At 49.9% G+C, this 141,051-nt stretch overlaps 4 protein-coding genes, 3 long non-coding RNA genes and 1 pseudogene across 13 annotated transcripts; 3 read left to right on the forward strand and 5 right to left on the reverse strand.

Annotated features, from left to right (window-relative positions):
* Positions 1-12,321: 12,321 nt before the first annotated feature.
* Positions 12,322-22,091, forward strand: LOC116439110 (centrosome-associated protein CEP250-like). Of its 3 annotated transcripts, XM_032098220.1 has the most exons (10): positions 12,322-12,657; positions 12,915-12,995; positions 14,207-14,313; positions 14,773-14,938; positions 16,732-16,852; positions 17,447-17,598; positions 18,081-18,666; positions 19,176-19,316; positions 19,670-19,786; positions 20,012-22,091. In XM_032098220.1, exons 1-7 carry the CDS (start codon positions 12,643-12,645, stop codon positions 18,579-18,581), a joined length of 1,143 nt encoding a protein of 380 aa, XP_031954111.1. In that variant the 5' UTR covers positions 12,322-12,642; the 3' UTR covers positions 18,582-18,666; positions 19,176-19,316; positions 19,670-19,786; positions 20,012-22,091. The 3 variants fall into 3 exon arrangements, with proteins under 3 accessions (XP_031954111.1, XP_031954110.1, XP_031954112.1); XM_032098219.1 differs by having other exon boundaries at positions 19,670-22,091; XM_032098221.1 differs by having other exon boundaries at positions 19,179-19,316; positions 19,670-22,091.
* A 963-nt stretch (positions 22,092-23,054) lies between these two features.
* LOC116439113 lies at positions 23,055-26,257 on the reverse strand. Its single transcript, XR_004238053.1, has 2 exons — positions 26,170-26,257; positions 23,055-24,628 (listed from the first exon to the last, which is right to left on the reverse strand). It is a non-coding gene; the product is annotated as an uncharacterized LOC116439113 (long non-coding RNA).
* Positions 26,208-90,090, forward strand: LOC116439108 (cytochrome P450 4F22-like). 4 transcript variants are annotated; one of them, XM_032098216.1, is made up of 15 exons: positions 26,208-26,295; positions 29,368-29,479; positions 69,900-70,011; positions 78,921-79,032; positions 86,177-86,321; positions 86,719-86,772; positions 87,019-87,146; positions 87,573-87,703; positions 87,973-88,240; positions 88,534-88,600; positions 88,675-88,804; positions 88,875-89,008; positions 89,090-89,154; positions 89,233-89,315; positions 89,406-90,090. In XM_032098216.1, exons 4-15 carry the CDS (start codon positions 78,946-78,948, stop codon positions 89,584-89,586), a joined length of 1,473 nt encoding a protein of 490 aa, XP_031954107.1. In that variant the 5' UTR covers positions 26,208-26,295; positions 29,368-29,479; positions 69,900-70,011; positions 78,921-78,945; the 3' UTR covers positions 89,587-90,090. The 4 variants fall into 4 exon arrangements, with proteins under 4 accessions (XP_031954107.1, XP_031954109.1, XP_031954108.1 ...); XM_032098218.1 differs by lacking the exon at positions 26,208-26,295 and adding an exon at positions 28,646-28,667; XM_032098217.1 differs by lacking the exon at positions 26,208-26,295 and adding an exon at positions 29,113-29,175.
* LOC116439112 lies at positions 65,360-68,009 on the reverse strand. Its single transcript, XR_004238052.1, has 3 exons — positions 67,911-68,009; positions 67,333-67,440; positions 65,360-66,975 (listed from the first exon to the last, which is right to left on the reverse strand). It is a non-coding gene; the product is annotated as an uncharacterized LOC116439112 (long non-coding RNA).
* Positions 82,457-85,546, reverse strand: LOC116439122 (annotated as a pseudogene).
* On the reverse strand, positions 89,994-92,715 carry LOC116439111 (zinc finger protein 239-like). 2 transcript variants are annotated; one of them, XM_032098223.1, is made up of 3 exons: positions 92,590-92,715; positions 91,731-91,809; positions 89,994-91,544 (listed from the first exon to the last, which is right to left on the reverse strand). In XM_032098223.1, exons 2-3 carry the CDS (start codon positions 91,780-91,782, stop codon positions 90,694-90,696), a joined length of 903 nt encoding a protein of 300 aa, XP_031954114.1. In that variant the 5' UTR covers positions 91,783-91,809; positions 92,590-92,715; the 3' UTR covers positions 89,994-90,693. The 2 variants fall into 2 exon arrangements, with proteins under 2 accessions (XP_031954114.1, XP_031954115.1); XM_032098224.1 differs by having other exon boundaries at positions 92,462-92,715.
* Positions 92,716-100,080: 7,365 nt separating this feature from the next.
* Positions 100,081-101,851, reverse strand: LOC116439106 (inositol 1,4,5-trisphosphate receptor-interacting protein-like 1). The gene has a single exon (XM_032098212.1). The coding sequence runs from the start codon at positions 101,782-101,784 to the stop codon at positions 100,081-100,083; it is 1,704 nt and encodes a 567-aa protein (XP_031954103.1). The 5' UTR covers positions 101,785-101,851.
* Positions 101,852-118,429: 16,578 nt separating this feature from the next.
* On the forward strand, positions 118,430-123,123 carry LOC116439121. The gene is made up of 3 exons (XR_004238056.1): positions 118,430-118,949; positions 119,913-120,133; positions 122,004-123,123. It is a non-coding gene; the product is annotated as an uncharacterized LOC116439121 (long non-coding RNA).
* The last annotated feature ends 17,928 nt before the right edge of the window (positions 123,124-141,051 follow it).

The following is a 141,051-nucleotide window of genomic DNA, read 5'->3' on the forward strand; positions in this document are numbered from 1 at the left end:
GAGATTTGCTCAAGCCTGACAGAAATCAGCGGGTTTGGCACCTCAGCTCTTCTCTGCCTTGCACCATCAGAGGAGCTCGTGGAGAAAAGAGGACAGAGAAAATGGAACTTCTTCCGCTGAGTTTGCCCTTTCCAGATTTGGCAGCTCCCAGCAATGGAGATTCCCCTCTCCGTGGTGTTTGCTTGCTCTGCTCTGGGACCATGATGGTGAACACCCTCTTACAACCACAGCCCCTTCCTTCCCCTCTCTGAACATCGCCTCCAGCACTGCTCCACTTGAGACCGTTCCTGAGGCCTTCAGGGCACCCCAAGTGCCTCTGCAGAAAGACCCCTGGACTGGGGGTTGCCCCTCTGGGCTCTGCAGTCCCAGTGGTGCTGGTCCCAGTAGCATGAGGAGCCCTTGCTTGTGGTCTGATGGTGCTGAACAGAAAGTCTGCGCTGAGCTTGAAAAATCGCAGGAAGTTTGGTGTAATTTTAAAGTGGGCTAACCATGGAGTTTCTTCATGTTTCCTGGGTTTCTGGGCAGCTCCTGAGTGGCTGTGGGGGGAGTTCCTGGGGCAGTTCCCAGGTGGTTCCAGGGAAAGTCCGCAGGTGGCTTCCAAGATGGGTCCCAGGCAGTTCCCAGGTGGGTTCCTGGCACCTGCGGAGCTGCGGGACAGCAGGAGCTCAGAGACATGAACAGAGTGTTCCAAAGGGGCTCTGTCCTGGCACTTCACCGCTCCTTAACCAAATGCTGCACCCAGAGCTTTGCTGCTCCTCACTAATTCTCTAAATATTACATCCGTGAAACATGCAAAAAACATTCAGCATTTCAACAAGTTTAGTTCCTACAATTGTTTCAAGAAGAGATTAATATTGCCTTCAGCTTAAAAATCTTTGAGAACAATGTCTGGGTGTAGAAAGAATTAAGCAAAGTTTAAATGATTTAATGAAGTTCGAGCAGACGGTGCTTAGCTGTTCTTCATGTGCTATAAACACAAGAGGTATTTTGTAACTAACCATGCTGAATCTGTCACCGAAACTGCAGGAAAAACAGAAACTCTCCAACAACATTTTTAGTGTTAGAGAATTAAGGCACTACTTTATTCTGGCCAGGATGTGCAACAGAAATCATTTCATCCACACATTGCCCAGGTTGAGCAGAGAAAATAATTCAATCATACATCATTCTTTACTAGATTTTCTACATATTTATACAGACAAAACCAAGACAAATTCATTGGTTCAATGTTCATTGGTCCCAAGTTGCACAGTTCTTAGTATTTGGTTTCCTATTGCTTATTGATCAGTTTGCCTTCAATGCTAATTAGGTCCACATTCTTCATTCTCTTGTCGATCTTTTCCCACTCCAGGTGTCTCTGACACACCAGGAAGGATGTTTGGGCACTGATGTTCATTAATGGTCACTTACCTCTTGTGCATCCTCCAGCAGCTCCCAGTCTATTGAGATGTTAAGCTTACCAGGCCTTGCCCAGGAAACAGAGTTTCTCAGAAAAAAACTTCCATTGCCTTCCCCCTGGGTGAAGACGAACGAAACCCCTGACTGAAGTTAGTTAAAAATTTTAGAAGTTGTATAATTTCCAGCAAATCTGCAATATCTGCTGTAACCGTAGGTTCTGGAGCTGCCCTGCACAGCTCACATGTTGGAGCATGGGATTTCTTCTGGACAAACTCTGAAATAGTATTTGGTCTCCATTTTTGCTGCTGTCCACTCTAACGTTCTGTGCAGAATTGTTCCTTCACATTTTCTCCATGATTTAGGTATCACCTTGATCTTGATTGCCCCTCACGTGGGCCCAAAGGAGCAGATTACAGTCAAACACCTTTTAAATCACCCTTGGTTTATGTGAGGTTATTCTGTTCCTGTTTGGTGGCAAAGTAAATCCTCAGTAAGTCCTCTGGACAGATGAATACTAAAGTGTGAAGTGTGATCTTCCTGACTTACTACTGTCATCACAGGGCAGTGGTGTGAAGGCATTTTTCCAGACATGAACTTTGAGATGGCTGTGGCTCCTTTTGGCTTCTTTTAGCTGTCAAAATGTTATTACTTGCTCTTGATTTCTCTGGAGGAAATCCTCCTCTGGAGGAGGAATTTCAAATGTGTTTTCATCATATTTTGCAGCTGGATTTGCAAAAGAACTGACTTCTCATCCAAATGTGAAGTGTGAGAGATGAATATGGTATGGAGAGGACAAAAGCCAAAGTAATGTGGCTGTGAGCAGTAGGTGCTGAGAAGAAGTTTGGCAGCCAGTGCTCCTCACCTGAGCACTTGCTCTGTTTGCAGCCTCTTCTACAGGAATTACTCTTACTGAGGTCTTCATGTGTGCTAAACAGCTATTATAGCATTGGCTTTAGTGGGTAGTGAAATGTAAGGAATATTGTGTATTAGAATATGTTAGGAAATATTATGTGCATGTTAAGAATAACTTTACTATGCAGATATTTACTAATTAACATTATAACTAGGGTTAAAGTTACAAGATGATTACATAGCTTGAGTTATAAGTTACCTATATAATTTGAATCATACCTTTCTATACAATGTAATAGCTAGTATATGGTTAACTAATCATTTAATGCTTAAATAAACAGAAAGCCAGGTGGATAATCTCAAAAATAGACAAGTATAGCTAGATAGGAGAAGCAGCAGGATGTGCTAATGAGAAGGAATTCAAACCGATTGGACCCAGAAAGACCTCGGAACAGCATAACTGCGCATGCTCCAAAGACACAGTTGGAAAGTTCAGAACGAGGACGAACTCAAGCCTTCATCAGAGAAGACCCCCGAAGACCCTCACATCATAATACGCATGCTCTAAAAGGTGGGTCGGGGAGGGATTATGTTAATCCCTTCTAAAAAAATTGTAAATTAGTTCTCGGAAAAAAACTATGCATATGCATTGTAGTTTATTAATATGCATGATGTTAAAGCATATAACCAGGAAGTTTGTGTACGTGTGCTTGCTTCTGGCTAGGAACTAAGCACCCAGCGCTGTCTGTTTGCTTTAAATGACCTTTGTCCCCTATTGTCCCTTATTAAATTTATAAACCCCCCCTCCCAAAATAAAAAGGAGTGGGCTTTGTTTCTCACATCGTGGCAGGAGGGGATCATGTGAGCACACTTGTGAATACACAGGTTGCAGGGGAGGGGAGGTTATTCCTCAGGAGTGGCTGGTTTGTTTTTCACCAGTCAGTCCTGCCAGGACTTAGGATTCAGTGGTGAAAAAGGAACGCGACAACTCCCTATTGGGTTTTCCCATGACTACTGCGCACTGGCACTGAACACCTGGTTTTTGCACCCATGAGAAGTGGCTCCATGTCAGATGACAGATCCCTGCATGGTCTGTGCCTGGCACAGGCACCACCAGATGGGTCTGTTTTCGGACAGTTTCCTGAGATGTGGTGAGTCAGGCTTTAAGTGAGAGTTGTATGTTAAAATCTGGTCCTTCACCTTTCCCGGTATTGGTAGGAACAAGTTAGAAATGGGAAGCCTGAGGAGGATTGTAAATCACTGACCCTGCAGCTGGGAATAGCCCTTGCTAACCTGTGAACAGCAGCCAGAGATCCTCTGGCAGGGGCCGTGTTTAAGGTGCCTGTGTCTCCCTTGGGTGCCTCTGCCCAGAGGTTGCTTTGAGGGTCCCCTGGTTAGCAAGGGAAGAGAAATCCATTTACTCTTTATCTTCCAGCTGTGAGTTTGAGGTTGTTCCAGGCTCCTGCCTGTGCCACCTCACACACCCTGCTGGTGACGGCAATGACCTTGTGCTGGCGTTCAGTGGCCCCTTATGATCTTCCTCAAGTCCCTGGTCCAGCAGAAGGGGGGACCAGTGGGGCACTTGTTGGTGCCCCAGCACACTGGCCTGGCAGTCAGAAAGGCTAGTGTGGGGCTGGGGCCAGTTCCCAGGGAGGGATTGGGACTGGCAGAGGGATTGAACCTTTGGGAGCTGTTGGGTGCATATATATGTGAATGTTTTCATTATGGAAAATGTGTGGACAAACCACACTGTGAAAAGCCAGTGTCCACAAAGGAGACAGAGGAGTCCTGCAACTTTACTCGAATAAAGGGAGAGAGTCCACTGGGGCACACGCCCGTGGGGTCTCTCTTGAGGTTTTGGAGGACGAAGCCTCCTTTTATCCTAAACTCCCGGCCGCATGTTGCTCTCTTCCTTTCCCCATCGGCTGAGGTACCAGGAAGGCACAGCCTTCCCGAACCACTGACCCCATATCCCCCCTTGAACATGTGCCGCCGTTTTCCCCAATGTTTGGAAGTCCAGGCTGCCTGGGCTCTGCACAAGATTTTGTGCAGACCCGTTTGTCCTATTACCCTAAAGGTCAGGAGCTCAAACTGTCTGGCTCAAACTGTTTGGGTTCTGTAGCCAAGTAGTTCGGCGTGGGGTTAATGGAGACATTAAGGCCCGTTTCAAAGACACTGACACCCATTTCTCCTAGAGACCCTCTCTATCGAGGTGTTTGTGAAGACATTAGCACCCGTCTTTCCTATCAATTGGCTCAATACCTTTGAGGTGCTGGATTTTTCGTTCAGTTTTAGGGCTGGGGCTGGATTCTTCCTTTCTTTCTGTCTTCTTGTTTGAAAATCCCCCTTGAATCAGAAAAGTCCGCGAACTGAGTACTGATTTTCCTTTTCTTGACAAGTGAGCGCAGTGGCCAAAGGGCAGCGCAGCCTCAGCAGGCGCCGCACCCCAGAGCTGGGGCTGCCAGCCCAGCATCACCGGCTCAGGTGGTCTCTGGGGAAAAGCAGGGCTGTTCTTTGCTCCCTGCTGACAGCTCTGGGGGCTCTGGGAACCCGTGTGCCTGTGCAGCCCCAGCGGTGTCAGAGCCCCCAGGACAGGCACTGCCACGGGAGGGTGAGACGTATTACCGCAGGCCTGGGCCCTAGGGTATATCACCGTGTCCCGCAGCCATAGGGAGGAGGAGGAGAGAAGATCCAGCAGGCAGGAATTGTGCAGCAACATTGATTTATTTAATTATTTTACAAACTCTTTCATAGACTTTTTTCTTCATAGTCTAATTGGACAAAGGATCAGCCACCCCTTGGGGTGATTGGCTAAAATCCTAAAACATCCATTATCAAAATATTTTTCTACTATACCATAAACAAGACTTTTCAAGGGTGCAGGTGGCTTGGTTGTTTACATACTCTGCTGCCTCTTCTGTGAGAGAGAAAAGTCTCTCACGGACTTAGAAAATAGCAAGAAAATCCTTGCTAGCAGCATTTTTGTATCTACAGAGACATGGGGCTGAGCCCTGACCCAGAGAGGGGCCCTGGAGAAGGCAGGTGCAGCTCTTCTCTTCTCCAGAGGGTTTGTGTGCTGCTCAGAAAATGATTGCCATCGAATGGGGGGCAAAAATCCTCCCTAGGGCTCACAGGAGCACTCTCAAAGATGGGAGTGAAAAATACCTGACAAAGCTTTTTCAAATATTTGTTCTTGAAGGTCTGTTCCTAGTGAGGAATCTTTAATGTAGTCAGCAAGACTTTTCTTCTGCCTAGAAGACCTACTGATATATTGCCAAAGAGAGCAGAGAAAAAAAATCCACTCTTGGATGTCTCAGGATTCTTAATCTATTTTATGAGCCTTAAACATCTCTTTGCATCATGGAAATTTCAGAAGATCCTGAAACAGCATTTTTCCTCCTCATGTGGCTGTTCTAAACCCAAAGTTTTCCTTTCCATGAATATTTTTAACGAGTAAGAACCTTTTTAGGCTTTTTCTTACATCTCCTGTTTGTCAGGGAAGACAGAAGAATTCCTGTGACTCAGGAACTGAGTGAATCCATAAAGAGCATGTGGGTCAAACCCTCCTGTCTTGGGAATGCTGATCCTGTCAGGAAAACTAATCCACAAACACCAGAGGTTTATGTCCAAAAAGGAGACAGAGGAGTCCTGTTACTTTATTTGAATAAAGAGAGAGGTCATGGGCATTTCCCATGGGTCTCTCAGATTGATAGAGGACGCAGCCTCCTTTTTATCCTAATTTCCCAGCCGCATTCCCTCTCTCTTTCCCCATTGGCTGAGGTACTTGAGAGGTACAGACTTCCCAAATCGGCTAATGCAGACCCTATTCTAATGTATACCCCCCTTTTCTTTTCCTATGGAATTATGGTTCTTCCCACTGCTTCTTTCGTCTCTCAGTCTCTACCTATCAGCAGACTCCCAGTTTGTCTGTAAAGACAAATCTATTATTCCTTTCAAACCCTCCTCTTTTATTTTCTAAATAATTGTCTTTACAAACTTTAGCTATCATTGACTTAATTTTCTGTTCCTGGGTGTTTTTTGGTTTTGCAATTATTTGCAGTGACATAATTTTCTGTCCTTTTGTAGCCACCTCTGGATCTGTAGGCATGGCTACTACCTGCATACCCTTAATCACATGTTGAATAAGTTGCACTAAGCAAGGGCAAAAAGATTAGAGTTGCTACAGCACATAAGAGAAAAGAAGCATTTGTTTAACCCATAGTCCACCAGGTAACCACAAGAACATGTCCCATTCCCATCCTTTCCATGTTTGGACCGGTACATGTGTTAACTTTCTTATTCCTTTTGTTATTTGTTTCACCACTTTTCTATTGTCATCTATTTGCAAACAGCACTTCGAGTCATTTATTTTTCCACACACTTGCCCTGCTTCTGCTAATAGGTAAACTCAAAGAAAAAGTCCGGTTACAAACACTTTTCCCCGTGTATACGCCTCCTGTTCTATTTAGACAATAAATGCCTCTTTGAGAAGAATGAAGTTGCCATGGACTTCCTTCTTCACCCCAAATCCTGTTCCATTATGGATCTCACTCAGGGAGCTGACCCACCATTTAGGTTCAACTGGGCTGGCTGCCCATGGCCTGTCTTCAGATCCTCCTGGCCCTCCACAGAGCCAGCAATTGCTAAGGTTAAATGTTTTTGCTACTTCTTTTCCTAGGATTAAAAAAACGATTCTCCCACCTCAGGCCCGAACCTAACTGATAATATAAAGGTAAGATTATTAAGGAAAATCTTTTAATGGTGCAATCTAATCTCCTAATCTAATTCTCACGTTGTCTCCCGCACCACCTGTGGCACCTGAAGGCACAGAAACCGCTTAACATAAAGAAAACAATGGCAGCAAGTGTTAGCCCCCCAGTGAGTGGAGATTCTTGAGGAGGGATGCCCATAGAGACTATTTCAGCAGATGGTCTGTGGGTAGGCACGCAGGGCTTCCTCTGATGTCGAAGCACTGGCTACTGCTCCGGCCCACTCCTGCAGAGTGTCAGTCACGGCCTCCCGGCCTTCTCCTCCAGCTGAGATGTGCAAATCTCTGAGGCTTCAGAGACCTTGACCCGAGAGTGACGGGTCCACCTGTGTTCAGCTGTCTTGATGGCTGTTTCTGTCGTCAGTGACACTTGGAATGGGCCACGCCATTTCACCGCCACTGGCGCTTCTTTCTACTCCTTAACTAGGACTCAATCTCCTGGTTGGATGTTACAAGCAGCAAAGTCCAAAGGTGGGGCTTGTGCCAGCTGAGCTTCCTGTTGAAGGGGTTTCACAAGAGACAGGATTCTGGCCACATATTATTTTAAATACACATCACTTATTGACACCCCCCTTTCGTTTCGGGTGGGAGGCTGTGTAAACCTTGCTTCTGTGGGCTATGGTCTCCCCCACGCCAAACTCAGCCAGGGAAGATTCTCTGCTATGTTTGGCTTTCTTGTGGATACATTTCTCTATTTCAGCCTTGTTTGTTTTTTTCCAAGGCCTGAAATGATTAAAGAATGGGTTTTCCCTTTATCTAATCTTAGTGGTTTAACTTACAGTCCAAAGTGTCAGTCAGGTATCTTCAGGTTGTAGCTTCTTTAAACAGTTTTTATGATATAAAATTAACACACAGAACATTTTCATGCAAAATGTTCTCATGCAAGCATATCCTTACATCAGGGCTATGCTCTGTTTTCTAGGAGACAGATTATAGCACTGTTGTAATGTAATCTTGACACAAACCAGAAACTGTGGCTTTGTTATTGGTGGGATTAAAAATGAGATTAATTCCCTTTCAAAATTAGTTTTATTATCCCAAGTAGCTTTTTCTTTTGAAATTTAGTGAATAAGTTGCCTTCATCACATTCTGCACCCACAATTGAGAATCATGTGTATTCCAGAATGTGTTGTAGTCACTACACTGATTGGCATCAACAGGAGTGAGGCAAAGATAAAATACCCTCTTAAGACATATGGCATGAGATTGAACAGCACTTTAGTTTGAGAGCTGGTAGAAGGCTTTTCTGTATTTTATTCATGTCCTCTTTGCAGTCTATGGCTCCCCCTCTTGGTTTAGGAAGGGGGATTCAATCATTTCTTATGTAGCATTTGCTTGTGTTTTTTTAAGGTTCTTTAATTCACTAATTAGTAAGTCAAAAAAATTTAGCCAAATTCCAGTAATTTTGAAGTCTTCTGAGGCAGAACAGGAAGAGTTAGTCCATATTTGTGTGATTTCAAGTATGTATCAATTCTTATACCAACTCTCAGGATAGAATTGGTTGAGATGAATTTATACATCCATAAGACCTTAAGCACACCATTTTTCAGTAAAAAGACAAAACAAGTTAGACAAAAATCAAACTCAAGAATACGTAGAATGCTTTAACTACTATTTGATCTTTCACCAAGTCACTTGCAATGAAAACACAAACAAATTACAAACATTAACAAACTGACAATGCAAGCAATTATGGTGACACTTTACATTTCACTGGTTTTCATGCAGCTCCATCTCATGTGTTGGTAGGTTCTTAGAAAGTGAAAATTTGGCCCACTAGACCGATTATTAAAAAGAAGTAAAACTTCTTGGGGCTAACACAAAGTGACAGCGTCCACGTGAATAAATGGTTATCACATTTAGGTGTGAATTTGCTGCTTGCAGTTTCTCTGCCCTCAAACTGCTTTCTTTATCTTTGATGCAAGGATGTTTGATGTTCTTAGAAAAGAGAAAAGAAACAAACTTCCCCAGAAAAAATACATCTGAGCGAAACAAGTTGTTAATTGCATTAATTTATTCAGGTGGAGTTTTAGTTTTTATTCTATGAAGTGCTTGTTGCACCACTTTTGTTATTTCCCACAGGTTTTCAGTGGGATTTCCTCCAGTTGATTGTTCAGTGGAGGGAGTGAGACTGCTTTAAAAACAGTTTTGCAAGAGTTGCAGTCTGTGAATTGGGCATTTCAGTTGCTTTTTTTCCCCAGGGTTTTAGCAGGCTTCTGCTTTTTGCCTTGGAGCAGTTCACCTTACCAGTTTCCTCCTTTTGTTCCAGTGATTTTCCTTTGGACATGATCAAATTCAGTGGCAAACCACTGGCTAAAGCCCTTTTTAATAACCAATCACCTTTTTAGTAACCAATTGCTCCCTATCGCAATTTTTTGCATCAAGTCCACCGCAGGGATAGGGAGGCAACTAATAAATTTACCAAGGAAGGATAACAAAATATTTTCCCCTAAAGTTTTCCTACAGCCCCCCACAGAGGGAGCTGCATGACAAATACCCAGGTCTGCATAGGGACCACACCATCCCCACAAGGCAGCAGCTGCAGAATTGGCCTCAGGATTAGAACCTGCCAATACTAATTCTCCACAGACTGGTGGGGAGGTTCCCCAGAAGACAGGAGTTGCAGAATCGGCTTCAGGACTGAAACCTGCCAATTCTGGCTTTTTTACAACAAAACATACAGAAAGCACAGGGGCGTGGGTCCCCTCCAAACAGGAGCTTTGGGCTCCACACAAAACCCCCCACAGACAAAGAAATTAAATCCCTAAATCCATTTACCACAATTTCCACAATTCCCTCAGAGAAAGATGTATTCAAACTTTTAAGCCTACAGAAGAAACCACAATTTCCACAACCCCTTGAATAATCAAAGATCTTTTTGACAATTTTCCCTCTTTAGGGATGAAATTCAAAGTGTATTGAGAGGCCCCTGTGTCTACCACGAAACACACCTCCTCTCAATCCGGACCCACCTTAAAAGTTAGCAAGGGCTCCCGTGTGGTGGGTCGCTGGTCTAATGGGATCCCCTGACACCCCTAGAAATTTGTCTCCATTATCTTCTGGACTTCCTCCTCCTGAGGATCCAGCTGTTTCTGCGGACACTGTCCCTTCTGTTCTGCAAATAGTCCTGCTTCCAATGTCCCTCTGCCCTACAGATAGCACACTGATTCCTTCCCAGCCGCTGTTTGAGTCCGCTCTACCCTGCTGAGGAGGGAAAGCCTCTGCCACTTCCTTGTGGCCAGCCCCGTCCCTTCTATCCCCAGGGACCCCTTGGGCCCTGCAATTTATCCCTCTGGGGCTGTAAAACTCTGTCATCACCCTTACCTTTGCCTTTTCCTCATCCCTTCTCACACATACTTGCTGTACCTTTCTAACAGTTCATCCAGAGGCTTATTCTGCCCTTCCTCTAGTCCCCCCCACTACTGTCTGTGGGTACACATTTTCCCACAGCTCAAAATAATTTGTTTCTCCAGTGAACCAAACAAAATCCCTTAAAAGAAAATCCTAATCCTTCCACGTACAATCAGCATTTCCCGGATATTCCTTCTTCATCCTCCTTGTGCTCACTCTCTTTATCACACACTGTATACCAGAGTCAGTCCCTGTCCTTCTCCAGTGTCCAAACAGCTCTCCCCAGCCAGTGCTTCCGGTGGGCACGGCCGGCAGCACCACAGGTGGCCGGGGCGTCCCACAGCCTCATGGGGGCCAGCGGCCACTGCCACCCCTGCCCAGGGATGGTGGGGTCAGGCACTGCCCGGCGCTGAGCACTGGCTGCCCCACAGGCCCCCAGCCCGTGCTCCCGGTCCCGCAGCTCCACGCCCAGTCCTGTTGCTCCTTGCCCCAACCATATTTCTCTACACTCCCCTTAAACTAATTTTTTTTCTCAACATATTAACACTATTTGTCCATCTCCTATTGTCAAGACCCCTTCTTGACTCCCTTATTGCCCTCCCTGGGCATGGATTGTCTAGACCCTTTCTTGACTTTCCCTTATTACCCCTTTGGGCATCCATGTCTTTAATTACTTCTGGGAGAATGTGTAAACTAACTCCACGTTCTTCCAAGGGATTCTTCGGAGATATTTTGGGATCGTCATCCCTTTTGCTGGGGCCCCTTCCCAGCTTTACCTGTGCTACCCTCCATGGGTGCCCTCTCAGGTTTATCTGTGCTACCCTCCATGGGTGCCTTCCCAGGCTTGCTCCCTGAAGATCCCATTGTACTCACTGGTGAGATTTTCAGTGGTCCTTCCCTGTGGACTCTTCACGGACCCCCTTGGTCAGCCACTCGTCTGTCTCCTGGACAGTCTCGGGAACCCAGTCGATCGCCCGGTGCCGGCCGCCACCAAGGGGAGCTGATCACCCAAGCTGGGTGAGGCGCCTTCAGCTCCGCTCGCTGCCCACTGGCCCTGGATGGTGGAAATATCCCGGACAAGAACCCTCATTTTGTCAGAAAAATTAATCTACAAACACCAGAGGTTTATGTCCAAAAAGGAGACAGAGGAGTCCTGTTACTTTATTTGAATAAAGGGAGAGGTCATGGGCATTTCCCATGGGTCTCTCAGATTGTTAGAGGACGCAGCCTCCTTTTTATCCTGATTTCCCATTTTCCTGCATTTCCCTCTCTCTTTCCCCATTGGCTGAGCTACTTGAGAGGTACAGACTCCCCAGATTGCCTAATACAGACCCCCTTCTAATGTATACCCCCCTTTTTCTTTTCCTGTTGAATTTATGATCCTTCCCATTGCTTCTTTCGCCTCTCAGTCTCTACCTATCAGCAGACCCCCAGTTTGTCTGTAAAGACAAATCTATTATTACTGTATCCTGCAGCTCTAGGGAGGAGAGAAGATCCAGCAGGCAGGAATTGTGCAGCAAGATTGATTCATTTAATTATTTTACAAACTCTTTTATAGACTTTTTTCTTCATAGTCTAATTGGACAAAGGATCAGCCACCCCTTGGGGGTGATTGGCTAAAATCCTAAAACATCCATTGTCAAAATATTTTTCTACTATACCATAAACATAGTTCTACAAGGTCGCAGGCGTTCATCATTTGTAGAATTTCTGCTAATCTCTTTGTGAGAGAGAAAAGTATCCCACGGGCTTAGAAAGAAGCAAGAAAATTCTTGCCAGCAGCAATATTGTATCCACAATCTATCTCATTCCTTTCAATCCTTAAAGCTGATGCTGTCTGGACCCACAGCTTTGAGCTCATGTTACAAGCCAGGCCCCTGCCCAGCTGCCCAGCAGGGCTGTGGGGACATGGGGGTGGCAGAGCAAGTGCCAGGGCCAGCAGGGAGCTGGGATGGGGGCAGAGCCAGGGGAAGGGCTCTCCCACAGCCCCTGGAATGTTGGGGCTTGCACCCTGGCAACTGTCAACAGCCCCTGGAATGTTTGAGACGTGGACTCTGCAGCTGCCAACAGCTCTTGGGCCTTGGGGTTTGGACCTCTCAAAGGCCAATGGCACTTTGATATTGTGCTATTGACCCTGCAAAGGCCAAAGACCCTTGGACATTGGGGTTTGGACCCTGCAAAGGCCAATGGCCTTTGGATATTGACATTTAACCTTGCTACTGGCAACATCCCCTGGCTATTGGCATTTGCACACTGCTCATGCCAAGGGGCAGATGGAGACCCAGCAGGTGAGGAAGCTGCTGCTCTCCCTGTGCCAAGCCCAGTGCGGGGCTGGCTGGGCCTGGGCTGTCCCACAGGGAAAGGTTCCCTTTGGGAATAACAAGGGATTAACAGTTGGCTGCTCCAGAGCTGGCGGCAGCTTTGGTGCTGGCTCTGGGGACAAGCCTGGGAGGGAGCAGGGGGCTCCTGGCTTGGAAGCATTTAAGGGTGACTCCCTCAGGGCCAGCCATGCAGTCTGAGTGTGCTCTTACCTGTGCTCCTGCAGGAAGCTCGAGGGCTCGGAATGAGCCAGCAGTTCACTTCCCAAATACTTTCTCACCAGCGACTCTCCCCAGGAGCCCCTGAGGTGAGTATAACTGTGCTGAGCTGGCTCGGGACCATTTTGCAATGGGATTTAGGGAAGGCAAGTGCAGGAAGCCTGGAAGGGAGAAGCTGCTCTGCCATGGGTCTCCTGTCTGCTGTGAAGGGGGCTCGTGTCTCTGTGCCTCGTTTCTGTAGCCCTGTTTTCCCCCAAAGGAGACTTCTCTCCTCCGTTGGCTCCACAAGGTCTGTGACAGGGGCTCTGTAGAACGGTAGCAGGAACCTGACCTCAGAGGGCCCTATTTAATTTCACTGTAATCCCAGGAATAAATGCACTAAGCACAAACCGTGCTCAATATAGAAGCGGATTTTGTACACTTAGCTGGATTTTGGAACTGGTTCTCCATGAATGGACACCCTTTCTTGTTGGGATCAGAAGAGACACCTCAGGGGTCCATTCACTCAGCCAGCTGAGGCCCTTTCTTTCTCGCCTTGGCACTTGTGGTCCTGCACTGCCTTGCTGGTCTCCCCAGCTCTGTCTTCTACTGCTTTTGTCTCCTTGATGCCCACCCCGTCAGCGAAGCTTTAGCCTTCAGGGGAGCTGTCTCTCTGCTTGCTGCTTCTCCCAGCTCCCTGGAGCCATCTTCCCTGCTCCTTATTGGTCATTTGTGCTCTTTCCCTGCCTGCTCCTGCAGGCCCTGAGAGAAGAGTTTTCTGCCAGGCAGGGCTCAAACAATTTCCTGCTAGTGGGCATCAAAGAGGAAATGAATCTCCTCCTTGAGCAGAGGGAGGCTCTACCAAAGCAGGTGAGTGAAACAGCAGTGGCACCGCAGTCATCCAGCGGGTGCTCTGTGCCCTTCTTGCCTTTTCATGACAGAGCAGCAGCTGAGGGGGTGGTCCCTGGGGCTGCCTCGTGCTCTGGGCTGCATGGCAGCTGCTCTGCAGGACCCTCAGTGCTCTGCTGAATCTCAGCTGCTGCCCTGGGCAGCTAGGCTAGCCCTCTGGGCTCTTGACCAGCAACCATCAGCATGGATTCCTGCTGGCCTCTTCCTGCTAGCCTTGGTGTGGGAAGTGCTTTGCCAGATGCCCTTGGTGACCCAGTGAGAGTTCGAAACAAGTTGTCCATATCCATTGTGAATCTGGCCCTTTCAGGACAGGCAGAAATGGAAAGCTGTCCTTTGCCTTTCCTCACAGTGTCTGCTGTGGCTGCCAGGGACAGGCTGTAGCCTCTGACCACTTTTTTCTGTTGGACTTGAGGTGGGAGAGTTGACATCTCGGCTGGCAGCCCCCAGAGAGTCCCAGGAACTGACTGTCCACAAAGCTCAGCAAGACAGGAGTGAGGCCCTGGAGAGGGAAAAAGCCAGGTAAATGAAAGCCTGTGGGACTCTGCATTGTGATGAATGGATTCCCTCTTTCTAATCTTTGCATCTGCCAGCATTTCCGAAGTGGCAGAGCTCTGAACCGTCCATGCAGATGTGTTTCATTCTCTGGACGTTGTGCTTCATTTCTTTTGAGCCTTCAGTTGCAGTTTTCCTAAAGACAAAGGCTTTTGGAGTAGCTCTTTCCCTCTCAGGGGGTGTTCTGTTTTTCGGTCGGTGTCTTAACCCTGCCCAAGCTGCAGTGCAAGGAGCTGGGTACATCCGTCAGCTCCACCTTGGCTCTGGGAATCTGAACCCTTTGGGAGCTGGATCAGCCTGGTATCCTGATTCCTTTGCTTGGCAGAAAAATGTTAAACCCACGATTTCTGATCTAAGCCAGATTCCCCTCTGAGGAACCCAGGGACACAAATGTCTCTCATGGCCATCTGTTGCCTTGTTCTGCAGGCCAACTCTAACTCTGGAAGAGAAGGAACTGAGCTTCAGAAGCCTGGAAGAAAACAACCTGGGAAAACACCAGATCAAACAGGTATCTCAGCTTTATTCTGCTCTTCACCGGGGTGAGCAGCTCCTCTCAGACCGCATAGGAGAACTGCAGGAGCTCAGCACCCAGGTAACCTGTGCACTGATATCCCCTTCTCCAGGGACACGCACCACCACCTTCAGCTTGGAGGCCCCAGCTGCTTCCCTCTCCCAGCAGCTTCCACTGCTGCCGTGTTCTGCCCGGGGCTGCTGCTGCACCCCGAGGCCAAGGCTGGCTCTGGTGTCTCCTGCCGAGGTTTTCCCCTGATCTCTTCTGGGTCCCAGCAGGAAATCTCGGACCAGAAGCAGGAGCTTTGGAGACTCCTTTGGAGCTTCTCCATCCCTCTGTTAGCAGTGTTGCCCCAGGCAGAGTTTGCGCCTGGGCCGGGCACTGAGCAATGTGGGGGCACAGGCGTGGGTATGGCCGGCTGGGGAGGGCACTTCCAGCACAGCCAGTTCATCCGGAGTTTAGAGCTGCCCCATCAAGGAGGCCCATTGCTTCCCTTTCTTTGTTTTGACTTTGTCTCCATTGGAATCCTTGGCTTTGCCCCTTCTGTGTCCGGTGTGTTTTTTGCTTGAAGTCCTTTCTCCTTCATTCCTCGCCCTCCTGCCTGCTCTGCTGCCTCAGGAGCAGCCCTGTGCCTGAGGCTGTGTGCATCCGTGTTCCAGATCCACTCCCTGCAGGAAGCAGTGCTGGAGAAGGATGCTGCCCAGGCAGCTTGAGAGGAGCAGCTGCTGCGGGAGCTGGAGGAGTCCCGAGCAGGCGAACGGCGCTTGAGGGACTCTGTGCAGGTGTTGGAGGCTGAGGTCTCTAAGCTGCGTTTGAGGCTCTGTAGTGCAGAGAACAGAGCAGAGGCCTTGGCCACACAGTGTCAACAGGCCAGCGGTGCCCACTGGGAAGCTCAATCCCAGCTGGACAAACTGCTCTTGGTTCTCCACCGCATGATCAGGGACAGCAGTGGCTTGGTCACTTGGAGCTCAGGCAAGTGTGGCAGGCTGGGTTAGCCCGTGTGCAGAGCCTGTGTTGGGGAGCAGGTGGAATGAGGAGTGGCTCATGGTCATCCTGCTATGACAGACTCAGCCTTTCAGTTTAGGCTGGCTCGCGACCATTTTGCAATGGGATTTAGGGAAGGCAAGAGCAGGAAGCCTGGAAGGGAGAAGCTGCTCTCCCATGGGTCTCCTGTCTTGGCAAGTCTTGGCAGCTTGACATCTCTGCAGAGTCACAAGTCCGTGTTTGTACGGGGAGGAATGATCCGTGTCAGAAGGGAAGAGGACCCAAGTCCTGTCAAGCCACAGGGCCCGTGCAGTCGTCCTTGGGGCAGTGCTGACATCAGTGGTCATCACAATAATGTCAGCCTGTGACACACGTCCTACTGCAAGGCGAGCTCTCGGACGATGACCAAGGCACTGCCACCTTGCAGCTAGAAAGAGGCCTTGTTTGTTGGGGACTGTGGGACTAAATCTTGAAGCAGAAGGTCTTCTCTTTTCAGAAAAGGGTCATGTCGTGAGCCTAACTGCTTCTCAGGCCAGGGATGTCCCCACAGAGCTCACGGTGGACAGAGTGGCAGCAGCCCTGCGAGACCTGTGGCAGCACCTGGAGCATTCCCAGGAAGATCTGGTAATGTGTGCCCAGTGCACCCAGAAATCCTGTCCCGCTGCCGGACTGCTGGACAAGCAGAGTGCCAAGGCCAGGATGGGTGGCAGTCCTTGTAGGGGGGTTGGCTCACTGCCATGGGGAGGAAGGAGGATCACGATCACATCTACCAGTTCTGTCCAGCTGCCCTCTCCCACCTGGGCTATTTCTGCCTTAGTGTTTGTAGCCCTTTGTCTCCTGCCAGCAGTGGCCCTGTGAGGTGATTCTGCTCCTCTTACCTCTTCTTCCAGAGTGATGCGAGGAAGAAGATTCAGGCCTTGAAGCTGCAGCTGAGCACGACGCAGGCTCAGAGGGACCATTTCAGTGCCTGCAACCAGGAGCTGCAGAAACAGCTGGCTGAAAGCCAGGAAGGTACAGCTTCTCCTCTCTCACCCACTGCCCCATCCTGTCTCGCCAGCGGGGATCTCTGATGCCACGTAGAGGAAAACTGCAGTGCCCAGAGATGGGAGAGGAGAAAAGCAACCAGCAGGAGACTTGTCCATAGCAGTGCCAGTGAAGCTTTTTTATGGAGACAGAACCCATGGCTGGCAGAGCATCTGGCTGTGCTATGAGTGCTCACGTGCAGAGGTGGTGCCTTTCAGGTGCCGTGTCTCTGCCAAGGAACTGTAGCTGGATGCCTCGGCTTGATTCCTCCAAACTCCAGGCCATCCCAGAGCCTCCAGGCTCTTGGCCTCTCTGTAGCAGGGCTGGGCAGGCCTCCCTGCTCCTTTTTCTCTCTTTGACTGCCCGCTCAGCATAAGCCCAAAAGCAAACACACTTCCCTATTCCTCTGAACCTTGCCCTTTTCATTCTTCTTTTTTTTCTCTGCCCAGAAGTTTCCCTCATTTCTGTCAGCTTTGGAAGCCCTTGTGGGCTTAGAGCCTGGCAAACACAGCCAGGCAAAGATTCAGGATGCACATCAGTTTGCCTTTGCTTTGCTTTTCCCCTTCTGCTTCCCTGGCGCAGCGATGTGGAGGGCAGAACGCAAGATCTCTCTAGAAACTGCCCTGAAGGAAGAGGCCACTGCGAGAAAGGCAGAGGTTGTGACTCTTCATCAGGAGGTGGCATCTCTGCAGAGGAAATTGGACAACACGGAGAAGGAAAGAAAGGATGTGCTGGTGAGAATGGCAGATGCCACGAAGGGCCCTTTCCCTGCTTTTTTGGGGCCTTCTCTTGCTGTATCTAAGGAGCACCTCTTTCCAGTTTAACTTTCCTAATTGCATCCTTCTGAATGAGGAGGAAAAGGTGTCGTAGTCATGTCAAACCCAGTTAGGCCTGAGGCTGCTGATTTTCCTCCATGCTGGAGCTTTCTGCCCTTGAAGCTGGAGTTCTCAGTGTCCACACTTGGAGCTCTATTCCTCCCCAAAGGAACACTTGAGCAGAGCTCCAAAAGGTCAGGGAAGGGCAGAAAGGAACCTGGGACAGGCTGAGGGAGCTGGGAAAGACGCAGCAACAAGGGGAGGCCAGGAAAGGTCTGCAGCATCCCGAGAGGCAGGGAGAGAGGGGCAGCCCGTGCCTGCCACTGCGGCAGGAGTTCAGATCTGGTTATGAAAAGCAAACAGAGATGGAGTCACTGACTCTTACTCTCCCTGTTTTGCAGCATGAACGGGACAGTCTGAAGGCAAATAAGGAAAAACTGGAGCATCAGATCGAACTTCTGGAAGAATCAGTCACAGCCTCTGAAACCCGAGCAAATGCAGTGATAGACAGGAATCGTTCCCTTCAAGAAGAACTCCAGACTATAATGTCCATCTTTCAAGTTAAAAAAGAAAAACTGGAAACACAGGAAAAGGAACTGGAGATGCTCCAGAAAGAGGCAGCAGAGGCCAAAGCTTTGCAGGAGCATGTCACTCGCATGGCTGCTGACCTGTCAGAGAGGGAGAGAGAAATCAAGTTGTACCAGGAGCAGATGAAAATGCTGGAAAAGGAAGAATTTAATGCACACAGCTTCCTTGCAAAGGAAGGAACAAAACCAAATGAGGAGGGAAGCCCTGAGGGAAGAGCTGGAGTATGTGGCAGCTGCTTTGAAGCAGAGAGAAAATGGAGAACGCGAATGGAGAGAGAAGGCTCAAGCCCTGCCTGCTGCCCTTGCCAAGAGTGAAGTGTCCAAAGGGACCCTAAGGAAAAAATTAACCATCCTGCAGAGAACGGCTCCCAGCAGGGACACAGACCGGTCTTGTCTACAGGTAGGCACTGGGACTGATCTCCAGTCCACTCAAACGTCCCTGAAAGATTCCAGTGATGTTTCCCATAAAGAGGTGGGAATATATATCCCTGTCAGTCCATGGCCTGCTTGGGCAAAGCAGCCAGGGCTGCAGCCAGCAGCCTTGTCTGGCTGACTGACTCCAGCCAGAGACTTCTGGCCTGTGGGAATGTTTCCTGGCACACCTGGCACGACTGACACAACTCTGGAGCTTGCTCTTCAAACCAGCTCCAGTCCAAAAGCTGGGCTTGGGGAGCTGCTTCTCCCCTGCCTAGGCAAGGGTGGGCAACACGTGGTGGTTTGGATTTGGCGTGGAAAGGAACGGAGCAGCCAACCTGACCGATGGACTAAACTGAGCGGAGTTTTGTACCGAGGGCTGAACAGCAGCTGCACTGCTGGTGCTTGGAGGATGCTTCCAGAGATGGAGCGTTCTGAGGGACAGCTTTTCCGATGCTTTCAAAGAATGGAATCATCTCCTCTCTGAATACCCAGCAGGCTGCTGGAGCAGAAGGGAAGCGGCTGTCACGGCACTCAAGGAAAGGCCTGGAATGTGTGCTGGGTCTGGCTGCATCATCAGAAGAGCAGACAGAGAGGAGGGAACTCAACGCTGAGCCCACGAGGAATCCTGAGCAGGTAAAATGGGCTTTCACTGCCTCTGCAAAGCCTCAGGCTCCTCTGGAACATGACACATTTGCCCAGGCAGCCCTTTGGAGTCCTCTGCTTGCTTCCTTCCCTCTCCCCACTGTGGGCACACACTTGTGTTTTCTCTCTCCGTGGCCTTCACAAATGCACCTTCACTCCGGTGTCCCCCTCCTTGCCCCAGTGTCCCCAGACACACACTTGACTCTCTTCCACAGCCCACAGCGAGTGCTTTATGCCCCCAATATCCTCTGGTGCAATTAAGGGTCTCCGAAGAGACATCTCCTTGCCTTGACATCCAGAGGTCCTTTTGCTCGATGTGACCCTTTCTCCCATCCAATGTGCAGGTGGAACATCAACGGAGGAGCCGGAAGGGACGTTGTAGGCGTCAGGAGAGGGAGAGTTTGCTCCCTGGGTGTGGGGCTTCCAAGGAGCTCAAGTAGAAGAGTTCTTCAGTGCCTTGGGTAAGCAGCAGCCCTCCTGCTGGGGCACAGCCTGTGGGAAAGGGGTCAGTGCCCTGAGCTCTGTTCAGGGGCAGTCTGGGAGCCTCTTCCTTCCCCTTCCACAAGGACAAAGTGTTTGCCAGGGCTGGAGCTGGGGGTTGTGTCTGCCCCGACAGCCGGTACCGTGGGGCTGTGGATGCTCCTGGAATGTGGGCTTGTCTGAGCTGGGCCTGGTGCCTCTCCCAGGTGTGCCTGGCCCAAGACCAACAGCACCGGCAGGATGACATGGAGAGCTGTGCAGGGACCAGCCAGGAGCTGTCCTGTTCCTCAGCAACTGCCAGCCATTATTTTGTAATAAAGAGCTTTTTCAGGAAAAGATCAGATTCAAGTTTTCACTGGCACAATGAGGCTCTTGAGAGCTGTTGTGTGATTTCCCTGCTTGAGGCCAGAGCTGTCCCTGAGACAAGAAATGAGAATTTGAGGTGTTACTGAAGTGCTTCTGGTCCGAGATTTCCCGCTGGGACCCAGGAGAGAACAGGGGAAAACCTCGGCAGGAGACACCAGAGCCAGCCTTGGCCTCGGGGTGCAGCAGCAGCCCTGGGCAGAACACGGCAGCAGTGGAAGCTGCTGGGAGAGGGAAGCAGCTGGGGCCTCCAAGCTGAAGGTGGTGGTGCGTGTCCCTGGAGAAGGGGATATCAGCGCACAGGTTACCTGGGTGCTGAGCTCCTGCAGTTCTGTGCTCTGAGTGGAGCTGCTCAGCTTGCTGAGGAGCAGAATACAGCTGAGAGGCCTGTTTGATCTGGCACAGTGTCCCTCCAGCTGCTGAGGGTGCAGGAGCTCCAAGCCACCCACTCGTGGAACCAAGGGGCCACTGTGACACTACGGGGTCTTGTGGAAGAAAAGGGCCATAGTGACACAGCGGGGCCTCATGGAAACCATGGTCCATTGTGACATAGTGGAGCTTTTTGAAACCAAGGAGACCGCTGTGACATGATGGAACATGATTGAACCAAGGGGCAAGGCCGCATGGAGCCAAGGGTCCATCGTGATGCTAAGAAACCAGGGATTCCATTGTGACATTATGGAACCTCATGGAACCAAGAGGCCATTGTGACAGTCACGTGAAAAGGGGAGGCTTCTTTGCCCCATAGTGTGGAGAGATTTGCTCTGCCCTTAGTGTTGAATTAGTCTGTCAGTGTCCCAGGAAAGCCAAGGCCCTTGTGCCCAACCAGTCTGTCAGCGTCCCCTTAGGGGGATCCTTCACTGAGCAGTCCTGCTGCTTTGGGGGGTGTTTGACTGACTCGGTCAGGGAAACACCAACAGCACAAAGGAGACCCCTCAGCAGCTCTTCCCCTTTATCAGCGTGTGTTCCCTGCTGCCAGTGACTGCCAGCGCCCGGGAAGGACTCACACTGACAGTTTATGGAATAACACCCTTTATTAATATAAAATCATGACAGGTTAAGGTTCAAGGATTGTCAGTGATAGTATCTGACTGTAAAAACATACTCAAAGGACTACAGAGACAAGCGCTAATCCCCAATAAAACAAGCAGTGTGCATAAAGTATGGTTCTTACCCAACAGGCATCCCTATAGGGAAGAAGACAGGTTCAGCCCCTCAACTGATCCCAGCAGTTACCGAGGAGTCTTCCCTACCTTTTCTCCCATTCTCAACTTGCTTTGATACTATTTCTTTGTGTTTAGGTGGAGCTTGAGTGACTCAAGTCAGACATCCCTTTGTTACTGATGGGTGTAACATTCTCTCACTTCGTTTTTAAAGATGCAGTCAAAAAGAATGTAGAGCTTGTGCCCAGTAAGGGGTGGTTGTACCTTGCGGGTGGGGAACTTTGGGATAGGGTGTGCGTTAATATTACTGTTCTAGGCTTTCATGAACCAAGTTCATCTGAGGAGAGAGATTTCAGCAGAGTTGCTGGCTCAGCATCAGGACATCTTCCCCTCTGTCCCTTGGCTGACAGGTGCTCTGTGGTTTATCAGCTGCAGAGAACCATCGAGTTCCCTTCCCTGCAAAGATCCCCACAGAGCCCGGCCTCGGTGTCTCCACCCCGCTGCACCGCCCATTCCATCTCCCTTAGCAGGTGTGTGTGTGGGGGGAATCATTGTGGGATAGGTTTCAAGTCGTGCCAAGTGCATTCCATGCAGGGAGCAGCAACTGTGATTTACTGTCTAATTCCCATGCTGTTATAACTCCTATCAGGATGCCAAGAGAAGTCCTCAGTTCTCTCTAACTGTACCCCCAGTTACCTGTCCCCAGTGTCCCCAGTCCTTTTCCCACAGCACGTTTCATGGATGTGATACTTAGAGAGCGAGTGAGGAGCAGCAAAGCTCTGGGTGCAGCATTTGGTTAAGGAGCAGTGAAGTGCCAGGACAGAGCCCCTTTGGAATACTCTGTTTGTGTCTCTGAGCTCCTGCTGTCCCGCAGCTCCGCAGGTGCCAGGAGCCTCCTGAGTGCCGGCACCAGGGCAGCGCTGCCGACGTGGAGCCGCTCCCAGCTCCGGACCCGGTGTGGACGTGCTGGGAGGGCAAGAGGGAGCGGGGCAGAGGCACCACTGCGGCCGGAGAGGCTGCGCTGTCCAACCGAGACTGGAAACAGCACCTGGGAACCGCCCAGGAACAGCCTGGGAACTGCCTGGGAACAGCCTGGGAACCGCCTGGGAACCCGCGCAGGAACCCACCCTGGCAAACCAGCCCAGGAACATCCCTAGCACCGCTTGGGAACCACCCAGGAACCTGCCTGGGAACCCACCCCAGGAGCTGCCCTAAAACTGCCTGGGAAACCACCCGGGAACCACCTGGGAACAGCCTGGGAACCCAACCCAGGAACAGCCCAGGAAACACATGGGAACGCATCCAGGGAACCACCTCGGGAACCCACCCCATGAACCTCCCTAAAACCTCCTGGGAACCCTCTCTGGAATCTGCCCAGGAACCACTCAAAACCCCACCCCAGGAACCTCCCAAAAAACTGCCCAGGAACCACCCAGGGACCTCACCTGGGAAATCCCCAGCAGGAACCACCTGGGAACCTACCCAGGAACCCATCCCAGGAGCTGCCCTAAAACTGCCCAGGAACCACCACAGGGGCCCCTCTGGGACCCACCTCAGAAACTGCCCAGGAACCCCCCTGGGAATAACCTGGGCACTGTTCGGGAACCATCTGGAAAGCCCTCTGGGAAGCCCCCCAGGAAATTCCCAGGAGCTGCCTGGGAACCACTCTAGGAATGGTGTGGGAACCACCCAGAAACCTGGGGAACATGAAGAAACTCCATGCTTAGCAAATTTACTAGTTACTATTTACTGTGCAAATGGAGTCCCTGGAACAGAAAGAGGCATCACAGCACATCTCTGTCACGCTGGAGTCACAGTGGCTGTGAGGTGGTTGAGAAAAGTGTGGGATCTACTCGAAGTAGCTCATGCAATGGGTGCTCATCTAAGATGTGCCTCTCTAAGCCTACCTATTTGTTTCACAACACTATGAAGGCTACAGAGGATTGGGGAAAAACTCCAGCAAGAAGTCCAGTCCAGTTCAGTTATTCTTGAGGAGCTTTTCCAGGGTCAGCACAGACTTTCTGTTCAGCACCATCATCCCGAGCACAGCAGTGCTGGAGGCGATGTTCAGAGAGGGGAAGGAAGGGGCTGTGGTTGTAAGAGGGTGTTCACCATCATGGTCCCAGAGCAGAGCAAGCAAACACCACGGAGAGGGGAATCTCCATTGCTGGGAGCTGCCAAATCTGGAAAGGGCAAACTCAGCGGAAGAAGTTCCATTTTCTCTGTCCTCTTTTCTCCACGAGCTCCTCTGATGGTGCAAGGCAGAGAAGAGCTGAGGTGCCAAACCCGCTGATTTCTGTCAGGCTTGAGCAAATCTCACCCATGTCATGTTGTCAGGGACAGAGGTCGGGCTCTGCAGGGCACTGACAGGAACATCCTGGAGGCACGTGGGGGTGTCTGAACACAGGGCTCTGGGGCGTGCTGGAGGGCACCAGGGATGTCCCAAGGGGACAGGAGGGCAAAGGGGGCCTGGAGGTCCTTTGGGAGCACCAGTGTGCCCAGGACGGAGCTGTCCCCATGCCCCACAGGGACACCCAGAGCCTTCCTACCCAGCGGTGGTCACTGGGCCCTGTTCCTGAGGGCAGGTTCCATGTAAACATCGCTGGGAGCTGTTGCTGGGGGCAGGTGCTGTGTCCCAGGGGAGCCCTTTGTGACACCCCACTGCAGCCCCTGTGGTCAGTGTCCAGCAGGACAGGGACAGGACAGGACGGGAGCATGGAGCTGGCGAGGAGCCTCCGCACACAAGCCCGTGACCTTCCCTGCTTCCTCAGCAGCCCCGTGGTGCTATTTCCCCAAAGATTCCCACTTCCCCCTTCCCCACTTCCAGCCTTTTTATTTCTCCTGCAGGATGGAGAAGAGATCCCCGAGCCAGCCCAGGGTGGCCTGCGAGGAGGACGGGGCTCCCCAGGAAAGCAGCTCCCCAGTCAGTCAGCGGAGGGAGCCAAGGGCGCCCGGCCCTGCGCTCTCGCGGCGGGCGGGGGAACTCGCGCCGGGGCCGGTGGCTTGGGGCCGGGCTCGGCCGCCCCGACGCGATCCCCGCCGGCCGGGCTGTGTGTGGGGGCCGTGTGGGCTCTGGGGCAGCGGGGCCGTGGCGGCGCAGGCGGAGCGAAGGTGCTGATAGTGAGGCAAAACATTTGCAGAGAAGCTGCTAAAGTGCCCTGAAGGCCTCTGCCAGCCAGTCAATCCCTTTAGACTGTAAAAGTGCAGTCCTCTTTGCTAGGGTAGGTTCTTCTAAAATCTTCCTCCTTGGAGTATGTGGAGGTTCCTTCCTGGCAGTGACGCCCACCAAGGCTACTCCTGGAGGTGAAGAGAAAGAGAGCTGCCACGAGTGTTGGTGTGGGGAGTTACATCGAGCTCTACTTCATAACTGTTTCTCTTTGCTTGCTGAAATATGACTGCTTCCCTGCTGCTTTAATAGAGTGCACTCTATTGTGCTCTACTGTACACTGCCAGGAGCAGGTTTGGATTTTCTCCTGTGTAGTCAATAATTGTGACCAAGTCCTTTGTGTCAAATCATTTCTCCTACTGAATAATTTGTTCTCTATAAATTGATCTGTTTTGCCATGTTCAAGTCCTGCTGGACAGAGTTACTGAAACCAGTGACAGTGGGAGGCTGGGCTTGGATGCAGCCGCCCCAGGCTCCTGTCTGTGAGAAGGAGCTGAGAAAGCCAGGGGTCCCTCTGTGCCCCTTGTGACTCAGTGGCCGTGCTGCTCTAGGAGCCTTTGTCTGAAGCTGCCACTGCAGCAGCAACGGAGATCCCCAAGGAGCTTGTGTCACTGCTGGTGACATCAGAGCTCTTGAGCAGCCTGAGAGCCCTGGGATATCTCCATGGAGCCCCTGGGATTGCTGGTGACCTCAATGTTCCTCTGAGCAGAGACCAGTGGGATGTCACAATGGCACCTCTGTGACTGTCTGTGACAAGAGACCTCTTTTTCAGCCTGCAGACCCCTGGAATGTCCCCATGGAGCCTGCGGGATTGCCCATGACCTCGGTGTTCTTTAGGAGCATGGAGACCACTGGGAGATCTTTCTGGAACCCTTTGTTTCAGTGAGTGCCTGAGCCAAATGGGCTCCATGGCACGTAGAGACCCCTCTTGTAGGAACCCAGAGTGCCGAGAATATTTCTCTGCCTGTTTTTAAGGGTTCTTACCCCCCTGAACAACACTGTTTTAGCCTCCAACCTTGGAATAAATTACCAACAATCAGACAAGAACTAGAAGATACAGTGGTGTGAATTAGGTGATAGACTACTATGTAAGATTGTCACAGGGTGAAAAATGTAGAGGTTTTGGGCTTCTCTTTGTAGTAAATTGACAAGAGTAAAAAAAATCAAAATGGAGGATTGTTGTTGTTCTTGAAACCTTCTTCTCCTTCTTCTACTACTCCATGTTCTGCAGTAAAAGTAGTTTGGAATGATTGGATAGAGAATTCCGCAGTTCCTGCCCGTGTTACTGAATAATTGGTAGGAAAGTGAAAATAATGTACGTTTTTAGTAACCATTGGTTAAAATATCTTTAAAAGGCCGTGTAAATCTTGATAAGGAGACTCCACTCCTGCTTTTCTGTGCTCTATGCTGTACCTGGGTCATGCTAGTGGCTCAGTTTGTCTGATAAGACTTAATAAACAACTATCTGGAAGCATTGAAACTCAAAGAAAAGTCTCGGTTTATCTTTGAAACTCCTTGCAAGGACTTTTAGAAAATTCTCTCCCATCAGGAGGGATTTGATTTACGACACAGTTTAGTGTCAGTTGGTGCCCTGTGTTCGGCCTCATCTGAGCAAAGCAACCCAGAATGTTTTGGACAGCAGCGCACGACCAGAAACAGAAGAAAAGAAAACCTCGGAGTCGGCCTTGAAACTCCAGGATCTCTAAACCTCGGTGCACAGGGGGGAGGAGGAGCCAAGGACTGCTGGATGGAACCTGGACTGGGATTTCACGAGCTGGTAACATCTACCAAAAACACGGTAAGCTGTCCAAAACTAGAACAAGAAACAAATTATGGGTGCAGTTCTGTCCCAAGCAGAGGCAAATATAATACATAGTTTTGAAAACCTAGTTCATAACCATCCCTTACCAGCTTCTAAAAAAGAAGTACGTTGTTTGCTGTCCTGGGTAAAAAGAGAATTTCCTGATGCAGTAATTGGAGATTTGTATTTACCATCTTTTTGGGAGAATATTAGTTCTATTCTATACCATCACGCCAGTCTAAGAGATGAAACGGCTCAGAAATTAATACCACCAGCTAAAGTAATTAATGAAACGCTTACAGAGTTGGCACCTCCTGCTTCTGACGAGGAGGAGATGTTTAAAACTCCCGCGGACACTGCGCTGACACCCGTGAGAGGAGCGGGAGATTCTAAAACCCCGCTCGAACCCTCCCCACGCTCAGAGACGGGCGGAGAACGCGCTGTTGGTGCGAAGGTCCCCGGGGCTCCGGGCACAAGCGGCTCTGAGTCCCTGCAGGCACCGCGGGCGGCGGGGGGGGGAGCGCGGCCATTCCGGAGGCGGAACGAGAATTTTTGCCGGACCCGAAATTAAAACTTTTGATCGGTCCGACGGAGGAGCACGATACGGCAATTTTAGAGTTCCCTTCAGGCGCGCAGGCCCGGGGGGCAGAGGGGGGTCCCCGGCCGCCTCCCTGAGGGCGGACTCTGCCTCGGAGGGCGCGGTTTCCATCGCGCCCGAACCGCCCATTACGGCGCAAGTCAGGGGCCGGTCCGTACCTCCCGAGCCCGGGCTCCTCCCATCAGATGAAGCACGCCCGCGGCCAGGGCCGGTCCCGGAGCTCCCATCTGTCCCTCCCGCTCCCCCAGGCCCGGATCCGCTGCCGCTCCCGCGTTTGGACAGCCCGCGGCGGCGGCGGCGCCTGCTGCTGACGTCACCACTGCCGCCGCTGCCGGCCCAGCTGGACTTCCGCGTTTGTGGTGCCTCGCTTCCGCGCCTGCGCGGTGCGGCAGAACCGCCCCGCCCCAGGCACCGCGGTTACCCCGGCAACGCCCCGCCCCCGGTCGGGCCAAGCCCCCGCCCCCGGTCCCGCCAAGCCCCGCCCCCGGCTCCGGCCAAGCCCCGCCCCCGGCTCCTGCCAAGCCCCGCCCCCGGCTCCGGCCAAGCCCCGCCCCCGGCTCCTGCCAAGCCCCGCCCCCGGCTCCGGCCAAGCCCCGCCCCCAGCTCCTGCCAAGCCCCGCCCCCGGCTCCTGCCAAGCCCCGCCCCCGGTCGGGCCAAGCCCCGCCCCCGGTCGGGCCAAGCCCCGCCCCCAGCTCCTGCCAAGCCCCGTCCCCGGCTCCTGCCAAGCCCCGCCCCCGGTCGGGCCAAGCCCCGCCCCCAGCTCCTGCCAAGCCCCGCCCCCAGCTCCTGCCAAGCCCCGCCCCCGGCCGGGCCAAGCCCCGCCCCCGGCTCCGGCCAAGCCCCGCCCCCGGCTCCTGCCAAGCCCCGCCCCCGGTCGGGCCAAGCCCCGCCCCCGGCTCCTGCCAAGCCCTGGCCCCGCCCCGGGTCCCAGCCCCGGCGTTGCTCGGACCAGTCCCGGCCACCCCCGGGCCCGGCCGCTCGCCCCACACCGCTGCCAGGCACGGACGCCTCGGCTGCTGCGCCGGCACAGCCAGTGGGCACAGCACCTCCAGCCAGCGCTGCGATTCCATCGGCTACTTCAGCTCCATCGGACAAGCCTTCAGCAGCTACAGCTCCCACCGGCTCTGTGTCAGCACAGCCCCGTCTGCACCGCAGCCACGGCCGAGGGCACACAGCCGAGGCATTTCAGCAACTACCGGGTCACCATCGCATGTACCCCCTGCCACCCCTCTGACAACACCACTCAGAGAATTATCACGACAATCACACGATGTTAAACCACATTTCCCTCACGGTTTCGGCGAGACGAAATCGATTTTATCTCCAGAAGAGAAAGAGGACTTTCTCAACTATATGCTGACACCTCTTCCATCACAACAGGACCAAGCACATGTTATCTCTGTTAAAAGTGAGGTCTCAGGGCAAGGCATTCCACTTCATGCACATTCTTCTCGAACTTCTCAGGGACGTTCAGCTGATTTTATGGGACTTTTTCATCCTCAAGTGCCTATTCAGGATCTCAGTGGGGAGGATATGGTGACCATCACAGCTTCAGAAGGCATTCCTATATGTTCTCAAGCTTCATCTTATTTTTTTACAATGAGCAGTACAACTCCAACTTCTCATAGGCCTTCTTCAAAGCTTCGAATTCCACAACAACAGGCATCTGATCCCTCATTTTTCCACCATCACTTTCAGCTTTCGGATGACTTTGTCCGTCATCTTTACTTCCGACTCAGAGAATGTGCAGGAGATTATCTACCTCAAGAGGTTGGTGCACTGGGTCCCCAGCCCTCACCCATCCCGCATGGTGGCTGTACCCTGTCCAGATCCACTGCACCCTCTCCTTCAGTGTCCAGATCAAAGATACCTGTGATGGCAGGTTCAGCCACTCCTCGTTTATTACCTTAGAGTGCACAACCATGAATACCCTCCCCTATTCCTCATCCAGGAGGGGGAGAAGAAGATGGAATGCATGGATTCTTTGGTGAAGAAGAACCTGCATCCCTGCAGTCCAATCAAGCTGCAATTTCACGAAATGCTGGTATGGCCATGGTTTCACCTGATAAATATGTTTCAAATATGTATCTGCTACAACAGATTGGTCAAGTATTAGGAAAAAAGGACTCAAAGGCAGAGAAATACTCTCGGCACTCTGGGTTCCTACACCTCTGTTGTCCCCACGGAGCCCCTGTCAATGCCCGTGACCTCAGAAGTCTTTGGAGGATGAAGAGCCCTGTGATGACATGGGATGTCAGCACGGAGGGTCTGTGATCAGGTGTGATCTCATGGCTTGTGGTGGTGCATTCCCCTTCCCTCCCATTTTTCAGCCTCCCCATGATCTGAGAAATGCTGGTTAGGCCTCGGCCTTGGCAAACTGCAGCTTGGCTGAGCTACTCTCGAGCTTATCAAAAACAACGTGCGCTCCCAGCTGTCTTAACGTGTTCCTGCTTTTTTTTTATTTTAACAGCCTTGGAAACTTTGTTTGTGCCTGAATGGTAAACACTGCGTGCAGGTGTGCATGTCCTCTCTGGAACGTGGGAGAGGGGCTGCTCTCCTGGATCTTTAAGTGCTTTAGAACTGTAAGTAAGTTATGCTTGTAAGTAAAGTTACTATAGAGGTATGGTGAATCCTGTATGGGTCCTGTTCTGAGGTGTCGGGTTTGAGTTCAGTTCTCAGTTAAGTGTTGTTTAAGTTGAAGTATGGTTGAGCTTTTCAGTGTTATTCCACTGCTAAATGGTTAACTCGTAAGTTTAAATGTTGCTACCTTTTAGTTAAGTGCTGTTGTTTTTAGGCCATGTTCTTTTTATCCTTACTCTTTATATCATCTTTACAAAGACATGCACACACACACACATGCACAGATGATTTTCATGGTATTTCATTTTGGATTGACTGACTCTGGATTTTGTTTGTTGCTTTTCCTTGCTGTGCCTTAACCGTCGTGTCAGGAGTAGAGTGAAGCTTGGCAAGGAACCTTGTCCTGATGTGGCTTTGATATGAAATCTTTTTTGTTGCTGCCTGTTCTGAGCTTCCCCTCCCCCCTCCCAAAGACATGTGCTCATAGCTCCTTTGTTCCAAGCGCGGGCAAAGCCAAATGTAACTCAGACTCTTCAGCAGTGTCTCATTGGCCGGTCACCCCGGGTCCGCCCCCAGTCCTCCCCTTTCCCCCTTCTCCGAATAAAAGATGGTCGAGGGGAGGCAAAGGCTCTCTCTCAGCTCAGCTACTTTCCTGTAAACATCTCTGGTCGTCTGTCTCATTTGAAGGCTTCTAACTGCAGGGAATTGAGCGAGCAGGGAGCTATATTTCTCCCTCTTTGCTTCTGCTGATGGTATTTGCTCTGCAGCTGATTCAGGTACCGATTTTAGAGCTACTAAAGTGCTAGATTGCCCGTGCTACCTCTCAAGGCTGCTCGAGGCTTTCTAAGGCATTGAAATACAAGCGCTAGCCGGTATAAAGCTGAAAAGATACCTTCCGCACTTTTTTTCCTGATACCTTTCCCATGATTCTTTAAGTGATGTAAAAGTTCCTGTGCCATCCCATCTCTTTAGCAACATGGAGACCCCAGGATGTCCCCATGGAGCCCCCATGGCAGCGCGAGTCCTCATGGTTCTTTTGCAGCCTTTGAGACCCCTGGGATGTCCCCATGGAGCCCCTGTGAGTGCCTGTGACATCCCAGCTGTTTGGCAACATGGAACCTCCTGGAATGTCTCCAGGGGCCAAGTGTGAGTGCCTGTGACATCACTGCTCTCCAGCAGCAGGGAGCCCTCTGGAATGTCAGTGTAGATGGCCTGTGAGTTCCTGTGACATCGTGGCTCCTTAGCAGTGTGGAGATTGCTGGGATGTTACCCTGGAGGCCCTGGGATTGCCCTTCCCCTGCCTGTTCCTTAGGAACATAGAGAGCCCTGGGATGTCCCCATGGAACCCCGGGGAGTGCCAGTGCCAAAAGGGCTCCTTAGCACCTAGAGACACCTCTGGTTTTGCCACAGAGTCACTGTGAGTGGCCCTGCCCTCAGATGTCTTTGGAAGATGAAAGAGTCCCAGGATGAACATGGGATGTCAGCATGGAGGGCCTGTGAGCAGAGAAAGCTGCTGATCGCAGGTGGGGCCAGGATGAAACCTTGTTGTGACTAAAGGCCACCCCAGGGTGCCAAAGGAGCCCCCTGGAGCTGTGCTGGGCTGCAGCAGCGGTGAGCAGCAAAGTCCCTGTGAGTGGGGCCCCTGTGAGCCAGGAACTCTCCCGTTGGCTGCACTCGGGGGATCCCTGAAGGACGATGGCTCCTGGGCTGCCGACGCCCCCACTCTTGGAGGCCTCAGCCTTTTCCCTTTGGTGAGAAGACGCCAAGGCATCTGCAGGGAGTATTTCAGTGCCTTGGAGGGGAATTTTTCACAGGTACCTTGTGCAGGCTCTTTGTGTGCTTGTGTGTGTGCAGGTGTGCATGTGCTCTCTGGAAGGTGGGAGAGGAGCTGCTCCCCTGGACTCTCAAGTGCTTTAAGTTTGGCCCTAGGTCAGGCCTGTAAGTTGCTCTTGTGCTGTGGTAAAGCCTGTGGGGGTCCTTTGCTGAGGTGCTGGGTTTCAGTGAAGTTCTAAGTTAAATGTTGTGTAGTTGAAGTACAATTTAAATGCTATTAGGTGTTGCTCCTCTGCTAAATTGTGGAGTTTAATTTAGGGGATCAGTTAAGTTAAATGTTGCTGAGTTTAAGTGCGTTTAAGTCCTCTTGAGCCTTTTGGCCATCTTCTTTTAATCCTTACCCTTTCTATCCTTTTGAGAGACACACCACACACACGCATACACAGAGACACACCCTCCTCTGACAGATAATTTTCAGTATACTTCAGTTTGGATTGATTGACTCAGGATTTTTGTTTTTTGCTCTGGGCCAGGTGGGGACATGGTGGGACAGCAAACAGGATTGGGGCAGCAGCACAGCCACAGCAGGAGAGGCTGCGCTGCCTGACTGAGACTGGAAACGGATTCCAGGAATCACCCATGAACTGCCATGGGAATGGCCTGGGAACATGAGTGGGAACTACCTGGGGTCCTGCCTAGGAACTACATGGGAACCTGTCCAGGGAGCCACCCAGGATCCACCCAGCAACCTCTCCAAGGAACTGCCCAGGATCCATGTGGGAACCCACCCAGAATCCTGCTCATGTAACCTCTCTGGAAACCCACCCCAAGAACCTTTCAAAACCCATCAAAGAACCTGCTGAAAATTCCCAAGGATCTGCCTGAGAACCACCTTGGAAGCCACCCAGGCACCCGCCCAGAAACTGCCTGGGACCTGCCTCAGGAACTCCCCCAGCAACTGCCTGGGAACGGTCCAGACACCCAAGAAACTTGAAGAAACTCCATGGTTAGCACACATTAAACCTAAACATCATGAGATTTTTCAGGTTCAGCACAGACTTTCTGTTCAGCACCATCAGACTCACAGGCAAGACTCCTTGGGCTACGGGGACCAGCACCACTGGGACTGCAGAGCCTAGGGGGAAGCCCCCAGAGCAAGGGCATTTCTGCAGAGGGGCCTGGGGTGCCCTGAAAGTCCTGAGTGAAGCACTGCTGGAGGTGATGTTCACAGTGTGGAAGGAAGAGGCTGTGGTTTAAGAAGGTGTTTGCCATCAGGGTCTGTCCTGGGTTGCAGTGTATTCTATTACCATCCTCATGAGGTGTTGACATCAGGTGGGGCAGTGTTTCCTTGCCTCCTCCCCCCAGACTATCTTGCTGTTAATGGCCCATCATTGTCCTGCCGCATGACTCCTAGATAACTCCCTCTGGACTATCTTCTGTTAATGAGCCTAATCAACACTTGGCCTCATGACTCATTACCCCATTGTGAGATGCTCCACCCAGAGGGAGGAACCAAGCATCCCATCGTGGATATAAGCTGAGACTGAACACCAGAGACAATGCCTTTCCACTGGATTTCCAGAGGACAGGAGCTACACAGCCACCACTGGACCTTCTGAGGAAGAACAGACCCTTTCTTTCTACAGGATCACTGCTTCAGAGGACTGCAGCCACCATTCTACCAGACTGCTACCACCACCCTGCCTAACAGGGACTCAGGTTGTATCTTGACTCTGTTAGTTTGAACCAGTGTTTTCTTTTAGGTTTTTTTTCTTTCCTTTTCTTTAACTTCCCCATTAAATTGTTATTCTGACTTGGTGCCTCCCACTGGTTTGATTTCGAACTAGTACAGGGTCCCAGACCAGAGCGAGTGAAAACCAGGGAAAAAGGAATCTCCATTGCTGGGAGCTGCCAAATTTGGAAAGGGCAAACATAGTGGGAGAAGTTTCAGTCTCTTTGTCCTCTTTTCTGCATGAACTCTTCTGATGGTGGGAGGCCGAGAAGAGCTTTGATGCCAGAACTGTGGATTTCTGTTAGGCTTGAGCAAATCTCACCCATGCAATATTGTTGGGGGCACACAAGGACTGTCCAGCATGGACTGTTAATGCCACACCCCTCAATATGATTGTCCCTGGTAGTTCTTAAATATCCGGGCCTGCAGATTGACCCTTGGGCTGGTGTATCTAAACTGGAGCTATCTGTAAAATCAGGAGATTGGTTACAATGGATCGATAAGGCACCACTGAAACCATTACAGAAAATGGACATCTTGAAACCTTATACCATCCCCAGACTGACCTACTTGGCAGACCAAACAGATGTCAAAGCAGGGTTCCTTGAGTCCTTTGGTGTAGTGGTTTGGTTCAAAATACTCATTACTGTTTGCCTTCTGTGAGATAAGAATTAGGAGAAACGCAAAGCAGACACTATAATTGAAAGAATATAAAGAAATTTATTAACAGACCTAAAAGAGGGAAAAAGGGAAAAAATAAAATCATACCACACCTTCAGAACTCTTCCTCTCCCCCCACCTTCCTCCCTTCTCCCACTGACAATGTAAAGAGACAACCCTTGAGATGTTTAGTCTGTTTACCACTTCCATAATAACCTTGTTCAGTTCATTTAGGAAGAGGAGTCTCTCTTGCTCATGCTATGGAGAAACTATCACAACGAGACAGCCGCCTGGGTTGGTTCTCTGCTTGCATCATGTGAGAGTCCCTTCCCACGACTTGCAGCTTTTCCCACAACTGCTTTCAAGGGTCCAATCTTGAGCTACTGGGGTGCAATTTTAAGGTTGAGCCATTCAGAAACAAAAGTTCTCTTTACCCATCTCTGGGAGCATTTCATCTCTAAGAACAGAGGTCCTCCTCCTTCCCCGGGAGCAAAGGATCCTCCTCATCTTCATCTCTAGGACTATCTCTGGGAGCATCTCTAGGAACTGAGGTCTTCTCCTTTTCCATTTGGAGCAAAGGTCCTCATTGCTTCCATCTCTCCCTGTTCAAACTTCTCATGAAATTACAGCTGCTTCAGCATCTGCTTATCTCAGTGCAGGTGCTTTTGCTCACAAGTTGAACGCCTCACCCCCCATGCCTTCATGAAATTACAATGGGTACTATGATACTTCATAGCTTTACAACAGAATTTCAGCTTTAAGCATCTCCTCTTTCTCTTCCCTCAGGTTTTCAGCTCTTCACAGCACTAAAAGGGCTTGGCTTACAAGTATGATCGGCTGTCAAGGAATGGTAGCATCTACCACCAAGCACATGTGACACCATCCTGTATTCAAGCACAAAGGAGGTTTGAGTACCACCAGGCTGATAGGACTGATTCCAACTGTACAAGATCAAAGACTGAATAGACTTGCTCAATCCTCAGATGAAACAATCAAAACATTTCTGAAGAAAGAACAAATACAACAAGCCTATGAAAAGCATGGATACAAGCCGCAGGAGACAAAGACAAGACACCATCAATATGGCAACCCAAACCAGTGACAGAAACACCCAAATTTGGTGATGAGGAAATAACATCAGAATGGGAGGCAGCCACTCCAAAGACCAGCTCTCTGAAGCCTCACAACTGGAGAAAAGTAGAATTTGCAAAATGAACCAAACTGGTATCCCAGGGCCTGGCTATTACCAGCTTTGAATGGGAAAGGACCATCAACTTCTGGATCAAGAGCTACAGAGGCACATACCCCACAGGGAGCTTGGAACAGCACTGCAGGTGAGAGCCAACATTTACCCCACCAGAAAGTTCCTGGCAAAGGGTAGGTAAGAAAGGCACATCAAATCCTGCAGCCAGTGCCAGGCTGAGAATGGAACATGCTCTCAGGTCATCGGGAACTGCCCAATCATGGATGGAGGATGCAAGAATTAAAAGGCACAATTACATCCGTGAAATGTTACCAAAGGGAGCTGAACAGGAGGAGCGGGTAATGTTTCAGGAACCACATCTAAGAGATGACAGCAATGAGTTATAGAAACAGGAGCTAATATTTGTGAAGGCAAAGCAAGTATTCACGGTGGATGTGACCCCAGGCAGGTGTTGACGCTGTGTGATTTCTGCCCAGTGCTCTGAATGTCCAGGTGAAGAAATTCAATGAAGCGCGGGTAAACGGCGGGAGTAACTATGACTCTCTTAAGGGGTCATTGTTACTAACTGGGCATAGCTGCAGAGGTCGCACCTCCTCGTGGTCCCGCCGGATACCCGTAAGGGTAACTAAGTCGACCTCTGCCCCAGAGTGAGTGAGGGAGCAATATCTCCCTCCCTATTGCTGGACTCGCCACCCAGTGGTAGATTCACTAATTGCAGAAACAAATTTATTGGCACAGCCTTTAGCTGTTGCCCAAAGCCTTGTTCACGGGCATTAGTTGAACGCAGTCTGCAGACTGGTTGATGGTTCTATCTGCAGACTTTGACAACCCTCTTCTCAACTTGACCAAACGCCATCATGGTCTTGACAATAGTACAATCTGTAGCTTTGAGGTATGTGTCAACGGCCTTCTAGATCTGTGGGTTGAGGAGGCTAGAATATCATCTTCACCTGTAGTGTTAGAGGAGGAGAAGTTCGATCTAGCATCTTTGGAGTTTATTAACTCTAAACTTGATTTTGAGGTTGGGAGCCATCTGGGCAACACTGCAGAGTGTCTGGCGGTACTTCCTGAACCTTATGAAACTCTGCCCTCTGGGCCGGTTCAGGAGGAAATAAATGGGTGTGAAATAAGAGAAATAGAGGAGGCAGTAACACCGGATGCTCCTCCCGGGACCAGCAGGGACGGAACAATTACAGGAATTCCTGTGATATCTGTCCCAGACAAAAATCCATCATGTCCATGCTGTATGACCCGGTTTACTAGGATGCAGGGGCTAATAGACCATCTAAAGAAAGCCCATGGATGTAGAAAGATCTGGTTCAGGTGCTCTAAATATGGTAAACAAAATCTGAAATACCACAGTATCGCCTGTCACGCCCCTCAGTGTAAAGGGGAAGGTCATATGGCTCCCACGGGCAGTTGGATCTGTGAGGTTTGTTCCCGTGGCTTTGCTACCAAAATTGGACTGGGCCAACACAAGAGGTTACAACATCCTCTTGTGCGTAATGCGGAATGAATAGTTGCCTCCCACCCTAAAGAAACATCTTTAAGGAGGGCCCATAAAAGGGCATGGACTGAAGAGGAGGAGGCTCTCCTGAATCAATTGGTGGTTAAGTTTGCCGGTAGCAGGAACATCAATCAGCTGATAGCGGAGCACTTACCATCTAAGATGCCAAAGCAGATTAGTGATAAAAGACGCCTTCTGGGAAAAGGTCCCTCGAGAAAAGTTCGATCTAGAGAAGGAGGGGATGCAGGGAGAGAAGAACCTCCCCAATCTGCTAAAAGGCAAAGTGAGGGACGCTTGAGGCTCCACTATCGTGATGCCATCAAGCTGAAGCTATCGGCTGGCGAGTTCATCATGTATCAGGAGGCCTTTGAGGAAATCATAGATGGGCAAGATCCGCAGCTAGTGGTGAACGAAGTATATGAAAAGTTTCGGGATAGTGTGGTTGAGCTTAACCAAAAAGGGTCTAAGCCGAGAAGGCCACGGAGGCCTAAAGGCCAAAAGGCATCCGGTAAAACAACTAAGTGGATGCAGAAAAGGGCCGTTAAGAAGGGAAAATATCTGAGATATCAGAAATTGTTCCAGATTCATAGAGGGAGGTTGGCACGTACTATACTGGATAACGTGGAAGCCCTGCAGTGCCAAATATCATCTGGTGTTATCCACAAGGCATTCAAAGAGAGATGGGAAACATCTGTTTGTTTTAGTGGTCTTAAAACCTTCCCTGTATACAGGGAAGCAGATAACACCATGTTTCGAGACATGATTTCTGAGAAGGAGATTGGTAAAAACTTGAGGGAGATATCTAAAACCTCCGCTCCTGGGCCAGATGGGATTGCTTTGGGTCATCTTATCAAAGCAGACCCTAGGTTCTCCCAGTTGAAAGAGATCTTCAACCTCTGGCTTGCCACCGGAACGGTACCAGATGTGCTGCGGGACTGCCGGACAGTTTTGATACCCAAGTCATCCAACGAGGAGAAACTTGGCGATATCAATAACTGGAGGCCTATCACCATTGCTTCGGTGGTGTTTAGGTTATTCTCCAGGATCGTGAATGTGAGACTGGCTCGAGCATGTCCCATTAACCCCAGACAAAGGGGTTTTATCAGTGCATCAGGCTGTTCTGAGAACCTTAAGCTGTTACAGCTTCTGGTTAAAAAGGCAAAACAGGAGCATCGAAGTTTAGGTGTAGTGTTTGTGGATATAGCCAAGGCGTTTGATACCGTTTGCCATCAGCGTATCATTGCTGGTTTGGTTAAGAGAGGGGTCAATTCCCATATAATCCATCTAATAGGTGAGATGTACAAGAATATCAAAACGTACATCGTCACCAAGAACGGGAAAACAGACCCTATTAACATCCGATCCGGTGTTAAACAGGGTGACCCAATGTCACCTCTGTTATTCAATCTGGCGCTGGACCCTCTACTATGTAAACTGGAAACAGAAGGTCATGGATTCCATCATGGAGGATTTAAGATTACGGCCATGGCTTTTGCAGACAATCTGGTGCTTCTGAGCGACTCATGGGAAGGCATGTGTTATAACATCAAAATTCTGGAGACCTTTTGTAAACTTTCTGGCCTCCGAACCCAAGGGGAGAAGTGCCACGGCTTTTACATCAAGCCGACTAAGGACGCGTATACCATCAATGATTGTCCTGTCTGGCAAGTTGGAGGAACTCCCCTGAACATGATCGACCCGGGAGGCTCAGAGAAATATCTAGGCGCACAGATCGATCCTTGGACCGGTTTTGCTGATCCAAAACTTCCAGAAAAACTAGAAGAATGGCTTCATCGGATTGAGAGTGCACCACTGAAACCTCTTCAGAAAGTCGATATACTCAGGACATATACCATCCCTAGACTGATATATCTGGCCGACCATACCGATGCAAAATCTGGGCTCCTCGAATCCCTTGACCTTATGATTAAGAAAGCGGTCAAGGAGTGGCTTCATCTTCCAACTAGTACATGTGATGCCATCTTGTATTCGAGATTTAAGGATGGAGGGCTGGGACTTATCAAGCTGGCGGCACTTATACCAAGTATCCAAGCGTGAAGATTGCATAAATTAGCACAATCTTCGGATGGGACTTTAGTTTCCTTTTTAAAGGGTGAACATCTGGAATTATTATACGAGAAACTATGGATTAAAGCTGGTGGCGTTCGAGAGTCCATCCCCCAGATTTGGGATCCCATCCCAGTGATGGAAATTGTTAGTGAGGGCAGTGAAGCCTTGTCAGAGTGGGAGGCACCACGTTCTAAGCTTCACCTCCCTAGATCGTGTGACTGGCGGAAGGTGGAATTTAAGAAATGGAAACATCTGGTCGCCCAGGGCCATGGGATTGAAAATTTTGAGAATGATAAGATCAGTAATGATTGGTTGGTGCATTACCGCGGCATCCCCCACAGGAAACTTATAACTGCGTTGCAATTAAGAGCTAATGTCTACCCCACTCGGGAATTTCTGGCAAGGGGTAGACACGATGTCTGTGTTCGATCTTGTAGACACTATGGCGCCGTGTATGAATCAGCTGCTCACGTCATCGGAAACTGTCCAATTACTCAGGAAGCCAGAATTAAAAGGCACAATCTCATCTGTGAAACCCTTAGCCAGGAAGCTAAGAGGGAGAATTGGACGGTTTTCCAAGAGCCACACCTGAGAGATGAGGAAAATGAATTATTCAAACCAGATTTAATCTTCGTTAAGGAGGCAAAGGCACTGGTAGTGGATGTTACAGTGCCATACGAGCACAGCAACTCCTCGTTGAAAGAGGCCGCTGAGGAGAAGGTGAAGAAATATCAACGCCTTCTCCCACAGATTTGTGACCTCACAAATGTAACATCAGTAGAGTTTGCGGGTTTTCCCCTGGGAGCGCGGGGGAAGTGGTATGAGAAGAACTCTGAGTTGCTAGAGGCCATGGGACTCTCTAAAACGAGGCTAGGGAGACTAGCCTGGACCCTGGCATCCAGAGCGCTCTTCTCCTCTGTTGACATAGTTCAGAGGTCGCACCGCCTCGTGGTCCCACGGGATACCCGAAAGGGTAACAAAGTCGACCTCTGCCCCAGTGTGAGTGAGGGGGTAATATCTCCCCTCCCTATTGCTGGAATCGCCACCCAGTGGTAGTTTCACAAATTGCAGAAACAAAAATTTGCTGGTGCAGCCATTCGCTGTTGCCCAAAGCCTTGTCCACGGGCATTTAGTTGGACACAGTCTGCAGGTTGGTCGAGGGTCCCATCTGTGGACTTTGACAACCCTCTCCTGGATTTGACCAAACGCCAACTTGGGTCTGACAATGGTACAATCTGTGGCATTGCGGTACGTGTCAACGGCCACCCAAACTGACCCTTTAGATCTATGGATCAGAGATGCCAGAATTCCATCACCTCCTGTGGTGTTAGAGGAGGAAAGATTCGATCTTGTATCTTTGGGGTTTATAAACTCCAAATTTGTTTTTAAAGCTGGTATCCATCGGGTTAACACTGCAGAGTGTCTGGCTGTATTTCCTGAGCCCTATGAGTTCTTGCCCTCTGGGCCGGTTCAGGAAGAAGAAATTGGGTGTCAAGCAAGACAACCAGAGGAACCATTGACACCTGAGGTTCCTCCCGGGACCAGCGAGGGCGGAACTGTTACAGGAACTCCTGTTATGTCCGTCCCCGACAAAAAATCCATCGTGTCCATGCTGTATGACCCGGTTCACTAGGATGCTGGGGTTAATAGACCATCTGAAGAAGTCCCATGGATGTAAAAAGATCTGGTTTAAGTGCTCAAAGTGTGGTAAGCAAAATCTGAAATACCACGGTATCGCCTGTCACGTCCCTCGGTGCAAAGGTGAAGGTCTTGTGGCTCCCATGGGCAGCTGGGTCTGTGAGGTTTGTTCCCGTGGTTTTGCCACCAAGATTGGACTGGGCCAACACAAGAGGTTACAACACCCTCTTGTGCGTAATGTGGAACGGATAGTTGCCTCCCATCCTAAAGAAACATCTTTGCGGGGGGCCCATAAAAAGGTATGGACTGAAGAGGAAGAGGCTCTCCTGAATCAATTGGTGGTTAAGTTTGCCGGTAGCAGGAACATCAATCAGCTGATAGCGGAGCACTTACCATCTAAGACGCCAAAGCAGATTAGTGACAAAAGACGCCTTCTGGGAAAAGGTCCCTCGAAGAAAGTTTGATCTAGAGAAGGAGGGGATGCAGGGAGAGAGGAATCTCCCCAATCTGCTAAAGGGCAAAGTGAGGGAAGTTTGAGGCTCCACTATCATGATGCCATCAGGCTGAAGCTATCGGCTGGCGAATTCACCATGTGTCAGGAGGCCTTTGAGAAAGTAGTGCATGGGCAAGATCCGCAGTTAGTGGTGAATGAAGTGTATGAAAGGTTTCGGGATAGCCTGGATAGGCTTAACCATAAAGTGTCTAAGCCGCGAAGGCCTCGGGGGCCTCGAGGCCAAAAAGCATCCGGGACAACAACTAAGTGGATGCAGAAAAGGGCCGTCAAGCGGGCAAAATATCTGAGATATCAGAGGTTGTTTCAGATTCATAGAGGGAGCTTGGCACGGGCTATTTTGGATAATGTGGAAGCCCTGCAGTGCCAAATATCATCTGGTGTTATCCACAATGCATTTAAGGAAAGATGGGAAGCATCCGTTTGTTTTAATGGTCTTGAAAACTTCCCTGTATATATATAGGGAAGCGGATAACACCATGTTTCAAGACTTGATTTCCGAGAAAGAGATTGGTAAGAACTTGAGTGAGATGTGTAAAACCTCCGCTCCTGGGCCAGATGGGATTGCTTTGGGTCATCTTATTAAAGTAGACCCTAAGTTCTCCCAGTTGAGAGAGATCTTCAACCTCTGGCTTGCCACCAGAACGGTACCAGATGCGCTGCGGGACTGCCGGACAGTTTTGATACCCAAGTCATCCAATGAGGAGAGACTTGGCGATATCAATAACTGGAGGCCTACCACCATTGCTTCGGTGGTGTTTAGGTTGTTTTCCAGGATCGCGAATGCGAGACTGGCCTGAGCATGTCCCATTAACCCCAGACAAAGGGGTTTTATCAGCGCATCAGGCTGTTCTGAGAACCTGAAGCTGTTACAGCTTTTGGTTAAAAAGGCAAAACAGGAGCACCGAAGTTTGGGGGTGGTATTTGTGGATATTGCCAAGGCATTTGATACCGTTTGCCATCAGCATATTATTGCTGGTTTGGTTAAGAGGGGGGTTGATTCCCATATAGTCCATCTAATCGGTGAGATGTATAGGAATATTAAAACCTACATCGTCACCAAGAACGGGAAAACAGACCCTATTAACATCTGCTCCGGTGTTAAACAGGGCGACCCAATGTCACCCTTGTTATTCAACCTGGTGCTGGACCCTCTCCTATGTAAACTGGAAACAGAGGGATATGGATTCCATCATGGTGGATTCAAGATCACGGCCATGACCTTCGCAGACAATCTGGTGCTTCTGAGCGACTCATGGGAAGGCATGTGTTATAACATCAAAATTTTGGAGACCTTTTGTGAACTTACTGGTCTCCGAACTCAAGGGGAGAAATGCCATGGCTTTTACATCAAGCCGACTAAGGACGCGTATACCATCAATGACTGTCCTGCTTGGCAAGTTGGAGGGACTCCCCTGAACATGATCAACCCGGGAAGCTCAGAGAAATATCTAGGCACACAGATTGATCCTTGGACCGGTTTCGCTGATCCAGGCCTCCCTACAAAACTTGAAAAGTGGCTCCATCGGATTGGGAGTGCACCACTGAAACCTCTTCAGAAAGCTGATACACTCAGGACGTATATCATCCCTCGACTGATATATCTGGCTGACCATACCGATGTAAAAACTGGGTTCCTTGAATCCCTTGACCTGATGATAAAGAAAACGGTCAAGGAGTGGCTTCACTTCCCAACCTGTACACATGATGCCATCTTTTATTCGAGATTTAAAGATGAGGGATTAGGAAGTACACCCCCCGCCTCACTGGGTAAGTGAAAAAACGATCAGAGTAGTGGTATTTCACCAACGGCCGGGACGCCGGCGGGCGGGTCGCCCCGCACCGCTGAGTGCGCGCCCGACCTCCCACTTACTCTACACCTCTCATGTCTCTTCACAGCGCCAGACTAGAGTCAAGCTCAACAGGGTCTTCTTTCCCCGCTGATTCCGCCAAGCCCGTTCCCTTGGCTGTGGTTTCGCTGGATAGTAGGTAGGGACAGTGGGAATCTCGTTCATCCATTCATGCGCGTCACTAATTAGATGACGAGGCATTTGGCTATTTAATAAACATATAAAATTATATGTTTCTTTTCCTGGCTAAGTAAAGGTGGCCCGTCCACCTGGTCGAATCTGAATTTGTGGCCCAAATATGAGCGAGACACGTTATGACAGGTGAACCCCTCCCACCCAAAACCAATTCCACTGTCCAGCTGGAACCACTCAGGGAAGGGGCCTTTATTGTAAGGGTACAAACAATCTGGCTTTGCTTGCAAATATATGTACGATATCAACGGAAGAGAAGAGCGCTCTGGATGCCAGGGTCCGGGCTAGTCTCCCTAGCCTCGTTTTAGAGAGTCCCATGGCCTCTAGCAACTCAGAGTTCTTCTCGTACCATTTCCCCCATGCTCCTAAGGGGAAACCAGCGAACTCTACCGATGTTACATTTGTGAGGTCACAAATCTGTGGAAGAAGGCGTTGATACTTTTTTGCCTTCTCCGCAGCGGCCTCTTTCAGTGAAGAGTTGCTGTGCTCGTATCTCACTGTTACGTCCACTACAAGCGCCTTAGCATCCTTTACGAAGATTAAATCAGGCTTAAATAATTCATTATCTTCATCTCTCAAATGCGGCTCCTGGAAGACCATCCAATTCTCCCTCTTAGCTTCTCAGCTAAGGGTTTCACAGATGAAATTATGCCTTTTGATCCTGGCATCCTGAGTAATTGGACACTTTCCGATGACATGGGACGCTGATTCATATTCGGCGCCGCAGTGTCTGCAGGATCGAATGCAGACATCGTGTCTACCGCTTGCTAGAAATTCCTGGGTGGGGCAGACATTCGCTCTTAATTGCAACGCAGTTATGAGTTTCCTGTGGGGGATGCCGCGGTAATGCACCAACCAGTCATTACTGATCTTATCGTTCTCAAAATTTTCAATCCCATGGCCCTGGGCAACCAGATGTTTCCATTTATTAAATTCAACCTTCCGCCAATCACACGGTCTAGGAAGGTGAAGCTTGGAACGTGGTGCCTCCCACTCAGACAAGGCTTCACTACCCTCACTAACAACTTCCATTGACGGGATGGGATCCCAAATTTGGGGGATGGACTCTCGTACACCACCAGCTTTAACCCATAATTTCTCATATATCAATTCCAGATGTTCACCCTTCAAAAAGGAAACCAAAGTCCCATCTGAAGATTGAGCTAATTTATGCAATCTTCACGCTTGAATACTAGGTATAAGTGCCGCCAATTTGATGAGTCCCAGCCCTCCGTCCTTAAATCTCGAATACAAGATGGCATCACATGTACTAGTTGGAAGATGAAGCCACTCCTTGACTGTTTTCTTTATCATCAGGTCAAGGGATTCAAGGAACCCAGCTTTTACATCGGTATGGTCAGCCAGATATATCAGTCTAGGGATGGTATATGTCCTGAGTATATCAGCTTTCTGAAGAGGTTTCAGTGGTGCACTCCCAATCCGATGGAGCCACTCTTCAAGTAGACCCACTGTCTAAAACTAACCAGGTAGACCTGCTGGCTCAAAATTTACCATCTGGCTCTCCTAATTCAGCAAAAAATGAACTAGCTCTGGTGAACTTAGAATTTTACAGATCGGATTTGTGTGCTGTTAACGTATGTGGTCATTTTTCTGAGACAATTAAGTTGCAAACAGGGCTTAGCTCCAGAAGGTGTACCTCCTTGTTGGTCCCGCCAGATGCCCCACCCAGGGTAACCGAATCGGCCTCTGCCCCATTAAACGGGAGAACATGGACCCTCCCGCCCTATCGAGTGGCTTCACCCTCCATTCAGTAGTACCTATCCGGTGACAAAAGCTTGTGGTGGCAATTCTCATGCAACCCCAGACCGCTTGCCAGTGGGCCTGGATATATGAGCCGTCGAGCCCCTTACCCACGGGGTGGTATAGCTGGGTAAAGTCTGGTGGCACTTGGAAGGTAGTGCTGCCATGACTCTTGGGACCTTCTATCTAACTTGGACTTTTGCACGAGGTACTCCTTGGCTAGCCAGGGCCTGCTTGGCTGTCCTCTATGTTTTTGAGGGGAAAACATATGTCAGTCAAGTAACTGTGAGACAGGGCAGGCATCCCTCGGTGGTATGTGTCTTCCATCATGGGGGCAAGCCTGGGCCTGTTGTTGCATCCTGCCACCAGAGGGCTCTGTGCTGCTCACAACCCAGTGGCGTTGAGCGGTGGAGACGTGGCAGGGTACCAGACCCCATCGGGCACAAGGCTTGGATTGCAATAGGGATTGGACTTTCATGGGAACGCAGCATTCATGTCGTACAGGGCCACGTCACTGGTAGCCTTGGTTGTGCCCGAGTCTGTTGACAAGCCAGATGATTAAAATCCTGCTTGTCAAACACCGCAAGGTGTGTATTCATAGCCGCGTCAATATACCATTTAATTGACTAAATATCGATTGCTACTTAGGTGGACGGGGCACCTTTACTTAACCCGGAAAAGGTGCATATACGCGTGTGTACGCTCATAAAATAACTAGGACTGGCGGGAGTTAACTATGACTCTCTTAAGAGGGCATAGTTGCTAACTGGGCATAGCTGCAGAGGTCGCAACTCCTCGTGGTCCCGCTGGATGCCCGCTGGAAAGGGCAACTAAGTCGACCTCTACCCCAGTGTGAGTGAGGGGGTAGTAGCTCCCCTCACTATTGCTGGACTCGCCACTCAGTGGTAATTTCACGAATTGCAGAAATAGTTGGCACAGCCATTTGCTGTAGCCCAAAGCCTTGTCCACGGGCTTTAGTTGGACACAGTCAGCAGTTTGGTCGAGGGTTCCAACTGCCGACTTTGACAACCCTCATTTGACTTTGACCAAACGCCAACTTTCGGTCTGACAATGGTACAATCTGTGGTATTGCAGTACATGTCAACGGCCACTCAAACTGATCCTTTAGATCCGTGGGTCAGAGATGCCAGAGTTCCATCACCTCCTGTAGTGTTATGTGAGGAAAGTTTCAATCTTGTGTCTTTGGAGTTTGTAAACTCCAGATTAGTTTATAAAGTTGGTATCCACTGGGGTAACACTGCAGAGTGTTTGGCTGTACTTCCTGTACCATATGAGTTCTTGCCCTTTGGGCCGGATCAGGAAGAAGAAATTGAGTGTGAAGCAAGAGAACCTGAGGAGCTATTAACACCTGAGGCTCCTCCCAGGACCAGCGAGGTCGTGACACTAACAGGAACTCCTGCTATGTCCATTCTGGACAAAAATCCATCAAGTCCATGCTATTTTGACCCGGTTTACTAGGATGCTAGGGCTGGTCAACCATCTGAAAAAGGCCCATGGGCAGAAAAAGATCTGGTTTAGATGCACTAAATGTGGTAAGCAAAATCTTAAATACCACAATATTGCCTGTCACGTCCCTTGGTGCAAGGGTGATGCGTGTGTGGTTCCCACAGGCAGTTGGGTCTGTGAGGTTTGTTCCCGTGGTTTTGCTACCAAGATAGGACTGGGCCAGCACAAGAGACTGCAACATCCTCTTGTGCAAAATGTGGAATGGATTGTAGCCTCCCATTCTAAAGAGTCATCTTTACAGGTTGCGCATAAGAGAGTATGGACCGAAGAGGAGGAGGCTCTTCTGAGTCAGTTGGTGGTGAAGATGCTTGTAGCAGGAACATCAATCAGCTCATAGCGGAGCATATACCATCAAAGACGCCCAAGCAGATAGTGATAAGAGACGCCTGCTGGAAAAAGGTCCCTCAAAGAAAGTTTGACCTATAGAAGGCAGACAAATAGGGAGAGAAGTACCTCCCCAGTCTGCTGAAGGGCAAAGTGAGGGACGCTTGATGCTCCACTATCATGATGCCATCAAGCTGAGGCTATCAGCCGGCAAATTCACCATGTGCCAGGAGGCCTTTGAGAAAGTATTGTGTGGGCAAGATCCACAGGTGGTGGTGAATGAGGTGTATGAGAAGTCTTGGGATAGCCTGAATAGGCTTAGCCATAAAGCGTCCAAGTCGCGAAGACCTCGTGGCCAGAAAGCATCCAAAACAACAACTAAGTGGATGCAGGAAAGAGCTTTGAAGGGTGGGAAATATCTAAGATATCAGAAACTGTTCCAGGTTCATAAAGGGAGGCTGGCACGGGTTATTCTGGGTAACACGGAAGCCCTGCAATGCCAAATACCATTGGGCATTGTCCACAGCGCATTCAAAGAGATGGGGAACATTGGTTTGTTTTAATGGTCTTGAAACCTTCCCTGGATATAGGGAAATAGATAACACCATGTTTCAGGACTTGATTACTGAGAAAGAGATTGGTAAGAACTTGAGTGAGATGTGTAAAACCTCCGCTCCTGGGCCAGATGGGATTGCTTTGGGTCATCTTATTAAAGTAGACCCTAAGTTCTCCCAGTTGAGAGAGATCTTCAACCTCTGTCTCGTTACCAGAACTATACCGGATGCACTATGGGACTGCCAGACAGTTTTGATACCCAAGTCTTCCGAGGAGGAGAGACTCGTTGATATCCATAACTGGAGACCTATCTCCATTTTGCTTCTGTGGTGTTTAGCTTATTTTCCAGGATCGCTATGGCGAGACTGGCCGGAGCATGCCCCATTAAGCCCAGACAATGGGGTTTTATTAGTGCTTCTGGTTGTTCTGAGAACCTGAAGCTGTTACAGCTTCTGGTTAAAAGTGCTGAACAGGAGCATCAAGATCTGAGGGTTGTGTTTGTGGATATAGTCAAGGCCTTTGACACTGTTTGTCACCAGCATATCATCACTGGTTTAGTTAAGAGGGGGGCTGATTCCCATGTGGTCCACCTGGTTAGTGAGATGTACAGAAACATCACGACGTACATTGTCACTAAGAATGGGAAAACAGACCCAATTAACATCTGCTCCAGTGTCAAGCAGGGCAACCCCATGTCACCTTTGTTATTCACCCTGGCACTTGACCCTCTTCTGTGTAAACCTAAAGCAGAAGGCAAGGGGTTCCATCATGGTGGGTTTAAACTTACGGCCACGGCCTTTGCTGACGATTTGGTGCTGCTGAGTGACTCCGGGGAAGGTATGTGTCATAACATCAAGGTTCTGGAGACCTTTTGCACCTTTACTGGTCTCTGGACACAAGGGGAGAAATGCCACAGCTTTTACATCAAGCTGACAAAAGACTCATATACCACCAATGATTGTCCTGCCCGGCGGATTAGTGGGTCTCCCCTGAACATGATCGACCCTGGGAACTCAGAGAAATATCTAGGCACCCAGATTGACCCCTGGACCAATTTCGCCAATCCAGGCTTGCCTGGAAAACTAGAGGAATGGCTCCATCGGATTGGAGACACACCACTCAAAAGTCTTCAGAAAGTTGATATACTCAGGACTTATACCATTCCTACACTGATATATCTGGCTGACTATACCGAAGCAAGAGCTGGGCTCCTCGAATCCCTTGACCTGTTCATCAGGAGGATGGTCAAGGAGTGGCTTCACCTCCCATCAAGTACATGTGATGCCATCTTTTCCTCGAGGTTTAAAGATGGAGGGCTAGGACTCATTAAATTGGCAGTGCTTATATCAAGTATACAAGCATGGAAATTGCGTAGGCTGGCTCAATCTTTGGATGGTGCTCTGGTTGCATTCTTGAAGGAAGAACACCTAGAACTGGTATTTGAGAAATTATGGTTGAGAGCTGGTGGGGTAAAGGAGTCCATCCCACCAATTTGGGAGCCTATCCCTGAGACGGAATTTGTTGTAGAAGGAGGTGAAGTCTTGTCAGAGTGGGAGGCTCCCCGTTCCAGAACCTGCTTTCCAAGACCCTGTGATTGGCAGAAAGTTGAATTTAATAAATGGAAACATCTGGCTGCCAAGGGCCATGGTATGGAGAACTTTGAGAATGAGAACACCAGTAACGGCCGTCTGGTGCATTACCACAGTATTCCTCATAGAAAACTTGTAACTGTGATGCAATTAAGAGCTACACATGAATTCCTGGCAAAGGGTAGGCATGATGTTTGCGTTACATCTTGCAGACACTGTGGCACTGATTATGAAACAACCGCCTATGCCATTGGGAACTGTCCAATTACTCAAGATGCCAGGATTAAAAGACACAATTCCATCTGTGAAACCCTTAGCTGTGAGGCTAAGAGGGAGGATTGGACAGTGTTTTAGGAACCACACTTGAAGGATGATCAGAATGAATTATATAAGCCAGATTTGATCTTTATTACAGAAGCAAAGGCATTTGTAGTGGATGTGACAGTGAGATATGAGCATAGTAATTAGTCTTTGAAAGAGGCTGCTGCTGAGAAGGCCAAAAAATATCAGCACCTTCTTGTTGGGGAGGATGAAAGTTTGGTAAGAAAGTTTCACAGGTATGTAGGCTTGGCAGAAAGATCTGTGAATGTAGAAACTGGGGATGAGATAGAAATGGAAGCAAGTTTTGGTATAGAGTAAAAGATGTTTTGCTGAAACAGTGATCGATGAGTAACTGAGAAGGCAAAGGCTGGAGATGAGTTGGAAGGAGATTTTTAGGAGTAGGACAAAGGGATGTGACTGCAAACAAAGACATGTTTTTCACCAAGTAAGTAAGTCTCGAGAAGAGCATAAGTAAATAGAAAATACGTCTTTACCAAAAAGAGAGATATGGCAGGCAAACAAGAAATGTCGATGCAGGAAGAAGAGAGGTCTGAGAATTTTCCACTATAAGCTTAAATTATAACTTACTTACTCGTGTGATTGGATACTAATGACTATAATATGGTGATGGTAGTAGTTATGATAGGCTATAGGCAAATGTAAAGGTATTGTGTATGGTGCTTATTGGTTGTTGTGTTAAGATACTCTGCAAAGAAAAGCATATAATGCTTTGTAACTTGAACAGAAAGCGGCTCCAGGTATGCCTACAGCTGGAGCTGGCAGCTGTAGGGCTGGCTCTGGATACCCGCTCCCTGAAATGCTGTAACTTCGCCTATGCAATAAACAGCTTTCAAGAGAGCCGCCTGAAGTCTAGACATCCTTCGTGAAACTTTCTCCTATAAATTGGCGCCCAGCGTTATAGAGGGGCAAAAAGGGATTTTTCCGCATATAGGAGACTTCTCGGTGAACGTGTAGTCAGTCGCTGAAACTCTGATCTGAGTAGCTGCAAACGAGACGCTTGAAACGAAAGCGTGTGCCGCTGCTAACGAGAGGAGACGCCTGAAACAAAGGCGTGTGGAGGCCGGACAGACACTGCGACGGGTCAGCGCCTGGACCGGACCTCAACGAGAGACACCTGCCGCGACGGGTCAGCAAAGGTGAGCACCGAGTAATCGAGTCATGGGTCAGCATGCGTCTACCCAACAGAAGGATGTCTATCAGCACCTAAAACCTCTAATTAAGTCTAGGCCAACTAAATTGGCAAAAAAAGAACTGAAAGATCTCATAGCATGGACTGTGACCCATGTCCCAATCGCTGACTCTAAAGCAGTCTACACCAGAGACTTTTGGGACTCAGTGGGAATCAAATTATTTAATGCCATATCACGCCGGGACAAGAGAACCGCAAAACTCATCCCGGCTTGTGCAGCGTTAGTGGAAATACTCGCTGCGCCCCCCCCCCACCGCCACGCAGCTCTGCCCCGCCCCCTCCCCGCCGCCCACTCGCCCGCCGCCGCCTCGATCGGCCGCGCCGGAGTCACGGAGCCAGTCCCCTGCGGCCCCGCCGCCTCCTTGCCCGCCACCGCCTCGATCGGCCGTGCCGGAGTCACGGAGCCAGTCCCCCGCGGCCCCGCTGCCTCCTTGCCCGCCACCGCCTCGATCGGCCGCGCCGGAGTCACGGAGCCAGTCCCCCGCGGCCCCGCCGCCTCCTCGCCCGCCACCCACCGAGATCGGCTGTGCCATCGCCGCCCCCGCCGGGCCCCATCCCCGCGCCGCAGCCGCCCCCGCCGGGGTGCCCCGGCACCGTGCAGCTGTATCCCTCTGCTGCCCAGCAACATCCCTCCACGCAGCTCAGCCTCGCCTCACAAGCTGCGAACAGGGGGGGAACGGAGGGCAATGATGCAGCTCCAGTGGCAGGGGAGACGGAGAGCCGCTCTGCCGGAGCTGATGCTTTAAATCTAACACAAGGAAACCCTGAAAAGCAGCCAGATTTGTTTGCAATGAGCCCCAGAGTGTCGCCAGCGAGCCGCGGGGATCTTGCAACCCAGAAAGAGAAAACGAGTTCCGAGAGTTTGTCAGAGCTACTTTCTGAATCAATACATCCTCCAAAGTGCTCAGATTATTCTCAATTCACAGATTGGTATGAAATAAGACACCAGATATGTAAAGAAGAAAGTCTTAGTCTATTAGCTAAGCCTGTGATAGCTAGCCAACTGCCTGACAGCCCTAAAACGTGGGTTCCCATCCCCACTCTAGAAATTAAAGAACTAAAAAGGGTTGTAAGAGATAGTGGTATTTGCTCACCGTATCTTAAACAACTGCTAAAAAGTACCCTAAAGAGAACACATCAAACTTTAAAACGCATTTTAGATCAACAGAAAGGGGGAGAAGCCCAGGCTACACCTCAAAGAAGGTTGAATAAAGCCTTGTATGTTTATAATTTCTTGAGCAGCTCTGCAGAAGAGCCTGACCCCCCCCCCCACCCATTTACAGACATTTCTTGAACAACAAAAAAGCAAAACTTGAAAGAACACCCCCCAGTTTTACTTAAGAATCTAGAATCAGGAAAAATAGAAAGACCATACGATCTTACAACATGGGGAAAGGGATTTGCAGGTCTCTCCACAGGTGAAGGAATCAAGTGGATTCCAGCAAAGAACGTGAAGCCGTACCACGCATCAAAGCCCGTTGTCGGTTCCACTTCAGCCAGTGACCCCGCGAGTGGAAGCCGAGAAGCAGCACCCAAATGTGAACTAGGCAGAACCACTGAGAGAAGATCATCTGCCAGAAACGGCTCAAGAAAAGAATGGAGTTTTAGTATTATTTGTGCAGATGCATGTTGCTTTTACCTTTTGTGTTTGTTTTTGCAGTGAAGCTTTACCTGTAAATCAACCAAAGACAAATGTTCGGGTTGCTTTAGCCAAGTCCGCAGGCTCCGACACCATCTGTTTATCCAACACGAGCCCTGACAAACCTTTCTCAACTTATTGAGTTGAGTGCCTTTCCCAGGTTTTGGTAATGTTACTTTTGATAAATACTGGCCATATGATAATCATCACATTTCTCCAACTCCCAGCTCAAAACACATAACTTATATTGATAATTTTAAAGTTGATAAATCTGACCTTCAAGAATTAGAAATTTTAGGCACAGTAAAGAAGTAAGTGCCACTTCTTCTATGATCAGTGACTTGCTGACAGATGAAGAGGCCGTCAAACATGACACTTTACAAAACAGAGCTGCCCTTGACTATCTTTTACTAGTACATGGGCATGGCTGTGAAAATTTTGAAAGATTGTGTTGTATGAACATATCTGATCATTCCGCTTCTATTCATAAGCAGCTGCCAAACTTAAGAAATCTAGCTAACCAAATTACAACAGATGAACCATCTTGGCTAGACAGTTTGTTTGATGGTTGGAGCTTTGCACCTTGGCTGAAGGAACTTTGTAAAGTCGGCTTAATTATTTTGGTAGTAATAATTGTGGTTATAGTAGTAGTACCCTGTATACTTCAATGCATGCAGAAAATAATGAATAGGACAATTTCTAGTGTTTTAATAGTTCAACAGAAAGGGGGAGATGTTGGGGAGGATGAAAGTTTGGTAAGAAAGTTTCACAGGTATGTAGACTTGGCAGAAAGATCTGTGAATGTAGAAACTGGGGATGAGATAGAAATGGAAGCAAGTTTTGGTATAGAGTAAAAGATGTTTTGCTGAAACAGTGATCGATGAGTAACTGAGAAGGCAAAGGTTGGAGATGAGTTGGAAGGAGATTTTTAGGAGTAGGACAAAGGGATGTGACTACAAACAAAGACATGTTTTTCACCAAGTAAGTAAGTCTCGAGAAGAGCATAAGTAAATAGAAAACATGTCTTTACCAAAAAGAGAGATATGGCAGGCAAACAAGAAATGTCGATGCAGGAAGAAGAAAGGTCTGAGAATTTCCCACTATAAGCTTAAATTGTAACTTACTTACTTACTCTTGTGATTGGATAATAATGACTATAATATGGTGATGGTAGTAGCTATGATAGGCTATAGGCAAATGTAAAGGTATTGTGTATGGTGCTGATTGGTTGTTATGTGTTAAGATACCCTGCAAAGAAAAGCATATAATGCTTTGCAACTTGAACAGAAAGCGGCTTCAGGTATGCCTACAGCTGGAGCTGGCAGCTGTAGGGCTGGCTCTGGATACCCACTCCCTGAAATGCTGTAACTTTGCCTATGCAATAAACAGCTTTCAAGAGAGACACCTGAAGTCCAGACATCCTTCATGAAACTTTCTCCTATACCTTCTCCCACAAATCTGTGATCTTACAAATGCAACAGTCATTGAGTTCGTAGGTTTTCCCTCAGGAGCGCGGGGAAAATGGTATGAGAAGAACTCTGAATTGCTACAGGCCCTGGGACTCTCTAAAACAAGGCAGGGGAGGATTGCCCGAGCCCTAGCATCCAGAGCGCTCTTCTCTTCTGTTGACATAGTACATATATTTACTAGTAAAGCCCAACTGTGTGTACCTTTAAATAAATGAAGGCCCCTTCCCTGTGTGGTAAGAACTGGACAGTGGAATTGGTTTTGGGTGGGAGGAGTTCATCCATCATACCGTGTCTGGCCCATATTTGGGCATCAAATTCAAATTGGACCAGGTGGATGGGCCACCTTTACTTAACCTGGAATAGAAACATATAATTTAGATGTCTCTATGACTCGGACGTGTGTTGCTAAATGGGCTCAGCTGCAGAGGTTGTACCTCCTCCCGGTCCCGCCGGATGCCCTGCGTAGGGTAACTGAGCCAACCTCTGCCCCAGTGTGGGAGTATAGAACGCTCTCGCCCTACCCTGTGGCTTCACCACCCACTCGGTATACCGTTTCCAAACAGGTGAAACAAACTCATGTGACTCATGACACTCTTGCTGGTGGTACATGAGACATGAGCTGTGAGCCCTTCACCCCCAGGGCGGTAGAGTTAGGTAGGGTCGGGCAGTTGCTTGGAGGGTAGTGCTGCCATGACTTACGGGACCCTCCACCTTGGAGCCTGGTTTTGCCGTTCGCCTATCAGGGCCAGCTTGTGTGACCTCTATGTTGTGAGGGAGACGTATGTCACTCAAGCAACTGTGCGACAGGGCCAAGGTGCATTCATGCCATACAGGGCCACGTTACTGGTAGAGCAAGGCACGCCCCAATCTTGACAAGGATTGAGTCTCCAAACCAATTATGGGAATCTCGTTTGCCACACGCTGTGTGGCGTGTCTGATAACCCCGTCAAAACTTACTGATTGCAACTTAGGGGGATGGGCCACCTTCACTTAACACGGAACAGGTGTACGTACGTGCATGTATGCTCAATAAATGAGGGCACAGTTACTAACTGGGCTTAGCTGTGGAAGCCACGCCTTCTCAAGGCCCCACTGGATACCCTTTGTGGTAATGAAGTCGGCTTCCACCCCAGTGTGAGAGAGGGTATAATTGCTACCCCTCGCCATTGCTTCGACTTGCCACCCAGCGGTAGTTTCCCAAGCCTGCAGAAACAAATTGCTTGGCACACTTGTTTAACTGTCACCCAGAGCCTTGTCCATGGGCTTAAGTTGGACACAGTTAGGAGTTTGGGTGAGGGCCAGCTGCTGACTTCGACTGCCCTCACTTATACTGTCATTACTGTTTGTTTGATTTGGACAATGGTGCAATCAATGACTTTGTGGTACATATGAACGGCCACTCAAAGTGACCCTTTAGAACTTAGGGTCAGATCAGCCAATGTCATTCCATCTTTATCCCTTGCGTTGGGAGATGTTGGGCTCAATCTGGTGTGTCTGGAGTTTTTAAACTCCTCTGTTTACTCTGAGGTTGGAATCCATCTGGGTAGTGTCTCGGAGGGATTGGCTGAGTTCCCAGAGCCATATGAGGTCTTGCCACCTCGGCCTGCTTGGGATGATGCATCAATTTGGGCATGATTGAGGAGATATTGAGAAGCCCAAAACACCTGAGGCTCTCTCTGGGATCAGTGAGGTGGGACACCAGTTGGAACTCCTGTGGTGTCTGTCCCAGACAAAAATCCAGCTTGTCCACGCTGTTTTACCCAATATAATCAAATACTGGGGCTGATTGAACATCTAAAGAGGACCTATGGGCTGAAAAAGATCTTTTTTAAGTGCTCTAAATGTGGTAAACGAAATCTTAAATACCACAGTATTGCCTGTCATGTCCCACGGTGCAAGGGGAATGTGTGTGGGGTTCCGATGGGTGACTGGCTCTGGGAGGTATGCCAGAAGGGGTTCTCTACCAAGACTGGCCTGGGCCAGCACAAGAGGTTGATGCATCCTCTTGTGAGAAACTTGGAAAGGATTGCTTCCTCCCATCCTACATTGTCATCTGTGAGAGCAGCCCATAAGAAGATATGGACTGAGGAGGAAGAGGCTTCTCTGTCTCAGTTGGTGATGAAGTATGCCGGTAACAGAAACATCAGTAAGTTGATTGCGGAGCATATTCCATCTAAGACCGCAAAGCAGATAAATGACAAGAGACACCTTCTCATGAAAGGTCCCTCCAATGTGGTTCAATCTGAAATCAAAGGCGAGTCTAATGTTGAGAGAGAAGAGCTCCCCCAGGTCACTGAATTGCCGAGAGAGGGACAGTTGAAGCTCCACTATTGTGATGTCACCAGGAAAGGGTTATTGGCATGTAGATTTGCTAAGTGCCAGAGCGCCTTTGAGAAGATTTTGGATGGGCAAGATCCACAAGGGGTGGTGAATGATGCTTTTGAGAACTGTTTTGGTGGCCTGAGTAAGGCTCTGCCAGATTACAAAGGCAACCAGGGATCCACAGTTGCAAAGGTCCCATGGTCAGCAAGCATCCAGAATGACAGCTAATTGGATGCAAAAGAGAACAAGAGAGAAAGAGAGCTTAGTTACTAACTGGGCTCAGCTGCAGAAGTCACATCTCCCTGTGGTCCCGCTGGATGCCTGCAAGGGTAACTAAGTCGACTTCTGCCCCAGTGTGAGCGAGGGTGTAGCGGCTACCCCTCCCTACTGTTTGGACTCACCACCCAAATAGTAGCCTCATGATTCGGTGTCACACAACTCATATGAGTCATGACATGAGCTGCTGACCCTTTGCCCAGGGGGTGGTGAGCTGGATAAAGTCGGGCAGCTGCTCAAGGGGTAGCGCTGCCATGACTCTTGGAATCCCCCACTTTAGAGCAGGATATGCCAATTGCCTAGCCAGGGCCAGCTTGGTTGACCTCTGTGTTTTGAGGGAAACACATCAATCAAGCAACTGCACACGCAAGGCCATCACTCTAATCTGTCAGAACCTGGGTGGGTACGCCACTTGTTCCAACTACATGGGGGCAAGACTGGACCGGTTGCCGTATTCGGCCACCTGGATGCTCCGCACTGCTTGCAACCCAGTGGCACCGAGTGCTGGAGACATGGTCTTGTACCAGAGCCCATCTGTGCATACAGCTATACCCCAGACCGTTGGAAAGGGCATGCGCATCATGCCGTACAGGGCCATGTCACTGGTAGTGCATGGCTATGCCCCAATCTGTGACCGATTAAGACTTCAAACCCTGATTGGGAAACTCGTTTTGCTGCACGCTGCAAGGTGTGTACCATGACGTCATCCATTTACCACCTCAATCTTGGGCCAAAATTTACTGATTTTGACCAAGGTGGACAGGCTACCTTCATTAAACCCAGGAAAGTGTGTATTGTGATATGCTCAATAAATGGGAGCAGTTACTAACTGGGCTCAGCTGTGGAAGCCGCACCTTCTCAAGGCCCCGCTGGATACCCTTAGTGGTATCTAAGTTGGCTTCTGCCCCAGTGTGAGAGAGGGTGTACCCCTCCCTATTGCTTGGACTCACCCCCCAGTGATAGCTTCACATCTTAGCTGAAACAAAATTGTTTGGTAACAGCTCTTATTGCTGTTGCCCAGAGCCTAGTCCATGGACTTGTGTTGGACACGGCAGTGTGGGAGAGGGCCTACTGTCAACTTTGACTACCCTCACTTGGACTGACATCTATCTTTGACTGGTTTTGGAAGAATGGTACAATCAATGAGATTGCTCTACGTATCAATGGCCACTCTGACTGACCCCTTAGATCTGAGGGTCAGTACAGCTGATATTGATACCTTTAACTGATACCTTTACCCTCCACACTGGCAGCTGAGAACCTCAATTTAGTATGTTTGGAGTTTGTTAATTCCACGATTGACTATGACAGTCATTGGGGAATTTGGGAGAGGTTTGCCAAGTACCCCGAGGCATATGAAGCCTTACCAAATAGGTCCACCCGGGATGGAGAAACTGAGTGCACGCTTAAAGATCACAGAGACAAGGATGAGCCTGAAACATCTGCAGCTCTCCCTGGGACAAGCTCAGGCATGATACCGATTGATACACACGTGGTATCTGTTCCTGACAAAAATCCATCCTGTCCATGCTGTGATACCCGATTCAATTGGATGCTGGGGCTGATTGACCATCTAAAGAGAACCCACAGGAAAAAAAAGATCATCTTTAAGTGTCTCAAATGTGGTAAGGAAATCCAAAGTACCATGTTGGGGTGGGTCAGCCTGCTCTCGGGCTGAAACCATCAAATGTCAGTCACCAGAAGAGATCACTGAGGTCTAGGTTACCTCCCCCTGGGTGGCTCCCAATCCTAAATCACCTCCCCCTGTTCCAGAAAGTTGTCCCTTTTTTAGTTATTCATTGGTTCCCTGTTATGACTCCTGCCTCCCCGTTTTCCCCATTTGTTCTGAAAAATTGTATCCTCCCCTCTGCTTGTACCCCACTGGTTGCTTTCCCTTTCCCTGCCTTACTCCACCCCCCCATAAAGGGGACTAGCCCGCGTCTCCTCGGGGCTTTTGCTGGTCCCTGGTCCCTCCTGCAAATAAACCTGTTGGAACTCACACCAGAAGCCCCTCCCGCCTTCTTTGCCTCCGGGCAAACGCCAGCCTGATCATCGGCTGCCCGACGTGTTTCCTCTGAGGAGGAGCCAGCGCACGCACCCATCTCACGCTGATTCCACTGAGCCGTCCAGCGAGGACGCTGTGGAGGCTAACGCTGCGTCCCCTCTGCCCAAGGGCACGCCGGGGCTTGTGGTGACAAGCCCCCGGTTGCGTTAGTACCACAGTATCTCTTGCCACTTCCCACAGTGCAAAGGAAATGTGGAAGAAGTCCCAAAGGGTGATTGGATCTGTGAAGTATGCCAGAGGGCTTTCTCTACCAAGATTGGCTTGGGACAGCACAAGAGGCTGGCGCATCCTCTTATAAGGAACCTGGAAGGAATTGCTGCCCCCCATCCAAAGGAAACATCAGTTAGAGGAGCCCACCAAAAGGTGTGGACTGAGGAGGAAGAGGCTCTTCTGAGACAATTACTGATAAAGTATGATGGTAACATCAATAACTTAACTGCAGAGCATATTCCATCTAAAATGGCAAAGCAGGTATGAGATAAAAGATGTCTTCTACAAGTTCCCTCTAAAGCTGTTCAACCTGATAGAGATGGCTAATGGTCCTAATGTGGGGAGAGGAGAACATCCCCCATCTGCCAAATTGCTGATAGAGGGACTGCTATGGCTCCATTATTCATGGGCCTTGAATCCTTCCCTTCACAGAAGGAAGCAGATAAGACCGCTTGTAAAGCCCTGATTATTGAAAAAGAAGTGGAAAAGAATATCAAAGAGATGAGGAGGAACTCTGCTCCGGGGCCACACGGGATTACGTTGGGCTGTCTTGTCAAAATGCATCCCAGGTATTCCCTATTGATGGAGATCTTCAATTTATGGCTCGTAACCAGAACTCTTCCTGCTGCCCTGAGTGAATGCTGGTCAATCTTGACCCCTAAGTCTATCGATATGGATAGGCTTAATGACATCAATAACTGGAGGCCTACCACCATTGCTTCTATGGTGTTTAGGTTATTCTCCAAGACTTTAACAGCAAGATTGACCAAAGCATGTCCCATAAACCCCAGACAAAGGGGATTTATACATGCAGCAGGATGTTCTGAGAATCTGAAGTTGTTGCAACTTATTGTCAAACATGCGAAAAAGGAGCACAAAGAGTTTGGGATTGTTTTCGTGGACATTGTGAAAGCTTTTGACACCGAATGTCATCAGCATATTATCATGAGTCTGATGCAGAGAGGGGTTGACCCCCACATTAAACATCTTGTTGGCAAAATTTTACGGACATTGACACCAAAAAGGAAAAGACAAATCCTTTTAAGTGTCAAACAGGATGATCCAATGTCACCCTTATTATTCAACATGGTGCTTGGCCCTCTATTATGTAAATTGGAGAATCTTGGTGAAGGCAACTGTCAAGGAAGTTTCAAAGTTACTGCCATGGCCTTCGCTGATAATTTAGTGTTATTGAGTGACTCCTGGGAAGGTATGTGTACGAACATCAAGATCCTAGAGACTTTTTGCCATCTAACTGGTCTCAAGACACAGGGGGAGAAATGTCATGGCTTTTACATCAAGAAGACTCTTCTTATACCATCAATGACTGTCCAGTGTGGATGATAAATGGCACCCCCCTTAATACGATCGACCCCACTCACTCTGAGAAATATCTCGGTTTACACATTGATCCCTGGACTGGTATAGCAGATACAGGTTTATCCAAAAACCAGAAATTAGCTCTGTCGGATTGGTGACGCACCACTAAAGCATCTTCAGAAAATCAATATACTGAAAACTTAGAGTATCCAGAGATTGGTACACCCTGCCCACCACACCAAAGTAAAAGTTGGGCTCCTCAAATCCCCTGACTTGTTAATTCAATCTTTTGTCAAGGAATACCTTCATCTTGCACCAAACATCTGTGATGCTATCTTGTACTCGGATTGTAAAGATGGTGGTCTGGGTTTCTTCAAGTTGGTGGCGCTTCTTCCAAGTATACGAGCACGGAGATTGCATAGACATAAAGAGATAAAGAGAATATCCCACCAATTTGGAAGCCTATTCCATTACCAGAAGTTATCCTTGCTGAGGGTGAAGATGCATCTGAACCGGAGGTTGCCGTTCCAAAGATCCACTGCCCAAGACCTTGTAACGGACAGAAACATGAATGCAGTAAGTGGAAGCAACTGTTATTCCACGGCCACGGTATTGAGAACTTTGAAAATGGTAATATCAGTAATTGGTGCATAGCAAGGTACAGAGGAATACCGCACAGAAAATTGATAACTGCGCTACAACTGAGAGCCAATGTCTTCCCCATTTGAGGGTTCCTGGCCAGGGGTAGGCAAAATGAATGTGTGAAAACCTGTAGACATTGTGGCACTGGTAATGAAACACCAGCCCATATTATTGGGAATTGTCCAATACCTCAAGAGGTCAGGATTAAAAGACACAATTCCATCTGTGAGATGCTTAGCTGAGAGGCTAAAAAGAAGAATTGGACTGTATTCCACGAGCACCGTATCAGAGATGAGAACAACGAGTTATACAAGCCAGATCTTTTTTAAAGGAGAGGCATTCGTGCTGGACATGACGGTCAGATACCAGCACTCCAACTCATCCTTGAAAGATGCTGCCAATGAGAAGGTCAAGAAATATTAGCAACTTCATAGACAAGTTCAAGATCTTAAAAATGCAGCAGACATTGAATTCATGGGCTTTCCTGTAGGAGCGCAAGGAAAGTGGTACGAGAAAAACTCTGAGTTGCTACTGGCCCTAGGTTTCTCTAAGAAGAGGCAAGAGAAGACTGCCTGGGCCCTGGCATCCACAGCTCTCCTCTCTTCCATTGACATCGTTCATATGTTTGCGAGCAAAGCTCAATCGTTTCTGTTGATGGAAAATAAATACGGCTGAATGGCATTGCTGGACAGTGCGTAGGACACATGAGAACAATACAATTCTGCCAATCGTCCTGTGTCGCCCACTGCCCGTATTTGGGATAAATTTAACGATCTGGACCAGGTGGATGGGCCACCTATACTTAACCCAGAAAAGAAATGTATAATCATATATGTGAAAGGAACGGGAGGGATTTATCTCTACAAACAAACTGTGGGTCTGCTGGTGGATAAAGCCAGATACTGAGAGATGAAAGAAGCAGTGGGAGGAACCATAAATTCCATAGGAATTCCACTGATTGACACAAACTGTTACTCACCCAAGGCTGTGCTAAATCCCTGGATTTAGAGAAAAATAACAGAGACACAAGGAAAAGAAAAGGGGGGGTATACATTAGAATAGGGTCTGTATTAGGTGATTCGGGAAGTCTGTACCTCTCAAGTACCTTAGCCAATGGGGAAAGAGAGAGGGAAATGCGGCTGGGAAATTAGGATAAAAAGGAGGCTGCGTCTTCTATCAATCTGAGAGACCCATGGGAAATGCCCATGACCTCTCTCTTTATTCAAATAAAGTAACAGGACTCCTCTATCTCCTTTTTGGACATAAACCTCTGGTGTTTGTGGATTAATTTTCCTGACATATGTTTAGTAAGAAACCATGAAGGTGTTCCTGGAGTAAGATCAAATGGAACAAGTGTATAAGAAACTGTGGACTCAAGATGGAGGAGACAGAGAAAAGATACTGTCAATTTGGGAGACCAAAATGGTGACTGAACCAATTGGCTCGTATAGTGCAGACATAACTTTGGAGTGGGAAGCACCATCTTTAAAAAGCAAATTTCCTAAACCATGCAATTGGCAAAAAAATTGAATTCAATAAATGGACTAAGTTATTGTCCCAGGACTGCGGAATCACAAATTTTGAAGGAGACAAAATTAGTAATCATTGGCTGCAAAATAATAGACGCATACCTCACAGGAAGCTCCTTTCAGCATTACAGCTGAGAGAGAATGCCTACCCCACGAGAGAATTTTTAGCCAGGGGTAGACAGGACCAATACCTCAAGGCAAGCAGACACTGCAAGGCGGACAATGAAACTTGCACCCACATCATTGGCAACTGCCCAGTTACACAGGATGCTAGGATTAAGAGGCACAGTTACATCGGCGAGGTGTTGTCTAAAGAGGCGAAGAAGGAGGACGGGGTAGTGTTTCAGGAACCACATATAAGCAATAACAACAGAGAGTTATATAAACCTAATCTGGTACTGGCGAAGGTCGCCCAGGCATTTGTCGTGGATGTGACAGTGCAGTAGGAATCAGCCAAAACATCGCCGGAAGAAGCCACTCCTGAGCAAGTGAACAAGTACAAACACCTGGAGAAAGAGGTATGAGAACGTACCAATGCAAAGGACGTTGTGTATGAGGGCTTAGCTACAAACTGGGCATCGCTGCAGAGGTCGCACCTCCTTGTGGTCCCACTGAAAACGCTGCGAAGGGTAATGAACCTGACCTCTGCCCCAGCAAGTTATTGTTGGAATCATCAGCCAACAATAGCCCCAAAATCGGTGAAACAAATTTAAGGTAAAAGCTGTGAAGCTTTTTACCCAAAACCTAGCCCACGGGTTTGTGCTGGCCAAAGATCAGCAAGTGGTTGGGGGTCCACCACCAATCTAATACTTCCTCTCCTTAATTTGCTACAAACTAAAATTCCGGATCCGTAAAATGGGGCCATCGATACGCTTATTCCAGGTATTGACCAGCACCCAGACCAGCCCTTCTGACTGGGTAGACTGGGGCCTAGCAATTTAAAACTAGACCCCTTGTCTAACACTGAAGAAGACCTGTTGTCTGCAAATTTACCATCTGCCCCCCAAGATTTGGTGGAAAATGAAAATGAACTGGTGGTGTTGGAGTTTTATAACTAGGGAGTGTCTGAAACGAATAAATGTGCTCATTTTTCCACAAGTTGGGAGGGTTTGAACAGGCTGCCAGAGGTGTACAAACGTCTTACACCTCATCTGAGTGCTGGAGAAGACAGCTGTCTCCTTAAGACCAACAAGTTGTTTGTACTTAACAATGGGGAAAAAAGCAGCGAGGAAAAGACAGAAAGCACATCAGAAACATCACCTCCCGAACCAGAGAACAACACGCCAGCAAAATCCCCACCTGTCCCAGGGAACAGTGTGAATCGGAGACCGGAGGACATTCCAACAGTGATGATTCCCAACAAAAATCCACCATGTCCATGCTGTGGAACCCGGGTGGACCATGTGCTGGGCTTAATTAAACACCTGAAAGGGGCCCACAGGAAAAGGAGGATTCGGTTTCAATGTGCCACATGAGGGAGGGAAAACAGTAACTATCAGTAACTACTGCTAGTCGTTTTCCTAAATGCAGGGCAACAGCTGAAACAGCTCCAGCAGGGCAGTGGATCTGTGAGGTTTGCAGCCGTGACTTCAAAACAAAAATCGGCCTGGGACAACACAAAAGATTGGCACACCCGATTGTCAGAAATCAGGAAAGGATTGTTGCTTCCCACTCAAATGAGACCTCTGGCCGAGGAGCTCACAAAAGGTGTTGAACCAAGGAGGAAGAACATCTGCTGCTAAGGTTAGAGGCTCAGTTTTGGCAAAACAAAAACATCAATAAACTCTTAGCCAAACACATTCCATCCAAGACAGCAAAGCAAATCAGTGACAAAAGGAGATTGCTGCCTGAGGAACCAGCTGTGGGCATGGGAACAGAACCTGGGATGAGTCATCACACAGATAATGAGGAGGAACAGCTGGGGAACATCAACCAGAGAGGGAGGGGCAGCTGCAGGCCCATTATCAGAGAACTCTGGGTGAATGGCTTTCAGCTGGGAAACTCAACACCTTCCCACGGGCATTCCAGCAGTTACTTCATGGCCACGAGATGACATCACTGGTCAATGAGTCAGGGCAGGACTGCTTCAGGATGCCTCCATATGATAAGCCAGATAAGAACATCAACCCAAGATAAGAACAAAAGGAAGACCCAGGAAAGAAACTCAAGAAGACCTGTCAGGGAGCAATCAAGAGAGGTAATTACCTGCACTTCCAGTGCCTGTTCCATCTAGATAGGGGGAAATTAGCCAAGATTACTCTGGATGATGTTGAATGTTTGTCCTGTGACATGCCACCCCGCGAAATTTATTCAGCATTTAAAGCCAGAGGGGAAACACCTGGCAAGTTCAAGAGCCTTGGCAACTTCCAAACTAAAGGGAAAGCTGACAACAGCGCTTTCAGGGACTTAATTATGGCTAAAGAAATTGAGAAGAATGTGCAGGAAATTAGCAAAAATTCGGCTCCTGGTCCAGATGGGATTACCCTAAGGGACCTCAAGGAGATGTACCCCAAGTTCTCCCAGACCATGGAGATAGTCAACCTTTGGTTAACATCAGATAAAAATCCCAGACATGGTGAGGGGATGCAGGACTGTGTTAATACCAAAGTCAGCCAAACCGGATTGTTTAAAGGACACTCATAACTGGAGACCCATCACAATCGATTCCATCTCGTTAAGACTGTTCTCCAGAATAATGAGAGCAAGGTTGACTAAGGCATGCTCCCTCAACCCAAGGCAAAGTGGCTTTATAAGAGCAGCGGAATCCTCTGAAAACTGGAAAACTCCTACGAACAATAATTCCATCTTCCAAAAGAGACTACAGACCGCTGGGTGTCGTATTCATGGGCATTGCTAAGGCTTTTGACACCGTGAGCCACCAGCACATTCTACATGATCTGCAGCACAGGGAAGCGGACCCCCATGTCACCAGACTGGTGAGCAATATGTATGAGAACATCCATACATATCATCACATTAAAACCTGTTCAGAAAATGGACATTCCAAACAAATAGACACCATCCCTACACTAATATACTTGGCAGACCACAAGGATGCAAAGCAGGGCTCCTTGAATCCCCCGACCTACAAATTCAATCGACTGTCAAGGAATGGCTACACTTAACACCATGCACACATGATGCCGTCCTGTACTCCAGCATGAAGGATGGAGGTTTGGGTATCACCAAATTGATGGGCCTCAATCCAAGTATACAGGCCCAAAGATTACGTCGACTTGCCCAATTGTCGGATGATGCCTTAAGATTGTTCCTGAAAGAAGAATGCTCCGATCAAATCTACAGGAAATTATGGATAACAGCTGGAGGAGATAAAGAAAAGATCCTGTCCATATGGGAGCCTAAACCTAAGACAGAACTGCTGGATGGTGCAGGTGATGAAACAACATCAGAATGGGAAGTAGCTACTCCGAAAACTCAGTATCTGCGACCATGTAACCGGAGGAAACAGGAATTTACTAAAGGGAAACAGCTGGTATCCCAGGGCCCTAGTATTACAAACTTTGAGGAGGATAACATCAGCAATTTCTGGATCTTTAGATACAGAGGCATACCTCACAGAAAAGTAATAACAGCATTGCAGCTGAGAGCCAGTGTCTATGCCACAAGAGAGCTCCTTCCTGGCAAGAGGAAGACAAGATCAGTGCGCCAAAAGCTGCAGGCACTGCAAGGCTGAAAATGAAACGTGCTCCCACATCATCGGAAACTGCGCAGTAACACAAAATGGCAGGATTAAAAGACACAACTACATCTGTGACATGCTGATCAACAAAGCTACAAAGGAGGATTGGACAGTGTTACAAGAGCCACATGTGAGGGATGACAACGGCAAAATGTACAAACCAGACCTGATCTTTGTAAGAGAAAAACAGGCATTGGTGATGGAGGTGACAATCAAATGTGAACGCACTGAAGCATCTTTACAGGAAGCTGCAACTGGAAAAGTGAGAAAATATCAACATCTTCATGAACACATTCAGGAACTCACCAATGCAGGAGATATCAAGTTTGGGGGCTTTCCCGCTGGAGAGTGGCACAAGTGGTTCTATGGAACAAATGAGCTCCTAGAGGCCCTGGGTCTCTCCAAAACAAGGCGGGAGAAGACTGCCTGGGCCCTGGCCTCCAGAGCACTCCTCACCTCAGCTGGTATTGTTCATATCTTTGCAAGCAAGACTGGCTCGGTTGCATACAGTCGTTATTGCTTATGCTAATTTAAAAAAAAAAGTTAAATCCTGATGGTACATAAGGACAGTGGGAATGACACAATTCTTCCAAGGATGCAGCATTGTGTTTCACCCACTTTTGAGACTAAATTCTACTGATTTGGACCATGGTGGATGGGCCACCTATACTTAACCCAGAAAAGGAACATATATGAAAATAAATGCTCAGTAAATAGCCAAATGCCTCATCATCTAATTAGTGATGTGAATGAATGGACCAATGAGATTCCCACTGTCCCTACTTACTATCCAGAGAAACCACAGCCAAGGGAACAGGCTTGGCAGAAGCAACACGGAAAGAAGACCCTGTTGAGCTTGACTCTGCTCTGGCGCTCCGACGAGACATGAGAGGTGTGGAATAAGTGGGAGGCATGGTGCACACTTGGCAGTGTTGGGTGACCCGCCCACTGGTGTCCCAGCCATCGGTGAAATACCACTACTCTGATTGTTCTGGTGAGCACACCTGGCCTCCCGGGTAGAGGAGGGAAGGCTCCCCATGCCGGCAGCAGGCAGACCGTGTCTGAGACCCCAGTGGGGAGACCTGGCCTTCCGTGACCACACTTGGCATGCTGGGGACACGGGGTACACCTGGTCCCCTGTTCCAGTGGGGAGATGTGGCATCTCATCCCAGTGGAGGGCACACCTGCTTCCTGTGACCAGACTTGGCCAGTGGGAGACAGGAGTGTTTCCCAGGCCTGGGTACCGCTGTGGTCCCTGCCGACTCAGTGCCTGAGCAGGTCCCAGTGAGCCCTAGCACATGTTCCTCCCCCCACCCTTACCTCCCTGAACCACCAGCCCATGGTGACATCAGAGTTGTCTCCAGCCTGCTCAAAAGTAGAGAGATCACAGACAGGCATCCACGCTGACATCTCAAGTCTCTCTGGGCTGCTAAAGAGAAGTGAGGTCACATGAGGTCACAGGGCCTCCATGGTGACATGCCAGGGCTCTTAAATCTTCCACAGACTTGAGATGTCACGGACAGTCACAGTGGCTGCATGGTGAGAACACTACGGTCTCTATGTGCTCAGGAGCCCATTTGGCACAGGCACTCACTGAGGTTCTGTGGTGACATCCCAGTGGTCTCTATGCTCCTAAAGAGCACTGAGGTCACAGGCAATCCCAGGGATTCCATGGCGACATCCCAGGAGTCTCCCATCTGCCAAACTGCACTGACTTCACACGCTGTCACAGGGTCTCAATGGCAACATAACAGGTGTCTCCAGGCTGCTGAGCAGACGTGATGTCACAGGCTCTCACAGGGGTTCCACAGTGACATCCTAGGTGTCTCCACGCTGCTGAAAAGCTGTAATGTCACAGGCACTCACAGCGGCTCTACGGTGACATTCTGAGGGTGTCGAAGGCTGCAAAAGAACCATGAGGTCACACGCTGTTACAGGGACTCCATAGGGACATCCCCCCAGGTGTCTCCAGGCTGCTAAAAAGCTTCTTCCTCACAGACACCCAGAAGTGTTCCATTGTGACATCCCAGTGCTCCTAAAGAACACTGAGGTCCCAGGCAATGACAGCAGCTTTGTACTGACATCCCATGTGTCTCTAGGCTGCTAAAGAGCTCTGACGTCACCGGCAGTGACAACGGCTCCATGGGGACATGCCAGGTTTCTCTAAACTGCTGAAGAGCAGTCAGGTCAAAGGCCCTCCCAAGGCTTCCATCCTCACATTCCAAAGGGAGCCAGGTTTTTAAAGAGCCCTGAGCTCACCTGCACTCACACGGCTTCCATGGTGACATCGCAGGGCTCTCTGGGCCTTCTAAGGAGCCCTGACCGTGACAGACGCTCCACGGTCACATCCTAGAAGACTCTGGGCTGCTAAAGACAGGTCAGGAGCAGTCACAGGCACTCCATGGTGACATCCCAAGGCTCTTTAATCTCCCTCCTCTCTCTGTCACCGCCACCACCACCACCACCGCCACTGCCCCTCTCCTGCGCCTCACCACTCCGCACTGCTCCCGGGGAGAGAAGGAGGGAGTCTTTAGGAGCCGCCGGAGTTCCTGCCTCCCGCCCCGCCCCCGGACAGGCAGCAGCGTGAGCTCTCTGAGCCCGGGGCCCGGGTCTCTAAACCCGCCGTGCCCCTGCCCCGCCTCCCGCCTTCATTTCTGCATCGCTCCCTCGCCCCGCTGCGCTCCTGCTCGCCCCCGCCGCGGGATGAAGAAGAAGCGGGGGACCGTGGGAAAAACGCCGTAAAACCAAAAGACTCCAAGCGACCCAGCCAGAAATCTTTTCGCAAAGAGACGCCGCGCAGCCCCCCGCCACCACTCGCAGCCCGTGCCCAGCCTCACCCGTGCCCGGCTTCCCCTGCTCGCCCAACGCGCCCGCTGCCCCCGCGCAGCCTCCTCCTCTCCCGGCCGCCGCCGCCGCCAGCCGCGCCTGGGACCCCGGGCGGCGGCGGGAAAAGCCTTTCCCGTGCTGCTCCGCGCCACCGCCGAGCCTGAGCGGGGAGGGCGGGGCGGCCTGGGCCGCGCGCGGGCCCTGCAAGGCGGCGTGGGGAGCGAGGGGAAAAGAGAAGGAAGGAAAGAAATGCAGGAGAAAAAGCGGCCTGGGCTGGTGCAAAAGGGAAACAACCAACTACCGCACTCCCCTCTAAGACCCCTCGCCATACCCGCACCTCCGCCTCCCGCGCCGAAAAATAAACCACCCCGCAACAGAAACACAAAATTACCTCCTCTCGCCTCGCGGAACCAAAGCCGAAAGCCGGCCAAGGGCGCCCGGCCCTGCGCTCTCGCGGCGGGCGGGGGAACTCGCGCCGGGGCCGGTGGCTTGGGGCCGGGCTCGGCCGCCCCGACGCGATCCCCGCCGGCCGGGCTGTGTGTGGGGGCCGTGTGGGCTCTGGGGCAGCGGGGCCGTGGCGGCGCAGGCGGAGCGAAGGTGCTGATAGTGAGGCAAAACATTTGCAGAGAAGCTGCTAAAGTGCCCTGAAGGCCTCTGCCAGCCAGTCAATCCCTTTAGACTGTAAAAGTGCAGTCCTCTTTGCTAGGGTAGGTTCTTCTAAAATCTTCCTCCTTGGAGTATGTGGAGGTTCCTTCCTGGCAGTGACGCCCACCAAGGCTACTCCTGGAGGTGAAGAAAAAGAGAGCTGCCACGAGTGTTGGTGTGGGGAGTTACATCGAGCTCTACTTCATAACTGTTTCTCTTTGCTTGCTGAAATATGACTGCTTCCCTGCTGCTTTAATAGAGTGCACTCTATTGTGCTCTACTGTACACTGCCAGGAGCAGGTTTGGATTTTCTCCTGTGTAGTCAATAATTGCGATCGAGTCCTTTGTGTCAAATCATTTCTCCTACTGAATAATTTGTTTTCTATAAATTGATCTGTTTTGCCATGTTCAAGTCCTGCTGGACAGAGTTACTGAAACCAGTGACAGTGTGAGGCTGGGCTTGGATGCAGCCGCCCCAGGCTCCTGTCTGTGAGAAGGAGCTGAGAAAGCCAGGGGTCCCTCTGTGCCCCTTGTGACTCAGTGGCCGTGCTGCTCTAGGAGCCTTTGTCTGAAGCTGCCACTGCAGCAGCAACGGAGATCCCCAAGGAGCTTGTGTCACTGCTGGTGACATCAGAGCTCTTGAGCAGCCTGAGAGCCCTGGGATATCCCCATGGAGCCCCTGGGATTGCTGGTGACCTCAATGTTCCTCTGAGCAGAGACCAGTGGGATGTCACAATGGCACCTCTGTGACTGTCTGTGACAAGAGACCTCTTTTTCAGCCTGCAGACCCCAGGGATGTCCTGTGACATCAGGGCTCTTCAGCAGCCTAGAGACACCACTGATGTCACAACTGACATCCTGTCACAGCCTGTGAGCTCAGTGTGGTTTGGTAGATGGGAGACCCCTGGGATGTCCCCGTGGAGCCTCTGGGATTGCCCATGACCTTGGTGTTCTTTAGCAGCATGGAGACCACCGGGAGGTCTGTCTGGAACCCTTTGTTTCAGTGCGTGCCTGAGCCAAATGGGCTCTGTGGCACGTAGAGACCCCTCTGTTGTCCCCATGGAGCCCCTGTCAATGCCTGTGACCTCAGAAGTCTTTGGAGGATGAAGAGCCCTGTGATGACATGGGATGTCAGCACGGAGGGTCTGTGATCAGATGTGATCTCATGGCTTGTGGTGGTGCATTCCCCTTCCCTCCCATTTTTCAGCCTCCCCATGATCTGAGAAATGCTGGTTAGGCCTCGGCCTTGGCAAACTGCAGCTTGGCTGAGCTACTCTCGAGCTTATCAAAAACAACGTGCGCTCCCAGCAACTGGTGCTGTCTAACGTGTTCCTGCTTTTTTTTTATTTTAACAGCCTTGGAAACTTTGTTTGTGCCTGAATGGTAAACACTGCGTGCAGGTGTGCATGTCCTCTCTGGAACGTGGGAGAGGGGCTGCTCTCCTGGATCTTTAAGTGCTTTAGAACTGTAAGTAAGTTATGCTTGTAAGTAAAGTTACTATAGAGGTATGGTGAATCCTGTGTGGGTCCTGTTCTGAGGTGTCGGGTTTGAGTTCAGTTCTCAGTTAAGTGTTGTTTAAGTTCAGGTATGGTTGAGTCTAAAAGCTTTTCAGGATTATTCCATTGCTAAATGGTTAAGTTTAACTTACAAGTTTAAATGTTGCTATCTTAGTTAAGTGAAGTGCTGTTGTTTTTAGGCCATGTTCTTTTTATCCTTACTCTTTGTATCATCTTTACAAAGACATGCACACACACACATGCACAGATGATTTTCATGGTATTTCATTTTGGATTGACTGACTCTGGATTTTGTTTGTTGCTTTTCCTCGCTGTGCCTTAACCGTCGTGTCAGGAGTAGAGTGAAGCTTGGCAAGGAACCTTGTCCTGCTGTGGCTTTGATATGAAATCTTTTTTTCCTGATATCTTTCCCATGATTCTTTAAGTGATGTTAAAGTGCCTGTGCCATCCCATCTCTTTAGCAACATGGAGACCCCGGGATGTCCCCATGGAGCCCCCATGGCAGCACGAGTCCTCATGGTTCTTTTGCAGCCTTTGAGACCCCTGGGATGTCCCCACGGAGCCCCTGTGAGTGCCTGTGACATCCCAGCTGTTTGGCAACATGGAACCTCCTGGAATGTCTCCAGGGGCCAAGTGTGAGTGCCTGTGACATCACTGCTCTCCAGCAGCAGGGAGCCCTCTGGAATGTCAGTGTAGATGGCCTGTGAGTTCCTGTGACATCGTGGCTCCTTAGCAGTGTGGAGATTGCTGGGATGTTACCCTGGAGGCCCTGGGATTGCCCTTCCCCTGCCTGTTCCTTAGGAACATAGAGAGCCCTGGGATGTCCCCATGGAACCCCGGGGAGTGCCAGTGCCAAAAGGGCTCCTTAGCACCTAGAGACACCTCTGGTTTTGCCACGGAGTCACTGTGAGTGGCCCTGCCCTCAGATGTCTTTGGAAGATGAAAGAGTCCCAGGATGACATGAGATGTCAGCATGGAGGGCCTGTGAGCAGGGGTGATCTCACTGCTTGTGCTGGTGCATCCCCCTCTGCCCTTTTTCAGGCCACACCATGATCTGAGAAATGCTGGTTAGGCCTTGGCCTTGATGGACCCCACCTGGGCTGAACTGCTCTGGAGCTTCTCAGAAACACTGTGTGCTCCCAGGAACTCCTGTGTTCTACTGTGCTTCTGCTTTTGTTTTTTTGTCTAACAAACTTTGGCATTTGTTTTTGCCTGAGTGGCACCACATTCTCATTCTCCGACTTTCAGAGAAAGCTGCCAATCGCAAATGGGGCCAGGATGAAACCTTGTTGTGACTAAAGGCCACCCCAGGGTGCCAAAGGAGCCCCCTGGAGCTGTGCTGGGCTGCAGCAGCGGTGAGCAGCAAAGTCCCTGTGAGTGGGGCCCCTGTGAGCCAGGAACTCTCCCGTTGGCTGCACTCGGGGGATCCCTGAAGGACGATGGCTCCTGGGCTGCCGACGCCCCCACTCCTGGAGGCCTCAGCCTTTTCCCTTTGGTGAGAAGATGCCAAGGCATCTGCAGGGAGTATTTCAGTGCCTTGGAGGGGAATTTTTCACAGGTACCTTGTGCAGGCTCTTTGTGTGCTTGTGTGTGTGCAGGTGTGCATGTGCTCTCTGGAAGGTGGGAGAGGAGCTGCTCCCCTGGACTCTGAAGTGCTTTAGGTTTGGCCCTAGGTCAGGCCTGTAAGTTGCTCTTGTGCTGTGGTAAAGCCTGTGGGGGTCCTTTGCTGAGGTGCTGGGTTTCAGTGAAGTTCTAAGTTAACCGTACTTCAACTTAACAACACTGAAAGTTTGCAAGTGTTGTTCCTCTGCTAAATTGTTAAGTTTAGCTGAGGTTATAGAGGGAAATGTTGCTCAAGGTGAGGTGCTGTTAGTGAAGTGCTGTTGAGCCTTTTGGCCATGTTCTTTTTATCCTTACCCTTTCTATCCCTTTGGGACACACACACAGAGACACACATACACTGTGGAGCGGTGCCAAACACCTGGCATCCTGACCAAGATTAGAACAAGAAAATGTTAACCCTAAGGGCCCTTCTACATTGTGTGCTTGCTGAAGGATGCTGTGGAATCTCATTTCTTGGTGGAAAACCGCTGTGTGAATGTGACTGTGTGGCTTATTGTGATTGAAAGCAATCACATGCATGGAATGCTTGAGACATGTTTTGTGTGTTACAAAATCAGAAAGAGGCCCTGGGGACCAATAAGAAGACAAACGTTTATCTGTACCAGGATTAAATAAAGGGGGGTTCACCTGAGAAAAAAGGGGATGAAGACGAAGAGAAAAAGAACTCCTGCCGAGCCCCACACTATAACACTCTATCGGTGTATTTTTTATCATTGTGGAGGCATACATGTATTTTTATATTTAGGGATTTTTTGCATTTAAACCACTCGCCAACATGCAGTGACCCCTGACATGCGAACAGATCACAGCCGTGATACGACGACAGGGGATCTTTCAGCGAACCGCAATCCAATGGGGGACAAATTGCTGGCACACCCTATGAAATTGGGTCAGTGGTATTCGCTGGATGAAGAACCACAGGATTGTGAGGATAATATCATGGGACAGGGGCGTGTCCCAGGGGCATTGGTACAGCTTAAAGGTATTGCAACAGATTCTCCATGCTGCAGGACATCAAATTTCCTATAAGCAGTTAGAGCAACTTTTATTACTGGTTGAAGAGCACAGTAACTGTTCTACATGAGAGAAGCTTTGATGTTAAGGTAGGAGAGCATTTACGAACACATAAGGACTTAGGTTTATCGATTCCTGATTTGGTAATAATAACGTGGTGGTTTCTGATGAGTGCTTTAGAGCCCCTGCGAGCAGGTGAGGCGGGGAGTGCTGGATAAGGATAGTGATAATGAGCCAGATAAGGACATATCACCGTCAGCTCCTCTTAGTCCTGGAAAGGAGACAGACCTGTATTTTCCCTTAAAACAACCATCTTAGCACCATACTCCCCCTGCGGTACTTAGCGATGAGACGTTTGCACCTTATGTGCCCTCGTCAGCCCCCTCGTCCCGGGGGCTGCCTGGTGGGTCGGGGCGGCTCCGGCAGCGCCGCCGCTTCCTTGCTCCGCAGCGCTCGGTGTGCCCCGCCTTGCTTCCCCCGCGGCTGCAGCAGCTCCGTCCGGGGCCTGGCAGCGCCACAGAAGCAGCAGCAGCAGTCCCAGCACGGGCGGGCCGGAGCCGCCCCGCGCCGTGCGCGCCCGGCTCGCCGGGGGCAGGGACACATGGGCACCTGCCTTCAGTCTCCAGCGCTTCGCAGCTCAATCCGCGAATGTTTTCTCAAAGAACTTCTTTAGTTCGTGAAACTGAGTTGTGTTTTAAATTTGTTTCCGGTTTTCACCAAGAAAAAGCGTTGCAGCAGAATGAAGGAGAAATAACAACAATAATAAAAACTTGGATTATAAAAAACGTTGGGCAGGGGAACCAAATGAAATGACATCTGTGTTGAAAGCAACAGTAAAACTTGGGTGACATTCCCTTGGTAGGAATTGCTGGGGTACCTGGAATTTGGTAACATTGGAGGAGTAGAGAAACAGATGTGGGCTGAAAACTGAAGCAAGGTATTTCTGGCTTAGGTAGCTTGAAGCTCCTTTCCCCCTTTTTCTCACTATTACTGCTTAGCCTAAGACATTCTGCAGGCTTTCTACTTTTGCTGGATTTCACCAGGACAGAATATTTCTCCTGGAAAGCCCATGTTTTGTATACTTTGTCTCTTTTCTGAGGTTACAGGTTACAGTAATTTTCATTCCAAGCCTCTGAAAGGAAAACCCACAATATAACTTAAAATTGGAGGACTATCTTTTACAGGAACCACATTGTTTTCTGAGGCTGTCCCAGAATTAAAGATTTTTCTTCTGCATGCAGACTGCTAACATTATTGGAGTCACAGGCCTACAAATAAGAGGTGAACTTGGCACCATCAGTGTTGAAACCATAGGGTAAAATGTATGTTTTCAGTTGTTCAAAGAGCTGAGCATGTTGGCACCTGTCCAGGAAAGTATTTAGAGGATGGCTGGGACTCCTGATGTGCCAACAAAACAGCACAGTTGTTTAGGTAGACTAGTGGCCTTGAAAGGGGATAAGCTAATTCAGGCAAGCCGAATAGGACAAGAATAATTACAGGCAGCACATAGTTCCTTCTGCTAGTCCTTGGAATACACCTATTTTTGTGATCCCACAGAAACTGGGAAAATAGCATTTATTGCATGATTTATGGGCTATTACTGCAGTCATAAAACCCATGAGTGCCCTGTAGCAGGGTGCCTCGAATCCTCCTTTGTTGCCCAGGATTGGAATTTGTTACTGATTTGAAAGACTGCTTTTTTACTATCCCTTTACATCCTGACTGTGGAGAGTATTTTGCCTTTCCTGTCCCTTCAGTTAATAATGCTGAGCCCATGCATAGACATCACTGGATGGTGCTGCCTCAGGGGATGATAAATAGCCTATTTGTCAGCTTTTTGTGGCCAATACCCTGGCCTGTGTGCAGGCTCAGTATCCTCAGAACACCATTTATCACAATATGGTTGATATTTTAGTTTGTGCACTGGATGATTCATATTTGCAAGATACTATTTGGCATCTTAATCTTACTCAGCATGGGTTGCACGTGGCCCCCGAAAAAAATCAGAAGATCCCTCCTTGGAAATATTTAGGGTGGATATTAGCTAAATAAAATGTGAAACCACTGCAATTACCTTTAAAGCCTGATGTCAGAACATTGAATGATTTACAAGAGTTACTGGGAGCAGTTAACTGGGTAAGACCCATGCTAGGTTTAGCCACTCATCAGTTAAAGCATTTATTTGCTCACTTGAAAGAAGACCCTGACTTCCCCACAAACATTATCTGCAGAAGCTGTTCGAGAATTAGATATAATTAGCTAACGAATCTCCACTGCATTGTTTTGTCTGCACTGATTCGTTTCAGCTTTACCAGTTCACTTCTTTTTATTCCCTACTGCACCTTATCCCACAGCTTTAATAGGATAATTTAACAGGGAGATAGAACGATCTACTTGGAATGAATTTTTTTTACCAAATACACCTAAGAACACTAACACTACCCTGATAGAGCTCTGTGCATCTTTAATTAAGAAGGGCAGAACCTGCATCGTGCAATTGATGGGATATGATCCAGAGCTTATTCATTTACTACTGTCTCTTGACAGTTATGAGTATTTGTTACAGAATTCAGATATTTTTCATGCAGCATTGGTAGAATTTGTAGGACAGATTTCTTTCTCTTTACCTTCAGAGACAAATGGTTGCAGAAATGTTGTTCACTTGCCTTTAACACTACAAACCATTGTGTGCCGCAGGCCTGTTCCTGGTGCATGTAATGATTTTACTGACAGATCAGGACACACAGTGAAGGCAGCCATTACATGGCAAGAAGATCATGAATGGAAATATGCAATAAATCAAACAGGTGGTTCCACTCAACAGGTTGAACTCCGTGCAGCAGTGTTAGCTTTAACGATTTTTGCACAAAAAGCAGTCAATATGATTAGTGATTCTGAATGTGTTGTTAATGTCATAACATGAATACACGGAGCCTTTATAAAGGAAATTCGCCATCAGATAGTATTTGATGTTAGTCATATGCATGCCTTTGGTCGTTTGCAGGTTGTTCTTGTTACCATTGATTATTTACCTAAAAAGAGATGACAAAGCCAAACTGTCTACTTGAGAAGCTTTCACATAACCTTGTGTAGTTATCTGCAAGAAATGTTTCATTTTGAGAAACTTCCCCACATAATATTAATACAGGCTTGTTTTTAGGATATTTTAGGGAAAATCCTCCCAGTCAAGGCCTAGGCTCTGGCAGAGCCATGGCCCCGGCTGGTCAGGAAGTGTGCCAACAGACCCAGGTGTTCCTGTGCTAAAAATATAAATAAGTCACTTTGACTTGCTGATTTGGGCTTATAAAAGCTGGACCCCCTTTAAGGGTAAACTTGGAAACCTCACCCGGGAAAGGTTCTCCAGGTCCTTGCTGTGCAATGGGGCTCCCCAGCAATGGCAGACTCTAGGTGATGGTAAAGTATTTAGGCAGCTGAGGTGTATCTTTATAAAGCATTATCCTTTCTCTTCTGTAGTAATGATTACATGTATTACCTTGCTTATTTTTGCTTGGTGCTAAAGCTGAGCACATAGTGAGCTTATTGTTTTATTACATGTATTGTTTTACTTTTGTGTTGCCTTAAGGTTCATAGTAAGAGAAGCACATGTTATTAAAACAAGAACAAAAGAAAAAAGGGGGAATATGGCTCCTCAAGAACAATTAGATAATGCGGAAGTTACGCTAACATTTTTTGAATGCAGATCATCAGTCTTAATCCCCGGCAGAGTGACATGGCTCTGAAGGTTTGCATGCGCAGGACCAATTTCCAAAAGTTTTATGTAAAGATGCACAATTGGGTGTGCAATGATAAGGCCCAGCTGATTTACTAACCTGGGGGAAAGGGTGTGCACGTGTTCAGTTGCCAACAGGTCCGAAGTGGTTTAGCTCATCTGCTAAAACTGTACCATGAGCTGGAAAGACCAGCCCAACAACCCGATACCCCAGCTGAAGAGACTCAATACCGACGAAGAGGCTCCACGCGACACCAGCCATCAGCAGTGGACAAACCCAGGGATAATAGGGGGGATGCTGAAGCGACTGCAACAGAGAGCTGCAATCCTGATGCACGATGTAGGAGAAGCACCAGCCCCAGAGAAAACCTTCCTGGCCTACCTAGAAATAGTAGCTAGCAACACTACTGTAAGAAGTTTACTCCGTTTTCTTTTTATTGTGCCTTTGGTACTGCAGAACAGGTATATTGGGCTCACATTATTGATCCTCCCATTTTTAGACCTCTTACCTGGTGGGGTGTTGAGCTGCCCATAGCAAGTAATGATACAAAATGGACAGGAGGTGTTTGGCTTCCACCATGGGGACCTTTGGAGGAGGATAAAGAATGGATCAAAAATAATGGTTCCCAAACATTTTACACTGAGTTGCTCCCAATTTGTATTGCTAAAAAACCTATCTTGGGGTGCCTTGATTTTACAGGAATGTTTTTACTTACACTATCAAGACAATGAGAACACCCAAAACCACTCAGCAAACCTTACTTTTGTGTCTCTATCAGGCATTAACAGTAGCAAGGTGGTGAGTAACACCACGTTGGCTGCACCTGCTCATCTTCCCATTTGCAAAATGCCTTGAGGCACTACTGTCGGTGGGTAAAGCTTAATTGGCTTTCATGTAGACTACCTACTCCAGGTAAAAACACCATCAGCATAACCAGACTAGAAATAATTGACTGGGAACCAAGAGGACACCTAATAGGCAGCAATTCAAAGCCAGTAAACTTCTCAGAAGTGACAAAGGGAACACTGAAGTGGTCAGAAGGAGGGCTTTCAGGCCCTGTGTGGCAAGCTGAATTTTTAAGCAATTCAGGACCTTGATTTACCAAAATACGGCGCTTAGCAATGCCTTTTGGCTGCAACATGTAGCTCATGGTTATTACACAAAGACAAATGAGGCATACCAACTGAGCTTAACAAATTGGCAGGACGATTCTGTAATGATATGTACTACCCATCCATATGTCTTCATGGCAGAAACGGATGTTAAGGTCAAGGCAGAGAATCACACATTTAACATGACTATCACTGATCCCTATTATTTTAGTTGTATTACTAATCAGAATGTGTCCCAATTAAACTTATCTGGAATATGACTGCTTTCCTGCTGCTTTAATAGAGTGCACTCTATTGTGCTCTACTGTACACTGCCAGGAGCAGGTTTGGATTTTCTCCTGTGTAGTCAATAATTGCGATCGAGTCCTTTGTGTCAAATCATTTCTCCTACTGAATAATTTGTTTTCTATAAATTGATCTGTTTTGCCATGTTCAAGTCCTGCTGGACAGAGTTACTGAAACCAGTGACAGTGTGAGGCTGGGCTTGGATGCAGCCGCCCCAGGCTCCTGTCTGTGAGAAGGAGCTGAGAAAGCCAGGGGTCCCTCTGTGCCCCTTGTGACTCAGTGGCCGTGCTGCTCTAGGAGCCTTTGTCTGAAGCTGCCACTGCAGCAGCAACGGAGATCCCCAAGGAGCTTGTGTCACTGCTGGTGACATCAGAGCTCTTGAGCAGCCTGAGAGCCCTGGGATATCTCCATGGAGCCCCTGGGATTGCTGGTGACCTCAATGTTCCTCTGAGCAGAGACCAGTGGGATGTCACAATGGCACCTCTGTGACTGTCTGTGACAAGAGACCTCTTTTTCAGCCTGCGGACCCCAGGGATGTCCTGTGACATCAGGGCTCTTCAGCAGCCTAGAGACACCACTGATGTCACAACTGACATCCTGTCACAGCCTGTGAGCTCAGTGTGGTTTGGTAGATGGGAGACCCCTGGGATGTCCCCGTGGAGCCTCTGGGATTGCCTATGACCTTGGTGTTCTTTAGCAGCATGGAGACCACTGGGAGATCTTTCTGGAACCCTTCGTTTCAGTGCGTGCCTGAGCCAAATGGGCTCTGTGGCACGTAGAGACCCCTCTGTTGTCCCCACGGAGCCCCTGTCAATGCCTGTGACCTCAGAAGTCTTTGGAGGATGAAGAGCCCTGTGATGACATGGGATGTCAACACGGAGGGCCTGTGATCAGATGTGATCTCATGGCTTGTGGTGGTGCATTCCCCTTCCCTCCCATTTTTCAGCCTCCCCATGATCTGAGAAATGGTGGTTAGGCCTCGGCCTTGGCAAACTGCAGCTTGGCTGAGCTACTCTTGAGCTTATCAAAAACAACGTGCGCTCCCAGCAACCGGTGCTTTCTAACGTGTTCCTGCTTTTTTTTTATTTTAACAGCCTTGGAAACTTTGATTGTGCCTGAATGGTAAACACTGCGTGCAGGTGTGCATGTCCTCTCTGGAACGTGGGAGAGGGGCTGCTCTCCTGGATCTTTAAGTGCTTTAGAACTGTAAGTAAGTTATGCTTGTAAGTAAAGTTACTATAGAGGTATGGTGAATCCTGTGTGGGTCCTGTTCTGAGGTGTCGGGTTTGAGTTCAGTTCTCAGTTAAGTGTTGTTTAAGTTCAGGTATGGTTGAGTCTAAAAGCTTTTCAGGATTATTCCATTACTAAATGGTTAAGTTTAACTTATAAGTTTAAATGTTGCAACCTTTTAGTTAAGTGAAGTGCTGTTGTTTTTAGGCCATGTTCTTTTTATCCTTACTCTTTATATCATCTTTACAAAGACATGCACACACTCACACACATGCACAGATGATTTTCATGGTATTTCATTTTGGATTGACTGACTCTGGATTTTGTTTGTTGCTTTTCCTCGCTGTGCCTTAACCGTCGTGTCAGGAGTAGAGTGAAGCTTGGCAAGGAACCTTGTCCTGCTGTGGCTTTGATATGAAATCTTTTTTTCCTGATACCTTTCCCATGATTCTTTAAGTGATGTTAAAGTGCCTGTGCCATCCCATCTCTTTAGCAACATGGAGACCCCGGGATGTCCCCATGGAGCCCCCATGGCAGCACGAGTCCTCATGGTTCTTTTGCAGCCTTTGAGACCCCTGGGATGTCCCCACGGAGCCCCTGTGAGTGCCTGTGACATCCCAGCTGTTTGGCAACATGGAACCTCCTGGAATGTCTCCAGGGGCCAAGTGTGAGTGCCTGTGACATCACTGCTCTCCAGCAGCAGGGAGCCCTCTGGAATGTCAGTGTAGATGGCCTGTGAGTTCCTGTGACATCGTGGCTCCTTAGCAGTGTGGAGATTGCTGGGATGTTACCCTGGAGGCCCTGGGATTGCCCTTCCCCTGCCTGTTCCTTAGGAACATAGAGAGCCCTGGGATGTCCCCATGGAACCCCGGGGAGTGCCAGTGCCAAAAGGGCTCCTTAGCACCTAGAGACACCTCTGGTTTTGCCACGGAGTCACTGTGAGTGGCCCTGCCCTCAGATGTCTTTGGAAGATGAAAGAGTCCCAGGATGACATGAGATGTCAGCATGGAGGGCCTGTGAGCAGGGGTGATCTCACTGCTTGTGCTGGTGCATCCCCCCCTGCCCTTTTTCAGGCCACACCATGATCTGAGAAATGCTGGTTAGGCCTTGGCCTTGATGGACCCCACCTGGGCTGAACTGCTCTGGAGCTTCTCAGAAACACTGTGTGCTCCCAGGAACTCCTGTGTTCTACTGTGCTTCTGCTTTTGTTTTTTTGTCTAACAAACTTTGGCATTTGTTTTTGCCTGAGTGGCACCACATTCTCATTCTCCGACTTTCAGAGAAAGCTGCCAACCCAAAGGGGGGCCAGGATGAAACCTTGTTGTGACTAAAGGCCACCCCAGGGTGCCAAAGGAGCCCCCTGGAGCTGTGCTGGGCCGCAGCAGCGGTGAGCAGCAAAGTCCCTGTGAGTGGGGCCCCTGTGAGCCGGGAACTCTCCCGTTGGCTGCATTTGGAAGTACCCTGCAAACACAACAGTGTCACTGGAACCCCCCAAACTGCTCAGGTGGGGACCCTGCAGGGACAGGAGTGTCACCAGGAGTATCACCGGGACTGCCCCAGCACCCCCCACCCCCCCAAATGGCTCCGGTGGAGACCCTGCAGGGACAGTAGTGTCACTGGGGCCCCCAAACAGGGACTGTGTGGGGACAAGAGTGTCACTGGGACCCCTTCCACCATGCTGTCCTGCAACTCTTGCCATCAGGACCTTCACTGCTGTCTCAACTGGTTCACTCTCTACAGCTCCTGGAAAGGAGGTTGTAGTCAGGTGGGGCTGGTTCTCCCAGGCAACCACTGACAGAACGAGAGGACACAGTCTTAAGCTGTGCCAGGGGAAGTTTAAGCTGGACATTAGGAAAAAATTCTTCACTGAAAGAGTGATTGGGCACTGGAATGGGCTGCCCAGGAGGGTGGTAGAGTCACCGGTCCTGGCGGTGTATAAAAAAAGACTGGATGTGGCACTCAGTGCCATGGTTTAGTTGATAAGGTGGTGTTAGGTCATAGGTTGGACTTGATCTCAAAGGTCTTTTACAACCCAGTTAAATCTGTGATTCTGTGAGCTTTGGTGCCACTGTAACTTTTCCTCTCCTGGAGGAGCCTCTTCCACAAGAGCACCTGGAGGAGGGGCCAGGGACAACTCCATGTCAGCCCTGGGGCCAGCACCCTTGGGGGGGATGGGATCAGGGGTGGGGGGTGCCCACCTTGGCGTTGCTGGACTGGGAGGTCGGGGAGGTCTCATTTTAGGTCTTCTGGCATCCCCCCAGGGGGTCCTCTCATCTGGGTCTGGGGGGGACCAGAGTCAGCACACCCAGTACTCCCAGACCACCCCTCGTCCCGTGGGAAACATCCCCCAAACGTGCCAAATCCTGCCAGGATCAGGTGCGGCCAAGCTTTGGGTAGGCAAAGAGGGGGCTCAGGGGGACAAAGGAGAAGGGGCAGAGGGGCTTATCCTGCTCCTGGTTCAGCACCCAGTGCTGGTGCCCAGTGCCAGTGTCCAGCCCCAGCACCCAGTGCCAGTGCCCAATGCCGATGCCCAGCCGCAGTGTCCAGCCTCACTGCCCAGTATTGGTGCCCAGTCCCAGTGTCCATTCCCAGTGTCCAGTCCCAGTGCCTGGTGCTGATATCCAGTGCCAGTGCCGAGTGCCAGCATCCAGCCTCAGTGCCCGTCCCCATTGTTCAGTCCAGCTGTCCAGTCCCCAGTGTCAGTGCCCAATACTGGTGGCCAGTCCCACTGCCCACAGCCCAGCCTCAGTGTCCAGCCCCACTCCCCAGCCCCAGTCCCAGTTCCCAGGCCTGGTGCCACAATGCCAAGCACTGATCCAGGACAGTCCCCACCCCGGTCCCAGGTGGGTGCCAGCCCCACTGCCAGCCCTGATACCAGGTGTGTGCCAGCTGTGTGCCAGTGTCACCCCCCACCCTGGGGGACACCTTGGGCAGCCACCAGCAAGGCCCAGGGCTGGGCAATGCCATGCTGGCCCCAAAGGAAGCCGAAGGTTTTAACCTGGGGATTGGCCAATGCAGCAGCAGGAAGGAAGCAGTGATGGGGACAGCGACAGGGATGGTGACGGTGACAGAACGAGGCAGCCATGCACGGCTTGGGGCATGGCCTGGGGCATGGCGTGGGGCATGGTGTGCAGTGTGGCGTGGGACATGGCACAGGATACAGGGCATGCCGTCGGTTGGGACATGACCTTGAAGCATGGCACAGGACACGGGACATGACACAGGACACAGGGCATGGCTAGAGAGCACAGGGACATGGGACATGACTGTGGAGCGTGGCACGGGACACAGGGCATAGGACATGGCACAGGACACAGGACATGGCACGGGACATGACCATGGAGCATGGCACAGGGCAGTCAGTCCCAGCATCATCACTCCAAACCCCCTCCCACCAACCTCACTGGGACACCCACCCCAAGCCCTGGAAGCTGGGCCAGCTCTGGATCTCCTGGAAGAGGGCGTTGCCAGGGCAGTTGGCATGGCTGAGCTGGCGGTGGGCACATGGGGTGAAGTCTGGCCAGACGAGGCCAGAGTGGACAACACAGGGCAGGAGCTCATCCTGCACCAGGGCCAGGGCGTCGGGGTCCAGCAGGGTGGCCGAGAAGTCCCAGATGATGCCAATGCCCAAGCCTTTGGTACTGTAGTACTTGGTGTGGGCACCGACCCAGCACCACCCCCGACCCTCGTACAGGTATCCGTCTGAGCCCACCACGAAGCTGCAAGGACCTGATGGGGACAGTGGTGGGGATCATGGGGAGGACAATGGTAGGGACTACAAGGGGACCATGGGGGGTGAAAGGGACCACAGAGGGTGACAGAGACCACAGTGGGACAGTGATAGGGACAGCGGGGGGACAATGGTGGGGACTACAAGGGGACAGTGATGGGGACCACAGTGGGTGACAGGGACCACAGAGGGTGACAGAGACCACAGTGGGACAGTGATAGGGACAGCGGGGGGACAATGGTGGGGACTACAAGGGGACAGTGATGGGGACCACAGTGGGTGACAGGGACCACAGGGGGTCATAGTGACTGCAGGGGGTGATGGGGACCTTGGGAGGCGACGGGTCTCTCAGGGGGTGACAGGGCCCACAAGGGTACAATGACAGCTCCCTCGAGGGGTGACAATGACCTGCAGCCAATGTTGTCCCAGGTGCGGGTGTCCTGGTGAAAGCTCTGCCTGTCCCTCATGGCACAGGCACAGGGGCAGAAGCTCTGGCATGGCCGTGTCGGCTCCAGGGTGTGGTGGAGGAACATGGAGCCCAGCAGGAGCTGCAGCAATTACAGGGTGCCCCAGCACGGACGGGCCCCCCACATGCAGCGGGGCACAATGCTCAGGCACTCTGCAGGGGCAAGGGGCTCCATGTGTCCCATGAGCCCTTGGGGACATGGCAGAGTCCACATGGGGACAAGGGGCTCAGTGGGTCCTTTGGGACACGTGGGGACACCTGAGGGACCTTCAGCCTGGATGTGGGAGGGTCCTCCTGGGAGTTACTGATGGGGAGGGGGTGGGGGTGGGATGCTCAGGGGATCCTCTGATCCATGGGATGGGGAGGGGCTGCTCAGGGTGTCCTCTGGCCAGGACATGAGGTGGCCAATGTCCAGGGGACACAGCAGTATTGGCCATGGAGACATGGTGGTGGCCACCCAGGGACCATCACCCAGGGGAGTGGTGGCCATCCGGGGGACAGAGTGGTGGCCATACAGAGGACATGGTGGAGGTCATCAAGGGGACACAGTGGTGTTCACCCAGGCAGCATGGTGGTGGCCATCCAGGGGACATGGTGGTGACCACCCAGGGGACCCGAAGATGTCCCACCACACCAAGCCACCTGTCCCTGCCCTCATAGTGCCTGCCCACCAGAGTGACCCCACCCCACCCACCTGGGGTCCCCTCCCACACCCTCCCACCCCATTTGTGCAGTGACAGCCCCCATTTGTGTGGTGACAACCCTGTTTAGGAAGTGACATCCCCTGCCCATACCCACGTAGTGCTCGCTGAACTCCCGTGACACCCAACGAGCCACGGTCACCACCTGCTGTGTCTTCACATCCCTCAGGAGATGCCAGGTGGGTGACAGCACCCATAGCACCACCAAAACCTCCTTTTGTCTCCTCCTTCTCCAGCTCTCCTGGCCCCACCAGCGCCCTGAAATCCCGGTGCCAGTAAGTGCTGGGGAATCTCCTCATTTCCAAGCCATTGCTGGTCCTGCAGTAGCCTCAGAGCAGCTTGGCCAGCAGGAGGGGCTCCCGGGCCAGTCACACCCCCAGGACCACCCCATCCATGGTGGCCACAGCATCGGGGACAGGGGATGGGAGGCCCTGCAAGATGTAATTTTGGCAGTTCCCCATGTCATCCCAGCAGCCGCTGGGTCCCAGCATGATCCCATTGTTGTCACCAGGAGAGATGTCCCCAAAGCCTCGGCGGTGGTGACAGTGAAGAGAGGATCGGCAGGGGGTTGAGGCTGGGGAGAGGCCACCCAAATCCTCCAGATCTCAGCCCCATCTCGATGCTGGCGAGGAGGGGACTGAGGGCCACCGTGGAGCCGTTGAGTGTCCAGTGTCACGGGGTCATGGCAGAGGAGCTCGGTCAGGAGCTGCCACTGCCCGGGAGTGAGAGCTGGGGAGGTCCTGGGGGTGCTTGCCCAGCACGGCCTGGCACTCCAGGGTGCTCCAGACCCCCAGCACCTGCCCCAGTGCCGTGGTGGTGACGGGGGAGCTGCCCCGGGGCTGGAGACTCGAGGACATCCATGATGTCACCTATGGAGTCCATGTGGTGTGGGGGACATCCGTGGGGACACCTGGGGGAAAAAGGGTGGGCAGGGGGTGAGGGTGTGTGAGGAGAAGGGTGGGGAGGGGGTTGAGGGGGGAAAGACACCCAAAAATGCATCAAAGCAGGGGGAGGGCACCCAAAATTAAGGGAAAGGACCCAAAATCTGAACAATGCACCTAAAACTGGGGAAAGGACCGAAAACGGGGGGAAAAGACGTAGAAGAAGGGAAAGTACCCAAAATAGAGTTAAAGGACCCAAAAGAGGTGGAAAGGACCCAAACCAAGGAGAAAAGAACAGAGACAAAACCAGAGGTCAAAAGGTGTCACGGGGTGCCGTGGCATGTCCCTACGTGTTCCGGCACGGGCACAGATGCTCCGCGCAAGGAACAGCCACGGCAACATCCTGCGGGACATGGAGACACCCTGCGGGACACGGCGGGGGCGGGGGGCAGGGGACATACGGGGAGGGACAGGGACACACAGAAGCGGACAGGGTCACACGGGGAAGATGGGGACAGGGACACTCGGGGGGGACAGGGACACACGGCAGTGGACAGGGGACACGTGGAGAGGGACAGGGACACACGGGTGGGGGACAGGGACACACAGAGTGGGACACGGAAGGGGGACGGGGACACAAGTGGGGACAGGGACACACACAGGGAGACGGGGACACACGGAGGGGAGGGGACGCTGCCACCAGGACGCGCATTGCGACAAAAGCCACCTGGAGGCATCCGGTGACACCCAGCGCGGGGCCACGTGACCCCGCGGGCGACACCGCCCGCGCCCGACCCTTGCCCTGTCCCCAGCCTGTGCCCAGGAGCGGTTCCATGGCGGTGGCCGCGGGGCTAGCTTCCCTGGGCGCGGTGGCCCTGGGCACCTTCGTGGTGGCCCTGCTGCTGCGGTGGCTCTGGGATGCGCTGGTGGCTGTCACCCGATTCCGGGCCACTTGTCGCCAGCTGAACAAGTTCCCCATCCCACCCTGGCGCAATTGGTTGCTGGGACACACCGGCATGGTAAGGGCACGGCCGGTGGCACCTGGAGTGGTGGCACCTGCAAGGGGACAGGAGGAATGGAGTGGTAGCACTTGGGGGGACAGTGAGGACGGGCTGGTGGCACCTGCAAGGGGACAGGAGGAATGGAGTGGTGGCACTTGGAGGGACAGTGAGGACAGGGTGGTGGCACTGGCAAAGAGACAGTGAGGATGGGGTAGTGGCACCTGTGAGGGGACAGAGGAGGCTGACACACATATCCCCAGGGCTGGCAGTGTCCTGAGGACACATGTGTCCCCAAGCCTGTCTGTGCCCCTGATGACACACATGTCCGCTGCTGTCCCCAGGGGCAGAGTACGGAGCAAGGCCTACAGCAGGTGGACGCCTTGGTGGCCCAGTACCGTCACGGCTGCCTCTGGTGGGGACTTCCCTGGCTGCCCGTCCTGCGCCTCTTCCACCCCAGCACCCTCCGGCCACTCCTCAGTGCCTCAGGTAGGACATGGGACATCCAATGGGTCCCCAGGGCCACCCACGGGTGTCACCGCAGCTGGCACAGAGACCTGGCAGTGCCCGGGCAGTGGCCACCAACCCAACCCCACAGGTCCTCAGAGGTGTCACCATGGCCAGGCCAAATGCCACCCCATAGTGGCCACCAATCTGTCCTTGAGATTCTCCAAGACCACCCAAAGGTGTCACCATGTCCAGCCTCTGGTTGCCCCCCAACCCCCATCCTGTAGTGGCCATGGGTGCTGGGAGAGGGTGCCCACCCCAGGGTCCCCACCTGAGGGTTATGGGTGCAGACAGGGGGGCCCCACCCCCAGTGTCCCCATCCAGGAGACCTGATGCCACCCCAGTGAACCCCTGCTCACCCTATCTCTGTCCCCCACAGCCTTCGTGGCTCCCAAGGACGAACTTTTCTACAGCTTCCTCAAGCCCTGGCTGGGTGAGTGGGGGGGGGTTGGGGTGGGGACACCACCCCTGGGTGCCCCCCGAATGGAGGTGTCACAGGGGACAGCACCCCTGAGTGCCTCCCCAGATGGATCCGGGTGTGTAACAGGGGCAGTGGGGGACGGGACAGACCCCCTGGGTGCCCGCAGGATGGATCTGGATGTGTCACAGGGGTCAGGGGCAGCGGAGGACAGGGACAACCCCCCTGGGTGCCCCTGGCGGACCCCGGTGTCCCCCCTAGGGGAGGGGCTGCTGCTGAGCCGCGGGCAGCGCTGGGCGCGGCACCGGCGACTCCTGACGCCTGCCTTCCACGGGGATGTGCTTCGGAATTACCTGGGAATCTTCAACCAGAGCACTCGCGTGCTGCTCGTGAGAGATCCGAGATGCGCACGAGTCCTCATTCGCACCCCAAATCCTGACCTGCACCCCAAATCCTGACCTCAACCCCAAGTCCTGACCTGCACCCTGAACTCTGACGTGCATCCCAAACCCTGAGTCCTGCACCCAAAACTCTGTCCTGTACCCACTGCTGCACCCTGAGTCCTGTCCTGCACCCTGAGTCTTGTCCTGTTCCCCAAATCCTGTACTGTCCCATACCCCAAACCCAAACCTGCCCCCAAACCCCAACCCCACCCCTCGCTCATCACCCCATCCCTGTCTCACACCCCCATTCCAACTCTGCCCCCTGTCCCACCCCTGTCCCACCCCCAATGGCCCCCCCGGTCCCCATCCCTTGTCCCTGACCCTGTCCCTGTCCCCTCCCTGTTCCCTCCCTGATGCAGTCCATCCCCACAGGCCAAGTGGAGGGTGGCAACAGTGGCAGCTGGCGGGGGGCCAGTGGGGTTGGAGGTGCTGCAGCCCCTGAGCCTCCTCACCCTGGACACACTCCAGAAGTGCATCTTCAGCCACGAGAGCCACTGCCAGGAGTGAGTGTCACCTGTCCCACCTGACCATCCTGGTGGCTGTGGTGACCCCACCATTGTCCCTGTTGACCATCCTGGTGACCACGGTGGCTCCACCATAGTCCCCGTTGGCCCTCCTGGAGGCCATGGTGGCCCCTCCATTGTCCCTATTGGCCATCCTGGTCCCACCATTGTCCCCACTGGCCATTCCGGTGGCCACAATGGCCCTGCCGTCCTCCCTGTTGGCCATCCTGGTGGCCACAGTGTCCCCCCACTGTCCCCGGTTCCTGCAGGCGGCCCAGTGAGTACATCCAGGCCATCCTGGAGCTGAGCTCATTGGTGGTCCGACGCCAGCTCCAGCCACTTCTCCACCCGTGGTGGCTCTACAGCCTCTCCTCTGATGGTCAGCGCTTTGCCCGCGCCTGCGCCACTGTCCACGCCTTCACTGCTGATGTGGTGCAGCACCGGCGCCGTGCCCTTGCCCGCCTGGGCCACCAGGCCTGGCTGGATGGCCACTGGGGACGCAGCATGGACTTCATCGACCTCCTGCTGCTCACCAAGGTGGGGCTGGGGGGTCAGGGGTGGTGGCTATGGGGGCATGGAGGTGGTCAAGAGGGTGGCAGTGGCCATGGAAATGTTTGCCATAGACCAGTGAGATGCTGGTGGCCATGGGGGGGTTTGGGCATATACTGGTGGCCAAGGGGGGAAAACAGTGGTGGCCATGGGCAGCACTGACCAGAAAGGTGGAGGCCAGTGGGATGGTGGTGGCCATGGGTGAACAGTGGTGGCCATGGATGGGATTTGGTCATAGACTGGTGGTCCCAGGTGGCCCATGGGTCATCTCACTCCTGCAGGACGAGAACGGCCACACCCTGTCCGATGAGGACATCGCGGCCGAGGCTGACACCTTCATGTTCGAGGGTGAGCACCAGCTCCCAGGTGCCATTGGGGACGAGCCACTCTGGTGTCCCCTTGCTCATCCAATGTCCCCACAGGCCACGACACCACGGCCAGTGGCCTGGCGTGGCTATTCTACAACCTGGCTGGCCACCCTGAGCACCAGGAGCGGTGCCGCCAGGAGGTCCAGGAGCTCCTGGCTGGCCGGGACACTGCGGACATTGAATGGTGAGATGTCCCCAAGGCCACCTCCGGCCATGTGGCTCGGGGACATGGTGCCACCCCCACTTGTCCCTAGGGAGGACCTGTCCCAGCTGCCCTTCACCACCATGTGCATCAAGGAGAGTCTGCGGCTGCACCCTCCTGTCACTGCTGTGTCCCGGCGCTGCACCGAGGACATCCCCCTGCGTGATGGCCTCATCATCCCCAAGGGTATGCCATGGCCAGGGTGTCCCTAATGTCACCACCCACCCTCATCTGCTGTCCCTAAAGTGGCCATTCCCATCACACCAGGGGTCACCTGCCTGATGAGCATCTACGGGACCCACCACAACCCAGACCTCTGGCCCGAGCCTGAGGTAAGGCCATCCTACGAGGCGTCCCTGTCACCACAGTGGTGACAGCTGTGTCCCCTCAGCATGACGCTGTCACCCCAGGTGTTCAACCCCCTGAGGTTCAGCCCAGAGAACAGCAAGGGACGGTCCCCGTCATCCTTCATCCCCTTCTCTGCCGGCCCCAGGTACGTGGTGGGGCGGGGACAGGAGTGTCCCGAAGTGCCACCCTCGTCCCTGGTTGGGTTCACAGTGGGGTGACAGTGATGTGGTGGCAGGAACTGCATCGGGCAGAGCTTCGCCATGGCTGAGATGAAGGTGGTGGTGGCACTGACGCTGTCCCGGTTCGTGCTGCGGAGGGACACAGCGAGGCCACCCCCGCGCCGCAAGCCTGAGCTGATCCTGCGTGCCGAAAACGGGCTTTGGCTGCTGCTGGAGCCACTGCCGGGAGTGGCCTGAGGGACACAGGTCACCAGGACATGGGGACACCCCGCGAGGCGGGTGTCACATCCAGGAGAGGAGTGGGGAATAAATGGTAGCATGAAGGGGACAGTGTCATCATGGTGGTGGTGGGGATGTGTTGTCCTTGGTCATGGGACACCTCATGGCATGGATATGTCAACCCATGGACTTGTCCCCTAGGCCACTTGTCACCATCCATGGCTACGTCCCCCACGTCCTCATCCATGGCCATATACCCCCACGTCACCATCTATGTCTGTGACCCCCCACGCTCAATATCCCCATCCACAGCCATGTCCACACCCATGACCATGTCCCTGTCCCCACCATGTCCCCACCCATGTCCCACAATGTTCCCATCCATGTCTGTGTCCCCCACGTTCCCTTCCATGTACCCATCCATGTTTTAGTTCAATGTCTTTATTTTTACCCCAATGTTGGGTGAAGAGATGAAGAAGAATGAAAACAAAATCAAGGCTAAAATAAAAGGATTTACGTGTCCATGCTGGCTGAGTATCCATGTGCTTGAGTGGGTGGGAAGAACGTTTTTTAGAGAGGTTTCCACTCCATTGTCTCCAAAATCTTGCTTTTTGCCCCAGTCCATCACGGTTTGGCTGTGGAAGATGCCTGTGGGCCAGAGAGAATTAGAATTATGGAATGATTTAGGTTGAAAAAGACCTCCAAGACCATCCAGTATTCCTTGATGCCACCAGAAGAAATTATTGGATGCAAAAGGTGAGAGTTTTTGGGGTCAAAAGTAAAAAAAAAATGCTGTCCCCAATGAATTCCTGACGTCAGTCTGCATCCCAGTGGATTTTTGTCCTGCTGCGTCCAGGTGCCCACAGGGAGCCAGGCAGATGTGGAGACCACCAGCCAGGATGATCCCAACACGGATCACCAGGAGCATGGATCACCAACTCTCTGCCCAAGGGGGGGCACTGTGCATCATCTAACAGGGGTCCTCCAAAGGGGGATGGAGTTGGAGCAGTGCACAAAGATCTTCCTGCACTCAGGGGACTCACAGGGCTTCCCTTACTGGTGGCTCTGTTGGTGTTGGGTCAAGTGACAGCTCTGTGAAAAGCTCTTCCCACGTTCGTGACACTCTTAGGGCCTCTCGCTGGTGTGGATCTTCTGGTGGGAGGTCAGGCTGTATCTCTGGCTGAAGCTCTTCCCACATTCTGAACACCTGTAGGGGCATTCCCCAGTGTGGACTGTCTGGTGCATGATCAGGCCAGAGCTGTCACGGAAGCTCTTCCCACATTCCCCACACTTGTAGGGTCGTACTCCAGTGTGGATCATCTGGTGGTGGATCAGGTGGCAGCTCTTCCTGAAGCCCCTCCCACATTCCCCACACTCATAGGGCCGTTCACCAGTGTGGATCCTCTGGTGGCGTTTCAAACTGGAGCTCAGGCTGAAGCTCTTCCCACATTCTCCACACTCGTAGGGCCGTTCCCCAGTGTGGATTCTCTGGTGGGTGATCAGGTGGGAGCTGATGCTGAAGCCCCTCCCGCATTCTCCACACTCGTAGGGCCGTTCCCCGGTGTGGACTGTCCGGTGGCGGATCAGGTCGGAGGCGTCTCTGAAGCCCTTTCCACATTCTCCACACTCATAGGGCCGTTCCCCCGTGTGGATTGTCTGGTGGCGGACCAGGCGGGATCTCTTGCTGAAACTCCTTGCACATTCCAAGCATTTGTAGGGCTTCTCCCCATCATGAAGCTGCTCATGGACCCCCAGCTCCGAGCTCTGGCTGGATCTCCAGCTGCCTTCCTGGAACAGGGTGGGTCTTTCTGCCTCAGAGCTCCCTGGGCTGCGTTTGCAGCCCCTCCTCCTGCGGGATCTCCAGGGCTTTTCCTCCCCGTTGGATTCCTGCGCCGTGGAGCCACTAAAAACGGCCTCTTCCACCAGGTTCTGCCATGGAGATTTGTCCTCCCTGGGCTCCGTGCTCAGCTCGTTGTCTGGGGGAGGAAGGACAAGGAGAGGATGGGATTTGCCTCCGTGCCAGAGGGAAGGGGAAGGAGATCCCCCCAGTCCGTGCCCGGCAGGACGGCGTCGGCAGCGGGGTTGTCCTGCAGCCGGGGGCGATGCTGGGCTGGGAGATGGAGCAGGAGAGAGGGGGAAAGGGGCAGGGACTTCCTCCTCACCTGCCTGGGTGTCCTGGGGCATCTTCCTCTTCCTTGCAGCCTCTTCCTCCATCCGGCCAAGGTTTGGGAATGGGAAATCCTGGTTTGGGGGGAAAAACAAGATGTGAGAGTGTTGGCTTTGAGGGTTCCACTGTCCAAGTCCATCTCTAGAAGTCACCGTGGGTCTGGTGTCCACAAAAACCTCCAGAAATCAAGGAGTCCAAAATAACTCTCCCAGGAGTTCCCTGTTTCCAGTGTCCTTACTTTGGGGTTATGGGGGTCCCTCTTCTCAGGGCTGCTGGGGGGCCTGTGGGTCCTGAGGATAACCTCTCCCAAGTCCTGCTTAGGGATGCTGGGGGCATTTCGGGGGTCTCAGGGGTCATCCTCCCCTGATTCTGCTTCGGCTCCTAGGGGTCCTATGGTCCCCCTCCTAGGCATCCCTCCCCCTCCAAGTACTCGGGGCTTCCCCCTCTCCCCGCCAACACTTTCAGGGTCAGGGGGCCCGAACCCCACTCATCTCCAGGCTCCCCCACCCCTCCAGGCTGCCGGGGGTCCCCTAGGTCTGTTAACCGGGGGCTCCCGTGTTTCACCCCCCGGCTCTCCCGGGGATCCCCAAAACCCAAGTCCCGCCCAACGGTACCGGGCGATCGCCACGCGGGCCCCTCAAAATCCCCCCAAGGGGCATTTACGGCTCAGCTTTGGACTCCTGCAAGATCCAAAAATACTCCCTCATCATATAAATAAAAAAATACCTTCCCAGGGACACCGAAATAGATTTGCGACTCGATTCCGGAATCTGCGAGCTCCAAACACCTCCCCAGAAAAAATCCTCCCGGAGATCCCGCGATAGATTTGGGGCGAACTTCCCCTCCCCGGTCACCTGCGGAATGCGGGGGGATGAGATGCAGTCGGGCCCAGGGGCGCTGTGGACTCAGCGAGCGGCGGCGGACGCCTCCGATTCTCCTCTTCTTCTTCCTGTTCGGGCTCCTCCTCTTCCTTCCCCTCCTGTTCCTGCTCCTCCTGCTTCTCTCTCCCTCCTCGTCCTTCCGCTCCTCCCCCGCTCCCACCCCGGACTCCCCTTCCCACCCGTCGCTGCCCCACGGCCGCCGCAGCACCGGCTGCTGGGTGGGGGGAACCCCCCATGAGCCTCCAGGGATGGGCAGGAGCTTTGGGGACCCCCCAGTGCGGATCCGCCCCTCCCGAGCCGCAGGGAATCGCTCCAGGGCTCAGGTGCTGGGGGACAGGGCTGGACACCCCTGGAACGGCCCTTCTTCCATCCCCACCCCACCTTTCCCTCCCCCCTCCTTCCCTTTCCCAGCGTTCCCCCAATCCACAGACCCCTCCCAACTCAATTTGGGTGTCCCACCCCGCTCCCGTTCTGTCTGGGGTTCCCAGCCCCCTCTTTTCCCCAGCTCTTCTGCCCCTTCTTCATCGTCCCCCCCATCCCCACCCTCCCCCGTGCTTGGTTTTGGGGGTTCCAGGTCCCTCTCCCCCTTCTCACCTCGTCCCCCGCTCACCCGGCGGCCGGGGCGGCTCCCAGAACCTCCAGTAACACCATGCTTGCTAACCTATGACACACCAGTACGGCCCCAGCTCCCCCCACATGCCCCATGGCCATCCCCGGGCAGGTGCCAACACCCCAAAAGCAGCCGCGCTGTGCCCTGGGATGCCCAGTCCCAGGAGAGCCGCTCTCGCAGGAAGAAGCAGCTCCCGGGATTCCTCTGCGCAGAGCACGACAGAGATGCATGAGGACAAGGCGAACCCCGACTCCCGGCCACCCAGGGGGAGGGATACTGGGAGCACCGGGAAGGAACTGGGAGCACCGGGAGGGAACTGCCAGGGGGCGTGGTTACCCACGGTGGGCGTGACCGACCGGAGTGGGCGTGGCCACAACGCTCGGGCTATGTGGGGGCGTGGCCATGCAAATAAGAGAGCGGTCGCGCGCGGTGATTGGTGGAGCGAGAGCGGCGGGTTTTGGTTACGTGGGACCGCGGCCGAAGCCCGGGCGGGGGCGGTGTCCGGTGAGCAGGGAACGGGAGTGGGAACGGGAACGGGAGTGGGAACGGGAACGGGAGTGGGAACGGGAATGGGGGGTAGGGAACGGGAGTGGGAACGGGAACGGGAGTGGGAACGGGAACGGGAATGGGAACGGGAGTGGGAACGGGAGTGGGAACGGGAACGGGAATGGGGGGTAGGGAACGGGAGTGGGAACGGGAGTGGGAACGGGAACGGGAATGGGAACGGGAACGGGAGTGGGAACGGGAGTGGGAACGGGAACGGGAATGGGGGGTAGGGAACGGGAGTGGGAACGGGAGTGGGAACGGGAACGGGAATGGGGGGTAGGGAACGGGAGTGGGAACGGGAGTGGGAACGGGAACGGGAATGGGGGGTAGGGAACGGGAGTGGGAATGGGAGTGGGAACGGGAACGGGAATGGGGGGTAGGGAACGGGAATGGGGGGTAGGGAACGGGAGTGGGAACGGGAACGGGAATGGAAACGGGAACGGGAGTGGGAACGGGAACGGGAGTGGGAACGGGAATGGGAATGGGGGGTAGGGAACGGGAGCGGGAATGTAAGGTAGGGAACAGGGGAACGGGAATGTGGATGGGGTAGGGAATGGGGGAATGGGAGTGGTAATATGGGATAAGGAATGGGGGAACGGGAATGTGGGATAGAGAATGGGGGAATGGGAGCGCAAATGTGAGATAAGGAATGGGAACGGGACTGGGAATGGGAACAGGGATCTGGAACGGGACTGGGATCGGGAGCTGCAGATGGGAATGGGACCACGACACAGGAACAGGAGGCACCGGAGACTAGGGGGGAGGGGGGTGACACCGGGGTGAGGGGGGTCCGGGTCAGGGGGACACAGGGACAGGGGCACCAGGAATCGGAACGGGATGGGACAGAGGGGAGATGGGAACAGGGGGGTACTGGGGATCGGGCGGGGAGTAATAGGGGGGTGACACCGGGACAGGGCATGACAGCGGACCAAGGGGGACACGGGGACGCTGTGGACCGGCTAGGGGGGACACCCTGGACAGGGGGTGACACCAGACCGAGAAGGAGACAGGGGCTCTGCTGGGTCCCCCCAGAGACCGAGCAGTTTGTCTTGGGGTGACTTTATGATGTGTATCCCATATTGCTGCCCTATGCCCAGAAATTAATTTTTGTGCCTTTCTATGCCTTTAAACTGAGCCTGAGAGGGGGAAGGAAAAACTGAGAAAAACTTTTTCAAAGAAGTTCACAGCTTGTTCAAGGTCACACGGACATAGGGATTTTTTTTTTCCAGCTGCGGCAGGGGAGCAAGGAAGCACACGGCTTGCTGCTTTCCAGTCAGCTTTTGGCCAGTGGTTCAGCTTCTTTTTCTCTGGAGAGAGAGAGTTGAATTTTTTTCCTTCCCTGGAATTTTGGATTTTCTCCCTTTTCTACTGGACTGCTTCAACATCACAGCACATCCCCAGGTGCCACATCCACACATTCCTTAAGTGCCTGCAGGCATGGCAATCGCCCCAATTCCGTGGGCAGCCTGTGCCAGTGCTTGACAACCCTTTCAGAGGAGAGCCTTTGCCCTAATACCCAATCTAAAGCACTCCTGGCACAACTTGAGGCCATTTCCTCTTGTCCTGTCCCTTGTTCCCTGCGAGCAGAGCCTGACCTGCATTAGCTCCACCCTCCTGTCTGGGAATTGCAGGAAGTGAGAAGGTTCCTCTCTGATCCTGCTCTTCTCCAGTGTCAGCCCCTGCAGCTCCCTCAGCCCCTGCTCATCAGACTTCTTCTCCAGCCTCTTGGCCAGCTCCCTTCCCTTCCCTTCCCTTCCCTTCCCTTCCCTTCCCTTCCCTTCCCTTCCCTTCCCTTCCCTTCCCTTCCCTTCCCTTCCCTTCTCTGCACACACTCCAGCCTCTCAAGGTCTTGCTTGATGGGAGGGGCCCAAAACTCATCCCAAGACTCCAGGAAACTTAGAGCTGCTCCACTGAACTCTCCAAAGAGAGCAAGGGCGAGTGATGCTGACATTTCTCCCGGCTCCTCAGGGAATATCTTGCCTGCCTCTTCATGCTGCCTGCCTGCTTTATACCAGAGCCCCTCCCCGAAATCTGCCTTGTTGGCCTTCGCCCATGAATACTCAACCCCATCAGCACCAGCATGAAGCTCGAGACAGTTGGAACCCTCCCTTACACAGACACCGACCCCAGCAGCTCTCCTTCCTTGCCTGTCCCTTCTGAAGGCTTTCTAGCCATCGGCTACAGCGCTCCAGTGTGGGACTCATCCCACCATGGCTCTGGCATGGCAACCATGTCCCGCTTTTCCCAAGCTGCAACCACTCCCAGCGGCTGCACTTTGTTGTCCATGCTGCATGAAGTGGTGAAGAAGCACTTCAGTTGAGCTCTTGATCTCGCTACCTTTTTGGAGGGGGATGAAAGGAAGAAGAGAAACTTGTCTTGACACACAGACTGCGTGAATGTGCTTGTCGATAGGGCCAGGGACTCACAGCTAGGGAAGGCACAAAAGAAGTTCTCCCTTCTAGAAAATGTTACTGATTGGCACGCACTGTTGCTCAGCCAAGGCCGTGTGAAATTCCTGAACTTAGAGAAGAAGAACAAAGGCTTAAGAGAGTTAAGAATAGTGTTTGGTTCTAGATGTGTATCTAAAGAAACCAGAGGGTGCATATTAGAGGGGGCCATAGAGACGGCGATTTGGGAAGTCTGTACCTTCCGAGTACCTCAGGCAATGGGGGAAGGAAGAGGGTGATGCACCTGGAAATTAGGATCAAAAAGGAGGCTGCGCCCCACAGCAATTGGAGACACGCCATGAGAAATGTCCCGTGGCCTCTGCCTTTATTGCAATGAGACGACAGGACTCCTGTGTGTCTTTTCCAGACTAAACCTCAGGTGTTGTGAATTTTTTCTGCACAGGGACAGGCCCTAATCCTTTGGGGACCATTCTCAAGCTCTTCTCTGCTTTCTGACCCATCAAGAAGCCCCGGGTCCTTGCTGCTGCACGCACCTCCCACGGCTCTCTGCCGGCCGCCCACCCACCGGAGCTGCCAGCTCCGGCTGGCAGGGCCTCAGCGCCCTGTGCCGTGTGCCCTTTGGCCCCGCCGGCCGCGCCAGGCCCTGCCTGCTGCCCTGATGGTGGCACTCGTGGCCCCAGTGCTCTCCAAGGGCTTCTCCGGGGGCACCTTCCTGCGGCCTTTCAGTCCCTGCACGAGGCCCAGCCGAGACCTGCAGAGGGGCTGTTCCCAAGGGCCTGGAGGCACAGCCCCAGGGGCAGTGGCTTGCCACTGACAGAGGGTGGGCTTAGGCTGGAGATGTGCAAGAAATTCTGGCCTCGGAGGCTGGCGAGGCCCTGGCCCACGCTGCCCACAGAAGCTGTGGCTGCGCCATGGCTGGCAGTGTTCCAGGCCAGCTTGGACGGGGCTTGGAGCAACCTGGCCTAGTGGGAGGTGTCCCTGCCCTTGGCAGCAGGCTTGCAACAAGACGATTTTCAAGGAGCCTTCCAAGCCAAGGCCTTCTGTGATTCTGTGATCACAGATCACTTGGGGCAGCTGGCCTTCATTTCTGCTTAGAACCACTTCAGCACGGTAAATTGGGCTGAGTTCAAGGACACTGTTCACGAGCCCAGCTTGCCAGCGCCTGAGATTTACCAATGCTCTGGGTCTGGCTGAGATCAATCAAGTCTTGCACGCTCCAGATTCTGGCATATTGTCGTTTCTTGAAGCAGGGACAAAGCAGCTTCTGGCCTTCCACTCCTAAATGCACTAACTGCAGAGCATGAGTAGATGTCCCAGCAGATAGCGACACTATACAAGGCTTGACTTGTGCATAAAAATAATATCATCTAGGCAATCTATCATGGAGGTGTAATAAATAGATCTATTTTCTTCAAATCTTTCCAGACATAAATGCACTAAGAGCATGAATAAGTGTCACAACAGATAGTGACACTAAATATGTGTTCTATTGTTATTATTTAAAACTAATGACCTACTCAACCCTTTCTAATTATTTTTTCGCATATTTCATCTAGATGATCATTTTATCATTTTCATTCTATTTTATCATAGAATAATGATGTATTTGGTATCTTTTCTATTACTTAGATTAGTATATTGCTTTGTTTTATTATACTTTACTATTATATATGATCATTAATAAACTTTAGAGTATACACTATGTATAGACAATATATATACATCTATGAAATAAAAATCTAGATTCTTATATAGACACAGTTTCAGGCCAGCTCCGACACAAGTCGGACCCAAAGGTGTCCCTTCCGGGGACAAGGAGTGTGGAGCTTTTAAAGGGGTACCCTTCCTTCTCGGACCAGGCTAAAAGAGCAGAGGAGGCTGCAGTTCTGCTAAGTTCTTTATTTCATAGTCTCATAGCTTTCTTGAAGGCCGAGTTCAAAGGGGGTTACATGATAAAGCCAAGCAGCAGCAGCAACAGCAGGCAAAACCCGCTTCTTCTATATCCTCTATATGCTCCATATATGTTTTTTCTTGCAGAAGTGTGGATTATATTTGTTAATTGACCTATAAGATTAACACATGATTCTGGTTTTTCTTTTCTTAACCTATCCTGGTCTAATTCTTACAATCGTAAGTCTTACACAAGTGTTACATAGGTATTACACAGATTTGCGTATACAGTTTCTATCAGTTCTTCTTGTTTATGTGAACACTCCATCTAAAAAATGTGAACAGTATAATTCTATCTGTATTTTGTCGAAAGGAAAGAATTCTGTGAAAAGGTAACCCTGCTGCAGCAAGCACTGTGTTTAAGGTCTCTGCTACAGCTTTTTAATTCTTAAGGCACTTAGCATATATTTCTACTAAAAGTTAAAAAATCTATCTTTCTATTTCACTTTGCTGTGGCTTCTTGCATCACAGCTTGTGCAAAGGTTTTAATTCAACCCCTGTGCTTTGGCTTCCCTCTGGGCCTGAGTCCAGAGGAGCTTTCACTCCAACAAAGGAGAGACACCGTCCATTGGCTGATGGTGGGCAAGCGGCGCTGATTGTTCCTCTTGGTCTTTTGTTCCCTGTTTCTCTTTCCTTTTTCTGTCCCACATTCCTGCTTCTTTCCTCCTCTAAGTTTTGGCCCTTGCCAAAGGCCGGGAACAATTGCACGTTACAGCTGGGCTTTGGTGGCTTTGGCCGTGCACGTAAGGCAGGCGCTCTGTTTGTGCGTGTCCTCAGGAGTGGCAAAGGTCATATGCAAGTAGGGCTTAGTGCAGATCTGGGTGACTTGTTTTGGAGATGGAAATGATACGAGGAGGTAGAATCAACCCTGCTGTGGCCCTGCACCTGCTGAGGCGGCAGGAGAGGCCGTGGGACCTGGGCCAGAGTCTTTGCACGCATCCTCTTCTCCTTGAAGGACCAGATTTGTACGACAGCTTGTTCTGCGCAGTGAAGGGCAGTGAGGCCGATGGCGCTAGAGAGGTGCAGGTGCTCTTCTGGGCCTCAGGGAAACAACATGGGGCCGAGAGGCCCCTGCTTCACTGCAGACGTCATTCTGTGCTTAGGCCTTGCTGCAGTCAGGGGCAAGAGAGCTGAGAGGCCCAGCTGATGTATTTCTCAAGCAGCCCCTTCAATTCTTTGCTGACTTCAAGCAGCTGTGCAGCACATCTGGCATTCAGCGCAGTGAGCGAGCACTGCAGCACATTGCCCAGAGGTTGTGGAGTCTCCCTGAGCGCAGATAGTCAAGAAGCATCTGAAGGCAACCCTTTGCAAGGCGCAGCGGGAAGACCCTGCTGGAGCAGCCCTGGCCAAGATGATCCCACCGGTGCTCCTTCCAAACGTTAACTCTTCTGGGATTTGGAGATCCGCATCTTTGCACAAGGTGAAGCTCTCAGAGGGAAAGTGGAGTCTAAGAAAGAGTTGGGGGCAGCCACAGGCCTGGTGCTAATGGGAGTCTCTCTCACAAGGCCCCTGGCCACGGCCTCTTCAGCTCCATCAGCTTTGACTCCCCGAAAGTTCTTTTGCTCTAGAGGAAAGGTGTGGCAGCAATTCCCACTGCCTCTTGAGCAGTGCCCTCTCCACATTCTGCACGCTCAGGTCTGCGTCAGCTGCAGCCCAGGGAGCAGATTCTGCCCACAGAGCCCAGAGAACACAAAAGGGAATCGGAGTATTTCCTCTTGCGTGGACCCCGATCTGCGTAGCCAACCTGGTCATCAGCGCATGCGGTGCTGAGGAGACTGTTGAGATGACACCGCTGCTGCTGCTGCTTCTGCTGGCAGAGTGCTGCTGCACAGCGTTTTCCCTTCCCTCTCTGTGTCCCACATTGTTCCCTCTTTTCCCCTGTACAATGAGGGGCTTCTCTGCGGCCAGCTGCCGGCCCCACAAGCACAGCTCTAAGGTGGAGAAGCTCTTTCAGTGCTCATCGTTCAGGGTTCGTGTGAACCGCTTTCGCCGATCCACGTACTCACTCATCGCCTGGGAGTGGGCAACGGGATCCATCACCAGGTGGTGGAAGAGATTGCACGTCTCGGCCATTTGCACCTCTGGGGGAACCCTGATCTCCCCAGGAAGGCTCCGGTTGCCCACGATGAAGTGGTTGAGGCATCTCACTTGCACGCAGAAGCGCAGGCCCTCGCTGATATCCACCAGTCGCCTGACAAAATCTCTCCTGCGCCACCGTGACACGGGGATGATGGACAGGAGGTGCATGACAATGGTCTTGATGGTGTAGGTGGAAAAGCCTGAGCCCAGCTGCAGACAGCTGAAGAACTGCAGGCATTTGAGGTGCAAGCTGTCAGGGGGGGCCCGCCTGGCGATGCACTTGAAGAACTTCATCTCTGCCACGGCGTAGCTCTCCGGCCATGTTGTGCTTGGCGTGCAGGCCTCCCTAGGCTGGCTGCTCACAAAGATGTCTGAGTCGCCTTGCCGCACCCCAAACAGCACCTCAATGCGGAAGCTTGCTGCGCCGTTGCTCACCTGGAATCGGCAGGAGCGTCTGGAGGGCAGCAGCACTAAATGCCAATTGTGGGACTGAGGCAAAGCCGGCCAGATTGCTCTCACCAGTTGGTAGAACCAGCGGGCAGTTTTCTGCACGTCGAGGTAGGAGCCGGTGCACAGCGTGTGTAGGAGGCTGGCATCCTGGTTGCTCCTCAGCTCCTCCTGGGGCTGGTGCAGGAAGCACAGCATGTTCTCACCCTGCTGCTCCCTGCTGCAGGTGCACTCCAGCTGCACGCGGACGCGGAAGTTCCTCCCGCGCCTCTGCCCCGCAGTGTCCAGCTCCAGCTGGAAGGAGTGGCCTCGGGGAGGATTCATGGCTACCAGCACACGGTACACAACATCCTGCTCACGGGGACTCCAACCTTCGAAGGCACTGCCCACCCCGATGGCTCGTTGCAGCACCGGGTAGAAACTGTTGCACAAGACGTGGCCAAAGTAAATGGCAAAATTGTCCATCAGGTCAGTTGTCCACTCACAGCCTTCCTGCAGGTCCTGTACAGGCCACTGGATGCGCTCCATTGCAATCCTTCCTAGGTTATCTTCACCCTCGTGCTCTTCTTCTTGGACTCCATTGGCAGCATCATTGTTGTTTTCTGCATTTGCAGCCTCACGGACAACTTCATTTCCAACATCGTCTTCTTCATTTGCAGCAACATTGCCGACTTCCTGTACATTGCCATCATCATTGTTGACTTCCTCCCGGTTGGCAGCATTGGCTTCTTCTTCTTCTTCTTCATTTCCAACATCTTCTTCTTGGTTTGCAGCCGCATTTCTGACTTCCTCTTCATTGGCACCATCGTTTTCTTCTTCACGCTCCTCTCTCCTCAGGCTCCTTTCCCTCCAGATAAACTCTAGGGCCAAGAGAAGGAGCAGGAGCCCAGCAAATTCCCAGACCTGCCAGTGCTGCAAGGCAGACCACGGCAGGTCTCCCCAGGCCCCTCCACTCTGCCTCAGCATAAGCTGCTCCACCTCCCGCTCCAGAAGAGTCCTCTCCACTTCCTGGTGCATCGCATGCACCTCCATGCTCAGACGCCTGGCCTCATCCAAAGCATCTCCCGCGGGCTGCGGATACGGGATAAGGCTTTGCAAGAGCAAGAGCCAGAATAGCCAGTGACCCATGGTCTGCAGGAGGATGGAGAGAAGGCCTTGAGTGGGGCGGGGAGGGAGGCAGCTGCCACTGGGGGCAGCAGGGACGGCAATCACAGGCATCTGGGGCCGGGAAGGACAGGGCCCCAGACAGCTGGCAGGCAGCAAGGCCTGTCCCGCTGCCCCAGCAGCAGCAGCGGCACCGTGCCCTGCCCAAGGCTCTCCCATATGAGGGGCTGTCCCTGCATGCGGGGGGACAAGCCAGCCTCGGGTGCAGCGTTTCCGCCCTGGCCCTCGTCCCCAGCCCAGCCTCCCTGCCACGTGTGCACTCACCGCTTGCCCAAGCAATACAGGGCCAGCGTTACCTGCTGGGGCCTTCTAGAGCTGCCCCCATTGTGACACGTCGCCCGGGATGTCACAGGGCTCACAGCACAGCACAGCCAGGCCAGCACCACCCTTTGTCCCCAGCCCAGCTCAGGCGCTCAGAGTGGCCCTGGTGTACTGGTTAAGGCTGCTTTGGAGTGAATCTTCTGGGAAGAACTCCCCTTGCTCTTCCTTTGGTCTTTCTTATCAGCTGCTCCCCACTGGCAATCTCCTAGATATCCATGCTGGAAGGCACCCTTGACTCCACACTGCTTGAGCTACACTTGAAGCTCTGAGTGGTCGAGGTTGAAAAAGACCCTGAAGATCACACAGTCCAACCGCAAACTTAACACTGCCTACTCCACTGATCAGCCAGCTCCCCAAATGCCACATGCACATGACTTTTAAAGCTTGCTGAGGGTGCTGACGCCGCCATTTCTGCTAGGCAGCCTGTTCCCAAGCTTGAGGTGCTCTTTATTGAGGGAATAGTTCCTGGAGATCCAATCTAAAGCTCCCGTGGCACAACTTGAGCTCATTTCCTCTGGTCCAAATACGCTTTGTTCCCCGGGCTAATAGAAGGGAGGTTGCAGCTGGCTACAAGCTCCCTTCAGGGACCATCTGCACCGTGTCAGGAGCTTGCGCTGTGAAACCAGCTCCTCCCAGAAGAGAGAAAGGTGATGCTTTTGCTCTGTCGTTCCCGTCATCCAGTGGCAGCAAATGGCTTGTCGGTGGGCAGAAGAGTTTTGGGCTGCCAGGAAGCGTTTCCATGTTGACGCAGTCCTGGCCTTAATTGTGTCTGCCCTCGTGGGGGAGACTTTTTAGAGCCTTTGCCAGGAGTCAGAGACAAACAGGACCTTTGGCTTTCTCAGCCTTCAGATAGTTGTTTATTAAGTCTTATCAGGAAAGTACAAGCCACTGACGTGACCCAGACATAGCATGAAGCAGAGAATGCAGCAAAAGCCGAATTATCAAGATTTCGCCGCCCGTTGAAAGGTAAATTACCCAATGAAAACTTAAAACGCAAGGTCTTTTCACTTCTCTACCACTGTCTAATAAATCATCTAGTCATGCTGGCAGGAACTGAGGAATTCCCTATCAAATCATCCCAGACCACTTCTGCCGCAGAATATGGAGTAGATGGAGAAGAAGAAGAAGGTCTGGAGAACAATAACAATCCTCCATGTGGATGTTTTCTGCTTTTATCTACTTCCTATACTAATATACTCAAAACAGGGCCAGCGTTACCTGCTGGGGCCTTTTAGAGCTGCCCCCATTGTGACACGTCGCCCGGGATGTCACAGGGCTCACAGCACAGCACAGCCAGGCCAGCACCACCCTTTGTCCCCAGCCCAGCTCAGGCACTCTGTGTAGCCTGAAGCAATCAAAGGCTGGACACACACAAAGTGCAGACCAAACTGCAGGACAGGTACACAAAGAACTACAGGTGTGGTTTCTGTGAGAACCGTCCAGAAGGGTTATAGCTGCAGCTTGTGGAGCTCTTCTGCTGACACAATTTGCAGTGGAGTGGAAGATCTGACCCTAGTGGCTCCATGGGTGTGGTACCTCTAAAGGGCCTCTGTACCTTCACTATGGTTTAGGAGGAGTCGCCACCCATCCTTGGCTCCCTTGGGAGCAGCTGCCACATTCCTGAGCACACAGGACATGGAGAAGACACTGCTTTGTCAGCATTGGAAGTTGTGTCCGCACCTATCTTCAACATCAAATGCTCACTCTGGGAGTCAGATCCAAAGGTGAAGAGGCCGTGGCAAGGAGCCTGGAACTGGAGACTCCTGTTGCCACATGGACACTGAATGCCCTCCCTTTCTGAGAGAGTGCAATCCCTCGGGGAGCTTCACCCTGTGCAAAGATGCCAATAAATGGCATCTTGAGCAAATGCTTCATCTGTTGAGTGTCTGTGCCTCACTTTGGTGGGGAATGCAGGCAGCAGTGCTCACTGCTTGTGGCCGCTTGACCTTGGCTGGACAGAGAGAGAAAATAAGGACCAAAGACTTGTGGGTTGAGACGAGAACAGAGAGATTGCTCAAGCTCATCTTGGGGAAACATATTTAATTTGCTACCAGTCAAATCAGAGTGGGATAATGAAAAATAAAACCAAACCTTAAAATATCTTTACCACACCTCTCCCTTCTTCCTGGGCTCAACTGATCACCGTTGCCAATGCTGTGGGCCAGGACTCACACAGCACTTGGGTAGTTCTCTACAGAGTGCGGGCTTTGGTGGATCGGTGCCACGTTTGTCCCTGCTGGGTCCCTCGTGGATACGCTTAGGCGGCGCTCTCCCAGCACCTACGCGTGCACACCATCTCACCTTCGCAGGTGGTCGTGAACAGCCGCTCACACTCACAGTCTGTGCACGAACCCGAGACAGAGAGGCGAGAGCGGTTCTCTGCATGCAATTGCGAGGCCTTTAGTGGCAACACACCCAAAGGGTGGCAGAGGCAAAAAGAACACAAAACCAAAAGCCCCTGCCAGTTTGATCCCGAAAACTCTCAAAGGCAGGCGGAGCATCCAATACCAATAGTCTGAGGGCTAGGGGGCAGAGGCAAGGTTGAATGACAGAACAGGGGCCAATGGGAAAAGGGATGGGAGCAGGGAGAGAGCCAGTGACCAGCAGAATCTAGACAAAGGGAGAGCTTTCTAGCACAGTGTTGTAAGGAGAGACCACTTTGAGGGCAACTTTTAGGGGGGTGTAAAGTGCACTTAGCCCCTGCAACATCTCCCCCTTATTTACTTTAAAAGGAGGCCTCCCCCAATTACTTGCAACTAACTAAGGTGGGAACCGTTCTTCCCCTTTCTATGAGCGGGGAAAGTGGATTTTGACTTTAGCACTGAGGGTCCAGGGCTGTGGCAGTATTGAAAACAATGAATGGCTGGCAGAACAACCAGAAACACCCACAAAGCCTCAGGAGGGAGGCAACCCCTCCCCCGAGTTCCCAGTGTCCCAACAAGTCCCGAGTTCCTTTGACGGTGCTGGATGTGGTGGACCTTTCTGGGCTACCGAGGCTGCTATTTCCATGCTCTTATCAGCCACAGCATCCGCAGCCACAGCAGCGTCTCTGGGTACTTGCTCGCGTTAGGGACATCTAGGAGACGGCAGGGTGACAGGTGCCGGGTTCCATGGGGGAGTTGGGGCCGATGTCTCTGTAAGGGTCCCAACCAAAGTTGTTAAGGATCATGGCAAGATTATTGAAAGGTCGAATCACTCGAGAATACCTGAAACGGGAAATGTTCATTCTCCCTTTATCAATTTCTTTTTTCCATCCCCCCTCTTCAAAAAAGATGGTAGGTACAGGGTATAGGAAGGGTAAGGCATTATTCGGGTGGGGAAACCATGAGGGAAGGTCAGGGGGGTTCAGGGGGATTTTAAACTGAAACAGTCTGGAGGGGGCCCAAATTAGATGTTCACGTGGCTTGTCGCTTGGCGTCGACGTCGCCTCCAGGCGGCACTAGTCTTGTCTTTGTCTGCTTCAGCGTCAGGGTTATCTGCGTTTTTTCTTGTGTCTTCGGGGGCTGTTATCGGTGGTCCAAGGTAGGGCTTGATATTCTTTCCCAGCACCCATTTCAAACCTGCTGGTGTGGGAACACAAGCGTATCCCCTCCTCCAGGTGGGGAAAGGGTCCCTGAATTTGACAGCTCTCTGGATCCTTGACCAGCACTGGCGGCTGTTCCTTTAATTTGGCCTGTGTGGAATTGGTAAAGTGTCGGAATACAGGGGGAGGGGGTGGGTTCTGAGAAGGAGTTGTTTAAGAAATTGATGGTAAAGAGAGCTTTGCAGAGTCTCACAATGGGAGAATTAACCTCTGCACCTCCGCGTTGTTGGTCAAGGACCCTCTGGAGAGTTTGGTGGGTCCTTTCAACAATAGACTGTCCTGTGGGGGAGTGGGGTATGCCTGTGGTGTGCTGGGTGCCCCAGTGACTAAAGAAATCTTGCAATTTATTAGAAACATAGGCAGGACCATTGTCCACTTTCACTTCTTTGGGCACTCCCAGGGTGGAAAAGGCAAGGAGAAAGTGTTTTATCACGTCTGTTGCCTTTTCTCCCACAGGGCAGACGCAAAGATGGCTCCAGAGAAAGTGTTTACTGACATGTGGACATATTTCAGTCTCCCAAACTGGGGAACATGGGTGACATCCATCTGCCTCAATTGGCAGCTGCTGAGGCCGTGGGGGTTTACCCCTGTGCCCAAAGATGGTACCTGATACTGTTGACAGCTAGGGCACATCGCTACAATTGCCCTTCCTTCCTTCCTTCCTGCCTTCCTGCCCTTCCTTCCTTCCTTCCCTTCCTTCCTTCCTGCCTTCCTTTCCTTTCCTCTCTCCCTCCCTCCCTCCGTCCATCACATGGGACAGGGGAGTGGGAGAGATTTAGGATAAGTTTTTGGCTTTCTACTCCTGTCCCTCCTGAACACTTGCAGTGATTGTAGGCTGCAAAAGCAGCCTGTTTGTGGAAAACACATGGAAAACCTGCAGAGATTTAGTCTTAAATTGTTGATCTATCTCTCCATTCTCAATCCTTCTTCTTTGTTTTGCACTTTGTTTACTCTCTGTCTATTTGGTCCTTGTATACTGAAACTGATCAACTCAGGTGAACAGGGAGGAAAAGAAACAGAAACATGAAATGGGGAAAGAGTTGGTGAGAATCCTTTGAAAGAAATGGCACTGGTAGAAGAGGCGGGGAGATTCCCTTTCTTCCTGCTGAGAAAAGAAAAGTGGAGTGAAGGACATCCAGATTTCATAGCAAAAATCTCCACGTACACTTCTTAGGCAGAGACAGTAAATGCTGGCCCTGGGCATGTGCTCCAGGAATGACAGGAATGGGGAGGAAGACAACCTAGTCCTGTGTCTCAGCTCATGCAAAGGGCCCGTCCAGGAGCAGCGCAGGGAAGACGAGGAGCAGCAAGAGCGCGGCCCTGGGCTGGCTGAAAGGGGACTCCTGGGCCCATGGGCAGAGTGGGGGTACATGAAAACCATCAGGCTCACAAATTCCTGCCTCAGGACCCTTCCAGGACTCCTTGGGCATTAAGCATCTGGATAGGACACCAGGACTGCTGCTTCCAGGCTGAGCACCACCCCTTCTGTGCTGCACAGATCGTCTTTCAGTGCCACAAACAGTTCTCAGCCTTTTCAGAGTATTTCTGTAGCATCGTGACAGACACTAAATAAGAAAGAAGAAGAGGTCTGTATGGTTTCTCCAAGACCAAAAGAAGTGATTTATATATGCAATTCACAGCCCAAAAAAGCCATCTATTGAAATAAATAATAAGTGATCAAATGGATCCTGTAGGCTACAACTGGATTATATCCAGAGAAAATGTAGAATACAGCTTTGGAAAGTCATTTTTAAAGCTTTAAGTACAGTTACATATTTAGGGATAGCCATTCCTCAGGCCTCTGTCTTGCAACACATTCTCCTGGCATCTCTGGGAAATTCTCAACTCCACAGACAATGCCTGTCTCCGAGAGTTCCCTGCCAGCCACCAGGTTTCTTTTCCTGGGCACTGTACTGGTGAAAGTTCAGGCAGAAAGCATTCTGCTGCTTTCATCTGTGCTCCTGAGAAATGAGGCTTTTGTGAGGCCCATTTCACTTTTCTCAGGGAAGAACCCCAGGCCAGCTTGTGTCACCTGAGCTGTGCTTTCCTCTCGTGCTTTCCTGAGCCCGTGGGTGCCGCAGTGTGCACAGGGTGAAGCTCTAATCCCACCTGGCTCCATCTGGCTGGGCAGGCTGTGTCAGCCACCTGGAAAAATGAACGTCACAAGGGCTAAAGAGTGCAAGGAAACCTTCAAAACAAAAAAGCCACAGTGACACAGGCACAGCTTCAGCAGCACCAGCTGACGGTGTAAAATCCCTTAAACAGATGATGTAAAGCTGGAATGGATTGATTCCAGCATCCCAGTGCACCATCTTCTCAGTACCTGCTTAAAACGTGGTTAAAACCTGCTCCAGGCAGCGCTCCTCTGAACCTCTGGGAACACCAGAGCCCATAAAACACCTGCCAGGCCTCACCAAATCCCAGGCTTGCTCACAGAAATACCACACTTCAATTAAGTAGCACATTTAGAATTTTGCTACTTGTCCTCTTATGTTCTGCGTCCTTGAAAGTGGAAATGTGGCTGGAATTTACTTCATTTTGCAGCTGTCAGAGGGAGGAAGTTACTACCAGGTTGCTTTATTGCACAGAGACTTTTAAGGGATCAACACTGCAATGCAACCATCACATGCAAGGGTTCTGCTTTACAGCAAGTATCCAGAAACTGACAATCAAAGTAAGTTCCATGGAAATTTTGGGAACTAAATACAGAAAGGGCTCCTGGAAGGCCTGAAAACCCTGTATTCATCTTTCTGGAAAGTCCCCTTCCACTGGCTGCATGTACCAGCAGCCAACTTGTGGGAAAACAAGATGGCAATGAGGGACGAATGAGCTGCATTTCATGAAGAAAAGCTACTTCTGTTTAAAAGGAGAATGAGATCGATAGAGCAAAACCCCTTGGATCTTTCCCCAGTTCTTAGAGTCTTTTAGATACATGTGATGTTTGGGTTCTTTCTGGGACTAAGGTCTGCCCAGAGGTCCTGCCTACCTCTATTTGAGCACAGCAGGCTCACCTGAGGTCAGAACTGGCCTTGGAACAGCAGTGGCAATACACCTCTTTCCAACTGACTCGATTCCAGCAATGTCCCAGCAGCAATGGCCGTGCAAAGCTCAGAGAAACAAACCAGAAGATGCCATAGCTGTGCCAAAAGCAGCAGCCTGAAACATTCAGAAAGGATAAGTGCATAATCCGGATGGAATTAAGAGTAGCTTCCATTCCATTGAAATAGAAGCCTTTTCAATGGGCATCATGAACACAGCGTCTGAGGCTTTGGGGACACTGGCATGGCACCACCTGGCACAAGGTGCAAGGGCCTTGGAGTGTCTGAGCAGTGTGACATCCAAAGTGTGAGTAGGCAGGACATGCTGCTCAACGAAGATCACTCTCCAATCCAAAGCCCAAGAACAGCAGCACAGAGAGGAGATAAAACCCCCCTGCGCGGAAGGGGAAAGCAGCATAAACCCCTCAGCACTGATTTCCACAGACCACAGCCATCCCTGCTGACCAGGTGTGTGTGGTATTTTATAGCCACAGATGCTGTAGAACATCAGAGTTAAAGATCAACAGCTCTGCATGTGTAGGGACAGTGTTAAATCATGGACTCACAGAGTCGCAGAATCCCTAAGGTTGGAGAAGATCTCTGAGATTATCGAGTCCAAGCTGTGCCCGACCCCCACCGTGTCACCCAGCCCAGAGCCCTGAGTGCCACGTCCAGGCCTTCCTTGCACACCTCCAGGCATGGGGACTCCAAAAGCTCCCTGGGCAGCCCCTGCCAACGCCTGACCAACCTTTCCAGCAAGAAATCCATCCTGATCTCCAACCTGAGCCTCCCCTGTAACATCTTGAGGCCCTTTCCTCTCATCCTGTGCCTTGTTTGCCGGGAGCAGAGCCCGACCCCCAGCTGGCTGCCCCCTCCGGTCAGGGAGTTGTGGAGAGCCAGAAGGTGATCCCCTAAACCTCCTGGAGAAATCCAGGCTGAGCCCCTCCAGCTCCCTCAGCTGCTCCTGGGGCCCCAGACCCTTCCGCAGCTCCGTTCCCTTCCCTGGACGTGCTCCAGCCCCTCCAGGCCTCTCTGGCCACCAGAGACCCAGAACTGGGCACGGAATTCAAGGGATCTCAGCAGTGCCCAGCACACGGGGGTGATCACTTCCCTGGCCCTGCTGGCCACACTCCTTTTGATCCAGGCTAGGATGTCATTGGCCCTCTTGGTCTGGGATCTAACCATTGCTATCGGGTTCTCTGCTAATGAATGGATTTAGCACAATTTGGGTTTCAAGCTTAAAAGTGGCCTGATTTGTTCACCCTCTAAACACTGCCATGAAAGCAATCCCTGCATCTCTGATCAATCTCCATATGTTCACTAGCCAAGGGTTGGATAGCACAGATTGCTGTTCAGAACTCCTGGCCCAGCTGACATTTACCGTAGGTTCGCCCTGTAAGCTCCAGTTCTATGGCCTGGCCATTCAATACCTGTTACTCTAGGGTTTAAGAGCAGAATCATTTGGTTTCTGATGCAGCTGCAGCCCTGACAGGAGGGTGACAAACAAGGCCACCTGGCCAGGCCCACTCCTGCCAAGGACTGGCTTTTGTGTCAGAGGGGGTTTTTACAAAGACTACAGGCAGCAAAATGGGCATTTCAGCTCCAAGAGCAAGCAGATACATTCAGCTGAAGAATTTCTGAGCCTGAAGTGGAGCCACAGGAAATGTAGCCAAGCAAGTCAACCTTCTCAATGCATGCTCTTTATAAAGGGGGAAACTAGGCCTGCAAAGGTGAGGTGCCTGCTGAAAACCAGGGCAAGGCTGGATGGTTTTTGGGGAGACATATGGAATAGTCCCCAAATAAAAAGTCCTTTCCCCACAGCAGTTAAAATGTGGTATCACTCTTGGCCAGGAGCAGCTTTTGGCCACCTGGAACTGCTGCTTGGCTGCTCCTTGGCTTGGCTGCATGCCACCAGTGAAAGGCTCAGCTTCCAGGCCGCACTTGTGTCCTCCTGCACTGCAGCATAGTGTGAGCTTCCGTATTTCTGTGGCTACACAGACATCAAATTCCTCATTTCATGGCACAAATCCCCAGGGAAATACTGCCAGGCCCTGTTTATTTCTTCAGGATAAACTACTGCTCCTGGACTCTCAGAAGTCACAAGCCCACTGCAGCAAGAGCAAAATATACACCTCCTATGTACTTCTAATGCAAGGGACAGCATCATCATTTAAGTTATTTCCACAGTTTATCGTCAGTTGTAATGAGGGATCAGCCATCAAGTAGCTTGGACAGCTTTTCTTGGAGTAAAAGCACCTTGCACTCCTCTGGAGTGATTCTATATGAACACCCATCAGGGAATCTAGGGACGTATTCCTTAGTCTCCTTCCAGCAAGAATAATTGTCAGAATTGTCAGTGAAAATCTGCCATAAAATACGTGTGGAAATTCAAATGAACCCCAGCAAAGACGAAAGCACAACTGGCTCGGCTTTGGCAAAGATGCTGTAGAAACTGGAAGTGACCAAAGTCATCCTGCTCCATGAATGAGGACCAAAGCTGCTCTGGGCCGCTTGTGGTTATAAATTCAGCTGCAAATAAAATGGGATGTCAAGCACTGCGTCATTTCCTCACAGTAAATCACAACAGCTACCTATGAAGCACTGAGTAAATAAGCTTCCAGGAGACTTCCAGGCTCATTGTCATGCCTGATTTTTAAAGTTATCCGGAAACCCTTTAGATACCTTAGAGATTTCTATCTCTCTCTATCTCATCAGCTTTTCATAAGAGATCCCCTGCAGACACTTTCAGGACACACTTTAGGAGACATCCTTCTCCTATTTATGCCCATGCAGCCCATGGCAGTGCTGGTGATTTACAGGTGTTGTAAACAGGAGAAGTCCTGTTCCAAGGCACCCCTCAGCACAGGCTTCCCCACACAAGCCCCAGGGAAGGCATGGTGTTAAGAAGGGACACTTGTCTAGTGCCAGTGCCTTCACCTCTCTGCCTGGGCCTGAGTGAGCCTATGTGTAAATCACCAGCCGGTGATGAGGACTCAAGGTCCACAACAGGCGCATTTCAGAGAGTTTGATCTTGGACCAGCCTTGCTCCAGTCTTGGAGACCAAATAGCCATGAAGGGCTGGAGTATTTCAGTGTCTCTTAGGCTTCAGTTTCATTCAAATGGTTTCCTTTGCCAAGTGATTATCAGCAAAACACTGAAAAGCCTTTCAAATGTGCCTTTTCCTTGTGGTACCTTTTACCTAAGAATACCACCACGGGTTCATCACATAAAAGGTACGAACTGCTGAAATGCTGTGAATTGCTGTGAAGTCTGGGCTGAAGCTGGGTTTAGATGTGACTGTGGTCAGGATGCCCTTAGGGCCAGCTCTGAAGTTATAGGAACTGGTACTGGAAGCTTGACTTAACAGTGGCACTGGCTAAGGGAGTCAGTCTTTACATGCTTAGGAATATTTCACCTGACTGCCTGCTGCTTTTATGGGCACAGGTGTAGTTACAGGTGCTTGAGGCAAAGCACAGTGAGCAGATTCCTGTTCCCATTCCCACCTTGCTGCAGGACACTGGCAGAACGTGGTTGTTTCTGTTACAGAGTGGTTTTCACAGGCTGGACTCCCTGGGCTTGCATTAGAAGGAAAAATAAGGAGGGTCACAGCGGCACTGGCATAAATTCCCAGCCACGTCTTAACCCCAAAGGGGTGCTGCTTAGTCATTCAGGGCTAGATTAAATGGATCTATAGGTTCTAAGAGAGTGTCTTGCTACCACAGGGAGCCTGACACCCCAGGAGCTCAGGCTGTGCCCACCCACTGCCAGCCCAGCCCCACCTCACTCCCCCACATCCCAGGCAGGCAGACTCCACTGAGGAAAAGTCATTTCTTCTTGGTTAAAACAGGCGTGCAGGTTAAGAAACAAAGACAAATGAAACCACTCCTCCCACTGCCCACACTCTCCTCAGGCTGGAGAGTGAAATCAGTGGATGTGCTAGAGCTTAAAAAAAGTGTGTTTTCACATCATGCACAGCTGTTAAATTGTAGAAGGCATCACTGCAGGATAAAATTTATTTATAAACGATGACAAGTTGTAAAGAATTGTGGAAAATGTTCCAAACAAATCCAAGAGCATGATTGTCTTTGTTTCTCTTAACTCTGATAATTTCACCCTTACCAGAGAATTCCCTTCTAAAATCAGGAGAGAGGGCCCACCGAAAAATGCAGAGGCTGTTGCACATGTGACGTGTGCAGCACTAAGTTTAGGATAAGTGTGATGTGAAAATTCCGGACTCGTTGGGAAATTGGTTTCCCTTTCAGCATAGTTAAGAATTCCATCATTTGCCCCTTTATATTGCAGAGCATTATAACACAGGAGAAGTCACATAGTGCAGGAGGCAAAGGAAAAAACTCCAGAGATGAGCTGTTGGACTCCAGTTTCAAAAGGGGCTGAAAGGCTCACATAGCTCCAATTTAAACTGGGAAATTCCAAGAGGAAATGATGGTGACTATTGCAATTTAGGAGGGTTTAGATGGGCTATTAGGAAGGAATTGCTCCCTGTGAGGGTGGTGAGGCCCTGGCACAGGGTGCCCAGAGAAGCTGTGGATGCCCCTGGATCCCTGGAAGTGTCCAAGGCCAGGCTGGATGGGGCTTGGAGCAACCTGGGCTAGCGGAAGGTTTCCTTGCCCATGGAAGGGGGTGGCACTGCATGGGCTTTAAGGTCCCTCCCAAGCCAAAGCATTCCATGATTCCATAATTCTCTGCTTCTACAAACTACTGTGATACCTTTCCCATCAGTGTAGAGAAGTCAAGTCCCTGCTGCTTAGAGATCCTAAGGATAACATTTGATGGGTTTGTGTCATTTGTTAGAATTATGTCATGGCCGCGGAACAGAAGGAGATTCCTCTAAAACAAAATATTGGGATCTTAATATCTTTAATTGTAAAAGTTTTGTGTGTGGCATCTACAAACGATGACTGTGAATGAGGCTGCATGTCACACTCTCCAGTATTAATTGCTGCTGCTGGGGTCCATGTTCCCCAGCTGCTCCTCATCATCTTCTGATTGATGAGTCATCTCTGGCTCTTTTCCCCTGCCCACAGCTGGTCCCTTGTGTAACAGTCTCCTTTTGTCACTTATTTGCTTAGGTGTTTTTGAAGGAATGTGGGCTGCAATTAATTTATTGATGTGTTTGTCTCCCCCAAACTGTACCTCCAGTTGAATCAGAAGCTGTTCCTCCTCTTTTGTCCACACTCGTTTGTGGGCTCCTCGGGCAGAGATGCCCTTGGGGCGGGATGCAGCAATCCTCTTCTGGCTCCTGATAACAGGATGAGCATGTCTTTCGTGTTGTCCCAGGCCGATCTTTGTCAAAAAATCCCTTCCACATACCTCACAGATCCACTCCCCTGCTGGAGCCGTTTTTGTGGCTCCCCTGCATTTGGGATAGTGACAAGCGATACTGTGATGGTTCAGACTCTCCTTACCGCAGCCGGCACACCGAATACAGATCTTTCTTTTCATGTGGACTCTCTTCAGGTGTTCAATCAAGTCCAACACACGGTCTGCCCGGGTCCCACAGCATGGACACGATGGATTTTTGTCGGGAATCGTCACCGTCAGGATGTCCTCCGGGGCCGAATCCGTGCTGTTTGCCGGTCTGCGTGGGGACGTTCTTGCTGTGCCGTCCTTTGATTCCTCATCGTTTCTTCTGCCGCTGTTCTCTCTGATCTCCAGGAGGCAGCTGTTCCTTCCCATGTTGTGTTTAGGTGAGAGATCTTCAGATACCCCCATGTACTAGTTTGAAAGCAAACCAGTGAGAGACTCCAAGTCAGAACTGCAATTGAATAGGAAAATTAAAATAAATGCAATAGTGCAGAAACACTGACAGAGTCAGGACACAACCTGATACCCTGTCCGTCAGGGTGGTGGGAGCAGTCCGATTCAATGGTGGCTGCAGTCCTCCTGAAGTGATGGATGTGGTTCTGTTGAAGCGGTGATCCTGTAGGATCCTCTGGTCTTCCTCTGAAGGTCCAGTGGTAGTTATGTAGCTCCTGTCCTCTGGGAATCCACAAGGAAAGGCTGGCTGTGATGTTCCAAACCCCAGATTATATCCAGGTAGGAATGCTTGGCTCCTCCCCCTGGGTGGAGGATCTCCCAATGGGCTGATGTAATTTTATGAGTCATGCAGTGTGGCCTTGATGGCCCATTAACAGAACATATGCCCTGGAGGGAGTTATCAGGGACGTGTTATGGAAGAGATAAAGAGCACTGCCCCACCTGGTTTTAACAGATGGTGATACAATACATCCTTTTGCTTACATCTTACATTCCAACCTAAGACAAGGAGTTTTAAGAAAACTGAACACCAAAACAACACATGGTGCCCCCTCTCCATCCACACTGAGAGCTTTGTAAATAGGACATTGCCCAAGTTCCTGGAACACATGCCAAGGCAAAGTAGCCAGCCCAAAGCATCCTGCTACAGCTGCCAGCGGTCTCCAGACGGCTAAAGAGCACTTGGGTCAAAGGCACTCCCAGGGCTTCCACCCTCAATCGCACAGGGCTACAGGCTTCTAAAGAGCCCTGAGTTCACCTGCATTCCCAGAGCCCTCTGGGCTCCTAAAGATCCCTGCAGCCACCCACAGTCATAGGGACTGCATGGTGACATCACTTTTGGCTCCATCCTGCTCCAAAGCAGAGAGGTCAAAGAGAGGCAAATAGGCCCCATAGCGACTTCTCAAGGCTTTTTGGGCTGCTAAAGAGACAAGTTACCAAGGAGTGTTTGAGATCGCTTAAAGAATCACTGGCAAAGGTATTGGTAAAAAAAGGTTTATAATAAAAGTGACAGCATAACAAGCCTCACTCTACTACTTACACAATGCCTAAGGCACAGCAAGGAAAAGCAACAAACAAAAATCCAAAGCCAGTCAACCCAAACTGAAAGAAATTGAAAATTTGATCTGTCTCTGTGTGTGTGTGTGAAAGGAATAGAAAGGGTAAGGATAAAAAAGAATGTGGCCAAGAGGCTTGATAGCATTTCACTTGTTAGCATGTCAACTTAGCAACATTTCACTTGGTAACCTAAGTTCAAATTACAATTTAGCGGAGGAACAACACTGTACTTCCACTACACAACACTTAGAACTGACCTAAAAGCCAGCACCTCAGCAAAGGACCCACACAGGCTTTACCACAGCACAAGAGCAACTTACAGGCCTGACCTAGGGCCAAACCTAAAGCACTTGAGAGTCCAGGGGAGCAGCTCCTCTCCCACCTTCCAGAGAGCACATGCACACCTGCACACACACAAGCACACAAAGAGCCTGCACAAGGTACCTGTGAAAAATTCCCCTCCAAGGCACTGAAATACTCCCTGCAGATGCCTTGGCATCTTCTCACCAAAGGGAAAAGGCTGAGGCCTCCAGGAGTGGGGGCATCGGCAGCCCAGGAGCACAAGCAGGTTCACGCGGTCTGTGTGTCAAGACACGTTTCTCTTATTCCTTTCATCGCCCTCCAAAAAGGTAGCCAGGCCTCTGCCTGCACACCTGAAAGCCTTTTGTCCAAATCCTCTGCAGTTCTGGGCCATTTCCCATGCAGTTTTTAGTGCTTTTTGTCCTTCCTTCCTTTAAAACAAGATTTCTGTTGCTTCTCTGGTGAGACTAGTAAAGGCTAGAAGGATATTCCTCTTACATTTTCTCTCTACATCTTATTATACACCCAGGTCACAAAGTAATTTATCGTAAAGAAGCAGATGGTGTGAAAACATGACTGTTCCCAAATTCCACGGCATCCTAGCAGATGGCATTTTAACCTTGACCTGTGTTTTGCTGTAGCCTGGTTTATCTGGCTATCTGGAGAAATTTCAGGGAGTTGTGCAGAGCAAAAGGGTGCAGCTTGGTTTCTCCTTGTTTTCACTGCTCCTGCTTGTGTATGGCACAGGAAAACAAGGGGGAAATATCCTTTTGCTGGGACTCACTCCCTTGTTTCTTGTGAACCTTGAGTTCAATCAAGTTTTGATAAAATGGAAACTGAGGGCATGCAGAACACATTGAGGGAAGCATGGTGCTCAGTGCAGTGCATGCACTTCCCATTTGGCCAAAGGTTGTTTGCTTCCCGTGCCTCCTTCAAGTAATTTCACTGGCATCTATACATAAGTAACTTGCCATGGCAAACATCAACTCTGAATCCACAACTCTATCTTTGCTCAGGAATATTAATCTAAAATTGGGGTTTCTTTTCCTTATAAGCCTAATGAAACTTGGAAGTGCTTATTTTCCAGTCCAATAATGTTAATTATACTACATTCACTTCACATATATTATGTCAGCTGAAAGCCAGGCTGCTTTGTGAGTTGTTTGGAGGACTTTGGTAAATTAAATCAAGTAAGTGCCCTTCCTTCAGTTTAAGTTGCTTTTCCCAAGTCATGACTCCTCTCCTCCCTCCTAACTCTTTTGAGAGAGACTCTTCCCCTCCTTCCCAACTTCTCTGCTGATGTTAATGCTCTCAGAGGAGTCACTAGATGACCCTGTGTACTCATCCTAATTGCCAGTTTCTAACCATCATGACTTTTTATATCTAAGTGGCAAAGTCCCTTCTGTGAGCCCCATGATAGGCTCAGCAAGCCCTGGCAGGGAGGCACAGGGAAGAGCTAGGGGCAAGTCCTCCTTGAACAACAGCAGGAAGATTTCCTAAAGCCTGTCTGTCAGGGGTGTCTGGGTTTTCCATGCAGTTGTTATAAATAAAGTATGTCATTTGTGCTATTATGTATAAAACTAGAATGTAATCAGACCATGTAGAGACAGTTTCAAAATCCCTCCACCAGCCTTTCTGAGAGAAAGATTTCACACCACTAAAAGAAGTTGTCTCACAAGAAGTGAGGATTCCACCTAGGTGGGGTTGGATCTTATTGTTATAAATAAAATATGTAACATAAAACTGAAATGTAATTAGACCCTACAGAGACCGAATTTCTAAATCCCTGCACCAGCCTGGCTGAGAGAAAAATTTCACAACACTAAAAGTATTTCTTTCACCAGAAGTGAGGATTCCACCTAGGTGGGGTTGGATCTTATCACCAGGACATTTGCACCATGACGACTTGATCACCACACTCTGATATCTACATCGCATCTGATAAGGAACCGGACATTCCGGGAACTAAAAATAACTGTTCCAGGAACCAGAGATGGCCCATCCATCAGCAGAAATGGCCCACTCATCACCCAGGATGGACAATTCATCAGACCCAGGAAAGGCTTTGTGCAGCCCAACTCCGGGACAAGAAAACTTCATGAAGAGGAGAAGAATAGAATTAATTCGGACTCTGCCCAAAAACTGTGTAAGAAGGGACCAGCCGAAGCAGCACTTGTGAACTTGGGAGGTCTGGTGCGATAGAGATCAGATCTATGCGTGTTCACCCAGCTCCGACCCCGGGCTCCGTGCTGTTTCTCTCGATCGTGGCGTTTGAAACCGATATTTCGGTGGCATAATAAATGTCATTTCTTTATTAATTTTGATTCGGCAATTTTGTTTATCACATTATGGTGACCCCGACGTGATACGATTTGGGGTATCGCGGACCCCTCTTTCAGTCAGGAGGCGCCCTGCTAATTTTTCTAGCGGCCGGGCCGGACAGGGGATCCCGCGGACCAATCGTATCAACGAACCTAATTTAAAGTAGCATCTCGATCGAGAAAAGGAAATAAAACAAGCTCTCAGGGAACTCGGGGGGGACCCAGGGTGGGATCCCCGGAGCCGCGGCAGGGTAATTCACTCATAAAAATCTACGTGCACGAAGAATCCACGCAGGAAAACGGACCGTAAGTATTGCGTGGTTGAGTGAGGGCGACCGAGCGTGTGTGTGAGACGTGATATTGTCACAAAGCGAGTGTGGGCCCCACGATCGCAGTTCCTCTCTCCCGCGAGGGAAGAGGTCGGTCACGGGGGAAGCCAAAGAAAAACCTAATTCTTTTCCACACGTCAAGCCCGAATAAATCGAGAAATTCGGGGGATCGGTCGCAGGATGGCTAGGGGGAAGGGTACGTCCTTTATCGAGTTCAAGGACTGGTAAGCCCCCCAGTCTCGGACATATTTAGTCCAGGTAAAAGTCAGAACTTCGAGAGCAGTTACCGGAGGAAAACCCCCAGACCGGTCCTCTGCGAGGGCTACTATACCGGTAACAGATTAAATACAAATTCGAAACGGTACCGAATTCAGGAACTTAGAGGACTCTGCGCAAAGTCCAGGTAAGAAGTAATTTTTTTCTCTCTCTTTAAGATGAAACAGAAAAAGAGTAAAATGCCGAGAAAACCCCAAGAAGAATCAGGGGGTGGGAAGGAACAAGGGATACCTGAAATCCCGAGAAATAGTCCCTAGGCTGGAACATTGTGGGGACTGTCCCGAAGCATTGCCCCCCCCCAGCCCCGAGCCCAGGCTCCTGTTGCGCCGCCGCTCCCGGAGCCCGAGGTCCCGCCTGTCCCGGCTCTCAGGCACCGCCCGCGGCTCCGCCGCTTGTCCCAGCGGCTGCAGCTCCGCCGGTGGCCCCGGTGTTCCCGCCGCCCCCTCCAGCCCCTGCGGGTCCGGCGGCAGCCCAGCATCCCCTTACGGCCTCCTGCCCGTGCCCCTGCCCCGGCCCCGGTGGTAGCCCCAGTCTCGGCTCCGGCCCCGGTCCCGATGTCCGCGGCCGTTCCGCCGGCCCCTGCCCCCGCTGCATTGTCTGACACAGCTCCATTGAACCCGGCTGCGGCCCCACGGGCTGCGCCGGGCCAGCCAGCAGCAGAGTTCTGCCGCCGTGGCTGCTGTGGACCTGTGCAGAGGGTCCACGCCGGGCTCTGGTGTCCATCAGAGGAGCTTGTCCCCTTGCCAGTTCCAGCGGCACTTCCCGCTTATCCCCCCCTCTCCTGGAAGAGTCAGCCCCGGAGAGGATCCTCACCTCCTACCCCCCCTCCCTCCCTCGCCTGCACCGCTCCCCTGGCAACGAACGCTTCTGCCGTTTCTCTTAAAGGAGAAGCAAACACCAAAGTTTGAGCAGATCTCAAATATTTAGCACACAAGAAGAAAAAGGGGTTGATTCATGGGAGAAGGATGAAAGATGAGAAAATCTTTCAGGACGTCTAGTACTGTCAGAGGCTTCTCAATTTTAAGATCCAGGAAGCCCTTGATAAAATTAGAAGTCGGACCCTTAAAGCAAGAACTTAATTTTTTTGTAGACTCGGGAGCTGAACAAACCACCGTTCAGTGACTGCCGAGTGGATGTACAAGAAGCAAAGATACCCCGACGGTGGTCGGAGAAAAAGAGGATTCCTTTAAGGTCCCGGTTATTAAAAATGTAGAGTTCGAATCTGAAACCAGGACATGCCTAGGGAATGTTTTGTTGATTGAAGAGGCGAACTACAATTTGTTAGGAAGAGATTTGATGGTGGCTTTGGAGGTAAGCTTGATTTTTCAGGAGGCACAGGGTTAAACAATATCCTCTTCCTATAGAAGGGAGAAAGGGACTAAAGCAAGTAATAGCTGGGGTGCTGTTCCCCACGGTCCCCTAATCTGTGCACTTTGCTGGGTGGCACCCCCTCTCAGATACCTGGTATAGTGTGGTAGACTTGAGAGGTGCCTTTTGGACTTGTACTCTGGCAGAGGAGAGCTGGGATTGTTTCCCTTTTCGGTGGGGGGATCTGGGAACCTGCTGGGGGCAGCGGCTCGGGTGAGCCTCCTTGCCTCAGGGGTTTGTGGACTCACCGAGCTTGTTTGGTCGGGCTCTTGAGCAAGTGCTCAGCTGGTTTTGTTCGGAGAGCCAGGCTGCCTCAGTGCGTGAATAGCTTGCTGGTGGCTGGACCAGCAGAAAGGGATGTGAAAAAAAAAGCCACTATAAGGTTGTTAAATTTCTTAGGAGACAAGGGGTTAAAAGTCTCCAAATCAAAACCCCAGTTCACTGAACCCGAGGTAGAATACCTGGGACATTGGCTAACGGAAGAAAAAAAAAAAAAGAAAACAGGGGGAATTATTTTTACAGACCAAGTATGCATTTGGTGTGGTACACACTTTTGGGGAAATTTGGGAAGAGGGTTAATTAACACCAGAGGGAGAGGATTAATCCCTGGGGAAATAATAAAAACAGATCCTGAAAGCTGTCAGGGAGCCAGAGGCGATCTCAATAGTGCATGTTAAGGGACACCAGACTGGGATGCAGTTCCGGACCCGAGGGAATAATCTAGCTGATAAAGAAGCAAAAAACGCAGCATTATTAAAGGTAAGTACCCCAGAGGTCGAGCAAGGAGAATCCAGAGAATAGCCCCCACGACCCTCCAAAAAGGAGATTGAAGACTACCTAAAAATAGGAGCCAAACAAGAAAAAGGTAAGTGGAGGTTACCGGATGGGAGGGAGCTGCTGTCAAAGGAATACAGTAGAGAAATTCTAAAAAGACTGCACCAGCAAACTCATTGGGGGGCAAGGGCCCTAGCAGATCAATTTTTTAAATTTTTCGGATGTAAGGGTATTTATGAATTAGCAAAGCAAGAGGTACAGGGGTGCATGATATGCCAGAGAATAAAACTGGGCTAACTCCCGGCAGGCAGTACTGGGAAGTCGTCCTGCTGCTCATTGGCCTTTTGAAAGGATCCAAATAGATTTTACTGAGCTTCCTACAGTCGGAAGATATGAAAATTTGTTGGTATTAGTTGATAAACTAACCCACTGGGTGGAGGCTTTCCCTACCTCAAGGGCAACAGCCCAGACAATCTCAAAGATATTATTAGAAGAAATTATACCCCAATATGGTATAATAGACTACATAGATTCAGATCAAAGGACACATTTCACCTCTAAAATTATTAAGCAATTGGCCGAGGCACTAGGGATTCGATGGCAATATCACACCCGTTGGCACCCTCCAAGCTCAGGGCAGGTCGAGAGAATGAACCAAACTCTAAAAAATTATCAAAATTAATGTAAGAAACAAAAATGTCCTGGATAAAGTGTCTTCCCTTAGCCCTCCTAAACATCCAAATTATGCCACACTCAGAGACAGGGCTGTCACCCTTTGAGATGCTGTATGGGATGCCTTATGAACACGGAATGCCAGTAGGGCATCCTGGGATAGAGGATGGACAAATCCATCCTTATCTGACAGCAATCAATAAAAATTTACGGGAGTTAAGGAAATGTGGGCTGGCGACACAACATTCCCCCCTGGGATTTGCTATCCACAAGGTACAGCCGGGGGACAAAGTTCTTATAAAAACATGGAAGGAAACCCCTCTCACTCCTCACTGGGAGGGTCCATTTCTTGTCCTCCTCACTACAGACGCCGCAATTCGGACGGCAGAGAAAGGCTGGACACACGCTTCTCGAGTGAAGAAAATCAAAGTCCAGGAAGGAACACCTGAGTGGAGGATCACCTCTTCACCAGGAGATTTAAAAATAAAATTTCACAGACCCAACAAATGACCGGAAGGGATCAGATAAGTTGTAATGTAATTGGTTGTGAATGTTATCCCTTTGTCTCTTTCAAGTGTGAATATTGTAAGGAAATTTGGGTTGCTCACTGTCACAGAGGAGATAAGCCCAGAGGCCCGTGTACAAAGGGTTTGGAGGAGGAGCAAGACCTGACTAGCCAATACTTAACCCTTGCTACTGACGTAGGGAAATTGGAACTAGATTCCCCTGAGTGGTACGCCATATATAAATAGGGGGTCAGGGGAAAACTGGATGCACAAGCAGAAATTCTAACAGTTGAGTGCCGGAAAAACAATCAAAAGTATCTTGCAGATCAAACACAATAAAGCTCTCTAGGTGGAACGTATAGAAGAAAAGGTATGCTATTCGGTCCAGCCATAGGACTCCAGAAGAATATTCCTGCTGCCAAGAAGATGGCTTACCTCGCCACTGGCTGCACTCCAGTGGGCGAAGGCAAAGGCAGAGGGATACACCTATGGGGGTTCCTGATGGTTCTGAGCCTGACCATATGCCTAACACATAGTACACCACTAGAGGGTTTGTCCCCCAGAGAGGGCCAAAAAGCTGACAGTCTTTGCGAACTGTGTCAGCAGGTCCTCCTGGAGGAACAGGAGACACATCAGAGCCCAGAGAACTGCAAGGGAAATGGCAAACATTGTGATCTGAATGGCACTCAATTTCAAATTTGTGAATTAGAAGGAAAAATGAAATGCTTATCTCAAAATGCAAGGTTTAAGAAAAGGAAGTCAGAAGCTCCTCCTTTCAAAACTAGAAACCAATACTATAAGAGACATAAGAGAAATCTAGACCAAATGCCGGTTTCAATCTGTGACCACTGTAATCATACTGTATGGGTTGGAGGGAAGAAAAAATCTATCTCCGTAGCCTATTCCCAGATCAACAAATTATGTTATGATAATTCAAAATTAAGCATGTGCTTGATGGATGGAAAAACTTACTGGGTGGGGAAAAATTTAAGGTACGAAGACAGATCACCCCTTGGCAACGAACCAGTTATACTAGACCTCCGTGAGGAAAATGATGACAGGGCATGCTTGCAATATGATAACACCTTTTGCTTTTCTAAGAACAAGGATGGCATGGACCCAGAAAACACTATGAAACAGGTAACATTAGACCTCAAGAGACAAGAATCAGAAATAAGAAAAAAGAGAATAGAACAAGAGACACTATTGGCATTAAGCAAACAATACGACCTGCTAGAAAAGCAGTATAATGATTGGGAATGGCCAGCCCCTAACACTAACGTGTTCATAGAGTTAATGCAAGAAATCGCTACTGAGTTAGGTTTATGCAACTGTTGGATATGTGGGGAGCTGAAATCAGCAGAAAAATGGCCTTGGAAGGGTAAAGGCTTAGCTCCAGAACAACTTCTAAAAAGAGATAAAAATCAGTTCTCAATGACTACACAGAGGCCTGAAGGTTGGATTCTAGACCCACGAGTAATAGGAATAATTTGCATCAGCAGGGAAGGAAGTGAATATACTGAGGTTGTGGGATACACTCCGTGTATATCCACCCTAGCAATATATTCAAATAACAAAAGTAAAATCTGGCAACCAGAACCCCCTGCAGGATATTGGAGTCAAGAAAGAAAAGCAAACTGTGATTGGAATAGTCGAGTTAACCTTTGCTGGAACAAACAATCTGGAGCTAACCCTTACCAATCCTTAGAGGACTTAAAAGAATAGTGGAGAGAACCAGCAAATACGAGAATAAAATGGAAAGCCCCTGATGGTATATACTGGATATGTGGCAAAAAGGCATACAGCAAACTGCCCAGCAAATGGAAAGGTTCATGCACTCTAGGTATGATTTGACCTTCTTTCTTTACACTCCCCAGATCAGAAAGTGGCCTGTTAGGAGCCCCTCTATACGAAACCTTAAGCCGAAAGAAAAGGGGGATAAAGAAAACACTACCTGTAGCAGGTGGGAGTCAAAAATGGGGTGAAGAAGAATGGCCTGCAGAAAGAATAATCCAGTATTATGGCCCAGCAACTTGGGCACAGGATGGGAGCTGGGGGTATAGAACCCCTGTCTATTTACTCAGTCGGCTCATAAGGCTCCAAGCTGTAGTAGAAGTGGTTTGAAATCATACCTCGGATGCACTAGAACTGTTAGCTAAACAACATTCTCAGATGCGGGCCTTTGTATACCAGAACCGAATTGCATTAGACTATTTGTTAGCTGAGGAAGGGGGAGTCTGTGGGGAGTTCAATGAATCAGAATGCTGCATAGAAATTGATGACTATGGAGAGACCATCAGGGACCTCGCAGCTGAGATCAAAAAGGTGGCACATGTTCCAGTCCAAAAATGGAATTCCATCTTACAAGCATCTTGGTGGGAACAATTATTTGATGGTACATGGTGGAAGAAAGCAGCATTCTTCATACTTTGTTCAGTGGCCGGGGTGATATTCATACCCTGCATGATACCATGTTTTATCAGATTAATACACTCAGTAGTACAAGGTATGCAAATAGCTGTGATGCCCATGGACCTGGAACTAGCTGCTGGAGGATTAGGCAAAAACAATAAAATCTCTAAAATCATGGAATTAAAAGAAGGAGAAGCAAATAGTAAAGCTGCTGAGGTTCTGATGAAGTTTGAGAAGCAGATTAAGGAGGAAAAGCTAGAGTTACAAGAAAAACTAAATAGCTATAACTAAAAAGAATTCTTTTGTTTGAATTTTCATACCTTTATATTTGTAGTATTGGATAGTAGTATTTCTATTTTTAAGTAACAAAAGGTAGCACGAATTAATGTTTCCATCTAAAAAGGGGGGGAATTGTTATAAATAAAATATGTAATTCGTGCTATTATATATAAAACTGAAATGTAATTAGACCCTACAGGGACCGAGTTTCTAAATCCCTGCACCAGCCTGGCTGAGAGAAAAATTTCACAACACTAAAAGTATTTCTTTCACCAGAAGTGAGGATTCCACCTAGGTGGGGTTGGATCTTATCACCGGGACATTTGCACCATGACGACTTGATCACCACACTCTGATATCTACATCGCATCTGATAAGGAACCGGACATTCCGGGAACTAAAAATAACTGTTCCAGGAACCAGAGATGGCCCATCCATCAGCAGAAATGGCCCACTCATCACCCAGGATGGACAATTCATCAGACCCAGGAAAGGCTTTGTGCAGCCCAACTCCGGGACAAGAAAACTTCATGAATAGGAGAAGAATAGAATTAATTCGGACTCTACCCAAAAACTGTGTAAGAAGGGACCAGCCGAAGCAGCACTTGTGAACTTGGGAGGTCTGGTGCGATAGAGATCAGATCTATGCGTGTTCACCCAGCTCCGACCCCGGGCTCCGTGCTGTTTTTCTCGATCGTGGCGTTTGAAACCGATATTTCGGTGGCATAATAAATGTCATTTCTTTATAAATTTTAATTGGGCAATTTTGTTTATCTTACAGTGATACACAGTCTCTGTACAGATACCAGTGCACTCAGAAATGCCTCGATCAAGGCCAAATATTGCCTTGAAATGGAGGCAGCTTGCTCTGTGCTAAAAATGAACGACCCTCCTACTTACACATTTTTGTCATATTTATCTGAGTAGCTTCAACTTCCAAATATATGGAAGGCTTTGTTGTCAGATGAAAAACCTCTGTAGTCAAAGTCATCTCTCTTCCCTATCTTGGGTAGCATTTACAGCTGACTCCCCTGTATCTGAGTCACCTGATGCCACAGCAATTGCTTTCAGGACAGCCCTGAGAATGGACAGTCAACTACAGGTGGGAAATCTGGGAATTTGCAGGCAGAATCATGGGTGGAGGTGGTGTTGTCCTAGGAGGAGCTGCCCTTCCCATAGATAAATGAGAGATCCTGCCGTGCCTAGGGAGCAATGGGCCCATCCAGCACATCCTGCTGAGTGGTCAGACTTGTCCAGGACTGTCTGTGCATATTCAGTGGTCTTGGTGGTCACACAGAGATGGACTTCACAGCAAGTGTCCTTTATGACTGACACATGTGAGGTGTTTTGGACCACGTGTGTGAGTGCTGAGTGGGTTGTCCAGTGTATGCACAGTGTCACCAAAGGGATCAGGATGCACCAGACTTACTCTGCACACACAGTCATGGTGTAGGGTGCTTGAACAAGATATGTCAATCCACTACAGACTTCCCTTTCAGTCCCCAAGCTGGTGCTCCTCAATGCATTTTGGCACTGATAATCATGTGGCCATAGAGTGGGTTGAACCAGCTCAGTGGTGCAGCTGACTGTGCACACAGATGAGCACCGGTATTGACACTGGAGAGGTGATGGGAGCGTGCAGGGGAGGGCAGGGCTGCTCCTCTTGATAGCAGCTCATGCTTAGACTGACATGAACCAGCCATGGCACCACATTCTTAGTGATTCATCTCCGATTTTAACATGTTGGATAGCCCAGGTAAAAATATGGCTGAGCATCAAATATGCTTTGATGAAGCTGATGAAGTCTTGAGACCAGCAGACAAATTTCTGCTTCTGTCTCGTAAAGGGGACATAACTGGGATACTGGGACAAGTGGTAGTTCTGATGGAGCTGGCCTGGACACAGGGTGGACTAATCCCTGCCACAAGAAAAGAGCCAGGATCACCAAGCCACGTGGCTGGACATGTGTGGAGACAGAAATTGTACCTGGTTTGAGTAATGCATCTGCTGATCTCCTCCGAGTTAAACTTTCTGACCGGTCCCAAGAAAAGGATCCTACTGATCTCTCACAGCTGTAGCATACAAGTAGAGTTTTTTCTGGTAACATGTCTGGTCCTTAAGTCAGGCAGTGAAGTCCTGGGTCGTGGTGCTTCAGCCCTTCTGGTTCTCTGTCTCTTCCTTCTGTGACGACCCCAAAACCTTTACAAAATGGCACATATCAATGTCTTTGACTGGACCTTCACTTGACACTGGAGGGATTGGGGGCCTTGGAGGTATCCCTGGGCTTCTCATCTAACAACATGGTGTGCAAAATATTAATCTTGGTCTGGGCTGTACAGGGGCTCTGGAGTACTCTGTCTTCATAAATATTTCTCCTCCCTTGTTCTTTTGGAAAGTCATTTCCCTTTGCTTCCTGTTGTATTCAATAAATCCCTTTGCTTAAAAAGGTCTCTCGTTGATGCTAACCATCTAACATGCTGAAAAAAGGAGGGAACAGGAGTGAGAACTGGGAAAACTGCTTCAGGCTGTTTTCTGGCACAATGCCCAGCAGGCACTGCACCAGGCAGCTCAGACCTGGAGCCTGTTTTCCCTGCTGTGCTGCTTCATTTTCTGGCCTGGGACGACATCTGGCTGGCATATTCTTTTCCACACCCCTGGATGAGTGCTCTTTTTAGCTAGTTACTGCAGTACTTGGCATTAAAATACAGTGAAGTAGACAACAAAGTAGCATGAGATCGGCTTAAAAATAATGAGGTTTAAGTGCAGTTAGCTTTGAATACTTTTTGTTTGCCCTCAAGGTTAGAAAACTTTACAATATGTGATGTCCATATTTTCCTGCATTTCATCACGACTCTGAGTGCTCAGAAGTCACTTTAAGAATAGGAAAAAAAACCCAAACAAACTAAAACCACAAAAAAACCAACAAAATGAAACAAACATACTACATCCATACCTCTTTATTGAGAAGTTCAGGATAAATTGTTTGGGCTTTCAGAATAACACTACTTATTAGAAATGCTAAAAAAAAAAAAAAAAGGATAATTAGCAATAGAAAGGAAAAGGAAGATAATGGGAAGAGAAACATCACAGAAATGGGAAAGAAGACTCATTACCTTCAAGATATTGTTCAAGTCCAGTAAGAAACAGGGGCTGTGATGATGTAACACCACACAGTTGTCTCCAGATTTTGAGTATTTTCCCAGTGTCTGGAAAGACTTCCCCCACTAGCAGCGAAGGGTCCTAGATGAACAGAATTCACCGTCTGGAAACAGACACTGCTGACTGTAACACTGGTCTTCTACACCTCCAGGCCAGCCTGTGCCTTCCTACATCCACCAAGTTGTACAAGCACAAGGAACTTGTGCTTGGCTTCTTTCACTTTGTTCTGGGTTTCAGCAGTGCCTTTGCATAACAACGTGTTTCAGTTTTCACTGACAACCTGTTGCAAATTTTGCAATCTACCCCAGCAATGCAAAACAGTTTTCACAAAACCTGGTGTTTTTACAGAGGTACTGCATGCTGGCAGAGTTGTTTCATGTACTGTCCAGGCTGCAGGCATGGGTGTGGGAGCCCCATGTTGGCTCAACCTGATTTTTTCTGGCTGGGGTGGGGAATTTTGGGAAAAAACACAGCTACAAATGTCAGGGTTACACACCAATAATTTCTCTGTTGGTCTATACACCTTTATTACTTCTCAACACAGTAATAAAGCTTTCTGACTTTAGCTCTTACAGGTAGAATGGACAAGCTTAGGTGAAATACATCCCTTCCAACTACAGCAAGAATATAAGTCAGTACCAATGACAAGTTAGCCCTGGTAATACATTAAAATCTGACCTCTGTGCACATGTCTATGAGTTAAAAACATACTGTAAGAAGACTGGAATGGTTCCCCTTAAGAGTGTAGCCACACACATAGCAGCTGCTCTGATATCACGTGTCAGCATGTCCCCATTGATATTTACTTAATTATTGACTCATTTGTCAGATTAATTAAGCATTGGAGCAGTCTGCCCAGAAACACCACTGGTACTTTTCACCACTGATGTTTACGGGACCAGAATGGAGAGTGCCCTGACCCCATGGAGCAGGAGGTTGCACTAGATGCCTCCCAAAGCCCCTCCAACATCAATGTTCCTGCAGTCCTGTGACTCCATGCCTTTCCGTGTATCTCAGGTTCTGAGCTTCTTCCCTGCACTTGCCAGGCTATAAAAGTTTAGCTGAGCCTCTTCCTCCTCTGTAATTCTTGTAAAAAGGAAAACAAGAAATACATGCTACTGGAAACCAGTAAAATGTGATGTGTTTGTGAGTTTTTTATGGGTTCTGAATACAGCTATGTATGTATTTTGCTTTTCTTCTTTGGAGGAGCCTGTAAGGGTAGATAGAGAAGCAGCAAAAAGGGGAAGGAATATATAAGGAATCTGTAACTATATATAACATATATATAAGATACGTTTTATTTGGTGACAGCTGGAGGGATGATCTCCCTGTGAGAATAGAAGCACAGTCCAGTGATGACTGGCAAAGCTGAGTATCACCTGCTCTGGTGGTTCCTCAGAGCTCAACACCAAGCAGTGACTCCTATCATGCAAAAGCAGCAGGCAGTTATTATTTAAGTTGGCTCACATACGTGCAATGCCATGTTCTTTAACAAACTCATTTGGGAGGCCTGTTGTCTAAGGCCTCTGAGAAGACTACCAGGTGCCTCAGTATGAAATACATGAAATATATGTGTGTGGTGATAATTTCTTATTGCTTTGGGAGCTTCTCTGCCAAAAATCCTGTCTCAAATCAGTGTTGGCTTTGGACTTTTTCCAGTTTACTTCTCTGGGCTTTGCTATATCGTCAGCCTTTTCCTTCCTCAGGCAGTGCCTGTGTGGGATGGCTCTGCCTCTGGTTCCTGTTCTCCAGACTCCTTTGGGAGTGGTAGGGGCCTGGGGACATCACTCTGGGAGGCTGCACAGCCTCACCAGGCAGGAAGAGTTCATTGTTACTGGTATGCCTGCCATAGCCTGAATCTCACTGCACCCTCACAGCAGCCTTTCTCTCGTGGTCAATGTATTAATGGCTTCTAGAGTCCCTGCATGGTTCCTCTGGCATTAGGGGCTTTAGCTGCTCCCAGCCCTCATGCTGGTAATCCAGAATCAGATTTCACCATTTTAGCATTTCTCAGAGCAAATGCTATCTTGGATGGCCTAAATCTGATGTTCTGTTCCTTTAGGGACCATCCATTTTCTATGTTCTGTCGCCTTTGAAGATGCTCATTAGTCTCGTATTGCATGAGCGGAGCTCATCATTGCCATATTTAGTATCATCTCAGAGTCATTATTTCAGTAGCCTCATTAACCTCTGCTTTTTCAACAAGAGCAATTTGGAGGAATGCTGTCCAGTTATGGTTGTCTCCTGGTACAGGGGTTTGACTTTACCTACCAAACTTTTCCATTTGTTCTGATGCCTCCTACTTCTGCTGTTCTACCCCTCCATTCTATGCTCCCAAACTCCACTTGGAGCTTTGATAACTTGCAGCTTGCCCGGCTTATGCTGGAGCTGAGAGTGGGTCTGCAGACAACACCAAGCTGAGTGGTACACTTGGCACGTCTGAGGGATGGGATGTGATGGAGAGGGACATGGACAAGCTCCAGAAGTGGGCCCATGGCAGCCTCCTGAGTTTCAACAAGGCCAAGTGCAGGGTCCCAGTGACAGGCCAAGGGATAATGGTTTAAAGCTGGAAGAGAGCAGGTTAGATCAGGTATTGGGAAGAAATTCTTTACTGTGAGGGTGGTGAGGCACTGGAACAGGTTGCCCAGAGAAGCTGTGGATGCCCCTGGATCCCTGGAAGAGTTCAAGGCCAGGCTGGATGGGCTTTGAGCAGCCTGCTCTGGTGGAAGGGGTCCCTGCCCATGGAAGGGGGTTGGAACTGGGTGATCTTTAAGGTCACTTTGAACCCAAACCATTCTATGATTCTATGGTTCTTTGAGAGGGTAAATAGAAATGAGTGTCTGTCCTATCTGGGAAATGCAGAAGCCTTTCCCTAGGAAGTGTGGGGCTCCATAGGTCTGGAAAATGCATTTAAAATGTTCAGCAAAGTTCTCATCCGCATTTACAGAGATAAAGCTTATTCTCTTCAGTCTCAGGAATTCAAACAAAACCACAGAAGTTCTCAAACTTTGTCTCAAACTTTATGCAGTGCAAGTTAATGTGGTGATGGTTTCGCCTCTTGGATTTTGCCCTGTTTCTGGAGGCACAGGAGCTAACGCATGCACTGGTTTTGTTACCTTGATCTCTAGGAATGCAAATGCAAAGCTGCCTTTAAGGAGCTCCCGAGAACGACGCCCGCAGAGGCTGGTGAGCCCTTAGATGGCAGCACAGAAAAGGACGATATCCATCGTTCCTGGGGCTGCTCCAGGAAAGCCCCTCCACTGCTTTCAGCATCCCCAAGGTATCTTGTGGGTGAAGAATTTTCACATTGCTTCAAGCAAAAGGAATTAAAACCTGTAAAGGAGGATTTTTATATTATATTAGAGCACATAAAATAAAAATTACCCCCTTCCCCCAAACAGTGATGGCATGTATTAAGCCTGAAGTTCTTTCAGAATTTCTGTATTATTTTATTCCCTATCCTTCTCAAGCATACATGAATTCAGCTATTTGCACTTGACAAAATCAGGAGGCATAATCCATATTGTTATCCCAATTTAAAACCAGTTTGTGGAGGTAAATTTAGCCCCAGCTCTGAACTTTTTGGAGCATCTTCACTCCCAGGCTGTTTTCCCAGGTGACTGAGCTGATGTTCAAACTTGGAGGCTGGTCTCACACTAGTGATCTCAGGAAGTGCTCTGCAGCAACTTTTGGAGCTTTTTCAAAAGGAGAAGAGCTTTGTAGTGTCTTGAAGGCAATTAGAGACCACATCTCCTCTTGGGAGTTGATGAGCATGATGGGCCTGCTTATACTTTTTCCCTGGAGATTTGTCTCTTGCAGAGGCAATACTTCTCTCGTGACTTTGTGAAGTGGAAAAGCTGTGTAACTGCTCGCCGTGGGGTTATGAGACTATCTGAAAGAAAGGAAGGATATATCACTTTACTTTTTAAAATGCAAAAGGCATTTCAGAAGGCAGCACAAAGTAACACTAAGCAAAAATTTAAGAGAGACAGATGGGTAATAGAAAGCGTCACGGCAGTATCTGCTCACTGCAAGCCTTGGCTTTGTGTTTCCAGCACCATGACACAAACATTACTTGATCTAAAGGGAAGAGGATGGATTTTTCAACTCCGTCTTCTACCTTCTGCAGAATTCCGGGCCTTCTGTGAAAGTCTCTTCTCAAATTATTAATGTAAGCCAATGAGGATCAGAGGCCAAGGAGGAATGGCTGCAAGCATGGCTAATGTGTGCACCTACTGCCAGCTACTCCAACAACAGGCAGAGCCATTCCCTTCTGCACAGAGCTCCTTGGCAAGGAGAAATGTATAAACCTCTTGACTTTAGCACATGGGGGAAAAAAGTGTTGCTTTCTGGCACTACCTCAGAAGCTATTCAGCAGACGGCTGGCTTTTCAATGTGTGAACTAGTCAGGACAAATCTGGGGTGGGTTTTTTATTTATTTTAAACTATCTAGATCTTATTCCACTTCAAATCCTCAGAGAATCAGCTGAAACTACTACAACTTTTAAATGTTTGAATGACATCAGACTAGCAGAGTGAAAACAGACAGAAAGCTGCTGCGGCCAGCATTACATTTTCCTCCCTAGAACAGGGAAAGATGGATGGTGCGAGGGAAGCTGATCAGTTGCGCCGATCGAAATGTGTCCGAGCCTGGGAGGTTGGGCATCATTAGAGCCCAGTCACAATAATTTCTACATCATCTCCAAATGCAGATACTGCTGCATCAGCAGCATGGAGGCAAATCCAGCGTCTCTTTGACAAGGAAGTACTTACCTCCTGTTGCTGCAAACTCTGCAATGATGTGGCAGCCCCTGATGGCTCTGGTATACCTTCATGTAGTGAAATTAGCGGGTCATCAACCTCTGAGCTTTACTGTGTCATCAAAATCACTTGTTTGGGATTTCCAATCTATTTAGAATTAACTGAAATGCATTGCTTTTAAAAGGAACAGGACTTCAGCATCCTAGAAACCTGGAAGTTCTCTATTTAACCATAATTAACTTATAAATAATTTACACTCTTCTTTCTCTTACTGTAAACCAAGTTTTATACCAAATAGAGTAATCAGGAACTTTATATTTTTGCCCATTTATAGATATGTAGCCAGGTACCAGAGGGTGGAGAGATATTTACCAACAAGGTTCTTATACTAGGAATTCGACCCATGCATACAAATCCCTGCCCTCCTTAAGGGACCAGATTTTACTTGGCCTTGACATACCTGAGGGATCTCTGTAGGTACAGACGTGAAGGAGGTGTCCAGGCTTGTGTTTAGGAGGGCTGTAATCCCAAAAACAGCAGCCCTTACCACAGATGAGCTGGAGAAAAGCACTATCACACTTTCTTTTAGTATGCTACAAAAGTCATTGTTGTAGATACAAAAATGCTGCTAGCGAGGATTTTCTTGCTATTTTCTAAGTCCGTGAGAGACTTTTCTCTCTCACAGAAGAGGTAGCAGGGAATGTAAACAACCAGGCCACCTGCAACCTTGAAAAGTCTTCTTTATGGTATAGTAGAAAAATATTTTGACAATGGATGTTTTAGGATTTTAGCCAATCACCCCCAAGGGGTGGCTGGTCCTTTGTCCAATTAGACTATGAAGAAAAAAGTCTATGAAAGAGTTTGTAAAATAATTAAAGAAATCAATCTTGCTGCACAATTCCTGTCTGCTGGATCTTCTCCTCTCCTCCTCCCTATGGCTGTGGGACACGGTGATATACCCTAGGGCCCAGTCCTGCAGTAATACATTGTTGATCTTTATTAGGTACTTGTCACAATCCGCTAATGCAAGCGGGGGTCGTGATGGTTCGTTTATCGATCTCAGAGTGCAAAAGGACACAAGAGATTTCAGTTTTAATCAAAACAGTGCACCTTTATTAAGTGCCCACAACACAGTAATGCAATAGAAGAGAGTAAGAGAGAGAGAGAGAGAGAGAAAAACAAAGTAGAGAGGGGGAAAAAGACGGGCAATAGCTACCAATGGATGAGACGAAGTCCTCGTGGTCTTCCGCCAATAGATTTGTCTTCTTTCCGCGGGGAGATCTCCGACTCGGTTATTTCAGAAAGTCCCTTTCTAGTCCTTTTCAGAAGCGAGGGGCAACTGGCCAAGAGGTTGGGAAATCTACAGCCGTTGTTATGGGGTCCGTTGCTTTGGGAAGCAGGTACAGGACAGACGTACAAGACAGGTGTACCGGAGAGGTGTACAGGACAGGTCATTCAGCGCAGTCCTTCCCGCCTGGGCAGCAAGAACAGCACAGTCCATTCCAACCTGCACTGATTTTCCTCAGGAATGCGTACCAGTTCCCAGTGGGCACACCCGTAGGCAACACTTGGCAGACATTCCACCTCAGCCAGGCCAGGACTGCTGTGTTCAGTCTCCGTCTTCGGCGATGATCGTGAGGCAGATGAGGGATTTTCAGACCGTCTCTTACAGTACTTTAATACCAAGCATACTTTGAAATAAGAAAAATTATTGTTGTTATTACTTTTTACAGAAAATCAGGTATTTCAACAGTTTTCTTTACAGTTTCTTCACTTAAAAAGAAATTAGAATTGACAAGTTACAATGGAGTGGGATGGGAAAGTGGTAACATTTAAAAAGATAAAACATGCTATTCTTACAGAGCCAACATTTAATGATGTACATCCTGGTACATCTCTCCTTCTGACTGTATACAAAGGGTTCATATTCACTGAGCTGCCCTGACAGGGTTGCGATGTCTTGTGATGAAACTTTTTGTTTCTGTATTTACAAAGGGCTTTTACATTGCACCATCACCATGATGCTAAACAAAATAAGACAGAGAAACCCTGTTTTGGTGATTTCTGTTGCAGCAAAAGTGCCATGACTGCAATCACGTGGGATAGAGGTAAACTCAAGGAGCATATGAAGATGGTGATACGAGAGCACATCCGGGTAACAAACCCTTCCACAGGCTTTGAGGTGCGAGTGTGGTTGTGAGCCAACAAAAGCAGAGAATGAGCATGGGCTTCACTGAGACACCACTTAACAGGGACTCCTGACTGCATCTGGCCCCTGAGGATGTGCATTTTCCAGCTGACACTGGTTGGACTAACCACAGATTTAAAAACCTGCCTGATGTGGGCCCTTAAATGAGTTTATGCTGCTTCATGTGTGAACTACTTGATTTTTACCTTCCATCCCTTTTGGGTCAATAGCAGGTACTGGGAAGATGTTTATGGTGGTTGACTGATTTGGGTGGGGTTTTTGACCACCTAGTGCTGGTCTGTTAGAAGTCAGGAGAATTTCCTACATACAAGAGCAGTTTTGGATTAAAAAAAAGGAGTTGTTTATTTTTTTTAAATGCTGCCCAGGTTCACAAATCAATTTACGTGGCTGCCATCCACATCAGTATTCAGTCTCTAAGACAAGCAGTGCCACACTGGTACCTTGGTAGTTAGAAAAGTTATCTAATTCCCTGTATTTGTTTATTGGCAGTTTGCTTAAAGATCATTTCTTTTGGTGGTTTTACTCTGCTCCCCACCTGTACAGTCATGAAACTATAGAATCATTGACAGCTCTAAGTAGGAAGGGACTTCTGAAGGTCATGTATTCCAACTCCCTTCTCAAAGAAGGTCCAAACAGAGCAGCTTACTCAGGGTCATTTCCAGTCAAGTTCTGAGGATCTCCAAGGATGGAGATGACACTCCCTTGCTGGGCAACCTGGTCAATATTTGACCAACCTCATGAAAAAAAAAACCCACCAGCATGCTTAAAATATGAGTGAAAATCCTGTGAGAAAAGAAACCCAGGAAGGGAATAACTGAATTCTGCTTCTCCATAGCAGGCAGCACCACAAGACCCATGTGGGTAAGTACGTTTCAAGCTGCTGTGATTGGTCTCACCTTCATAAGCTTTACTTACACTAAGATTAAAAGAGCTATATAGACACAGGAAAACATCCTATTTGCCCATAGTAGTCTTTTTCTAACAGAGACTGTGAAAACAACATTCATAATTCCGATGTGTCATCTGTCACACGAAGCAAAAGTTTGACAACAGAGGAGTCACAAAGCATTGGCGGTAGCAGAGCCGTCCTCATCAGCCAGCGGCACCAGGAGCAGGCTTGGCTTCCAGAGAAGGCAAAGGGGGAGTGGCTGCTTTCCCCCAGCAAGCACAGAAGGGTCGATTCTGCTCCTGACCCATTTGAACTGCACACTTCAACACTTGTACCGTGGATTTCTAAACACTCACATCCAGTGGGATCCTGATCCTAGCAGGTACTTCGGGAGGTCACTTAGGAACGACAGGCACAGCCTGCAGATTTGCCACTGGCAGCTGCCACAAAAAGGCAGAATATTTAGACTACACAAACCCAAAGCTAAGCTGGAATATAAATATCAGATGAAATGCTTACATGTTGCTGAACATGCTGCCTAACATCAGAAACACGAGACAACAGCAGAAAGCCACGCAATGCATTTTGGCAGAAGCACACAAACATTGCACAGCTTGTCCCCTGGATGCCATGCTCATACTTCCATTAGTCTGTGTCACACTGCCTCAACTTGTTTTAAGCATTTCCATCATCTGTGAGGTAGGGAGGGAAAAACAGAACAGCTGAGGTATAATCAAGTGAGGTCTTGCACAATTTGTAAACAGTCTCATTATGGGCTGTAGTGTGCAGAGTGTGAATGGTTCAGGCTTCTGTCTCAACTTATCCAGGCAGGGAACTTTCTGAAAGCCAGACAAGTGATTCAATGGATTACTAAGGAGGTAGATGAAGAAAACTGGGATTAACAAGGAAGGAAATAGTGACAGAACATAAATAAACACATAAACAGGTGAAGAAGTTTGGTGTCGGTAAGAGGCATGTTTTTGCACGTCAGAATCAAAACACCCAGTAATACCTTTTGATCAGTGAGCAATTTTAAACACTGTGTTAATCAGGCTGCTTCAAAAATATTTGAATAAAAATGCAAAATTAAAACCCAAACACCTACAAATCATTCCAATGAATTAGACCAAAGATAAAGCTGTATCAGTTATCATCTCAATATGGACAGATCTGCAGAAGTGTTTCTTCTAGGTGAGAAATCACAGGAATGAAATAAAAACCATACATTAAGATCTTGTTGATACATTGCTCCTCATTTTTGAGTATACTTCCAAAATCATAGGCACCGTTTGAAAGACCCAGCCTACCAAATCCTTTCATGCACAAACTTTCCTATTGGCTTAGAATTTGAGGTTAGACACGCACTGTGCTTTTAATTATGCACTCGCAGAAGCCTTTTCTGGTGCGATCTTGTGCCCATGCTACCTTGAGAAAGACCAGGGGAACCTAGCAGTACTTTGGATCTCGACCTATCTATGGTCATCTGTAATTACTCCTGTAATTTATTGTGAATTTACAGTACTTTGCCCAGTGCATCAACCTTTCATGTCTGATAAGACAGATACTAAGTCATCTGGAAGCTAGAGGATTTGTATCCAGAAAAAAAATACTTGCACATCTACACGTGACACTACTGAACAGCTAAAAATCCGTAACAAGATGGAGGAAACAATTATCTCCTGAGAGAGTGGCAGAGTAATCAATTGCCCTGAACTTCTGCTGTTCAAGGGGAGCCTAAAAGGAGATCCTAAAATAGATAGAATTTGAGACACTACTTCAAAACAGTAATTTCTTAACTAAGAACACTGACCAATGGTTCCACTCTCACTTGAAAACTGTTTTAGAAAAGAGTGTAAGGACTTTACTGTGGGTTTAACATATAAATCACAAAGAGCCAAACTACCACCAGAGTTGTATTTTCTAGCTGGGCCTAATGTACAAGAACTGCAAAATACAGCAGAGAAATTACATACAGTAGCTGGAAATATCTAAATACATTTATTATGTGATTGGCATGTCCCTGCTGAAAATAATCAATATATTGACTTTTCTGAAGATTCACAGTAGGCAGTAAGGAAAAAAAAAATCTGTGTATGTGTGTATGCACTCTTTTTTGGAAAAAGAATTTGATTTCTGTCTTTCTTGGAAGCTGTGACTGTTTGTACACTGGTCCTGGAGTGCCTTCATTGGCTTATCTCTACCATTGTTTCAGCAATGAGAACTAGAACAAATAGAGATGCTAAAGGATACACTGGATGAGTACTGAGACACAAAGCAAGGCAGCTGTCTCATTTATAATGCTGGGGAAAAATGAGGTAAAGTAGCTTATTAAGCAAGTAATAGTGATATCATTTTCCTATATTCCTACTTTATTTTGATCCTTCTGCACTGTGAGAGCAAACAATCAGGAATTTGTAGCGATGTAATCATGCTTGGCTCCCTGCCTCCTCTGGCACATCCTGCTTAAGTGGCACTGATGCTGTTTTGTGCAGCTCAGGTGGCAGCCGTTACAATTCAGAAGCATTACAGCAATTGGATACACTTGGGAAATACGCTCGGCAAACCAGTTCTTCATTCAAGCACTGAGGAAGGTTCCCATGCACCTCATGCTCTCCCTTTCCCCAGACACTTGAGCTTTCCCTGGCATCACCCAAGGATGTCCGTGCCTGTGCAGCCCTGCAGCACACACAGTCTGGGATGTGCAGTCCCTTCCTTTCCCTTCCCTTCCCTTCCCTTCCCTTCAATGCCATTGAGAAGACTCAGAGGAATTTGGGCACTTACTCCTGTCCCAAGGGCCTTGGTGAAAGTTCACCATCCCCATGGAGATGAAGGCTTGGTTATCACCCAGTTAACATAAAACATATGTAAGTAGAGTCCATCTCATGGCTCAAGTGTCCTGGGGGATCTGCACAGGTTTGTTGTCCTGGGCAACATCTCCTCTCCCCTGGAGCCTCTTCTGTCATCCTCTGAGTTAATTCAATGACTGTTTCCCCTCCACACATACCTAAGTCTCATGTAGCCAGAGTAGGAATGATTTCTGGCCCTTAAATTGCTAATGAACAATGTTTTCCTTTGATTGGAGGTAAAACTTTTGTCCTTCCTTGAGTTCCTCCTTGGCATCTTTCATTGAAGGATGTTCCTTTCACTGAGCCTTTCTTTCTGCACCAGTCTGTACCTCCAAATACACACACAATATAGGTTTCTAAGCAGCTTAAGAATATAGAGCACGTCTGTCTCCTGAGCAAGTCCAGCCATGGGAATGACCCAGCTCTTGGTGGTGAACTGCAAAGACTGATCCCCTCCCTGTCTTTTCTCTGCTAAACCATGATGATGCATGTGCAGATACTGGCAGGCTTTGTGGCCAGCTGCGGATGTGCCCACATCCTTGCTTCAGCTGGGATTGGGAGAATGGTTCTGAAGTGAATTTCCCAGTTCCTGTGCTTGTTCCAGCTGCTAATGGGCAACTGCGGGGCCAAGCAGGAGCTTGGCTGGAATAACATCGTCTCTCCACCGTGCCGCTGGCACGGATTCTGGGCCCCCAGCACAAGCTGTTTCCTCCCACAGTGCTGCTCCTGTTGCTAATGTGGACATTGCCTGACTGAATCCTGCTGACTTGATTGATTCCATTTAAATCAATGGGATTGTTTGTACAAACAAAGTTGATAGAACTGGTCCCAAGTGGCATTTACTCCACCATGCTATTTGGCATATAAATCAGCTGTTTGGGGCAGTGGTAACTGTTTTGTTACCACTGTGACTTTTAGGGAAATCCGTTAAAGAAAATAAAGAAAGTGGATATTTGCAGAGAAATAACTGATATTAACACTTGACTGGTCTCATTTAGATGTCTAGAGCAGACTTGCTCTGGAAGTAAAGAGATTTTTCTGTCTTTTGGGATCCTCAAAATAATCAAGTTCATTATAATGCCTTTCTTCCAAAATATCATATACATTGATGAATTATGCATTTGGTTACATAGTTTTAAATCTGAATAGGGCTGTTTGTACCCAGTAATAAAATATTCTTTTAGCTTTTTTTTAATGGTTACAGTAAAATTCTGCATGATGTATATCGCAAGTAGTAATTTTCAGCTACAAATATTGATGACATCTTGCCTGTGGTAATGAACAGGTTTTAATATTACAGTAAAGCATGTTCTTCCTTCTTAATTAGCCTCCACTGATTAAACACCCAGATTATTTACAAAAAGCCAAACACAATGGAAAGGAAGAATAACTACTGCAAAGGCTGTATTCCCAGGGTCACATGCAATTCATCTTCACTAAGGTAGCTGAGCCTCTGTAGTCGCAAGGTGTTTATGAAATAATAGGGAGAAAGCTTTCGGTTAAGCATATTTAGTATAAAAAGTATGTTTTAAATTTGTTTCTTAAGATGAAATTCTTCTATTCTTGAGGGAGAATTGAAGTTAATGAATGAGTTAAATGAGTTAAAGCCACAGACATCTTGCAGTAAGATATAAGAAGCCTTGTCAGATCGCTACCAGAAACAGTCTTTATGATGCTGAGGTTTTGTAGCTTATAATTAAACATCACTGTCCAGCCTCTGTAACCTGTATCATCCTCACATGCCATATTTTATACATCACAGCAATTGGTGAAGCATACAGGGCACATTTAGAAGGCAGCTTTCTGTCAGGAGCTGATGATGGAGTGACTCAGCAAGGCATCAGAAAGCTTTGCTTGTGCTAAGGCTTTGTGCACCTCTGGGGGGGCTGGACCTGCCAGACTAATACAAGGGGCTATTTTTGTAACATCCAACAAGTTTCTGCTGTACATCAAAGTGCACTAGCTGCTTATTTTAGGTGACAGCAACTCTTACATTTGTCTTGAACAATACAGTCGTTAGCCCCTTTTTGGTATGTACTTCTCCAAAATGAAAATTTCCTGTGAAGCCTTTCATCGAAGAAGGGCTTCCAATTTGAGCTCATCAGAGACATTTTCTTCCTGTGCTTCAAACGTTCCAGTAAATTAACGGCCCACGTGCCGAAGGTAAGAGGAAGTCATGGCATATTGGGGAGTACTCTGAGCATGTAATCTGGGACAACATGAACATCTGGATTTGTGCCCTGCTCTTGAGCTGAGCTGGGACTTGGCCCCAGGCAGTACCAAGAGCCTCTTGAAAAGGGGCTCCTCCAGCTGCTCTGGCTGCCTATTTACTGTCTTAATTTCTTTCTCCCAGC

Source organism: Corvus moneduloides, unplaced genomic scaffold (genome assembly GCF_009650955.1).
Source record: "Corvus moneduloides isolate bCorMon1 unplaced genomic scaffold, bCorMon1.pri scaffold_9_arrow_ctg1, whole genome shotgun sequence".
Taxonomy (NCBI): Eukaryota; Metazoa; Chordata; class Aves; order Passeriformes; family Corvidae; genus Corvus; species Corvus moneduloides.

Excerpts from the sequence above, each read along its gene's own strand:
- LOC116439110 (XM_032098219.1), top strand. Across the intron at positions 12,996-14,206 it reads TCTCCCCAGGAGCCCCTGAG|GTGGGAGAGTTGACATCTCG; the intron begins GTGAGTATAACT and ends GTTGGACTTGAG. Across the intron at positions 14,939-16,731 it reads TGCAGGAGCTCAGCACCCAG|AGTGATGCGAGGAAGAAGAT; the intron begins GTAACCTGTGCA and ends CTCTTCTTCCAG.
- LOC116439106 (XM_032098212.1), bottom strand. The coding sequence starts at position 101,784 with ATGGGTCACTGGCTATTCTGGCTCTTGCTCTTGCAAAGCCTTATCCCG.
- LOC116439108 (XM_032098215.1), top strand. The coding sequence starts at position 85,668 with ATGGCGGTGGCCGCGGGGCTAGCTTCCCTGGGCGCGGTGGCCCTGGGC. Across the intron at positions 85,854-86,176 it reads TGCTGGGACACACCGGCATG|GGGCAGAGTACGGAGCAAGG; the intron begins GTAAGGGCACGG and ends TGCTGTCCCCAG. Across the intron at positions 89,155-89,232 it reads ACCTCTGGCCCGAGCCTGAG|GTGTTCAACCCCCTGAGGTT; the intron begins GTAAGGCCATCC and ends CTGTCACCCCAG.
- LOC116439111 (XM_032098223.1), bottom strand. The coding sequence starts at position 91,782 with ATGGAGGAAGAGGCTGCAAGGAAGAGGAAGATGCCCCAGGACACCCAG. Across the intron at positions 91,545-91,730 it reads GCCCCAGGACACCCAGGCAG|ACAACGAGCTGAGCACGGAG; the intron begins GTGAGGAGGAAG and ends TTCCTCCCCCAG.